Consider the following 121,111-nt stretch of genomic DNA (forward strand, 5'->3'; position numbering starts at 1 on the left):
TCATGTTGGTAGCTTCGATGACACTGTCCAACAATCTAGTCCTCTGTCGTCCCCTTCTTCTCTTGCCTTCACACTTTCCTAACATCAGGGTCTTTTCCAGGGAGTCTTCTCCTGAGACGGCCAAAGTACTGGAGCCTCAGCTTCAGGATCTGTCCTTCCAGTGAGCACTCAGGGTTGATTTCCTTCAGAATTGATAGATTTGTTCTCCTTGCAGTCCAGGGGACTGTCAAGAGCCTCCTCCAGCACCATAATTCAAAGGCATCAATTCTTTGGTGGTCAGCTTTCTTTATGGTCCAGCTCTCACTTCCATACATCACTACAGGAAAAACCATAGCTTTGACTATTCGGACTTTTGTTGGCAAGGTGATGCCTCTGCTTTTTAAGATGCTGTCTAGGTTTGTCATCACTTTCCTCCCAAGAAGCAGGCATCTTTTAATTTCGTGGCTGCTGTCACCATCTGCAGTGATCATGGGCCATGAGCCTTGGGTACCCACAAGCCTTATGCCAGTTCACTGGTTGTCCTTGCTTGTACCCTTGTGGTAGATACTAACCACTACATACCGGGAACACCACACAAAACTTGCCGTTTTGCAGATGCTCTGATCCAGTCATCCAGCTGTCACTATATGACTCTTGTCAGAGTTACTAAGATCTTTTCGCTTACGCTTCCAATACATGACATTCATGAAGTGACAGTTCACCTGCACCCTAATGTGTCCCACCCCTTGATAGGTGCCATAGATATAATCAATGCTATTCACATCACCTGTCAGTGGTTTTAATATTGTGGATGATGATGTCAAGTCAGAAGTTTGCCTTTAGGGAACTATGCCAGTAATTACTAAAATCATAGAGGTATGCATCTGCAGACTATTCTAGGGATTTGGAAGGGGGCCTATGAAGTCATCTTTGCCAAACCAGCAGCACTGATCCTTGCATAAATGAAGCAATTTGTTTTGTGCAGGACTCCTATCAAATGCCAATCCTTTTTCTCCTTATAAAACCATCTTAGACTACCCTACTGGCTTTGTAATATTTATTTAATTGCAGTGGTGGTGCTGACAAACATTGTGGCAGAAACACTGTTGTGGCATTGACCAAATTTATTTACTGTACACATTATCGTGCAGAAGAGAGACATATGCATGAATCTCAAATTAAATTACGTCCCTCAGTGAAATATATGAAGGCCTCAGAAAACAGGCTGGAATGCAATGGATTTCTGGCAGTTTCACCTTGGTCTTTAGGAGAACTGGTGAAAAAGGAAGCATAATAAAAATGGGATTAAACTTCAGAACACACCTCAGCTCTTTGATGTGAAAAGGAATATTAAAAAGTCACAGAGGGCGTCTTATTTTTCAGTCTTTCAGATTTTCAAGCTCAAGGCAGCTTGAGATAATGGAAAAAACAAAGAGGAAGAAGAATTGCAGTTTTTCAAAGCCATTTCTAGAAAAGTATGATTAAAACATCTGCAGAAAAAGCACCATGGAGGTTTTCATTTGGTACCACTGTGGGTCCCTGGGAAATTAGCAACCAAAGTGGTACTTATGAATATTTATTTCATAAACTGTACTTAATCCCTGCACCTTTTCTTCAAAATTGTGTTTCTCCCGGTTTCTCTGCTCTTTGAATAGGGGAGGGGATATAAAAGTCAAGGTTGCGTTAGGCAATTTTTATTTTATTTAAAGGATTTTTTTTTTTTAAAAAAAAAAGCTTCCACAAGAACACAACTAGTAAGACATGCTGGTGGGTTGAGCACGAAAGGGGAGGAAATGGAACCATTAGAAGTTGGATTAACTTCAATGACACTGTCCATCCATCTCGTCCTCTGTCGTCCCCTTCTCTTGCCTTCACACTTTCCCTCCCTCACATCTGAGGGGGAGAAAAAGGAACCAGAAGAAAAACAGCAAAGATTCTTGTGGCACCTTGAAGACATACTTAGCAAAGCTTTGTTGTTTTTACTGCAACAGACGGGCTGCCCCTCTGTCTCGGAAGAGCACCAAAGGAAGTTTCCGTCCTAAATGAAGTTCCTGTTGGGAGGGGACAACGGCACAGGCGACAATGGTGACGATGACAAGTGGGAAAAAGGCGGGATAAGGTGGCCCAGCAATTAACTTTCTTTATACCGTGGTATAAGTTTTCGTTCACAAGCATGCCTCACTCGGCAACGTCAGTTGCATTTAACTGTGGTTGGCTTTTTACCCCCAAATACTGTAGTGATATACATTTTTAAAGCACCAGGAGGTGAACCTTTCTGCCTTGCTGCTTTTAGACATTAAAACGTAATATGGCAGTAGCCCCCTAATAACGCCCTGAGCATTATAAAACGGGATGCAACCTCGGACCCGTCACGATCCGTCGGCAAAAAACCGACGCATGCCCTCGCACAACACCTTCGTCGCCCAATCCCCGCCCCACGTGGACCTGCTCCTCCTCCTCCTCCTCCTCCTCCTCTTCCCAGAGGAGTCGCCTGTAGTTGCCGGGTGAAGGGAAAGAGAGACGCCAGGCGGGGGAGGGCGACAGTCGCAGCAGCTGCAGCCGCAGTCCACGTGCGAGGAAGGCGCTGGCTCCGGCCGAGCCGGACAACTGGTTTCGGAGACCCCTCCCTCCGCTTGGCCTTGTGTTCCCTGGCCTGTAGCCCCGCCCCGCCCGGGCATTCGTTCCGCTCAGCCCTTCTTTTTTCTTTTCCCTCACGGCTCCGTCTGCTTGACAGGCCGCCTTCGCTCTCCCTTTAAAAAAACCCTCATTTAGCCCCGCCCCGCCTCGCCTCGCCCCGCCCCTTTCCATTCCCCTCCTCCTCCTCCTCGCCAGGCCCGGCGCGTGAGGCCAGGTCGCGGGCGGAGCGATCTCCGGGCGGCTGTTGCTTCAGGAGAGCCGCCGCGGCAGGAGGGAAAAGCAAGCGGGCGGTCGAGGGGGAAAAGGGAAGAAGGCGCGAGCCGAAGGCGGGGTGGTGGTCTCGCGCTCGGCTTCCTCGCGAGGTGCCGCTGCGGACGCGGGACGCTCGCCTCGACTTGTGGCTGTCGGTGTCGGTTGAGGTGGCGGTGTTATTTTTTCCCCCTCTTCCTCTTTATCTGCCGCGGCCGCGAATGTGGCATCGGCCAAGGCCTGCGAGGCGAGGAGACGGCTCCCTTTCGCTTCCCTTCCCTTCCCCCCGCCGTTCCCAGCGCCAGGCGGCCAAGGGCACGCGGGCATCGCAGCGGCAGCGGCAGCGGCAGCTCAGCCTCACGGTGTGCCTTTGGGAGTGATCCGTCCGCCCTCCTCCCTCACGGGAAACAGCCGGCTCCTGTTTGCTGGGTGAGTGAGTCAGCCGGCCGGCGGGCCGGTGAAGGTGGGCTTGGGAGGAGGAGGAGGAGGAGGAGAAGGAGGAGGAGGAGGGCGAGTAGAGGGGTGGTGGTGGTGGTTTCGCTCGTGTGTGGTGTCGGTACAACTGGTGGTGTGTGTGTGTGGGCGCATAGAGGCGCGTCCTCCCTACCACACCCACCCCATCCACCACCTTTTGCCTCTTTGTTAGCCCCGCGTGTCCCTCTTTCGTTGGCGGCGGCCGGGAGTGGGGGGGGGGGGGAGAGGAAGAGTCTGCCGGAGTTGGTGGCCTCTTCCCTTTTCCAGGTAGGGGCACCTGCTCTTCGGGGCCCCAAGAGTCTCTCTCTCTCTCGAGGCGCAAGCCGACTTGGGAGGATAAAAGGGTGGCGGCTTTGACAGGCCTGGGTTTTGAAAGGGCTGAAAGAGGCTCGAGGCTCCGGTGACACGGCCTCTTTGCCGACGCTGTATCTCTCACTGGATGGAAACTGACAGCAGTTCCCTTCCTCTCCTCCCCTTCTTTTTTCCTGAGGGGATTAAAGTCCCAAAGGCGGGGGAAGAGGGCCGTCGTTGGCTTGGGAAAGTTGAAAACTTGTCGGGGCAAATCTCCTCTTAGATAGAGGGAGGTCAGGCAGAGCTCGAACACTTCCTGGAGGACGGGCTAGAACAGAGAGGATTTTTTCAGCGACACCAGTGTGGCTGCTGAATCCTCAAGAGAAACCCAAAGGTTGGGGATTTCACGGAACACGTGTTGTCTTTGCACCCTGTGAACCTCCCTCCCCTCTGGATGCGGAGTAGGTGGTGGGAGTGAGTTCGTTAGACTGTGGGAACCTGCTGTTTCTTTGTGTCTCAGTCTGTAGTTTTGATGACGTTTTCGGTATGCTGGATTTCCTGAGGAAAGCTGAAGCTGTAATCAGCTCCCTCAGTCTTCACAGACTGAAAAATACTGCTGGAAATCCTGTGTGTTTTTTTTTTCAAAGAGAGTCATATTCTTTACCAAATTGCTTACCAAAACGACATCACCTGGTTTTTCAAAAATGGAATACAGTACAGTACGTACTTGGGTTATTATATGTCTTTGAGATACTGTACCTTGGTTCTATATGCTTGTCTCAGTTTTAAAGTAAGTGGCACAGGTTTGTAAACAAAGGGAAAGAGGATGTGGCTAGGAAAAATAGAAGGTCATTGCCAGATTAAGAAGGGGGATACATCACTTTCCTGGTAATAGCCTCCTCTTCTGAGAAACTTTTATGTAAGAAACACTAATCTTGTATATCCTGGCTGGTGTGTTGATCCTGTTTGATCCTAATGTCATCCTAGTAGCAGCCAGACTATAATCAATTTAGGCAGCAATCCTGCTTAGATTTACCTGGAAGCAAGTCTCATTGTGACTAGTGTGATTTCCTTCTTAGTAAATATGTATAGAGTTGTCTATGTTAATTTCTAAACTTAATGTCCAAATGTCAAAGAAGTCTGATCTTCTCTGTTAGTTTGATGTTTCCTGTGAAATATTTTTGGAAGATAAATATATATTATTTGTTGAAAATGCTTACATCATTTGAATCCTCTCTAGTATCCAATTGTAAGTTGGTACAGTTCTGTTCCTTAAAAACTGGAAGATAGTCTTCTGGTATTGTCTTGATTATTGGTAATTTGGTGCTGGATCTGCTTACAGCTCTGGCCTAATGTCTCAGAAATAGTGGATTCATTTGCCTGTGGTTTTATATATAAAGGGGTAACATTTGCAATGATTCCCACTTTCTTGAATTGTTGCTGTATGCTGACAGTTTGTGTTTTTTTCACTTTTATGGTTATGTGTATGAGTCCATGTTTTTCTAACTTCCCAGCATGATTGCATTGTTTCAAAAAATTCTGGTACCCTTCAAATAAACAATACAGTTAGTTTATTGTTCTAGTAGTTCATGTTTTGTTTATTAAATAAAATCCCAATGTGGTATTGATACACCTTGAAAGCTTTTTTCCTTAATGTATTCTCGAAGGCTTTCATGACCGGGATCTGATGTTTGTTGTGGGTTTTTCGGGCTCTTTGGCTGTGTTCTGAAGGTTGTTCTTCCTGACATTTTGCCAGTCTCTGTGGCCACCATCTTCAGAGGACTGGACTAGGAACTCAGTCCATGCTGTGTTGCTGTTTGTTGGATAAAGGTAAAGGTTCCCCTTGACATGTTGGATAGTTGAGTATTTATAGCTGTGGGAACATCTTTTGTCCTTTTCAGGAGATAGGGGGATGGTGTTTTTGTTGTGGATATATTGTTGTGATAAGAGGGAGAGATTATCTGTCACTGTGACTGATGGGTGTCTTTAGCTAGTCTTTTTTGTGTAATGATCCCTGGTCCTTGTGGCCGGGTAGAGTTCGTTGACCTGTGTTTTCCAATGCTGAGAGCCAGGCCTTATTAAGTTTTAGACTTTCCTCTTTTTTGTTGAAATTCTGCTGATGTTTATGGATTTCAATGGCTTCCCTGTGCAGTCTAACATAATGCTTGCTGGTGTTGTCCAGTACTTCAGTATTTTGAAATAGAATTTCATGTCCAGCTTGTTTTAGGGCATGTTCAGCTACTGCTGATTTTTCCGGTTGTTTTAGTCTGCAGTGTCTCTCATGTTCTTTTATTCTGGTGCGAATGCTACGTTTTGTGGTTGCAATATATATCTGTCCACAACTTCAAGGTATCCAGTATACATCTGCAGTGGTGAGGGGGTCCCTTTTGTCCTTTGCTGACCATAACATTTGCTGCATTTTTGTGGTGGGTCTAAATACTGTTTGTAGGTTGTGTTTTTTCAAAAGTTTCCCCATGCGGTCCGTGATCCCTTTGAGCAATATTGTTTTCATGTGTATAACTAGAGAGGCCTATAAGCGAGACTGCCAGTAGGTTCTCACCTTAATTACAGATAATTTCCCTCCAATATGGTTGTCTTGTCTAATAGAAGGAAATGGAGTACAACTGGCTCTGGTAATAGCTCACAGGTAGGGGTCCACAAACTTGGTTGTGCTTCCTAACTGAAAAGTATCTGTGACTTCCAGGACTTTCCTTGCTGTTAATAATCCCCTATTCCCATCCGCAGATTGAAATTTAGAGCCAGAAAAGGAATCTCTCTGCAGATCATACATTGGTATGTATGTTCTGCAGAATTGCTTGTTTGGTGAAGTTCACTGACTTGCTTGTTTGGTGAAGTTCACTGAATTATTTTATCTTTGACTTGTAACTCTACATATTGCCTTTAACTGAGAGGAAGCAGGGATGTGGAAATACCTTGATGATACTTTAGGTTCTTTGCAGTTCAGCGCTGCTGCCAGTTCACTTCCCTGTTTGTGTTCCTGTAAGTCTTGTTATGAAACAAGGCTTCACTTAGCAGCATTCTTTCCATTATTGCAGTTGTCAAGATTTTTTTAAAGAGTAAGTTTGTATAGAACAACTTTTATGTTGAAGAATAATGAATAGTTCAGATCTTAACTAAAATTTTATGAGTAGAAAATCTCTTTCCAGTGCTGAAGGGTGCTCCATGAAAGAGGCCAGGATCCCTTCCCTTCTCCATGGTCCACTGCCATTCTCCATACTGCTTCAGAGGGTCTCCTGTATAATACACTGCACAGAATAGGGGAATTGATGGTAATTGCACCTCTCTTCATCTAAAAGCCAAAGCCAAACATGTTTTTAGCATAAAAGAACTGTAGTCTTGTAATGAGAAAAGAGTAAACATGAAGAGAGATGCTTTTTTTACTGGGATTGAAAACCTAATAGCAGATATAACATATACTACTGTATATGCATCAGTGTCAGTGTTAGCCAGCTGACCAGTATTTTTTGTGACTTTCTTGTTCCATTCCTGTCATGTTCATGCAGGGTCTGTCTTGTTAAAAATTGCACAAGATTTTGACTTCAAAGCAGTGTCCACTAAACTGAAAATAATTTGGAACATTTGTATTTTTCTTCTTTTGCTCCTATTACCTGTTCTCCATTCTTTAAGTAAAGGTGATAATACACCTAAATATGGGACACCAATCCCAAAAATAAAGAGTAAGGTGTGTACAAAACCAACCAGGGCTCATGTGCTTAAGGGGATTCAAAGTCAAGATAATTAAATACCTATTGTGCATGTAAGAGTAGTCTTCTAATTTTCTGGCAGTTTTAGGGTTGTGGTAAACTAGATTAGATAACTTGGACAGGCCTTTTTTGTTATGCTTTTGGTGGCAGTCATCTCAGTTATACTAAATATTACATGTATTCTAGTAGTGTAGTGATATCAGAACATTCATGAACGTAAATATTCTGTTTTGTTTCTTTATTTCTAGGGCACTGGAAAAATCCCAAGCATCTGACATTTAAATACTAATATTGTTTTCTATTTCACTTTTCTCTGTATTAGAGCAGTTACTGTTGCTACACTGTGAGTACAGAGGCTGTGGGAAGTACAGGCCTTATAAAACTGAATGCTTTTTCTGTATATTGAGTTGAGGACTGACTTTTGCTACAGTTGGTTTAGTGTTGAACATTAATTGCTATTAATCAAAATGAAATTCATTTCGTTGGAAAAAAGTTTTTTAAAAATGAGTTGAACTTGGAGCTGGTCAGTTGGCAATGGTGATTAAAATTTTCCTCTCTCATTAAGATGCTTTCTTCAGACAAAAGAAAGATGCTAGCCTTTTGAAGTCAAACTTCCAATGTAAGTCAGAAATGACTTGACAGCACATAACAAATTGCTAGAAGGGAGGGTATGTGGCAGAGAGGAGTTTTATTTTCCTTGTTTGTAATTACTGAGGTCACCATATTGTCAAGATGTGAAATTTTGTGTATATAGAGTATTAAAATAATTGTGTGGAAAACATAGCCCTAATAATGAAACTACTTTTAAAAATAAAGCTTGAAAAACAGTTTGCAGAAGTCAATGCAAAACAATTGGCCAGTTTTCCAGCTATCTCACAATGATAACTTTGCCTTGTAAAATAATTTTCTTTCCATGACTGTATTTATATTGTCATATATACTAGTATTACTAGAGGCTGCATTTGCAGGTCCTACAATTTGCACTCTCTATAACTACAATACCTTGGTGTAAATGTATCTTGATGTGGCAGAGGTTTTCTTTCTAACTGTTAGAGCAGTACGGCAATGGAACTAATTACCCTGGGAGAGGTGGTGAGTGTTCGACACTGGAGGCATTCAAGAGATACTTAGACAACCAGAAAAGATAGCCAGTGCAAGGAGCAAAGGATGTCAAGAGAGCACTGCTAGAAGGAAGAAAACTCTGCTGGGGGGGGGTGTAGGTTGTAAGATTTTTTATTATATGCTGATGTAATGTTATAATTGCTTATGCTCTAGTCTTATATCACCATAGGCATCCTTCAGTCTCGAGAGACTATGGTAACATGCTCTGAATCGAGGAGTGTCCTCTCCAGAGCATGAAGCCCGGGTAAGGTAATATGGAGGATAGGCTGTTACCCAAGCAGCAGATCCCCCCTCTCCACATTGCTGAAATGGTCCAATGGAAAGGCAAGAGCCAATACAACTGGTTCCAGCAATGTCGCAGGAGTTGGCAGAACGACACATGCTGCCTTCAGGACTCCAGCTCCGGATTTTGCCTCGAGGTTAACTCCTGAAGCCTTTTCCATGAGTGGATATAGCCACAAGGCAGTGGAGGTTTGAAATTGGAGTTTTCCTTCTCCTAGATGGACTGCCTTCCATGGCTGACGAGCCCCACCTACCCGGCCTGCTCTTTAATAATGCAAAAGTATGAGCTGATCCTTAAAACTTTCCTGGCTACCCGGCTTATGCAAATCTCATTGGCTTTCCTATATAGTCTGTTAAGATACATCAGTCTGACTAAATAGAGAGTTAACCTTTGTAATTTAGATAATGTGTCTTTGTTATAAACTTCTCTCTTCAGTAGTGCTGGGGTTAGGGGTGCTGGACTCCTTGCAGTTCACTATTGATGTATAACTCTTATGACCCCCAAAACATATCTACAGAACATGCACAGTTGAATCTCACACATGCACACACATACAGAACAATTCTCTATTAATTTTTAGTAGAGCATTTTAAAGTTTTCCTAGAGTTGTTATATGTGATCAAATTGCCTCCAACTCATGGCAACCCTATGAATGAGCATTCCCCAAAATTTCCCATCCTTAGCTGCCCTTTTAGGGAGTCAGTCCATCTCATATTTAGATTTCCTCTTTTCCTGCAGCCTCCTACCTTTCCCAGCATTAGTGTCTTTTCCTGAGGATCCTGTCTTCTCATATGGTGTCCAAAGTAGGACGGCCTCAGTTTCAACGTTTTTGCCTCTAGAGATATTTCAGGTTTATAGTAGTTACTTAGGGTTATATTCCTAAAACGTTGTGTTGAGTTTTTATCATTGAGGTTTTTTTTGGATATTCAATAGATAAAACCAATATAATATATTTATATTTGCTTTCTTGTTCCTGTTCAGTACAGGAAGAAAAGTAGATATTTTCTTGGACTTTAATTTGTTTATCTTGCATAGGGCAAAGAAGTTAAAGGATATTCAGAAGGAGGTTGTACTGGATATAACCCGTTTTGGGATAAATGGCAGTTGTGATGAACACAGGCTTCTGATTTTCCCAAGCACCTCTGTAAAGTTTTGTAGGACTCTTAGGGAAAGGTTCAGGTGTTGAATTCCCTGGCCTGACAAAGTCAGTTCATGTGCTACAAATGAAGAACTGGAAACTAGTGATAGCCCTGATTAATGGTAGAATACCAATAGCATTGTGGAATTCAAAGCTCCATTTATTAAAGGGGAGAATGGGAGTATACAAGAGGTACAGAATGGTGATGATTTTAATGCCCCATCAGTTTCTCCAGCATTGTGTGCAGGTACTCTAAAATGCCATCAGGACCCACAGTTGACATTATTTCAATTAAAAGCTTTCTGGAACAGGAAGGTTTTGACCTGGCGCCAAAATGTCATCAGCGTCAGCACCAGATGAATCTCAGTTGGGAGGGCATTCCATAGTCTGGCGGCAGCTGCAGAGAAGGCCCTTTGTCTACAAGCCATCCCTTTTACCTCCTTGAGGGAAGGCTGTTTCAAAAGTGCCCCCTGGCTAGATCTTAACTGCCGGGTAGGCTCATATGGAAGGAGGCGGTCCTTCAGGTATCCAGAGCCCAAGCCGTTTTTTAATTTTATGGAAAAAAAGAGTAAAAAACTCTTAAAAATAAATTAGGATAAATGCCAAGAACACTTCCCAAGACCAGCATTAAAATAGAGACAGTAAATGAGGCACAGGGATCTTATGGCTCACCAGTTTCTTATCTAGGGCCTTCCCTGCCTCTCAGTAGGGAAAAGCTCTTGTCTCCATTTGGCCATATATCTTTTCACTGGCAGCAATAGTGGTGTAGTCCAAGAAGGAGATTACTTATTCAGTCCTGCTTACTTGTAAGATTTGTCCTGAAAAGACTTGCCCCATTTCCTGCAAAAGCTATTACAGTGGTGCCTCGCTTAACGAGCGCCCGTTTAACGACAAAACCGCTTAGTGATGAAGATTTTGCGATCGAAAAAGCGATCGCATTGCGACGTTTTAAATAGGAAAAAATCGCTTTGCGATGATCGGTAAGCTGTTTCGCTTACCTATTATCGCATAGCGATCTTTTTCCTACAGCTGATTGGCGGTTCCAAAATGGCCACCGGGTAAAAAATATGGCCGCCTGCTGTGTTTAGGGATGGATTCCTCGCATACTGGGCAGCGAAAATGGCTGCCGTATGGAGGAATTTCGCTTAAAGGTAAGTTTTAAGCCCATAAGAACGCATTGAAGGGGTTTCAATGCATTCCTTTGGGCTTTTTAAAATCGTTTAACGATGTTTTCGGTTAGCAGCAATTTTTGCTGCACCTATTAGCATCGCTAAGCGAGGCACCACTGTATTTCAAATATTGTCTGAAAGAATTGCTCAGAAATTCATCAGTACTTGTGAGCAGACATTCAGAGGCTTGCACTACTTAAAATCAATAAGAATCACATCTGATTCCACCAACTAATATCCACTGTCCCCAATACCTTCTACAAGTTGGAATCCAACACTGAAATGAAGAAACATCCTTACCTACCACAGATGGATAATCTTCTGTATTAGTACAATCATCTGATACTAATATGTTGCATTAACACAACAAACTGGCAGTGTGGGCCAGATTTGGACCATGAGAAGGATTTCTCATTAAGTCATAACTGCTTTTGAGAAATATCTAGTGAAACTAAATGGTCCAGCACTGGTCATTTCTACCACCATCACAAACCTGCCAGCTTATTTTTGTTGATGTTTCAATACCAATGTACGTTTATATATCAGAGAAAGTAGGCACATCCATTTGCAAGCTGTGGAGAAATGAACTGGCCTCTTACTTTCTCTTTTACATTATCCAATAGTACTAAGCATTGTTTTGACATATGCCAGGTGCTTTTTGAAAAAGTCGTGTCTAACTAATTTCCTTAAAAAAAGAATTTTCAATTTAATAAACTGTTAGATGCATATCACAAGAAAGACTGAAGAATAGAGAAGACCACATATATCACCATATCTTCTTCTTGAATGAGCAGTTAGTAGTAGATCCCAACTACTGGGGTTTTTTTTGCCACAATTATATTAAACTAGAATCTGTAATGTTCTCCAGGAAACTGCCAAACTCATTCTTCTGTATTTCTGTGCAGGAATAAGTATTTTTTGACATATACTGGGAGTCTCTCTCCCTTTGTTCCTTTTTAGCAATTTGTGTCCTTCGCTGTATTCTGATCATGGGGGTCATCCCACCTATTTTCAGTTATCCCTATGAAGTTGCATTTACCCTCCTGAACTAAGATTTTCAGTCCTTTATTTGTTCGTGGTACTCCTCCCATTTGTATTTAGACACCAACGATTGTGTGGTTTGTGGCCTGCTGTCCTTTGTACATTTTCATGAAGATTGTTATTGGGCCTACTCAGTCTGTTGCATAAGCCTTCATCTATCTTCACCTCTCAGCTTGCATCTCTGTCCCCCTTCTAGTTCAGTTTAAAGCCATGCAAGTGGCTGCTTGCTGAAGATCTGTGCAGATTATTACAAAGTAAAAGACAGTCTGGATGTAGAACTGTTTAAGTTCTGATACCTCTTGCATGCTGCAGCATGTAACTGTGAAGAATGTGTGTAGGGCAATAGAACAAAACAGAGGTAATGTCTTCCTCTCTCCTTGGCGACAAGGAGGGATGATGTGAATGTTCAGATCTTAATCTTTGTACTCTTCAGCAGCTTAATTCTTCTGCTGTGTTCAACATAGGGGAGACTCAGCAGAATAGGTTTTAAAGTTCCTGCTGTGATTAAATGACATAAATCAGTGAGGAAGGAGAGGTATGCAGGTAAAGTGTGTAATGAGGAAAATATTAATTACTGCAGTTTGGCTTCAGATTAGTCTCTGAGGCGGGAAGGAATGGGCTAATCATGCAGATTCATGTAACAGCTCTGAAGTTGAAGAACAAGAAGGGAACTTGCAGCAGAAATAAAAGGAAGGGGGTACTTATGTCTTCTATCAAGGTATTCTTTCTCTGCTTCAGATATATGAAACCCCGAGCAGTTTCTTTTCTGTAGGCAGTTCCAGATGTGAGCTTTTTTTCTTTTTTTCTTTTTTAGGAGTTTTGCTTCTAGGATTAAAGGAAGGCAAGTGTGAACAAATAGGGAAGATGCTGAAAGGAAGTTTAGAAGGTCCTTCTAGCTGCTGTTGCTAGTTTGTGTAGCTGCTTCAGGAGTGACAAATTTATATTTTATGTATTTTTTTCCTGGCAGGTACATTGGCACATGTGTGTCTATAATATTAGTTATACTGTATTTATATTTCACCTTTCCTGCACTTAGATCAAGATGGTAGATGTGGTTCTCTGTCTCCTTCTACTTTGTCCTCACAAGAATCCTGTGAGGTAGTTTGCCTGAAAAAGAGATTGATACAGAGTGATACAATTAGTTTTACGATTCACTAGGGATTAAAGTCCAACTCCCAGAATAACAAGTTTAAAAAAAGCAAAACCAAAGCGTGCTGCTTATATACTGCCCCATAGCGCTTCAAGCACTCTCTGGGCGGTTTACAAGTTAATTAAACAGGCTACACATTGCCCCCCAGCAAGCTGGGTACTCATTTTACTGACCTCAGAAGGATAGAAAGCTGAGTCAACCTTGAGCCGGCTACCTGGGATTTGAACCCCAGGTCGTGAGCACAGTTTTGGCTGCAGTACTGAAGTTTAACCACTGCGCCACAAGGTTCTTGCTATTAAGTGCTATTGTGTGGATTTTGAGTGCCTTTTGTCTCCCCCATAATAAATAGGCGAAACTCTTTTCAAGTATTTGTACTAGGGAACCTGAGCTAGTAGTGATTGGTATGTGGAGAAGGATGAGTTTGGAGGGTTTTTTCCCACATAGGGAACACTGCACATAATACCAGGACACAGGTGGGTACCACTTTTCTTATAAACTTTGAAGCAAAAGCGATCACTTTACAATGGTTTCAATGGGGGAATTTCGCTTTGCGATGATCGGTTCCCTGCTTTGGGAACCGATTCTGGCAAAATGATGATTTTCGGCCAGCTGATCAGCGGTTTCAAAATGGCCACTGGGTAAAAAAAAAAAAGGCTCCCCGCTATTTTCTGGGATGGGTTCCTTGCTGCACGGGCAGCGAAAATGGCCGTGCTATGGAGGATCTTTGCTGGACGGTGAGTTTCAAGCCCATAGGAACGCATTAATCTGGTTTTAATGCATTTCTATGGGCTTTTTATTTCGCATTACGACGTTTTCGTTTTACAGCGCTTTTGCTGGAATGAATTAACATCTTAATGCGAGGCACCACTGTACTTGGTAAAGCTTTTTTAAAATGTGTGAGAATTTTGTCTTGTTTCAAGCTACTTCTGTATACTAGAACCGTTTTCTATGTACATCCTTCCCTAGTGTGGCACTCTCGAGATCTTTTCACCTATAATTCCCCTCACTCTAATCTGTGTTCATTAGGGATGATAGGGAGTTTTTGATTCAATCATGAATACAGGTTGAGACTGCCAGCAAGAAATGAGAAGACTGAGACTTAGAATGGCAGCAGTGAAGGAACTAGAAAAGCTCTATAGTATGAAGATATGTCCCTGAAGATAAGGACGTGAAAGCTGTACAATGGCAAAGCTGAAAGGAAAAATCAGTTCATTTGAAATGTGAAGTTGGAGCAAAACGTTATGGATACTATGGACCAATAGAAAGACAAACAGGTCATGTTAAGTCAAATCAAGCCAGAAGCACAAATAACACAACTGAGGCTGTCATGTTTGGACAATATAAGAAGACAAGACTCACTGGAAAAAAAAATGCTTGGAAACATAGATTGAGTTGAATCCTAAATGAATTGGATTGATTGAGTAAAGGGAACCTTGGCTTTTTGCTAGAATTGAGCTGGACTGTTACTGGCTTAATCTTTTGAAGGTCATTAATTCATAAGATCACTATTAATTGGAACTTGATGGTATGTGAACAGAGATTGGGAAAGACTGGGCTTAATGGCTTCATAAAAATACAAGACTAAAATACATAGAATAAAATTAAAACCAAAGGCTGTTAGCACTGTTAAGATCTAATTTTTTATTTCTAGATATCTAGTTCCCTAGATATTTATTTTCCCTTCCAGACATTCACCAAACAAACACCAAGGACCAAATGGTTTTGGAGGATGGCGCTTTTTGGCGTGGAAGAATTGCAGGGGGAAGGTGAGAGGAAGAGAAGTATTTAACACCTTTAGCTGTTAGCTGTTTTCCTCCCCCCCCTTTTTTTTCATTTTCTCTGTTCAGCATATATATCACACACAACCTCAGGAGCAGTAAATACATGGGGGATGGGAAATGTGCATTTGAGAATTTATTAGAGACCAGTGTGATTAGACATCCTTCAGTGTCAAGAGACTGTGGTAACGTGTTCTGGATAGAGGACTTGGAACAGCGTCTAGTGTGGCTGAAAAGGCTAATTCGAGAGTGACAATCCCTGCCACACTGAAGACAAATACAATCTGTCCCTTGTCCAGCTCCCTGATTGTGGGGCTCCCCTTCCCAAGGTTTGGGGAGTTTGCTAAGCTGTTGTCTGTTCTTCAGTGTAGAGTACACACTCCTGGATATAATGCATGCTGCTTCTGAGAGGAGCTGCTACCCATTCTTCCTCTTTCTCATAGAGAGATAACTTCAAAGGCTCTTTTAAGCATATCCTAATTGATATTATGTAGCCAGTACCCTATCTGAATTCTGTAAACTATCTGTATACTATCAACAATCTGTAAAGTTTATAAAAGGGAGTCCTCCTGGGGGCATTGTCCAGAGTGGTGTATGGAGTTGATATATGGAGTGGTGTGTGTGGAGGACTCTGCTGGCAGACGTCTCTCTGTGTGACTGACTTTAACTTCTATCTCCAAGACTATTTGCTTTCTTAATTATCTGGTGATCACCTAAACTATCAGCCTTCCCATTTCGTAACCATTACACTGATTTTGCTAGTTTCAGGACTGCCTCTTTGCCTCGGCCTGCTGGACAAGTGTCTCTTCAAAATGGGAGAAGCAATGATGCACCGCCTGCCTCCAGGCTGAACGCTGAGATTTAAAAGTTTCCCATCTGTTGAGGCCTATTCCTAAGACTTTCATATCCCACTTGAGATATCTTTGTATCACAGCTATGGTCCCATTCTGGGGTGCTTTCCCTGGCCTAATTCCCCATACAGGAGATCTTTTGGAATCTGACCTTCAGCCGTTCTCGTAACATGCCCCAGCCAACGTAGGCGTCATTGTTTCAGTAATGTATACATGCTAAAAATTCCACCACATTCTAGGACTACTCTATTAGGAACTTTGTCCTGCCAGGTGATACCAAAAAATGTGTCGGAGACAACGCATATGCAGTGTGTTCAGCTTCCTCTCCTGCCATGCACAAAGGGTCCAGGATTCACTGTATTACAGGAGTGTACTCAGGACACAGGCTCTATAGACCTGGATCTTGGTATATGCCGTCGGCATCTTACTAAGCCATACTCTCTTTATGAGTCTAGAGAACATGTTAGCTGCTTTACCAATGCGTTTATCCAGCTCCATATCTAGGGAGAGAGTGTCAGAGATTGTTGAGCCAAGGTACACAAAGTAATGAACAACATCCAATTATTGTGTGGAGATGGTAATAGAGGGAGATGAGTCCACACCCTGGCCCATGACTTGTGTTTTTTTCAGTGTGAAGTGGTTGTTCAATTTACATATGTAGTCTTCATGTCCTTAAACATGTTAAGAGATTCTGTAGGAATTCCTGTCCACTGCAGACTTGTGAACAGATGAGTAAACATGGTTTTTGTGGGGGCATTTTGCAGGAGATGCTAAGGAGGAGGCCAGGAGTGCTATGTCACCATGTACATAGGTTGGGGAAACATACATGGGGAGGACGCTTTTGCAGTGACTTCACTATCTGTGCCATGTTTTGTTTTCCTGCCTGACGATGGTTGTCCTGTTGGAAGGAAGGAAAGGAGGCCTGTCTATCAAAATGCTGGCTTATTAAGAGCAATGAGTCATTTTTGGATATGACTCTAAACGAAGCTGTTCTGGAAGAGCAAAGAAGGAAGAGATTCCTCTGTAGAGGAGGAACATACCAAATGCAGAAGGAAAGCATTTGAACTTACAGAAGCAGAACTGTCAGGAGGTATGCTGCGTCTTTAGAGGTACTTAGTCTGTTCCAGGCCATGTCCATTGAAAGTGATTTTGAACCACTGAAATATGGACAGCAGTCAAAAGCTTCAGAGAGCACAGAGGGAGCAAGGATACTTCTGATGATATAATCCCTATTCTCTAGAAGGGGACAGGTTGAGTTGTAGTGTTAGGTGACTTCCCTGCTGAGAGACACACACACAGTGTGTACACCTGAGAGGATGTCTTGGAAGGTATGTTGTCTCCCTTGTGTGAAGTTCTGGGATGTGACACAGATGTTGCCAGGGCTCATCAAGCCCTCTGATAAGTATCTTTTCCTTTGATCCATGTGAGAAGAAATGATACTGTTAGACAGTTTTCAGTACACTGTAAATGACTGTGATAGGAAGGCGAAGTATCTTCGGGTGCAGATGTGTGTGCAGTTGGTATTGTTGGGGAAGATTTGTGCTTTTTTACACCTCAGACTGCACTTCCATGAAGAAAGACTTCTAGAAGGTGATGCATTACAGATCACAAATTTTGGGAGTAGTGTGTTTGCCATGAGTCCTGTAAACATACATCAGGAAGACTTTGAATTATGTGGGAGAGAAGCTGATAGGATTTGTGGCAGGACTTGAATGTCAACTAAAATTACATTTTTTAATTTATTACATTTAAACCCTGTCTATCCACTAAAAGATAGAGCTCAAAGTGACATACAACTTTAAAAAAACTTTTTTAAAAACTAGGGATAGGGTAAGGTAAGGGCACTGGACAAAAAAGGGGGGAGAAGGAGAACATAAAATATACTGTCATCAAATCCTGTCCACTTTTCACCTTTCTATACTTTGATTGCTCTTCCAGATTTCTATTTGCAGTTACGTCTTAGATCAATTCTATATTTATCACCTTGTCTACTGACTCAAGCCATTTATATAATAAATCCCATCATTTCATTGCCTTTTGTATTGGACAGTTACTTTCACCACTTCCAATAGTATATCCATCTTTGCCACTTTCTAAATCTTCTCCAAGAGCTCCTCTTGCTTCTGTATCTCTGATTTCTTCCAATTCTTAGCATAAAGAATTCTGGCTGCTATAACTATATGTATAACTAGATAACTCTTTGTCTTACTTATATTATCCAGTATACTATCCAATAAAAACAATAGTGGGTTTAGTGGAATATTAGAGAGCAATATTTTTTGTAACGAATTATGTATGGCTATCCAGTACTGCTTCACTTCTCTGCAAGTCCACCACATATAATAAAAGCTTCCCTCTTGTGCTTTACACTTCCAACACACGTTTGACACCTCTGTATACATTTTTTGACAGTTTTTGGAGTCCTATACCACCTATAAAACATATATGTTCTCCTTAAAATGTATCAATTTTGTGAGCTTTATATTATTTCTCCATATTTGCAACCAATGATCAATATCAATATTATGTTGTATATTTTGTTCCCACCTAATTATACATTCTTTTACAATCTCATCTTGCATTTTAGTTTTGAGCAGATAATCATACATTTGCTTTCTCATTTGAACCCAACAAAAGTTTATCAAATACTGTTGGTTCTGTGTAGAAGCCCTCTATTTTGTCTTTTGTGTATCTAGATTCCCTTTGTACTCCAGAGCAGTGGTCCCCAACCTTGGGCCTCCAGATTTTATTGAACTACAACTCCCAGAAGCCTTCACCATCACTTGTGCTGGCCAAGATTTCTGGGAGCTGAAGTCCAAGGATATCTGGAGGCCCAAGGTTGGGGACCACTGCTCTAGAGCACCAGTCTAGATATATATTTTGTACTTCTAACTCTTCTTTGGACCTTAAATCACAATCCTTTTTAAATTCTTGATATCTTAAGAATTTCACTTCTGTCATAAGGTTAGGTTTTGTAGGCGATACCCAGCTTGGTATTTTTGATATGTTTGCTGTGTGATCTTTTTCCAAGTTCCTAATAAGGCTCATCTTATCATTTGTGTATTCAAATTTTTCTGCTCTTTATCTTTTTTTGTACCATAAAAAAGGATTCCAACCTAACTGTATATCATGTCCTTCCAACTTGAGTAGTCTATCATTATCTAAGGTTATCCATTCCTTTATCCAGACTACACAGGCTCTATAATACAGTGCCCAATCTGGGACACCAAAACCTGCCTTTTGTTTCGTATCTTGCATTGCTTTGATTTTAATTCTTGTTTTTTTTACCTGGCCAAACAAATCTCATAATTATCATCTTGTTATTTAGTCGTTTAGTCGTGTCCAACCCTTCGTGACCCCATGGGCCAGAGCACGCCAGGCCCTCCTGTCTTCCACTGCCTCCCAGAGTTGGGTCAGATTCATGTTGGTAGCTTCAGTGAAACTGTCCAACCATCTCATCCTCTGTCGTCCCCTTCTCCTCTTGCCTTCACACTTTCCTAACATCAGGGTCTTCTCCAGGGAGTCTTCTCTCCTTATGAGATGGCCAAAATATGGAGCCTCAGCTTCAGCATCTGTCCTTCCAGTGAGCACTCAGGGTTGATTTCCTTTAGAATGGATAGGTTTGTTCTCCTTGCAGTCCAGGGGACTCTCAAGAGCCTCCTCCAGCACCACAATTCGAAAGCATCAATTCTTCGGCGGTCAGCTTTCTTTGTGGTCCAACTCTCACTTCCATACATCACTACAGGAAAACCTTAGCTTTGACTATGTGGACTTTTGTTGACAAGGTGATGTCTCTGCTTTTTAAGATGCTGTCAAGATTTGTCATCGCTTTCCTCCCAAGAAGCAGGAGTCTTTTAATTTTGTGGCTGCTGTCACCATCTGCAGTGATCATGGAGCCCAAGAAAGTAAAATCTGTCACGGCCTCCATATCTTCCCCTTCTATTTGCCAGGAGGTGATGGGACCAGTGGCCATGATCTTAGGTTTTTTTGATGTTGAGCTTCAGACCATTTTTTGCACTCTCCTCTTTCACCCTCATTAAGAGGTTCTTTAAATCCTCCTCAATTTCTACCATCAGAGTGGTATCATCTGCACATTGGAAGTAGTGATATTTCTTTCAGCAGTCTTAATTCTGGCTTGCGATTCCTCCCGTCCGACCTTTCGCATGATGTATTCTGTATATAAGTTAAATAAGCCGGGGGACAATATACAGCCTTGTCGTACTCCTTTTCCAATTTTGAAGCAATCAGTTGTTCCATATTCAGTTCTAACTGTTGCTTCCTGTCCCATGCATAGGTTTCTCAGGAAATAGATGAGGTGGTCGTGCACTTCCACTTCTTTAAGGACCTGCCATAGTTTGCTATGGTACACACAGTCAAAGGCTTTTGCGTAGTCAATGAAGTAGATATTTTTCTGGAATTCTCTGGCTTTCTCTATAATCCAGCACATGTTAGCAATTTGGTCCCTAGTTTCTCTGCGCCTTCGAAATCCAGCTTGTACTTCTGGGAGTTCTCGGCCCACATGCTGCTGAAGCCTACCTTGTAGGATTTTGAGCATAACCTTACTGGCGTGTGAAATGAGTGCAATTGTACGGTAGTTGGAGCATTCTTTGGCACTGCTCTTCTTTGGGATTGGGATGTAGACTGATCTTTTCCAGTCCTCTGGCTACTGTTGAGTTTTCCAAACTTGCTGGCATGTTGAATGTAGCACCTTAACAGTGTCATCTTTTAAGATTTTAAATAGTTCAACTGGAATGCCATCACCTCCACTGGCCTTGTTGGTGTTATCCATGATTTCTATGGCCCACTTGACTTCACTCTCCAGGATGTCTGGCTCAAGGTCAGCAACTACATTGTCTGGGTTGTCCAGGATATTTAAATCTTCCTGTTTTATATTTCCTCTGTGTATTCTTGCCACCTCTTCTTGATGTCTTCTGCTTCTGTTAGGTCCCTCCCATTTTTGTCCTTTATCATGTCCATCTTTGCGTGAAATGTTCCTCTAATATCTCCAATTTTCCTGAACAGATCTCTGGTTTTTCCTTTTCTGTTATTTTCCTCTATTTCTTTGCATTGTTCATTTAAGAGGGCCCTCTTGTCTCTCCTTGCTATTCTTTGGAAGTCTGCATTCAGTTTTCTGTAACTTTCCTTATCTCCCTTGCATTTTGCTTCCTTTCTCTTCTCTGCTATTTGTAAGGCCTTATTGGACAGCCACTTTGCTTTCTTGCATTTCCTTTTCTTTGGGATGGTTTTTGTTGCTGCCTCCTGTACAATGTTATGAGCCTCTATCCAAAGTTCCTTAGGCACTCTGTTCACCAAATCGAGTTCCTTAAATTTGTTCTTCACTTCCACTGTGGGAAGTGAAGGGATTTAAATGACGGTTTTAATCTCACAGGAATTGTCTGAAATAAAAATAAATTTCGGGGTAAAATATTCATTTTGATGGTTACTATTATTCCCATAAACGACAGCTGTAATTTATCCCATCTCTCCAAGCTATTCTGTATCTCTTTAATCAATTTCATATTATTGTCTTTGAATACTGTACAGTGGTGCCCCGCATAGCGACGTTAATCCGTTCCAGGATTAACGTCGCTATCTGGATTCTTCGCTATGCGGGAGGGGAAAACCCATAGGAACGCATTAAACTCTGTTTAATGCGTTCCTATTGGGGGAAAACTCACCGCTAAGCGAAGAATCCCGATCCGGCCGCCATTTCACTGCCTCGGTAAGCGAGGCGTGAAAACGCTGCGGGCGGCCATTTCCCCCCAGCCGGGCAGCGCTTACTTCGGCTGTGGATGCCTCCCCGCAGGTTGCGCCGCCCAGCTGGGGGGAGAAGGTTCAGAGCCCCCGTGGCGGACGCTTCCCCGGAGGTTGCTCTGAAGCCAGGCTTCAGAGCAACCTCCGGCGAAGCGTCCACCGTGGGCGCCCTGAACCTTCGCCGCCTTCTCCCCCCAGCTGGGCAGGGCTTGCCTCTGAGCACCGGCGGTGGACGCTTTCCCGGAGGTTGCTCTGAAGGCTGCGCCTCCCAGCTGGGTGTCGCTGCCTTCAGAGCAACCTCAGCTTCCACCCCGGGGATCGGAGGCAAGCACTACCGAGCACCGGCGGTGGACGCTTTCCCTGGAGGTTGCTCTGAAGGCTGCGCCTCCCAGCTGGGCGGCGCTGCCTTCAGAGCAACCTCAGCTTCCACCCCGGGGCTCGGAGGCAAGCCCTACCGAGCGCCGGCGGTGGACACTTCCCTAGAGGTTGATCTGAAGGCAGCACCGCCCAGATGGGCGGCACTGCCTTCAGAGCAACCTCCAGGGAAGCGTTCACCGCTGGCGCTCGGAGGCAAGCACCGCCCACCTGGGGGGAAATGGTGCCTATGGGGAAAAATCGCAAAGCGATTTTTCCCCGTAGGGGCCATCGGTATGCGATCGCTTTTGCGATTGCAAAATCCGCATCGGTATGCGGATTCGTCGTTAAACGGTGCACTCGTTATACGAGGCACCACTGTACTTGTTTTCTTTGTGATTTGGATTTCTAAGTATCTGACATTCTTCTCTTTTTGAAAGTTAGTCCTTCCTATTATTTTCTGTTGTTCTTGATCGCTCATATTTTTAACAAACATTTTTGTTTTCTTTTGATTTATTTTCGTTCCTACCATGTCACCAGAATTTGTCAGCATCTCCATCAGATCTTCAATTGAGTCCATTAGGTCCTCCAATATAATAACTATGTCATCTGCAAAAGCTTAAAGCTTGTAGACATTCCCTCTTACTTTTAATCCTTTGATTTCCTTTTTGTCTCTGATTTGCTCGGTTAATATTTCTGGAGTAAGAATTAATAATAGTAGAGAGTGGGCACCCTTGTCTTGTACTTTTTTGCATTTGCATTTCATCAGCTCTCCATTAATCCTAATTTTGCCTCTCCATTAATCCTAATTTTGCCTTGTGCTAGGTATAAATTGCTTTAATTAATTTCAAAAATCTTTCTTCCGCTTGTAGCACCTCCACTTGCTGGAGCATAAAATTCCAGTTCAGATTATCAAAAGCTTTCTCTGCATCTAAGAATATGATGGCCATTTGCTTTTCTGGGTGAGCTTCATAATATTGCAAAGTATTTAAGATTATCCTTACGTTATTTTTCATCTGCCTCTTTGGGAAGAAGCCCAATCGGTCTTGGTGTATTATCTGCATTAAGCTTCTTTTCCAATCTCATTCATTCATTCATTCATTCATTCATTCATTCATTCATTCATTCATTCATTCATTCATTCATGTATGTATGTATGTATGTATGTATGTATGTATGTATGTATGTATCTATCTATCTATCTATCTATCTATCTATCTATCTATCTATCTATCTATCTATCTATCTTTATTTATTTATTTATTTATTTATTTATTTATTTATTTATTTATTTATTTATTTATTTATTTATTTATTTATTTACTTGTATGCCACCCACACTACCCGAAGGTCTCTGGGAGGCTTACAACATTTAAAATACAATAAAAAGGCAAAATAATTAAAATGCAATTAAAATATATACTCTAAAAATTGCCATCAGACCCACAGCTGATACTGTTTCAATTAAGAGCCTTCAAAGAACAGCGTTGGTGCCAGACAAATCTCAGTCGGGAGGTCATTCCATAGCCTGGAGGCAGCTGCTGAAAAGGCCCTTTCTCTACAAGCCTTTCCTGTTACCTCCTTGAGGGGCAGCTCTTTCAAAAGGGCCCCCTGGTTAGATCTTAACTGCCGGGTAGGCTCATATGGAAGGAGGCGGTCCTTCAGGTATCCAGGGCCCAAGCCGTTTAGGGCTTTATATGTCAAAGCAAGCACTTTGAATTGGGCCCGGGTAGCAACTGGTAGCCAATGTAACTTAAACAGAATCGTATTGATATGTTCCCTAGCGGCCCCATCACTTACCAGCTGCGCAGCTCAATTCTGGACCAGCTGCAGTCGCCGGACCGTCTTCAAAGGCAGCTCCAAGTAGAGCGCATTTCAGTAATCTATGCGAGATGTTACCAGTGCACGTGTAACTGTCATGAGACTCCAAAATGACTGCATATATTTTATAATCTATGTTTAGTAATGAAATCAGTCTGTATTTTTAATTTCTTTACCATCCATGTTTTCCTTATTTATGAGAGAGATTGTTGTTTCCGACCACATGGTTGATAATTCTCCCTTTTCTTCAATAAATTCCAGGAGCTTCTTATATGATTTAAGTAATACATCTTCCAATTCTTTGTAATATTCAGCTGGAAGTCTATTTGGACTTGGCGATTTCCCTTTTTTGTCTATGCTTTTTCAGGGCTTCTACAATTTCTATAAATGTTAAAGGGTAGTTTAAAGGTTGCATTTGATCAGACTTCCGGCTTGACGCCGTGATGAGACAGCAGCAGGAGGACAGAGCTCTGTCCCCTGGGCTGAATTCTGACCTGTTTGGGACACCCCCAGGGTGTTGAAACCACCCCGAAGAGGTGGTGAACTGGGGGGAAAGCCTGTTGATCACGGGGGGGGGGGGAGGCAACCATCCCCGTTTGATCCAGGAAACTCCCTAATCAGCCAATGGGCAGAAACAAGCAGCTTGGAAGCTCGCTTGCAAGTCATTGGCAGCAGGCTAAGAGAAGCAAGAATCAGCTATCTGGCATCAGTGTTACTATCGGGTGAGATATATTTTACAACTAATTGTTTATGATTACCCCTGGAGAAGACAATTCCTATAGACAGAAAAAAGAACCTGCTATCAATATCAGCAATCATAAAGTGGCAGAAAATCTGGAGAGAGGGATAGCTGATGCAAAGAAAATAATGTAAAGATTAATGGACATTAACTACTCATTCAAATACATTTAAAAATATACTTCAAGAATATTGTAATTTGGCGTTATAAATCTTAAGAAATTTTCTCATAGGTTATACTTGATAAGTCTGGACTTTGTCTACCTGAAGTCTTTTGGCATAAAGCCCAGGATAGTGACCTTGAGTATTCTACTGCTGCTTAAAGCTTGGAAACCTGTTTATTTCTTTTTGATTTTTTTTATGCCTGGCTGGATAAATTAACCCTAAAGTGGACTTTTAAAAAACGGTGCCTTGGGAATTAGTAAACCTGTGGGAATTAGGCCATCAGGCTGCGGATACAACCATTGCATTCTACCCTGGTACTTTGGGGGTTTAAATTTGGTTCAGGCCTATTTAGCCAAAGTGGACTTTTTGAAATGACTCTGGAAACTTGGAATATCTGTTTAGCTGGCATCAATTTGCCAGGGATCAATTAGGACACAGATACAATCATCGATCTGGACTGTGAGACTTGGGGACTTCGAATCTTGGCTTAAGCGCTTGGGTAGCTGGAACAGAATGGCACAACAAGGACAATTTTGGGATAAAATAAAATCTACCCTTCAAGCAATACTAGAAATAGTGAGATCCCATTACCAAGAGGCAAAATTATTCAATCAACATCTGCAGAATTATAGTCAACAAGGGACAGGGAACAACGAAGAAAGAAATGAGAGTGTGCCGGATGATGTATGCCAATCAAAAGAGGAGCTGGAGGAAATTAATGGGGAAAACCTAAGAGAAACAATCTTGGATCCGAAGAGGATCCAAGGGAAGACAAGGGGAGAAAATCAGCAAAATTAACAACAACAACAACAAAAAAGCCTGGAAGATCTATTGAAGATAGACCAAGTGCATAAAGAGCTAGTGGACATAAATCAGATGCACAAAATGGTTTCAGAGGGCATGAAAGATGGCAAAATGCTTAGAGACACAAAAGCACAAAGTGAAAAAAGAGAAATGAGAGAGGGAATTACTTAGAAAGATGAAAAAGGGGAAAGCAAGAAAGGGCCCTTTAATGTTGAAAAACATGTGTACTGTATATTTAACATTGGGAATTGTAAAGGGGTATATCCTTTATATTAAAAAGGAGAATTAAATTGAAATAAGGGAGCCCTAATCAGGGTAAAGATGTAATATGGTGGCTTTTCATTTTAGGTAAACTAAACTAGATATAAAGCTGGGGCATGGATCTGGAACCACTTTCAATAAGAATGTTATTAGAAGACCTTGAGAATACTGTACACTATGAGAGTAATATTATGATAGTAGTCATATTATATACTAAAATATGTACATGAATGGTTTGAATGTCTGAAAGATGTCTGGAATTTGGGGGGACAACCGAGAAGACACTGAGATGTAAAAAACAAATAATTGTAAGCAAAGCATGTAACACAATGTTTGACAAGCACAAACCAATGTAGATAGATTGAAAAACTAATAACATGTTTTAAAAAAAGGTTGCATTTGATCTTTGGTCAGTTTTATTTTATTATATTTCAGTAAATACACTTTCTGAGATTCCTTATCTACTTCCTTTTTACTATATAAATTTCAATAGCAGTCCTCTACGATCTTCTTTATTCCTTCTTTCTCAGTCCCTGCTCCGTCTTTCAGTGTTTGTATTGTTGTTATCAATATTCTATAAAAAAAATCTCATATTTCAATTTTGCTATACAGAGCTTGGAAAACTTACTTTTTTGGACTACAAGTCCCAGGTCAGCAAGTGACTGTAAGGTGTGTGTGCTACAGCAGTGGTTCTTAACCTTGGGTTACTCAGGTGTTTTTGAACTGCAGCTCCCAGAAACCCCAGCCAGCACAGCTGGTGCTGAAGACTTCTGGGAGTTGCTGTCCAAAAACACGTGAGTAACCCAAGGTTAAGAACCACTGTGCTACAGAAGTATTATCCACCATATCTAGCGCTTCAGTATCTGCAACTAGTACATTATGTAGTTAACCTATAGGTAGAATGCCCCTGGAAAAGATCCTGATGTTGGGAAAGTGTGAAAACAAGAGGAGAAGGGAACGACAGAAGATGAGATGTGTCATGGAAGCTACTAACATGAATTTGACCCAACTCCGGGAGACAGTGGAAGGCAGAAGGGACTGGCGTGCTCTGGTCCATGGAGTCATGAAGATTCGGACACGACTGAATGACTAAACAACAAAGAATGCCCCACTATGCTATGGCATGTCTTTAGACAGTTCTATTAAAGCCCAGCTTTAATAGAAATCTGTCAGTTTTGCAGAATATAGAAATGCATTTTAGATTAATGAAGGATGCTCATATTTTCTGGTACTGTATTTAAATGTGACATAGCAGAAACTTGAGACTGCAGTGATCTTACATACTTAAGAGCTTCTTTAACAAGCAGTAATGTTTATGACAAGATTCCCTTTTCTCCCTTCCCTTCCTTCTGAAAGTGGAAAATGTAAATGCCTTTGCATAGAAGGCATGAACAATACTGATTTGCCTTCTTCAAAATCCAGCTCAAGTAACAAAACTGTCCTCCTACTACTATATTATAAATAGGTTGTTAATTAAGTATTAGTGGTTGGCCTTCTTAAGAGTACAAGCATTTTTTTTCTGGGGAATCCCCAGATTTTATGCACTATTCTTTTAAATGTGTATGTTGGACATATGCGCTGTAAGGAATGAATACACATTTTGTCTTCCTGTATATTGTGTCAGTAGCATTGTGAAGGTCCATAGAGAGTTGTTTGTCTAGGGTTTGCAACATTACTCCATTGCTTTCTGGAGGTGATTATGGTATATTCAAAATGTCAATGCTCTTTTGATGACATTATTGTCTTGCATCGTTAACCCCATTGTTTCTTGAATGTAGAATTCAAGATGTTACAGTAGATAAATATGGAATGGATGGTACTGCTATAGACTGTCTGTTTCTAGTTGTACCTGAATATTTTTGGATAGGGCAGGGGAGTGGTGATACACCTTAAATTATATCAGTATAGACTTGGATAGATAAAACTAAAAATTAAAAAAAAATGAATTTAAATCATAATTTAAATGTTTTAAAAATGATTTTTTTTAAATTAATTGGTTAAAAATCTGGATTTTTTATTTAAATCAATTTGATTTGAATTGTATCTACCCTCATGCAGATACAAATGTGTTAGACTATTGCAGAGTGTTCTTATTTTAGATATGATTGTTCAGTGTCCTTAGTTTTGTATTTGATGCGAACAAGTATAAATAGACATTGAACATAAGGTTACCAGGCACCTGAATGGTTGATATGTTTGTGACAATCCCAAAGGATCAGAGTTTGATATTTTAGTTGTGCATATTAGGACTGGATAGAATTTGGTTTTGCAGAATCTATTTTGTTTTGTCTAGATTCCTGAGAACTGCGAACCAGAGCCAGATATGAAGCAGTAGTTCAGACATGTAGATAAATTCTTCAGAGTATGCAGTTGAGTATATTCTTTGCTCAGAAATATTTGATCAATCCCAGAACTGAGCTCACTAATTCTTTGACACAAAAATCATTTCTGGTTTATCCTCCAGCATTCTTTTTTAGCAGTCTAATTGGGAGAGGGCCATAGGGTGGGTTTTGTTGTTCTTGCTAGATAATTGGGAGTCAGAAACTCTTACCTACTGTAGATCACTAGCCACCATTCCCTTGGCCAGATTTGGACATTGTGTGGCATCAGGTGAAGGGATTTCTCTGGTATGTGGATTAGAGCAGATCAGGTTTGGCCCAAGGTTGAAGATTACCCATCTCTCTTTTAGAACAATTGCTTTTAGACTTTTACAGCTTTGTTATTCTTCTGAACAACATGGGGTTATTCAGAAGAATAACATGTGTCTCCATTACTTTTTGCATTCCTCCAAACACCTTGCATGCTTTCACTTTGGATACTTATCCTGCCAGTATCCAGCCATACTTTCCTTTTAGCTGATGTTAATTATTACTTAGGCTGCTTTTATTGACCATTTCTCTGGTTCTAAAATGGCTGTTGGTCTTTTAAAAAGGGAGAGAAACCACTAGATGATGACTTCTGAAAAGGTTGGATATCTACGAATACAGTGGTGCCTCGTATAACGAGTGCCCCGTTTAACGACAAATCCGCATACCGATGCGGATTTTGCGATCGGAAAAGCGATCGCATACCGATGTTGCCTATGGGGAAAAATCGCTTTGCAATGTTTTCCCCATAGGCACTATTTTCCCCCAGCTGAGCGGCGGGAGCCTCCCAAGGAGCGCTCCCGCCACTCAGCTGGGGGAAAATGCCTGCAGTGGCCTCGGAAGGACCCTTCTGAAGGGTCCTTCAGAGGCCACCGCCGGGATTCCCCTTCCCCGCGGTTGGCTTCCCCGGCCATGGTCGGACTGTCAGGAGTCCGACCATGCCTGGGGTAGTCGGCCGCGGGTGGGATCCAAGCCGCGGGTGTGTGTGTGTGGAAGGCATGGCCGGGCTCTTCGGCAACTGCCGAGGCTCGGATCCAAGCCTCGGCGGCTGCCGAAGAACCATCCATGCCTCCGATCCTCCCCCCTCGGCTTGGATCCCAGCCATGGGAGGAGGGTTGGAAGCATAGCCGGACTTCAGCCGGCTAAGAGGCCAGCGATCGGGCAGGAGGAGGTGGGAAGTTTCCCCCAATCCCTCCCGAGCGAACGCCGGGTTTTCAGCCGGCTAAGAGGCCGGCGATCGGGCAGGAGGTGGTGGGGGAATCTTCCCACCTCCTCCTGCCTGATCGCCGGCCTCTTAGCCGGCTGAAGTCCAGCTATGCCTCCGATCCTCTCCCCACAGCTTGGATCCAAGCCGCGGGGGTGGTGGTGGAAGGCATGGCCGGGCTCTTCGGCAACTGCCGAGGCTCGGATCCAAGCCTCGGCGGCTGCTGAAGAACCCATCCATGCCTCCGATCCTCCCCCCACGGCTTAAATCCTCCCCGCTCCGCCTACCCCGGCCGTTCTTGGACACCTGGAAGTCCGAGAACGGCTGGGGAAAGCAGCGCGGGGAGGCTTCAAGCATCGGGGACAGGGTGGGGGGAATGAGGAACGCTTGAAGCCTACCCGCGCCGCTTACCCAGGCCGTTCTCGGACTTCCAGAAGTCCGAAAACAGCCTGGGTAAGCGGCGTGGGTAGGCTTCAAGCCTTCCCGATCGCCCCCACCCTGTCCCCGATGCCGGTAGCCTCCCCGCGCCGCCTACCCCAGCCGTTCTCGGACACCTGGAAGTCTGAGAACGGCTGGGGAAAGCGACACGGGGAGGCATCAAGCGGCAGCTGCAGGGTGGGGGGGGTGTCCGCACCCAGCCTCCCCTCACGGCTTGGATCCAAGCCATGGGGGGAGGCTGGGAAGGTGGTGGGATTGGGATGCCTTTCAGGTATCCCGGGCTTGGATCCCACCCGCCGCCGGTTACCCTTGGGTAACCGGTGGCGGGTGGGATCCAAGCCCGGGATGCCTGAAAGGCATTCCAGTCCCACCACCCTCCCCCCGCGGCTTGGATCCGAGCCACGGCGGCTACCCCAGCCATGGCCGGACTCTAGGGAGCCGCCGTGGGTCGGATCCAAGCCGTGGGGGGAGGGAGAAAATCGGATAATCCATTCCTATCGGAACGGATTAACCGGTTTCCAGTGCATTCCTATGGGAAATGGTGCTTCACATAACGATGTTTTCACATAACAATTTTTTTTTTGGAACCAATTAACATCGTTATGTGAGGCACCACTGTATATGCACAGTGACGAGTTAGCATAGAGTGCCATATATTTTTAGTGCTCTTTCATGATAACATATAACAGCTGGGTAGGTGGGGCTTGTTGGCCTTGGAAGGCAGCCCATCTAGGAGAAGGAAAACTCTGATTTCAAACGTCCAGTGCCTTGTGGTTATATCCACTGATGGAAAAGGCTTCAGGAGTAAAACTCGAGGCAAAATCTGGAGTCCCGGAGGCAGTTTGTGTCGTTCTGGCAACTCCTGCGATGTAGCTAGAACCAGTTGTATTGGCTCTTGCCTTTCCATTGGACTATTTCAGCAACATGAAGAGGGGGGATTTGCTGCTTGGGTAACAGCCTATCCTCCATATTGTTTTACCCAGGCTTCATGCTCTGGACAGGACACTCCAGCTTTGCATACAGCATTGAAACAACATGGGAAGTAGCAGTTTCTGGTTATAAGTCTTTGCTTGATTGGCATAGAGCATGATGCTAGGAGCTACTTTCGACGATGGGAGAGATCATTGCACCTCACTAGGTAGCTACTGTCCGCCTTAAGCTGGGCAATCCCCAGCTAGTAAGGTGCTACCTTGCCACAGTCTGTTAACCTCACGGGGTGTATAGGGTTTAGGGTAAAAGCTGACAAGCAGATCGATAACCCTGCACCATGTAACAATCATACGAAAACTTCTGCCCTAAAGTTGGACACCTGGAATGTTTGGACAATGACTCCTGGCTTTTCTGACAACCTGCAGGAAATAGACGTGTGCAAGACAGCTGTCATCGACATGGAACTGAGTAGATTGCAGATGGACATTGTTGCCCTACAAGAGATGAGATTGGCAGACATAGGATCTGTCAAAGAAAAAAAATTCTTCTGGCAGGGAAAACCATTGAATGAGACCAGGGAACATGGTGTTGGCTTTGTGGTCAGAAATACTCTGCTGAGATCCATTATTCCACCTACTGTGGGGAGTGAAAGAATCCTGTTTCTGCAGCTTCACTCATCAGCGGGACAGGTCACCCTCATTAGTGCATATGCACCAACGCTGTTGTCCACAACAGAAGTCAGATACACATTTTACGACAATCTGGCAGCTACAATTAAAAAAAATCCCCGAGAGAGAACCACTGTTCATTCTCAGAGACGAGTTGGTGCTGATCACAATTCTTGGCCCACTTGTCTAGGCCGTTTGGCATTGGGAAGATGAACGAAAGTGGCGATCGCTTGCTGTAGTTTTGCTGTTATTATGGTCTTTGTGTCAGCAATATGTTCTTTAATACGAAGCTTCAACACAGTTTCCTGGAGACATCCAAGACTGAAGCATTGGCATCAGCTCAATTTGATACTCACTGGATGTTCTAGCCTTTCTAGTATTATGATCACACACAGTTACCAGAGTGCTGATTGTGATACTGATCACTCCTTAGTGTGTAGTAGAGTAAAACTGTGAGCAAAGAGATTGTGTCGCACGAAAAAGGAAGGAAGACCACATATTGACATCAGCAAGACTCACGAAAAATGGAGGAATTTGTCCAAGCGCTTGAGGAAACCCCTCCAGGCCCAGCTGATGCAAATGCACCTGAAGAATGGGAATATTCAGGAAAGTTGTTTATAACACCGCCTTGTCCACATTTGGCAAGAAGACCAAAAAAAGGCAGACTGGTTCAAAGACCATTCGGAGGAGTTGATGCCAGCCATCGAAGATAAGAGGAGAGCTTTAGCAGCATACAAAGCCTAGTAAGTACAACTTGCAAGCTCTTTGAGCTGCTCGTAGCCAAGTCCAACAGGCTGCCAGGAGATGTTCCAATGATTATTGGCTTCAGCTCTGCTCTCAGATACAGACAGCAGCGGACACAGGTAACATCAAAGGAATGTATGACAGTATCAAGCAGGCTTTAGGTCCAATACAGAAGAAATCTGCCCCCTTGAAGTCTGCTACAGGCGTGATCATCCAGGACTGAGCACAGCAGATGGAACACTGGGTGCAGCACTATTCTGAGCTATATTCCAGAGAGAATGTAGTAACCAAAGAGGCAGTAAATAACATCGAGTGCCTGCTTGTCTTGGAAGAGTTGGACAGCAAACCAACTTAGCAGAAATAAAAGCGGCCTTGGATTCTCGCGCCTATGGCAAGGCACCTGGGAAGGATAACATCCCTGCTGAAGTTCTGTAAAGAGATCATCATCACCAAACTGTATGAAATCTTTTGTCTTTGCTGGAGGGAAGGTGGAGTACCACAGGACATGAAGGATACTAACATTGTCACATTGTATAAGAACAAAGGAAACAGGGGCGACTGCAATAACTACGTGGCATCTCTCTTCTCAGTGTTGTAGAGAAGCTGCTTGCCCGTGTTGTGCTGAAGAGACTCCAAGTGCTTGCAGACAGAGTCTATCCAGAACCACAGTGTGGATTCCGAGCTAATAGATCCACAGGATATTTTCCCTCAGAAAGTTGCAGGAGAAATGTAGGGAACAACAACAGCCACTCTTTGTGGCCTACATAGAACGTACAAAGGCCTTTGATTTGGTTAGCAAGGGCAGCCTTTTTAAAATATTTCCAAAGATTGGATATCCACCTCAACTCCTTAATATCATCAGGTCCTCATGAGGAAATGAAGGGCACTGTAGTTTTTGATGGCTCAACATCAGATCCCTTTGACATTCAAAAAGGAGTGAAACAGCGCTGTGTCCTCGCACCAACCCTGTTTGGGATCTTTTTTGCTGTCATACTGAAGCACACCTTTGGAACTGCAACAGAAGGTGTCTATCTCTGGACTAGATCAGATGGAAAGCTCTTTAATTTCTCTAGATTGAGAGCGAGGACCAAAGTCCAGCTGAAATGCATGAGGGACTTCCTCTTCGCTGATGATGCAGCCGTTGTTGCCCACTCTGCTGAAGACCAAAAACTCATGAATCGCTTTAGCAAGGCCTGTGAAGACTTTAGATTAACAATCAGCCTGAAGTAAACACATGTCATGGGCCAGGAACTGGACTCACCTCCCTCTATTGCCATCTCCACACAAGAATTATTCATGACTTTGTGTACCTTGGCTCATTGATCTCTGACACCTTTCCCTAGATGTCGAACTGGATAAACGCATTGACAAAGCAATTACCACGTTCTCTTGACTCACAAAGAGAGTATGGCTTAAAAAGAAGCTGACAGCATATACCAAGATCCAGGTCTATAGAGCCTGTGTCCTGAGGACACTTCTGTACTGCAGTAAGTCCAGACCCTTTGTGCACGGCAGGAGAGAAAGCTGAACACGTTGCATATACGTTGTCTCTGACAGATTTTTGGTATCACCTGGCAGGACAAAGTTCCAAATAGATTAGTCCTAGAACATCTACATTGGCTCGGGCATGTCATGAGAATAGTTGATGGTCAGATTCCAAAAGATCTCCTGTATGGAGAATTAGTGCAGGGAAAGCACCCCAGAGGGAGATCACAGCTGCGATACAAGGATATCTGCAAGCAGGATCTGAAGGCCTTAGGAATGGACGTCAACAGATGAGAAACCTTGAAATCTGAGCACTCAGCCTGGAGGCAGGCGGTGCATCACGACCTCTCCCAATTTGAAGAGACCTTGTCCAACAGGCCGAGGCAAGGAGGCAGTCCCGAAACCAGCAAAATCAGGGAGCTGGACAGGGAACCGATTGGATTTGTCTTAGGTGGAAGGAATTGTCACTCTCGAATTGGCCTTCTCAACCACACTAGATGCTGTTCCAAGTCTTCCATACAGAACACGTTACCATAGTCTCTCGAGACTGAAGGATTCCTAATCTAATCACAGTACTTAATCAATGGCCTAGTGAAATGCCCTCTTGGGTAAGCCTTCTGAAAGAACGGAATTCCTGTTCTGTGTGGAGGATGTTTGTGATGTAAAACTAAAAATAGGTTTCAGAATGCAATAAGAACTTCCTTACTTTGAGATCTCTATTTAACAAATGCATCCAGCTGAAGTTAGCTATATTTGAGAAATTCATCAAGATAACTCCCTATAGAAGTCTCTGTGGCTTTTTTGATGGAGTGTGAACTGCACACCAAAACCATGTGCATACTTCAAAATGGCCCGTTCATATTTTGTACAGATTTGCATTGCGTACAGTTTGCTTCATTTGCATTGTCAGCTTCTTCCTGTACAGCTATTTATAGTGTTCTCTTGTTTTGCTATGTCTGTGCAGGTAAAGTTATGCTCTTTGAATTGTGTTGCCCAACAGGATGCAATGGTAGTTTCAGTTTCCATTTTAGATGACTATTTTTTTTTAAAAAAAAATCATATAATAGTTGTGTAGTTACTGGACCAAAGCAGCCTTGCAATAAACAAAGATTAGGTTGTTCCAAACCAAGTGGACAATAGGCTTGTTTTATTTATTTGGTTTTTTGGTCACATGAAGGTACAGGAATAGGATAGTGCAAGCACAGGTTTGATTAAATAAGCTGAAGTGTAACAAATGCATTTACTGTGTGATGTGGCGCTGTGGGCTAAACCACAGAAGCCTCTGTGCTGCAGGGTCAGAAGACCCAGCAGTCATAAGATTGAATCCACGCGATGGAGTGAGCTCCCGTCGCTTGTCCCAGCTCCCGCCAACCTAGAAGTTCGAAAGCATGCAAATGCAAGTACACTGGTGCCTCGTTTAGCGAGTGCACCGTATAGCGATGTTTCCGTATAGCGATCCCTTTTTCGGGATCGCTATACGGAAACATACCCGATCTTCGCAATGGGGAAAACCCGCATTGCGGAGATCGGGTATTGCGGCGGCCATTTTGGAGCCGCCGAACAGCTGATCGGCGGTTCCAAAATGGCCGCCGGAAGCCCGGAAATGGCTGCCGGCAGCCGTTTTCGCGCCCTGCCCTCGCTTAGCGAAGGCGCGAAAATGGCTCCCGGCACCTGGAATCCTCGCTGAACGGGTAAGTAACGAAGGTATTGGAACGCATTAAACAAAGTTTAATGCGTTCCAATACCTTTCCCCTACCCGTTTAGCGATGATTCCGTATAGCGAGGGTTAATCTGGAACGGATTAACCTCGCTATACGGGGCACCACTGTAGATCAATAAGGACCGAGTCTAAGCCGCACTGGCCATGTGACCATAAAAGATTGTCTTCGGACAAAAGTAATCTCAATTATAACTTATGTATGTATGTATGTATGTATGTATGTATGTATGTATGTATGTATGTATGTATGTATTTATTTATTTATTTATTTATTTATTTATTTATTTATTTATTTATTTATTTATTTATTTATTTATTTATTTATTTATTTATTTATTTGATTTTTGCCCCGCCCCTCTAGACCATGTCTACTCGGGGCGGCTTACAAAATAAAACAAAACAGTATAAAAATATATAAAATCATAAAATTACAAATTTCAATTTAAAACAATTAATTTAAAGAGAGGATTACCAAGATGGAATAGCAAAGAAAAAAAAAAGGAGAGAGAAACTTAGGCTCTACAGAGTCCCATCTATATCGTCTATAGATGCCACGTGTACAACACATTAATCTGTTTTTGATTCTAAACTGTAGCAGACCAAAGTAGGGTCTCACATTTGACACTTAAGCAGTAGTAACTATTTCTCTGTGGCACACAATATTTTTCAATTCTGTCATGACTTTCCTTTCAAAGAATCAGGACATAATGTATGCAGTAATTATCTTTCTGTTCATGCCAACTTTGAGGTAGGTTGGTGTGACATTCACCCTCGTGCCCCTTGCTTGACCGTCAAACCCCAGAGCACACAAAGGCAAACAATCCCCTCTTTCACTGCTGCCACCAGGTGATCACTAAATTGCCATTACCTCAGAAAGATTCAGGTCCACACTTCAAGGTCGTTTAAATAAAACTTTTATTTATTACAGAGATTGATTCATGAATGTCTTCAGTAGCTAATCACACAGAATTCCCCAAACTCCACACTCTCTTACTTTCTCTGACTCTTACTGACTCTGTTGCTCTTACTTACTCTTACTGACTGACTCTGACTCCACCTCTTATAGCATCTCTGTCGGCTCATCCTCTCAGCAACATGAATATGCATGAACCATTACATTACATAACAAACATGAACCATTACATAAAACATGAACCATAGACCTAATAATTGGGGGACGCTACAGTTGGGTTTGATATGACTTGCCTGGAATTACCCAAAATTTTATGGCTGAAAATAATTTTGAGCACTGATCTGTCCTGTTCAAATGCAGGATGTTCTCTGCTAATGTCTTTCTGGCTCTGACTGCGAAATTTCTAATGGGTCTTCTTATTTGTTATTGCTTCCTGTACAGTTGAAAAATAATGAATTACTATGCATCTGTGTGGGAAGTGCTGTGTTTACAACTATTTTGTTTTGAATTGTTTGTTGTCTTAAGATCTGAAAGTATTCTTACTTCCACACAATTGACAGGAACATCTTTCTTATGTGAAAGAAATACTCTTCTCTTGTAGGAAGGGGACTGTCAGTAGATTGCAAAGGTGTATACTGGGAGAGAATACACAACCAGAATTGTGTAGAAAATTTAGTGGCTATTGTATAATCCAATTACAAAATGTGCATGAGGAAGAAGTGTTGGATACATTTCACCTGGTAGTGATATAGTGGTTATCTAGAAAGTGCAGTTGGGAACTGTGGTGTGGAGGATAGAAAAACAGAGCTTGAAGAAAACAAACGTGATGATATATATTGTCATGGCAGTGGAGAGTTTCTTAAAATTGTAACAGGAAGTTATCGAAATGTTCACTTCTTCCTGTTTTCTTTCTTCTGCCACTTAAGTTTTTAAAAATCCAAAGTTCATGTACCTATTTTAGATACTACAATTTCTGTCATAGAAAGGCAAAAGGTACTGCATGGGCCCATGCAGTCATTACTGCTTCTGTGTGCAGGTGGCAAGAGAGGATAGAATATTTGAATAGTTCATTCAAGCAGGGAGAGAGGTTCACTTTGTGCATTTTTAATGCAGAATGTCCATTCAGTTCTGCTTGAGGGTTTAAAAGAAACTGATATGTCCATGGAGAAAAGGCCAATCACAACTGCACCAGAAGAGTGAAAGAAGAAAACTACCAAAAGGAAACATAGGAAGAATCCTTGGCACTGCTTGCTGATTAAACACAGTGCCTGCCTACAATTCAGCAACAGTTTCAGAATCTGGTTATGAAGTGTAACAGTGGTTGATGTCCTGTGCTTTTTGTGTTGTCATAGCTGCAGTGTGATGTGGTTTATAGCTTGCCATTGAAGCTGATTTGAACTTCCACTAACCTATAATGCTGTTAAAGCCCTAACTGGCTTGGGACCAGAGTGCTTGGAAGACAGTTCTCACATACGCATGTATTTGAACCTTAAGATCTCTATCAGAGTGCCAGCCTTGAGTGCCTCTGCCAAAGTCAGGTGGTCACTAGGAAAGATACATCCCTATTACAGACCAGACTTCCTAGGGAATTAACAAGTAGGTATCCTTCAGTCTCAAGAGACTATGATAACATGCTCTGAATAGAGGTCTTGCAACAGCGTCTAGTGTGGTTGAGAAGGCCAGTTCAAGAGTGACAATCCCTTCCACACTGAAGACAAATACAATCTGTCCCCTGTCCAGCTCCCTGATTTTGCTGGTCTTGAGACTGCCTCTTTGCCTCAGCCTGCTGAACAAGTGTCTCTTCAAATTGGGAGAGACCATGATGCACCGCCTGCCTCCAGACTGAGTGCTCAGATTTCAAGGTTTCTCATCTGTTGACATCCATTCCTAAGGCCTTCAGAACCCGCTTGCAGATATCCTTGTATCGCAGCTGTGATCTCCCTCTGGGGCGATTTCCCTGCACTAATTCTCCGTACAGGAGATCTTTTGGAATTTGGAAGCCATTCTCACGACATGCCTGAGCCAATGCAGACATCACTGTTTCATTAATGTATACATGCTAAAAATTCCAGCACGTTCTAGGACTACTCTATTTGGAACTTTGTCCTGCCAGGTGATACCAAAAATACCATGGCATTTTGGGAGGCCAGACAGGCTTTTCTCCTCACTCATCCCTTTTAACTAGTTCAGACTTCGGATATTAAAGTCTGAGGTGTTCCAGGATTGCTTGCAGTTGTTTTTGCCTGTTGTCTTTCTAATGTTTTTGTTTGTTGTACAGTGGTGCCTCGCATTACGACGTTAATTCGTTCCAGCGAAATCGCTGTAGAACGAAAACATCATAATGCAAAGTTAAAAAGCCCATAGAAATGCATTAATGCGTTCCTAGGGGCTTGAAACTCACCGTCCAGCAAAGATCTTCCATAGCACAGCCATTTTCGCTGCCTGTGCAGCAAGGAATCCATCCCAGAAAAGAGCGGGGAGCCATGTTTTTTATCCAGCGGCCATTTTGAAACCGCCAATCAGCTGGCTGAAAATCATCGTTTTGCAAGAATTGGTTCCTGAAGCATGGAACCGATCATCACAAAGTGAAATTCCCCCATTGAAACCATTGTAAAGCAGTCGCTTTTGCAATCGCAAAAAGTTCATTGTAATGCAATTTTGTCGTTAAACGGGGCGCTTTTCTTGCGAGGCACCACTGTACATTTAATTTGAATTTTAATTTTTTTGTGCTTATTTATTTTATTATTTATTTATTGCATTTATATCCCCCTATCTAGTCAACAACCGTTCTAGGTGGCTCATGCTGTTGTAGCACCAAGAGAATATTGTTATGGAGCATCTAATAATGGTACTAGTAATAATTACATGCCATCAGAATGGTTCTGAATTATGATTACCATATTTTTCTATGTATAAGACACCCCCCTCCAGTTTTGACCATTTTCTGCCCGAGTGCCCAGATCAGTGGGCACCCTCCAGGCCAGTGCATCCTCCAGAGGACAGCCAGGGGACGCCTCCCCCTCAAATATAAGCAGGGCCTTTGTTCGTTCTTCCTGCTCTGTGCTGCCCTCTGGCTTTCTCACTCTCCTGCAGCATCGGAGTCATAGTCGATGGGCAGCAGCGATTTCACACTGAGGGGTGACCGGGTGCAGCTCCTCCATCACCACCGCCTCCTCTTCCTCCTCCTGTCACTGCCTGATCACCTCAGTGCCACTTGCAGGCTCCCTTTGGGTGGGGGACAAGGTGGCGGCAAGAGCTTGAGCTGAGCCCTGGCAGTGAGCGGCATTGCACCCTGAATTGGGCTGGCATGGGCAGCAGCATGGCTTGCTTGCCCATAGAGAGGGCTCTGTTTGCCAGTAGATTGACTTACTTTCGTGTATAAGGCAACCCTCAATTTTTACTCTATTTTAGCAAAAAGTAGCAACTTATACACAGAAAAATATGGTACTCTTTTCAGGTTTTTCTAGGTATAGAGTGGTCGCAATGACCAGATAGGTGGGGTACAAATAAAATAAATAAATAAATAAATAAATAAATAAATAAATAAAATAAATAGAGCAGCGGTCCCAAACCTTTTTGGGACCGTGGACGGGATGGGGGGAGCGAGCTCCATGCTTGGGGGGCATGCCCCCTACAAGCATGACATGCCCCCTACAAGCACGACATGCCCCCTGTGCGTCGAACACACCCACTGCAGGTGTGATGTGGCCCCCACACGAGTGTGACACTCCCACTATGCAAGTGGGGGGGGGGCGGAGATCCGTATCCACGGCCCAGTTCTGGGAAGCCCACGGACCGGCACCGGGCCGCGGACCAGGGGTTGACGATCCCTGGTATAGAGTAGTCAGAAGTGGTGTACCATTCTCTTCTTCTGAGGACACCCTGAGACTGTGCATCTTGCCCAAGGCTGCACAGGCTCGCTTTCTTCCTGGAATACATTGTGGGGAATAAAATGCCCTTGCTCTTTTATCAGATAACTGACTCACTGAAGTATCCAGCCAGTTGAAGCAGCTAGTACTAACCATTAATTAAAAAATTTAAAACTATCTCATATTCATTTATTGTCACATTTAGGGTTTCATATTTTATTTATGTCAAAATAATTGAAATCTATAAAGGGAGAATGGAGGGAGGGAGAATTGGTAGAACAGTGCTGCCATGTAGCATAAAATTGGGATAGAATCTAGCTTTAATTGGTTAAACTTAAATAGCATTGATTTCAGCAGGAATGCAAATTTAGGTAAATGTGCCTGAATGTAACAGACTGGAAAAATAGCAAAAAAAAAAAAAAAAAAAAAAAAAAAAAAAAAAGGAAATTCTAACTTTTAAAAACGGAGACATGTTTATGGTAACTTGCATTAGAAAAAACTGTTTTCTAAGCAAGTTACATTTTAAGAACACATCCAGCTAAAATAATAATGATAATAGTGCTGATTAATAGTATGAATTTTAAGGGTGATCCTGAGTTCTAAATGTCGATATGAAACATTGACCAAAATTCTGTTAGTGCAACAGCAATTCTGTTGCTTAAATTGTGTTAAGAGTAGCCCACAGAATCAAGAGGAATTTGGTGAGCAGCTCTTCTATAAATTCTGCTGAGTCAAATGAGCTTAGCATAGTAAGTTGTGGTTAGACTAGGTTCATTTGAACCTATGGAACTTATGGAATTAATGGAATCTTCACTGATTTAGTGGGCGTACTCCAGTGTGTTTTACTGTGCTAAGCAACAGGATTTGGGCCATTGTAAAACTTGTTTCAGGTCACTCGAACATGGCTGAGCTCTTTCCTGAGTTCTGAATTTTTATAAGAACCAGTCTGGTGTGAAATTAAAAAAAATAATTTTGTGTATCTTGAGTCATTTCTACAGCTTGTTCTGAATAGCTGTATGACATCTGTTGTGCTAATGGTACAGTTGATTGATTTTCTGTGTAGCAGTACTGAATGGCTCACTACATGTTTTAGAAAAGGCCGTGTCGGAGAGTAGAAACAAATGAATCAAGATCAAATTTATGTGCCCTTTGTATAATTTAAGGGCCTCAAAGGAATGGCAGTAATGAACTACAAAATGATTGCCCCCCAGTAAAGTCAGCGCAACGTATTAAGAGCTTGTAAAGAGGCCAAGCACATTTGCCACCATGACAGTAAAGCTCACAAATTCCTACTGTAATGGCAAAATGGGGAAGAGACTGAGGAGTCACATTTGCTCTGGCTCTTGAGAAGAATTATATTTCACGCACAAAGCTATGACTTTTGGGGAGGTCTGTTCATTCCTTAGAAAGACCTGTTTTGAGCACTGGGACTTTCATTTTCTCCCTCCTTCCTGTGAACTGTCTGACAGATCTTAGAAAAACTACCATAACTCTTTTTGGACTATGTTATGTGCTGTCAAGTCAGTACCAACTTACAGTGACCCTAACAAAGCTTTCAAAGTAAGTTAAATATTTACTTTGTCACTCTACCCAGTATACCCCCTGGAAATCCTATTGAAAATCTTGAGAAAAGTAACTTTTTTTACTGTATCTCCCAGTATGTTATACGTTTACTGTATGTTTCTGAGAATTCTAGCTCCCAGAAAGACGTTTCCATGCACTCTTATCCAGTACTCCTGTCACTTGACAGTTGCAACTGTGTCTTAGTTTCACCAAGTGGGAAAATATTTTGGATCTTGTACTCTCAATTTGGATAATACTTCTGAATTATTCTAATGACTAGTGAAACAGTTTGCAGGTGTAAAGTTACTGGCTTCTTGGGTAGATCTGCGCAGTCAGTCCCATGCTTTTTTTGACAAAAATGGAACTAACAGGATGAAGTCTGTCAGCTTATAAAACAAATAATTTTGCAATAGGAATTTTGGACAGTGTTGTTAATCTTTCAGTAGATCAGTTGCCTTTTTCCAGACACCATTACATCATGTGAAAGGAGTGGGTAGAGAAAGGAACTGAAACTTTCTTTTCAGTTCCTGAAGAAATGATGGGGTTATGTTTGCTCTAAACATAAATTAAGCCAATCCTGTGTTGTATCTGATACAGGCCATATGGTATTTCTAGTGAAACCAGCAGATGTTTCTCTTGCTCTGTGTCCCTTTCTGTTGCTGTCTGATCGTCTTTTGTTTCCATGTGTCCTGTCTGCAGAGGGCTGGGAGCAGTAACGTAGGCAGCAATTGTTGCTGTGCGTCCAGTTATTGGTGTGGGTTTTATAATAACAAAAAAATCATGAACAAAGGAAGTCCTCACAGTATAACCATGAAGCCTTTCTTTTCAAAGAGGTTAGTAACTGGATCCTGGCTTTGTGGTTTTCACTCTTAACTGATTATTCTATTCTTTGCTTGTTGCCTGCTGCTGTTTAGAGTCAACTATATTTTTAATACAAAACTGAATTGCTGTTTTCATTTGTGGTGAGTGAACCTATCTTCTCTACATCTGTGTTCCTTTGGGTGGGGGAAGGGGAGGGAGGATGAGCCTATAGGAATCAATTGTGTGGGTGCACCTACTGGAAGATCTTAATGCAGAATAGTCTTATTTTAGAGAGGCATTTACCATGTATGCAGTGCAACATTTTCTATACATCTTACATAGAGGAAATAAATAATAAAGGCTAAGGGAAACAATTGTTCTCTGGAATAACTTTTTTTTTGCATTGCTGTTATGTTTTCAAGCTCCTGTGTGAAGTGATAGCCATGCAATATTTAAAGTACTGCGAGCAAAAGGAACTCTAGACATCTGTAGTTGCCTATACATCTAATTGCACGTGTGTGTTGTATTTGGGCAAGTCCAAATATGAGATGAATTGACTCAGTAAAGAAGGCCACTATCTTTAGTATGCAAGAGCTGAGCAGGGTTGTTAATAAAAGATCATTTTGGAGGTCACTCATTCATAGCATCACCACAAACATCTTCCAAGTTGCTGATGTCTGACCCTGTATGTTACTCCAGAGGAAGATTCTCATATTTAGTGAATTAACTTTGGAATTTCCTTTAGCAGTGATGAATTTGCAGATTCTTGGTAGTACATCTGCAGAGGAGTAAAATAGTAATGTTCTGAACCCCAAAGGTTGAAATGATGCTGAAAAATATTTTGAAACTTCAGCAACTGTGATTATTTTGTATCCTTGCCCGAGGTTCTAATATTGCCTTGTACTTGGATGGCTACTCCTTGAAAATAAATATAAACAGAACGTCCATTACAGTGTGATTTAAGTGAATGGAAATGTTAGACTCTCATGTGTTGAAGTCAGCTGTACCAAATTGATAGTGCTTTAAGTCCTAAACACAAAGGTGCTTCACAAATGAGAAAATGGTTATTTTAAAAAACAAAAAAGAATGTTAGTCATTTTAGCTCCAGAAACAAAATTGAGGGGGGGAGCCCTATGTGGGGCAACACCTTTATTATATCAGTCAAGAAGTCATTAAATAGTGTGTAAGATTTTGAGTCCTTAAATTCCAGATGAAAAGTTCTGAAGGACTCAAAAAGTCTATACAGTGTTTTGAGATGCTTGGGTTTGGAAATAAATATTCAAATGTTGCCTTTTACCTGCAGTTGCACTTTTTTAAAAAAGCACAGCTAGAATAAACCTCCTTTCCCCCAGGTAGAATACACAAAGTGGGAGATACCAGTAATGTGTACTGAACTAAACTGAGTACCATGATGAAATGCATTTCTTTATTTCAAAGCCTGTGCTGTCAATTTGAGTCAAAGGCATGCAGATTCAAAGTCAAGACATAAGCTTCTGCACAATCCAGGTGATAAAAATAATTTCCAAAGACGCTTTCATTTTAATGATGGCTTTGCTGCTTCAGCAGGAGGTTGGACCTATTGACACTTGGAGTCCCTTCAAATGCCACAGTTTTGTGACTGTATGGTTCTAGATGAAATGTTATGCACAGGAGTGAAAGGCAGGGATGGAGAACCCTCCAGGGTAATTTAATCAGTATTTATAATTATCTGCAGCTGTATGTAAAAGAATAACATCTTAGATTATCACTTTATGTTTTACTGAATCGGAATACATTGGGATTGGTAAAGCTGCTTATACTCCATGTGCAACTCCCTATTAGAACACATGCTATTGAGAAACCCCTTGAGCTGCTCTTTATTGGGTGAGTGAATTTTGGGGACTTCTCAGTCGCTTTCCTCATGGCACTGTTGAGTTGTAATAATTTCTTGTAGCTTCTAAACCTATGGAACTTCCTTTATCTAGAAAAGCTCTATGGCCTTGTTTGAGCCTTACATGGAACACAGAGCTAATTCTCAGCAGTTACTGATGATATGACCATAATTTTTGATTCTCAGTAATTGCTGATTATTTGACTATAATTTGATTCCGCCTCTCATTTTAAAAGCTCCAGCTTTTAAAAAATGCTTTTGAAAGATTGAAGTAAATTTTGGAAACTGAAATCTTAGAAGGTTTGAGCCTGTTGTATCCCCCTGTACAGTACATAATTATTCTTGTAAATGCTGCTTTAAAATCCTCTGCTGTGCGCAGTTCTGCTTCCATGAAAGACCTCAATATCAGTTTTGTAATATGATTAATAGGACAGATGTTTGAAGTGTAGACAGCCTGGAGACCTTGAAGATGAGTACATTTTGAATAGTGGTGGTGGTGGGAAACCAAAAGCAGATGAACAGCTTGTATGTATTCATGAAGGCTTTCACAGCCGGGATTTAATGGTTGTTGTGGGTTTTTTGGGCTCTTTGGCCGTGTTCTGAAGGTTGTTCTTCCTGACGTTTCACAAGTCTCTGTGGCCGGCATCTTCAGAGGACAGCATTCTGTGCTCTGGTGTCGTTTGCTTGGGAGTGGAGTATTTATGGCTGTGAGATAGGCTTTTGTCCTATTCAGCAGATGGCTGATTAGTGTGTTTTGTTGTCATTGTATTGTTGTAATAAGGGGGAGAGATTATCTGTCACTGTCATTGATGGGTGTCATTAGCTGATCTTTTGTGTGTAGTGATCAATATGTTCAATATGATGTATACTGTTCAATTCTCTTTCCTAACCCCTCTAATCTATTCCTAAACCCTAACTCTCTCTCAATAACTTCTTGTCCCTACTTCTCTGTAACCCTGTCTTATTCCAACTCCTTAACTGTCTCTTCCAGCTGTCTAACTCTCTAACTGTCATTCTGATTCCGCCCCTCCTACTCTGTCTTCTGATTGACATGCAGGAATGACATCATCTTTTGGAATCCGCTACAGCCCTCTATTTCTTTTTCCATGGTGAATTGTATATTTGGGTGGATGCTGTTGAGTTGGTTCAGAAATTCTTCCAATTTTTCTTCAGTGTGGCTCCAGAGTGTGCAACTACTCTGACAAATGCTTCAAGGGTAAAACAGTTGCTCAGGAAGTAAAACAGTTCAAAGTTTGTTTTTAATTTTTTTTACTGATCATATGACACAAAGGTGAGTGGGAATCAGCCAGGCCGTTTTGCCTCCTATTCAGAGTTTTCTTGTCTGCTGCTGGGGGCTTCTGCTTTCTTCAAGTTGGAATGATTCGAATGGTATTTTCCCCATGTTATCATTTTTTTCAGTCTACAAAAGGATGGGAAGGTGGGAGTGTGTCTCTGGATGGTGTTCTGGTGACATTTATTTATTATGTATTTATATGTCGCCTTTCTCCCCATATGGGAACAAAGGTGGCTCACAAAAGATAAAACAACAGATTTAAAAACACTATAAAATTTCGCATTTAAATACAGTTAAACATATATTAAGATTAAACATAATAAACCGAGTGCGATGTTTTGGGACAGTAGGAACATCCATCTTAGTGATACATCTCTTTTCCCAGGGGAAAAAATTATTTAATAAATGATTAGGTCTGGCACTGAATGATTGCAATGATACATTAGTTTAGCGCTAGATGTTAGGAAAGTGTGAAGGCAGAAGGAGAAGGGGACAGCAGAGGATGAGATGGTTGGACAGTGTCATTGAAGCGACCAACATGAATCTGACCCAACTCTGGGAGGCAGTGGAAGACAGGAGGGCCTGGCGTGCTCTGGTCCATGGGGTCACGAAGAGTCGGACACGACTAAACAACAACAACAAAGATCACCTGTGCATAGAAAGAAAGAGGGAAAGAAAGAAGGAAGGAAAGAAGGAAAGCCAGGAATTGGCTGGTGACTGATATCAAAGGGAGAGGACCTGTGGGCTGTGAGTGCGTCAGATTGAGGGACCAGTGTAGACAGTAGCACCAAAATGATCTGGGGTCTCCATGTGATCATATAAATTAAATACAAGCATAAAAGACCACAAATCAAACTGCAGGATAGTGTAGTCATAGCATTAGTTTGCTGTTTTAAATCTAATATACTTCCTAGATGTGTCATCCCTTAAATTTTTCCCCTACCTCCTTGTGATTAGGACTAGAATCCAGACTAAATAAATCATGCTTCATTATAGTTGGTTCATTGAGACTTAAGGATGTAGTGATCAAATCCCATTCATGTTATTGAAACTGATTACATCTAATTCATGATATGCCCACTCTCATTATCCATTTTTCTTCTTCTTAAATTTGGGAGTACAGTAATACAATCTTTCCACCAGAGCTGAACCCCAGTGACAGATTGAGCAGCAGTAAGGCATGATGGGAATGACAGTTCATCAGAGATTAGAGATCTGAAAATTCCTTTACTGTGGTTTAAGATTTTTCTGGTATATCACAGCAGGAGTAAAACCAGTCCAGCTTTCGGCTTTCCACCATGGTCAAGGTGATGCGTGTAGAAACTCAACAACAGATCATACCGACAGTATTGATATTATGTGTGTACTGTATTCAGTTCTTATTGAGCCTTACCTTTGCCATTTGTTTGGTGCTCAAGATTACTTTGTCTTGTATAAATATGAGCAAGGAGATGTTTGCTTGTAAGACATCTGGACCTAGAAACATAGCTACTGAATGTATTTGCAGCTTAAGTCCAGCCATTTAGCTAATTATGGTATTAGGTTGGCACACGGTTATGTCTAACACAATGTAGCATACATTAAATTGCAGGCATGTAGGGAAATCTTTTGTTGCTAAGGAGGAGGGGATAAGTCTGACAGACCTGAGCAATACTCAGCTTGCATATGAGTCTGAAATATTCTGGAATCTTATTTTGAAATCTGTTGTGATATTTGGCAGAAGCTGAGCTTTTTACCTTTTGTTACCAAAGTTGCAGGCATGAAGGAAATGTTATTAAAAAGTATCTTTAGAAAGTATTAATTTAAAAAAATCTATTGTATTGCTCATTTTGTTAGTTAACCTTTTTCATCCAGTTAAATGCAACATGAAATGCTAATGAATCCTCTGAGAAAATGTGAAGCATATCACTTAATTAAATTCACACTTATTATTGTAGAACCATATAAGATGGTTGAGGTTTCAGATTTTGATATTGATCTGCAGGTTCAGATAATCAGCTCTCCCTGCCAAGAATACAGTCAGCAACAGGCACAGAAAATGGAGTTGTTTGTTAGTACAAAATCAATAAATCCTCAACAAAGGGGAAGGGTTGTGTACCTTCTCAAGAGTCAATGTATTTTTAAAAGGGGAATGAGGCTCCAGAAAAGGGGAAAATTAGAAAATCTCTATTGGTCCCAGTGTGGGGGAACACACTGAGTGTACATATGTGGTTTCTTTTGTTTTGTTTGTAAAAAAATTTAAGGGTTTGTTTAGATTAGAATGTTTAATTATCTAGTTTTTTTCAGACAGTGTTTGTCTACAGCTGTAGTTGATAATCAGTTGTATAATTTTGATTTCTGACCTCACTTTACATACTATATGAATGTCAATCAGTTTTCCTAGGATAGTTTATAACTAAAATCAAAGTATAATGTGATAGATACCCATATCTGAAACAAAACTTCTCTGTTAAGTTTTCTCTCATGTATAGAAAGCTTTGAGGAGTTGGGGGAAGGATCTTATCTCTGAATTTGCCCTGAGATTTGGAAGTGCTTAACTATTCCCAGTTTTAATTCTCACAGTAATGCTTAATGCTATAAAATTTAAATTATACTGTAGTACGTTTCTCCTCTTCCCCATAAGGATGTATCAGCATTAGTTTCACACTCTTGTCACTTGGGCCAACAAGGAACTTTTTCCCTGGAGTAAGTGGAAAAGGAAATAATCTCTAGTGCAAGCTGGGTACTCATTTTACCTACCTCGTAAGGATAGAAGGCTGAGTCAAGCTTGAACCGGCTACCTGGGATTGAACCCCTGGTTGTGAGCATAGTTTTGGCTGCAGTACAGCAGTTTAACCACTGCGCCACAAAGCTAAATGGTTATGAAAGGTACAACTTTCATAACCAAATTGCTGTAAATTAAGAAATCTCCATAGATGTTATCTGTTGCACACTAAGCCTGCTCAGCATGCTAAATATGTTTGTGGAGATTTCTTAATTTATGGCAATTTAATTCAGCACAACAAGATTTCAGCCAGTACCCCTCTCTCTTTCACACTTTCACTGTGCCTGTGTGTATGTAACTGGATGGATTTGATTATAATCATATTTTTGTTTCAATAGACATAAGGCTAATGATTGTTCTTAATTGGTTGTTCTCAAAGTTCCAGTTTGGTTCTGAGATTCTGAACTCATCTTTCAGATATTCATCTTAAATACTCTCTAAAACTAGGTATCTGATCCTTGTAGCACCAGCAGATTTTAAAATTCAGTGATATATCAAACAGAATGAAACAGTCCTCTTGTATCTAGTGTACAAAATTATCGTCTATATCAAAGCAAAGGAAAGTGTGCTGCTTAGAGAATGATTCATAGTGTTTAAAGCTCTCTCAGGGCAGTTTTACAATTTAATTATGCAGGCTACACATTGCCCTTGTAATGAACTGGGTTCTCAATTTAGCAACAGTGGAAGATTGAGTCAACCTTGAGCCAGCTACCTGAGCCCAGAATTGAATGCAGATCATGAGCAGAGTCTTTACTGCAGTTTAACCACTGCACAATGAAGCTCTTCTGTTTTCCCAAGAGCAAGTTGTATGGCAGCATCATTTGCCCTGAATTGCTGCCAGACTCAGTGCTTCCAACTGTTCGTGAACTATTCCCCCAACCTGCCTCGCCAGACATTTTCAGCTATGGTACATGTAATCACCACCCTGTGTAACATTTGACTCCTTCCATCTATTGAAACAACATGCAGAAGGGTCTGCACATACTAGCCTGTCTCGTTACCAAAGCTGTGTGCTATCTCTTCCCTGACCAACATCAGATTTAAGAAACTTAGTTACTTGGGATAAGCTCCTGTCTGTATTCGTCATTGTCGTTTAGTCGTGTCCGACTCTTCGTGACCCCATGGACCAGAGCACGCTAGGCCCTCCTATCTTCCACTGCCTTCTACAGTTGTGTCAAATTCATGTTGGTTGCTTCAATGACACTTATAAGCAATCCCCCATCTCCAAGGAGATTAAGGGGAAGCCGGAGAAGGAGAGATTCCAGAAAATTAGTCAGTCCTTATGAGCTAAGACGAGCCCTAGATCTCAGCCAGGCCCTGCACTAATTTTCCTTCCACAAGTCCATCCCCTTTGTTAAGTAAAATCAAGAAACACAGACAATCCATGAGTTTACACTCAGGCAAATCTGGGCTCTATATGGTAGCAAATATACATGGCCAATTAGATAGGTTAGTCTGTTCAAGAAACCAATGCATGCAATTCCAAAACATTACTGCTTTATTAAGACATATGGTTCAGAAAAGAATTCAGATTATATTAAAGCATTTCAGTTAGAAACATTTTCATATCAAGGCTGACAGATCACCCCCACTACTCCAGCTATAAAAATAAAACAAGAAATGCATTCTAAACTAGGATAATGCATAAGCGTAGTCATTCTTACGTATCCTGAGACTTCACAGTCCATAGTCCAACAGGTAAGGTAAAATCCAGTTGTAATCCATTAGTCCATGTTGGCAAAAAGGCTCCATTCAAAAGTTATAATCCATTTTGGGAAAAAGCACATGTCTGTCCTTTCTCAGTCAAACTCCATCTTTTTCCAACTTCTCACCACTTCCTTCTTTTTCCCAGGATGCCTCATAAGGAACACCCCCTCCTGGGTCTTGTTGTCCCACCTAACTTTCTCATGGGAGCTGGAGTTGTTATCATGTTTTGTGGCAGAATTATTATGACTACCAGGAATGTAACTCTCTGGCTCTCCTCAGCAACTAGATAACCAGAGAATGAAGCTTCTCTGAAACAGCATGTAAAACTTTCCTACCACAGACACAGACATTAAATCAAGATGGATGCTATTGGGACAATCTTATGGGACTACATATCCCATTCTCGTAACACATAAAAACACAAATCATCACAACAGTGTCCAACCATCTCATCCTCTGTCGTGCCCTTCTCGTCTTGCCTTCACACTTTCCTAACATCAAGGTCTTTTCCTGTCTATATTACCAAGTTGTAACTCTATTAATGTGTTCTCGAAGGCTTTCACAGCCGGAATCCGATGGTTGTTGTGGTTTTTTTGCATTGTTTGTCCAGAACATGGCCAAACAAACCCCACAACAACCATGTAACTACTGTATATTACTTTATGACTGTAACTTAACAAGGGAAAATGTCACATCTACTGTTGTATAACTTACAGATACTTTTTCTAGTTACAAGTCATGGCCTTACTAACTGACAGAAGAGGAATATCACATGATTCAAGTGTTGGTTCATGTGTCTTGTGATGATGATTTGCGCTTTGTTGTGTTGAGGCAATGACAAGTGTCTTGAAGGAAAAGTGTTTTGTAATACAGGCACTGGCTGATAACAAATAACTACAGTGGTGCCTCGCACAACGATGTTAATTGGTTCCAAAAAATTAATCGCTGTGTGAAACCATTGTTCTGCGAAGCACCATTTCCCATAGGAATACATTGAAAACCGGTTAATCTGTTCCAATTGGAACGGATTGCCGTCCTTAAGCGAAAATCGCCATAGGAAACATCGTTGAGTGAAACCCGATTCCCCAATTGAAATGCATTGAAGCCGACTCAGTGCATTTCAGTGGCTTTGCGAAGTCCTTTTTCGCTCCTGTAAAAGTGTCTTACAATGTTTGGAACCTGTTTTAAATGCTTGCAATCATTAGCCCACCTCCTGAACCCTATGCAAACTTAATTTGGTGTTGCTCTGAGTCGTCGTTAATTTTTGGTGAATTTTTTGTTTTTTCTCTCATTGAACTCTATTGAACTGTCCGTCCAATGCATTTCAATGAGAGAAAAAACAAAACATCACCAAAAATTAACGACGACTCAGAACAACACCAAATTAAGTTTGCATAGAGTTCAGGAGGTGGGCTAACGATTGCAAGCATTTAAAACAGGTTCCAAACAGTTTAAGACACTTTTACAGGAGCGAAAAAGGGACATCGTTAAGTGAAATTCCCCCATAGAGAACATCATTAAACGATGGGGGAAATTCCTCAAAGAAACCCATCGCTGTGTGAATTTGTCGTTGTATGAAGCAATCGTTGTGCGAGGCACCACTGTATTTTAGTATTGAGAAATGGGAAAGAAACAATTAGTTTTGAGTTAGTTTTTTTAAAAAACAGTAGCTGCAATGATAACTAACTGCTTGGAATCACTGACCATGCTGGCTGAAAGATTCTGGGGAATGGGTGAAAGCAGTAGCAGTCCCTGCTCCCCAAGAACATTCAGTAGTATTCTCCCTCTCTACTGATCTGCAAATGGCCCATGTTTTGTGTGAAGTAATTGCAAAGCAGTGGGCATTCTGTGCTTATGATGCTTGCTGACAGAAAAAGACAGTATGTTTGAATCCAAGCTAAATGTGAACACGATAGAAATTTGAAGACAGCTGTTCAAAACATAGTTTTGTCTTTTTTTTTTTTTTTTTTTGCAAAATGCCATGAAATCCCTAATGTATCTGCCTGCCTGTTTTTAAAGAGCCAAAAACCACATGATGTACTAGATAAAACAAGAATGTTTGGGTTGACCCTGTCTTTCTGCATTGTTTAGAGAGCATCTGAAAGCTGTGTGGTGTTGGCATAAATTTTGCATGCTTTTGCTTGATTTTCTCATTCCAAAGATATTTCAGTTTGAGGGCACTTGCCTATTAATGCTGGAAAATGTTGATATTTTAGAAGAAATGTTTAAAGTAAATTTAATTAAATGCAACTTGACAAAAAAACCATTTGTGTTCTATCATGAGGTTAGAATTAATCCTTGAAGAAAAAGTGATCACACACCAGAAAGCATATGAATGGGTAAATGTACTTATGATATTCTCTGTATAATGGTATATAAATAGTGTAAGCTAGTTCTATCCAGAGGTGTGGGAAACTGGCCATGCTCATTTGGGATGATGGAGGCTGTACTCTCAGCATGTCTGGACAGTACTAAGATGGAAAGGCTGGGATACAGCATGTGCTTAATTCTTCTAGTGACATGTTGGAACATCAAGTGCATGCTTTTGGTCTCTTCAACAGAGGTAACTGTTACATGAAAAACTGGCAGTGGCAATTGCAAGAAGTTGGGTTTTCTATTAACACTAAATAAATGACTGCAAATATGGGACATAAAAACTCTGGTTATCAGTTCCTCCAGAACGGTGAAATACATATTTTATTTTCATTGAAACTCAACATGTTTAAAAATAACACGATTTTTTCTAGTTTGCAAAATGGCTGGGTCAGTTAGTTCCATTCATCCTGTAAGTTGGTGGCAATTTGTTCTTTAAAAAATAAAGTTCAAAATCACTGAGTGGACAATCTCTTTCTTAGGGACCTTCTGAGATCTCTAAAAGTCTTTATTGGGCTAGATGGTTAAAAAGGAGGGTAGCAGGGAAACACATGAGAGCTGTGAATTTTTTGTTTTGTTTTATTTCTGTTAAGCAACATAGTCTGCTTCTTCACTGGAATATTTGTAGAAGATTACTAGCCACCAAACCTGGATTTACTGGTTTGCAAAGCTTCATGCAGGAATGCTTGTGTTACTTATTCTAGACAGTCATGGTGTAAAATACTTTAAAATCTACTCACATTACATTTTTGGTGGGTGAGGGAGTGGCTATCTTTATGTTTTGTACAAATTTCAAGAGAAGTGGTGTTGGAATGTTGCAACAAAAACAACAGAATGTTATGTTCCATTGTTGCTTCTGACCTATGGTGACCCGATGAATGAGTGATATCCAAAATCTCTTGTCCTCAACAGCCCTGCTCAGTTCTTGTAAACCTCATATCTATGGCTTCCTTTAGCAAGTCAGTCTATATCATATTTGATCTGTCTCTTTTCCTGCTGCCTTCAACCTTTCTCAGCATTATCATCTTTTCCTGAGAATTTTATCTTTTGATGATGTGCCCAAAGTATGACAGCTTCAGTTTAGTCATTTTTTGTCTCCAGAGATAGTTTGGGCTTGATTAGCTCTAGGACCAACTTTCTGGCAATCCAGGGTATCTGCAAAGCTTTTCTCCAGAACTGCATTTCAAATGAAGTTGTTTTTTTTTCTTGCCAGCTTCATTTACTGCCCAGCTTTCACATCCATAGATAGTGACTGGGAATACAAGAATGAGGGTGATCTTGCTGTCAGGTGACACACCCTTACAATTGATTATCTATTCCAATTCCTTCATCACTGCTCTTCTGACTTTTGGTCTTCTGATTTCTTGTGTGCAGTCTCCATTTGGATTGATGGTTGAACCAACTCTGCTAGTAAGATTGTGTCACTTGCATATCTTAGATTGTTGATTTTCCCCCCACCAATTTTCACTCATCTTCATCTAAATCTTCTGCAGCTTTCTGTACATATATGTTCTGTGTACAGATTGAATAGGTAAGGGGATGAAACGTGCCCTTGTCTGACACCTTTGCCTGTAAGAAACCATTCTGTAGCACCGTAGAAACTAACACACTTTAAGTAATATGAGCTTTCACAGACCCTGGCCCACAGTATCATGGTGGCAGTGCTTGAAAATAAGGCACCAGTATAGCAAGGTACTTCGTGCACAAGGTACTTTACTGCTATTTTCCTCAACATTCATTATTGTTCATCCAGTTTTCTTCCAGCAGTAAAACTCAGTTCTGCTTCATGCTTATTTGCTGTTGTGGTTATAAGTATTCCTGCGTTCATATGAAAATCTCACCCCTACTGGCAAGGCAATTACATTTCATACAGAACACTGCATGCAGGGATTTTCCTTTACAAAATCTGCATAATATGATCCCTTTAAGCAAGGGAGGGATGAGAAACCTGGCATGAAATCTGAGTGCTCCATTCAAATGCAGATGTGAGGCCTTGTTAAAGAGGGGATTTTACCTTTTGAACTTGGTCCCCTGCTGCTCTACTCTTCCTTTCCCTTTATGGCAGCTGCCCCTTATTGCTTACATTTAATGAAAAAAGAAAGAAACTCTTGATGCTGACATGTTTGGCCAAAGCATCATGCGTAGTGAAACTAATTTAAAACTTTAGTAAAGAAGAATGCACTCTGGTAGGTAGTTAGATTTTGTTCCTCTTGTTGTGTTTTTCTCCCAGTCCCCTTAATAATCTTTTATACACATAGAAAATTTTGTTATCCAGTTCTTAAGGCATTCAGCAGGAGAATTAGTGCAAATGAAATCTGTGTAGGACTGAGTGAAGCATAATTACTTCAGGCCTTTTAAAGACCTTTGGTTGAGGAATTAAAAAGGGAGAAAACAGACATGTCAGACGTGTAGGTCTAAGGGCATTAAATAAAGCCTGTCTTATGACTTAAGATCAAAAGATGGGGTTTCACCTGTGTCTTTGAAGTCAGCTCAGGTAGAATGTGCTTTCAAGTTACTTCTGAGTTTTTAGTCAGTTGGTTGCTTACTGTTTGACACTTGAGATTACTGTACTATGCAGGTATTTCAAACCTAGACTCACTTGGACTCCATTAATAGGTTGTTTACCCCCTGCAGGTAAGAAACCTGTGGGCTCTTTTAACTGGAAACTCCTTTCTTCTTTTCCCTTTCCTTCTAAATATGACCTTGACAAATATTACCGAACAAGAGCAAAATGCACACAGTGCTTCAGTAACCATTTTGATTTTGCATTTTTACAGTGATCGTGCATCAACTAGGGTTATCTGTTGCCAAGAAACTGAAGTACATTGTTGAGTTACAGGAGGACCTTTTAGTAGTAATAGTGGATCAACCAGGTATAGACTTACAGTGGGGTCTTGACTTAAGAATGGCTTGAGTTAAGAACATTTTGACTTAAGAACCACTCTCATAGGAAAATACTGACTTGACTTACATACTTAGATTTGAGTTAAGAACTGAAAAAAACCACGTGGGAGGCAGGGAAAGTGCAAAATTTGAACTTTCAGTTAACTGTTGGCCAGTGAAAAGGGTGCCTGTCTGCTTCCTCACTCCTCCCAGCATTTAGAGAGTGGATTGGGAGACAGTCTTCAGACTGCCTGGTACTGTACTGCCTGGACTGTATTTTCCCTGCCTTCCCTGAACCTTTCTTGACCTAAGAAATAAAGAAACAAAATATCCCCCTCTAGTGGTTGAAGGCAGAATAGCAGCTTCCCATTAGTTTCTATGGACGGAAAAGAGCAGATACGGATCAAATGGTTTTCAATGCATTCCTGTGGGAAATGCAGATTTGACCTGAGAACTTTTTGAGTTGAGAACCGCCTTCCAATACGGATTAAGTTCTCAAGTCAACACCCCACTGTAATTGCATTTGAAAGTCAAAAGCAGTGATCTTCAAATGGAAAGGAAGGTATTGAAATGCAGTAATGGAATAATTGAAGCAATCTGTGGACTAACTCAAATATTTGGGTTCTGTAAGAGGATTGAGCAGTCTTCAAACAGTGCAAGTATGTGGTACAGCAAGATTAAAAAAATGAGATAAAAAAGGTTCTCCTTCATGTCCTCTGTGAATACACACTAATGGGTTAATCTGCGCCTGAGCAGAGCAGTCTTCAAAACTTCCACAGCTTTAAGCACTTAGTGCTGGGACCTCCCCTACACCTGGCTATATAACTCCGCCCCCTTGTTTTTTTTGACTGCCACTGTGGCAGCAGCTTCGTTTGGAACTTCAGAAGTAGAAACAAATCTTTCTTTTCCGGCAGCACAATGTTCGCAGCTTCGACCGAACCGGCTGTTAACCCATTCGGCCTTCTCCGTTCTACAACTGTTGAGCCTGTGCATAGTCAGGCTCATGCTAGGACAGTCTTCTCCCCTGTGCGTCAGGAGGGCTTCCTTATTCAGGATTGGGACTCACATGAGTCACAGGGAGGTGGAAGATTTTCCAACCAATCTTCCTACACCCCTCTCGGTTGTCAGAGATGGTCACACTCCTTTACTGTTAACAGATGAGGAGTTCTTGGTTGGTGTTGTTATTTGTTTTTGGCTGCCATGTAGCCATTTACTCCTCTGCCATGGGGGCTTATCATCACCACTTACGGAGTTTGGTGCTGCCCACCCTGCAGGTAGCTCCTGTGCGCCCTTACAGTTCAGTCCTCCCACATCACTAGGAGGCACTGTTGCAGGTGCATCACGAGCGCACTGCTGCTCGATACGCCTTAAAACCAGCATCTAAGCAAGTGACGGGTTAGAACCTGCCATTTGTTGGTGTACAGCTATTTAGTCAGAAAACGGTTGTTATTCTTGATAACCTGCTCAGGCTGTAAAAGGCGACACAGTTATTTGTGCCATAACTGCAAGAGCCTGAAGATGTTCCCATCAGCCTATGGCATCCTGGAAACATTAAAGGTCTCAACCCCAAAGTTACCAGCCGCCGCCCCTAGACATGTGGGCAAGCATGGCCCTGACTGGCAGAACTGCAAGTAGGATGGCAAAACTGAGCAGTCTCTTTACTTCTCTGTTGTTGACCAGTCAGTCTGTTTGACTCCTTGGTACTTTCTATCGTAGCTACCAGCTTTCCCACTATCTTCGATATACCCCCTGTCACAGGCTGCGTTATGGCCACCTCCACCCCAACCCCCACCCAAAAAAAAAAGTAGAGAGAGAAGGATGGAAGCCTCTGGCCCATCCTTGATTTTGGAGGCCTGAATTCTTTATTACTCTACGCAGTTTCTGTACGGCTTCCTTGGATCTGTTATTCACTAGTTACGTCCAGGGGGTTGGTTTATTGTAAGATGCTCATTTTCATGTGGGCATCTTGTTGGACCATGACTGCTTTCTTAGGATTTCAGTTGGAGAAATCACTGTTTACCCATGATTGGTTCATTGGCTCCTGGTCGCGGAGTCCAAACCACAGGCTGGTGAGTGCACATCTTTGGCACTGTCCCTTTTGTCATCGTGAGGACTATAGGTCAACGTAGTGAAGCTGATTTTGCACCTTACACACTGTAAATTGTATTTATGTGCCTTTGGATGCTTTCTTGTAGCAGGATTTTTTCCTGACAACAAGTTTGTGGCAATGTTTGACTGGTTATGCTCCTTTTTTCTTCGGGCGCTTGGTTCTTCATTGTGGTCTTCTGTGAATGCACATATATGGGTTTAGTCTGCACCTGCGCTGACGTTCTCGGAGTATTCTAGAGCTAAAAGTAACAATTTTATGGGACGATCCCCCAAGAGGCACATGCTCCTCCCACCCTCAGTTCCTTTTTCCGCCGTGCTGTAAAGTTCTACAGAGAAATCAGAGCTATTTCCACAGCATTTTTGCCTTAGCTTATTCATCATTTCCCTTTTAATTGGATACTTCCCTTCTCAATTTTTTATCTACGATCCCCCCGTGAGTTGGTTTTGTTTTTATTCAGCCATTTTATTTCTTTTGAGTTTCGCCGCCTTTTCTGGCCTCCTCAGCCTTTTGATTCTCTGGCACTTTTATATTTTTTTCTGCCTGGGTAAACCACGTTTTACCCAGATAGATGCAGCCGCGCGGACTCGCTTTTACGAGTTTGCTTTCTATACCGCATTTCGACTACTTCTCTGAGTCCCTGCTTCGGAGTCAGGTGGTCCAGGTTGCATCAGACTATACCGCTGCAGTTTCTTATTTGGACATGCAGGGCAGCAGTCACTAGTTATGCCTTCTTCGGAATGGTGTTATGCTCGCCACATTTATCCAGTGGCTGTACATTAAGTAGGCAGTCCATCTCAGCAGAATATAGGGTCCGTCCAGTGGCTTTCAATGGAGAATAAAAAATTCACCAAAAATTAACAAAGACTCAGAACAACACCAAATTAAGTTTGCATAGGTTTCAGGAGGTGGGCTAACGATTGCAAGCATTTAAAACAGGTTTCAAACAGTTGAAGACACTTTTACAGGAGCGAAAAGGGACTTCGCAAACCTATTCAAATGCATTGAGTCGGCTTCAATGCATTTCAATTGGGGAACCACGTTTCCCTCAACGATGTTTCCTATGCCGATTTTCACTTAAGGGCGGCAATCCGTTCCAATTGGAACGGATTAACCGGTTTTCAGCGCTTTCCTATGGGAAATGGTGTTTCACAGAACAATGTTTTCACAGAACGGGTTTTTTTTTTTTTGAACCAATTAACATCGTTATGCGAGGCACCACTGTATATTTTAGTAAATGACTCAGTACAGGGGACCAGCATAGTCACGTGTTATGGTTTCTAGAGCGTGATTGCTTGACCATTTGTATTGATGCAGATCTTGCACATTCCCATTACTATATATTCTGATGTTTAGTAACAGGTGATGGTGAAATTATTCAGTGATAAATTATTCATGCTTTCATCATCTTTTTTATCATCTTCATAGCCATCTGTTTTAATTTATCCTATTAGTTATTGTATCTGTTGAATGTTTGTATTATCTTAATTTTATCGTGTTTTGATAATGTGTTGTTTGTCTTGTTATTAGCCGTTCATAGTGGCCTGGTTGCCAGATGGTGTGGGGTATAAATTCAATAAATAAATAAATAAGGGCTCACCATATTTTCCAGGGGCTTTATGGTAATTTCTATTACCATAATGTATTACTGGTATATTGTGCAAAGAAGAGCTATACAGCTTTTATCAACAGAAGTGTTTCTCTTCGCTGCTGTTCTTTCACGGGTTTCAGGTCATGCTTAGATCTGAATTCCAAATGTTGCTTATGCATTTTGAAAGAAAACAGGTTACCTGTGCATTTTTGTAAACAAACAATGAGACCACATTGCTGCAGTATCTGAAGGAATGAAGGGTAAACACAGTTTCTTCACTCCATAGCAATGGAAGTCATCAGTATCTAGGAGTGGAATAATGGCAACACGAGAGAGTTCAAAATTGACCTGGTTGATAGTATTGTATTATATATTCACTAAGTGTTTTGCAAGAACAGTTGCATTAGTGTAATTTTATCTTAATTATACAAGGCTATAATTGCTTTTGATCTAGACTTGTGTCAATAGGTAATAATATTATTGTTGGAGATTTTTCATTTTAAACAGCAACAACAAATGATACACTCTGTTGTCATTTTACACTGATTCATAGACAGTACTGCTACTTCAGTAAAGTAGTTCCACATAATAACATCTTTTTCCTGTTTGTGATTTCCATTTAGATGAATACTTCAAACCTTTTAAACTGTTGCCTGTAAACGCTTCTCTCTATTTAATGTGAATGGTTTTAAGTCTCATTCCAAGTACTGTAGCCGAAATTTGAAAGTCTTTGAATGAATTAGGGACAGAGTTATTGTATGAGATTAACAGCTCTGGACTGCACATATGACTACAATTAATGCATTTTTGGCTTGGAGAAGCTCTTTATCCCAGGTCTAGGCATTTGGCTTGGTTTTTGAATACAGATGGTGACATATACCCATTGGCTTGAATCTAACAGTCTGCAGGTAGAAACAAGTGATGTCATTTCCCTGAATTTAAATAGCCACACACTTGTAATCCAGAGTTGTGATGTCTAGTCACTGCAACTTGATTTTCTGCCTTGTTTCTTCTCATACAGCAGTTCATTTTAGGTAGGGTATATCTCTATAGACTCGACAGTCTCTCTCTCTCCAGGTGACCTTGTGGGACTTCTATCTGTTTTGGTTGTTTGATCTAGTCTAACTGCCACTTGTTTCTTAAAATTAAAAAAAGTGCATCTCTCTAGAAAAACTGATTTACCTGTAGTCTTGTGAGTAAAATTTCCAACATGGCAGTCTACCAGGTCATTTGTCTCTTTACCATCCCCACAATTTTAACTATGTTTTACTTTTGTGTACTTTTTGTATAAATAGTAGTTAATTCAGTCCAGATAGCTCTCCTAGTTTTTGTGGATAGCTGTTGCTTTTGGAGTTCTTTAAAATTTTCAAAAATTCTCATACATTGTTAGATCTCTCTATTCCTTTCCACTCAGCTTATGCCAAGGGTGTGAGATTTCCACATATTTTGACTGCCCTGACCTCCACTTCAGAAGCTTATCTAACCTTTATCCCCCCCCCCCCACTTTATTATAGGTAGAGCTATTCTCAGCCAGCAAACCATTGGGACGTTGGAAGAGGAAAAATATTTAAAAATTTTGGTGTCTAAAAGATGTGCCATGGAATGGTAGCAAAAACGAGCACCACAACATCACTACTTGCCTTGATAAGTCATGGGATATTTTTTCCATTGTTCATCTTCAGTACACGCATGGTGGAAGGACTGGAGTCATGTAAGTAAAACTCTTCTTGTCTACGTTTTAAACCATCTCTTTAGTGGCTTAGAGCAAATAATAATTCAATTAAAAGATGGCCTCCTACTTTTAAAATACCCATAAACTGAGTGGTACCTAAAAATAAGACATATTGCTTTTTCAAGAACCTTGGTGTATTCATGGATATGGTGGAAGGCTTCCACTCTTTCACTGTTTTCTTCTGAGTGAAGTATTTTATTTATTTGTCTCGTGTATAGGTTGCCTTTCTCCTGATAGATTGTTTAAACCTCTCCCAGTGATGCATGGAACTGGGAGGTAGTTACTTATTGCTTCATATAGTTAATACAGGTGGAAAGGTGTGGCATCAGTTGTATAGGGTTAAAAACAAACACTTCCGCATGGTGTCACTTAAATGGCAGCTTGTTCTAAATACCAAGAAATCAATTCTTGACTCTCTTGAACTTTCTAGCATGACTCAGCCATAGGATCCAGAGCAGCACTAAACAGATAAGTGCACTCATCTTGATTACAGAAAGACAAAACCATATCCCTGACTCACATCAGAAGCTGGAGTTAGTAGGGACAAGGGGGAGACTTCTTCTCCTTCCCTTATGACGCTCCTTTATTTTTACCCTTGTTAATTATTTTAATTTACTCTTGGGAAGTGAAAAAAGGAAATAATTATTTTAGGTCAGACTAGTCTGTTCCTAACCTTGACTTGACATCCCTTTATCTTGGAGTTCCAGTGAGAGGAACTAGTGCCAGGGCATGACTTTTCTGCAACATGGAAACTTTTTTGTTAGGACACGCTTATCAATGGGATCAGTATCTACTGATTCACTTATCCATGGTATGAAAATATTAAAAGTATTAAAAGAAAAAAATCCTGAAAAAAACTATTTTCACATGTATTATCAGAATTGACCACTAGAGGGAGATGGAGACTGTACTACAAATGAAGAATGCATAACATGGTCTCCGGTGCTCTCTAGTGGCCAGTTTTGGTAATACATATGAAAATAGATTTTTCTAGATTTTTTCCTTTTACAGTGGGGTCTTGACTTGAGAACTTAATTCGTATTGGAAGGCAGTTCTCAAGTCAAAAAGTTCTCAGGTCAAATCTGCATTTCCCATAGGAATGCATTGAAAACCATTTGATCCGTATCGGCTCTTTTCCGTCCATAGAAACTAATGGAAAGCTGCTATTCCGCCTTCAACCACTAGAGGGGGATATTTTGTTTCTTTTTTTCTTAGGTCAAGAAAGGTTCAGGGAAGGCAGGGAAAATACAGTACAGGCAGTACAGGACCAGGCAGTCCGAAGACTGTCTCCCAATCCACTCTCTAAACGCTGGGAGGAGTGAAGAAGCAGACAGGCACCCTTTTCACTGGCCAACAGTTAACTGAAAGTTCACATTTTGCACTTTCCCTGCCTCCCACGTGGTTTTTTTTCAGTTCTTAACTCAAATCTAAGTACTTAAGTCAAGACTATATTTTCCTATGAGAGCGGTTCTTAAGTCAAAATGTTCTTAACTCGAGCCATTCTTAAGTCAAGACCCCACTGTATCATACAATAGATAGATAGATTAGATAGATTGATCACTATTATCCATGGTTTTCAGTATCCACAATGGGCTTAGAACCAAGTCCCAGCAGATATGAGGGTCCTACAAACTAGTGCAAAAGCCAAGGTCATGTGCTGCTCTCAGAGATCATACCTGTAACCTTTGCTCAGTGCTCAAGCCTTCCAGTTTTGTGCAACAATCTGACCACTCAGCTGTTTAACAAGAAGAGAGTGGAGTTGTGATGGAGAGGAAGCAAACCGTTTTTCTTTTCCTGTTTTAACTTTAGCAGTCTTTCAACTATGTGACATTAACAAAAGGTGAATTCAAGAATTCTTATTGCTTATACTCCTGGCTGTGTTGAAAGGGAGCCGTGGATACAAAGTAGAAAGGAATATCCTTGGTGATTTTAATACAGATGTAGAATGCATGCGACTTTACCTTGTGTCCACCATATCCCCATAGTGATGGTCAGGTAAATGATGTCTGATAAGTCTAGCCAACAAAAAGATCCCTTTTTGCTTCTGCTGCTATGTGCTGTCAAGTTGCTTCTGATTTATGGTGGCCCTATGAATGAGCAATGTCCTAAATGTCCTGTACTCAACTCTTGTAGACTCAAGCCTATCACTTCCTTAAGAGAGTCATTCCATCTCATACAGTGGTGCCTCGCATTGTGACGTTAATTCGTTCCAGTGAAATTGCTGCTAAACGAAAATGTCGCAATGTGAAAATAAAAGGCCCATAGAAACGCATTAAAACACGATTAATGCGTTCCTATGGGCTTATAACTCACCGTTGAGTGAAGATCCTCCATAGTGCTGCCATTTCTGGTGCCTCTTAAGCAAGGAATCCATCCCAGAAAACAGCGGGCAGTCATTTAGAAACCGCCAATCAGCTGTTAAAAAAGCATTGCTTTGTGATGATCGATTCCCCAAGCAGGTAACTGATCATGGCAAAGCAAAATTCCACCGCCAGCTAGCTAGCCAGCCAGCCAGCCAGCCCTGGACGACAGCCTTGGCGCGGCTGTCCCGGTGCGCAGATGTGCAGGCCGGAGGGGCGGCGCGTGTCCGGGCCACCGCATGGGCAGCCGCGGGGCAAACACCCATGGCCCGGGCATGACGAGGAGGAGAAGTAACCCCCCCCCCACACTTTCTTTCTAGCCACCCCTCTGGCCGGGGGGGGGGAGAAACCAATTCTTCCAGTGGGGAGTCACACCCGGCAGCTCCCCAACGTGCAGCAGCACCCACTGCAGGAAAAGGCGGCAGCGGCAGGGGAACACCTGAACTGGGCCAGGGGTGGGTGGGAAGAAAGCCCTGGCTTCTCACTCTCGTCAGGGCCTCCGAGTGGAGGCGCGGCTCTGGCGGGATGTTTCGGCGGCTTTTGGGCTCACAAGCACATGGAGGGCGGGAGGGTCTCCCACTGGGCTCTGGTGCCCTGCCGGCCAGACGCTCCAGCCTTCGCCGCCCCCCGCCCCCCCACAGCGCCTCCAATGTGTCCAAAGACCGCGCCTCCCGGGGCACCCCCGCCACCCCTCACCCCCCCATCGCAACCCAAGCCAGGCTTCCTTTCCTCCTCCCGAGGTGCCAATCTGGAGTGCCCCTGCTCCCCCCTCCCGCCATCCCCTATTTATGCACGAGCTATGCAGCACCCAGGACTGCGCACGGCGGGGGGGGGTAGTGTGCGGCACCGATCAGCTGTTAAAAAGCATTGCTTTGCGGTGATCGGTTCCCCAAGCAGGGAACCGATCATCGCAAAGCGAAATTCCCCCATAGGGGACATCGCAAAGCGATCGCAAAATCTTCATTGCAAAGCGATTTCATCACTATGCGAAGCGATCGCTATGCGAGGCACCACTGTATTTGGCTTTCCTATTTTCCTGCTGCTTTCCACCTTTCTAAGCATTATTGTATTTTCCAGAGAATCCTGCCTTCTCATGACATATCCAAAGTAGAACAGCTGCAGTTTTAATCCTTTTGCTAGAGAATGAAAAAGTTTTTTCCTTAAATTTCCTTTGTTTTAGCACAGATTCTTTGTCTTTAGACTTTTGGGTATTTCGTGAAAAAAGTCACTTGTCTCAGTTTCTCAATTAGTCACTGAAATATCTGCAGTCAGGGCTGCTCATTTTTAGTAGTAATTACAGACACCCAGTCTGAGTGAGTATAGAGCAGCAATGGCAAACCTATGGCATGTGTGCCAAAGCTGGCACACAGAGCCCTTTCTGCTGGCATGCGAGCCATAGGTTGCCAGATCGCTACTCCCCCCCCCCTGCGGAGCCAAACCTGAGAAGGTGTATGTATGGGGGGGGAGTAAGGAGACCCTGCCTTCTCGTGAATCCTGCGAGCACGAGCACCGGTGGATGGAAACAAAGGAACGCGAGAAAATAACTTGCCTTCCGCCTCCCTCTAATGACGTAGGACATCCCCTCCCTCCTTTAGAGGGACAAAGTCCCAGGTGGGACTGGAGAGGAAAAGGGGGCGGTGCTGGAGGTAGGCAGGAGGTGGAGGTGAACAACACCCCTGCAAGGGCATCATCGAGTGCATGTGTACAAGCCCCTGGTGCTGGCAGTGGATCCAGAGTAGGGTCTTGAGGCACCTCCGTGCCAGGATTTCCCCTTCCGCCACCACTTCCAGGTCTGCCGCCGCCACTTCCAGGCGGCACACTGCCAGCTGTTTTGCCCCCCCCCCCCCCCCCAGTTTGGGCACGTGAGCCCAAACAGGTTTGCCACCACTGGTATAGAGCATATATCTAAGAGCTCTTCAGTCTATTTTTTTTCTTGTATGTCACATATAATATCTCTAGTTTGCCTTGGTAAGAAGCTTTTGCCGTGTTTGTAAAGAAGGAGTCCTTGCATTATTCATGCCTTTTTTTCCAGAAATGGGTCAAACTGTTCTTTCAGATGGTTACTGGATAGTTCAGTGAATTGGGCACCTGTCTAAAAAGCCACAGATTTGGAGCTTTGTTCCCCGCTGTGCCTTTTGAGAGACAAAGCCAGCCTGGGTAGCCTTGGGTTAACTGCACATTCTCAAGATGCTTCCAGAAGAAGGGAATGGTAAACCCCTTTTGAATACTGTAACCTAAAAAGTACCGGAAAGGGTTCCTATAAGTCAGGATTGAGTTGACAGTACATAGTTACTGTTGTTATCATTTCAGTTAGGTTGTGATAAACAGATGACTGACTTTGTACACAGAACAGTGTATTCAGAATGCTGACCTGCTTTTATGAAAGCAGGCATTGCCACATTCCAGTGTCTCTTGTGGGATTAATTCTGGTTTATGCAGAGTGGAAACTGCAGGGGATAGCTTTGAAAAGAACTGTACCTGACTTCCACAGTTTCCTGTTAGAGGCATTTTCCTTGCTCTCTGCCCACTTTCTTTCCCCTTGCCTTAGATGAGACTTGTGTTGCTCAGTGCCATTTTTCAGGATGCACTTTTGAGCTTCATTGCTTTTTTTCTAAGGGTTATTTGTGTAATTATGCTGCAGTGCATACTATCCAGTAGTTCAAAAGCACAGACTAAATTGCTTCTTCTTTTTAATTGCTCGGGCTGCAAGCCTACAAGTATACTGCTGTTTCTTTATAAAAGCTGATTCATATTGCCCTGTAGCATAGGTAGATCTCAAACCTGATGAAGTGGGCTGCAATCCATGAAAACCTGTGCCAAATAAAACTTGTTATTGTTACAGCTGCCATAACACTCTGTTGTTTTTGCTGCAGTTGGTAATACAGTTACCTATCTATCCCACCTCAGGCTGTAAGAGAGGAAAAAAATATATGGGTTGAATAATTCTGTTTGTGGAAAGCAAATCTCTAATAGAAGGGGAAGAGATTTGTCTGATTCTCTTGGTTATGGGAACTGAGTGCTACGGAAGATTGGGAGATCAGTATGGGAGGTAGCACTGGGAGTTGCAGGGAAAGGCAAGAGAAATGTAGAGGAAAACAAACATAAGCAACAATTAATTTTCTTCTTTTTCCCTTAATGGGAATTTTCACCAGAACTTGCTCTATTCTCCATCTCCATTCTGAATCCTTCAGTATTTCAAACACAGCAAAAATTTTAAGCTTTGTGGGTCTTGTCATTTAAATCAATGTTCCTCCACCAGCTGCCTTCCAGGGGTATTAAGCTGCAGCTTCCACCAGCATGGCATGTTGGCTGAGGAAAATGGGAGCTGTAATTCGACATACAGTACTGGGAGGTGTGAGGCCCCCGTACAGGAGGCCTATGTAGGAGTGCCGTTGCTCCTGTCGCAGACCCAAATTACCCAGACCTCACCCCCTCCTTCTCCACCCCGTCGCGAGGATAAGCAGGTTGATACTGAGGGATTAGGAGTAATACCTGAAGAACTGGGGACCCAAGAGATTGGGGTAGATACCCGAGACTTGACCCAGGTGTTGAAAGAGTTAACCCTGACACCAAAGGGGGAGAAGGTTTCGGTGGGAAAAGGGAGGAGATAGAGGCAGCCGCCGGGGATATAAGGGAAAAGCGGGAAGAGATCCTAGGTGGCTGGGAATGGATCTGGGTGGAAGATCCGTGGACTGGGCAGGTGGGAGCAGGTGAGGGTGCCTCATGAGGAGGTGGAGAGAAGAAGGAGACAAGGCCTGAAACCCCGACCCTCTTATTGGGGGGAAACGGAGGCTAAAGATTGGAGGCGTAAGTTGAGAGAGGAGAGAGAGGCTGTGTTGAGGGAGATAGAAAAGAAAAAGGCATGGCATATGGAGGAATTGTGGAAGATGGGGGTTTACCCGGACCCTGGTTGGAAGGCCCTGGAGAAGATTCGTCACTATGGGGCTGGAGCGGCGATGAAGAAACCCTTCCCTTGATCCTACCGGGTGACGGTATCCCCGAAACCGGAGGGCCAGTGAAGGATGTAACTGGTCCTTGGACTGTGGAAGAGACTAACCCCTTTTGGGGAAGTTTGTGGACACCCTTGCACCCTAGACCCGAGGCTCAAGAGAAGTTAAATGAAGTTAAGCAAACTGTTCCTGTTAGTGTTAATGTTCCAATAAATACAGAACCTGTTGGATTGTTTAACCCGTCTCAGCCTTTATTGAGTGTGACTGACCCCACAGCAAATGAACCCTCACAGGAGGGAATTGGCTTACCAAAGACTAGCTTAAATGGTACTTGGTATCTTACCCTTACTACATTTTATAAATATGGACTTTCATTTTCTATACTGTGTGTTGATTTATCCAGTGACTGCTGCTTTTCTTTGGGATTGTAACAAGATTGAATAGTCTATTTCCAGAATCCACCACACACACACCCCACGCGCACAGATGAAGAGGAAAATGTTTTAGCGATCCTTATAAAAGAGAGAATGTGATCTGGAAATACATTTTATTTTGAGCAAGTGGGTTTGCATTAGTGCTTTCTCAAGTTCATTTCTTTTATGGATTCACTCTTGCATAGGAATAGTCATTAGAGAAGTCTTTTCAGAGAGAGAGAGAGAATATACCAGATGGCATACCTACATATATACTATTGAAACACCTTGGAGATCTGTAATTTGATTGGTATAGATAGTCCCTCCCTCAATATATATGTAGCACAACTATTTCATACCATTGCCTTCACACTTGTTGTGGTTAGTTCATTCTGGAATGACCTTCTGGTGATGAGACTCTAGTTAGCTAGGCTACTCCTCAGATGATAAACACATACTTGCTTGGTAGAACCTGCCAGAACTGGTGCTCTGTTGACATAATTTTTGAGAGCTCAAGGTTACTTCCACACCACAGTAAGGTAGCAGAGTAGGACTACATGGATGATTAAGAGAGAAAGTGAGTGCTTATGATACATCTTCTTCCACCTTGAGGTGATGGAATGGTTTGGTAGTATGTCGTGTAGAAGTATCTACAGAGAACATGAGCTATAAAGTGGCCTCATAGCAACTCTGTTTTGTTTTGGACTGTTTGTCTTTGTGAATCTGGGCTTTCAGAATTAAAAAATGAACTAACTCTTTAGCAAACTTAGTTTCAGAGGTCAAGCATTTGCCTGGTCAAATATCTGCCAGCTGCTGGAGGACATCTCTTAATATGTATAAAGAGAAAACAATCTCAAATCCTGGAAACCCATAATATTTTGAACTGTTTTCTTTTTGACCTCCATCTCAAAACCACAGTTGTTAAAATACACAAGTAAACGCAGATGCTGTTGACTTGGTGACGATTGTGACATGTGTGTGCACTTTTACAAATCTTTATTTGTTTAAAATATGTTTATCCCACCTTTTCCTTAAAAGTAGTTAGCTTGTATCATTAAAAGACAGTATCTAAAAGCTAAAAACAATAGGTATACAGTATAAATATTAAAAATCATCAGCGAATACCACACTAAAATGGGAAACAGAATCAACACCAAAAACAAATTCAAAGCTGAAAGCCACAACACTCCATTTCAAAATCCCTCCTGGAAAGCCATTTACTAGAGGAGTTTGACATGCTGGGAATAGCCAATGTGAGAATGTATTGTGGGGCCTCTCAGACATGTGACGTGATCTGATAGGAGGTTTTATTTTTTTGGGGGGGGGAGCCTAGCAACACAGTAGCACAAGTTTCAGTGCAAGAGATTGCTAGATCTTTGTGGGTTCCAGGAATCAGCAGCATGGAGAAGTCCTCCTACAATGCTGAGAATTGTAGGCTAGTAGGGGTTTGAACTTCAGATTATTGCATCCAGACTCACAACACTGCAGCTAGTACAGTGTGTGTTGGCTTGTCTGTGCTTCAAGTGGAAAATTAAACTGCCCATTGTTTGCAGTCAACATTTCAGGAGTAAACTAATTCCAGAAAATACTTTGAGCACACCACAGTGTTTACACATTCATATTTTCTTTTTCAAATACTCTTTTCACCAGATGTACAGCAAACAAACGTGTTGCCATATAAACTGTGAATTAACCCATCCTACTACACATGTATGAGACCAAAGTTCTAAATGTGCTACAGAAAAAAGGCAATAGGTTGATTTTTAAAAATATTTAAATTTCAAAAACAGAGCATTCTCTATAGACACTTATCACTTAAAAGCCTGCCTGAAAATGAAGGTCTTTGGCCCTCTCCCTCTTATCCTTCTGTCATCAGGCAGTCTGGCTTCTTGGGGAGTGTATTCCAAACCCTGGGAGCAGCCACTGAGAATGCCCTCCCCTTGTCCTCACCAAATGATCTTGGGAAGGTGGTGGGTATTGAGAGAATCGCTTCCCCAGAAGATCTTAAAAGCCTAATGGGTATACATGGGGTGATACAATCCTTCAAGTAGTCTGGAATCAAGCTGTATAGGGCTTTATAGGTAATAACCAGCACTTTGAAACAGACCCAGAAACAGGATGGCAGCCAGTGAAGCTGTTGTAATAAGAGAGATACATGTTCCCTATAACCAGAACCTGTCTGCAGTCTGGCTGCAGCATTATGAACCAGTTGAAGTCTCCAAACTATTATTGAAGGCAGCCCCATGTAGAGTGTGTTTCAGAATCCATTCAAGATGTAACTAAGGCATGTGTCACTGTGGCCAGATCAGCTGCCTCTAGGAACAGATGCAGTTGGCACACCAGCTTTAACTGTGAAAATGCATTCTTGGTCACCCTTGAGACTTTGCATCCAAACGTAGGGTTGAGTCCAGGAGTTCACCCAAGCTGCCGACTTGACGTTTTAGCAGATCATGACCTCATCCAGTACAGGCTGAATCTCTGTCCCCTGATTTGCCTTGAGACTGACAAGGAGCACCTCTGTTTTTGTCTGGGTTGAGTTTGAGTTTATTCCCCCTCATCCAGCCCAATACTGACAACAGGCGTTGGTCTAGGCACAGAGCAGCTTCCTTGGAATTAGATGGAAAGGAGAGAAAGAGTTGGGTGTAATCAGTATGCTGTTGACAATGAACCCCAACAGCTGTCAAGAAACTATTTGGATCTATCAGTTGCCTTGGGTGCACTATTTTATTTGGCTCCCTACCTCTGCAGAGGCTCAGAGTTCCAATACTCCTAAACTCTACCTAGTTATGTCCATGATAATTGAACTACTGAGAGTTCCTCCACACCTAGATCATCACCATCCTGCCCATTACAGAAAACCAGGTCAAGAGTGTGCCCTGTTTAATGAATAGGGCAAGATGCCACTTGGGACAGCTCATGGTAGACATAAACTCCTGGGCTGCTCCTGGTCTCCGCATGGATATTGGTTCCCCAGCACAACATGCCAAGACAAATGCAGCACCACACCTGAGATCAGATTGTCCAACTCAGACAGGGAGACTGTTGTGCAGTGGAGTGGACAGTACACCAACAAAATCCCTGTTCTGTCCCGGGCACCCATTCTCAGGTACATGCACTCAAACCTAGCAGTCTGCGGGACAGGGCACCTGGTAAGAGTGATTGAGTCTTGGCAGCAACTCCATCTCTTCCCTCACCCCAAGTCTGGCATACTGCTGCTCAGAGAACCCAGGTGGACAAATCTGAGAAGAACTAACTCCCCCAGCTTCATCCAATCAGGTCTCTGTAAAGCGAGCCAGGTCAGCATGTTCATCCAGGATCAAATCATCTTTGAAACACGAGAATATTCATTCACTGAGTTCATAGCATGATCAGCAATGTATTCTGCCAGCTAATGTGTTTTTTCACCTGTTTAAATGTTAAACAGTTTCTACTTGACTGAAGGTTCAGTTTGAGGCTCTTTGTGTGGTCTTTGTGAAGATTTCTTGAAATCTCTATAAACTGAAGATAGTTTTTTTTGTTTTGTTTTAGAAAACAATAAGATTGAACCAGTGTTACAGAGCTAAATTCAGAGGGTGTGGCAGGTGCTTCCTGACTGTTCTGTGTGGTATCAGAGATCAGGCTGCAACTTGAAGCATATTTTGAAAATATTTGTAACATTGTGCTTGTGAACATTAACCTTTTCTTATTATTTTGTTCCCCTCTTATGAATGAGGTGACACCTTCATGCAATGGCATACTCAAGTGTTGTTGTTTTTTTTTGAGATGATAGTTTTCAGTAGTTTATTCTAGTTTAGTTTCATAAGTGTTCTGAAGCATTTTCCAGTTTAGAGGCTGAAGTACAAACTAAGTTCCTATTTCTGATGTTCATGTACTGTTAATAAATATTCTTTGGAAACACATAAGGACTGTGTAGGGTGAAGCTGGATGCTACCACCATACTGTAGACGGTTAGCACAAGTATATTCTCCATCTGAAAAGACCCTGTTTGCTATTCCCCCTTACTTTTTACTGATCTTGACTTGTTTGGACCACAGCTGCAGAGCCTGTCAGATATAGCTCAGAGGGGATACAGTTGGGGGTGGAAGTATAGAAGGCTTACAAAAGGCTCTGATTAGACCATCTGTATAAGGGCACAGTCAGAACTTCTGTCACCCAGGCTCTGCCACTTGTCTTCTGGTGCTATGCTTGTAATGACATTAGCATCACAAAAAGGGAATTACCATAGCTCCAGGTTTTAAGAGGTAGATGGATTTGCTTCTTAATTGAAAGGCAGTTTTGTGGCTTATCAACATGCATAGCAGATTTAAAAGTGAAGGTTACAGATGTGTTTCAGTGGTTTATTTTCTTGTATTTGAGTTACAACAGATGTACCATTTGAGACCATTAACTGGATGTATCTATGTTAAGTTTAGAATGCATACGGAGTTTTGCAGTAGTTCATATAATTGCTAAAATGATCTGCTTCAGATGACTGTGAGAGAGGTTGAAAGAATTAGCTGAAATAACATGTTTGATTAACATACTGTAGAAGTATTGTTTTTCTTTGGGTTTACTTTACATTAAACTTACCAAGCTACTGAAATACCAACTGCCTTTTTGCAGTGTAGCCTTTTCCTTTTGTTGCAGTACAGTGGACCCTTGACTTACAGACGGCTTGACTTACAGACTTTTTGAGTTACAGACTTCTCTGGCCGCAAAATTTAGATTTGACTTGCAGACTGAGATTTGACTTACAGACCAGAAAAAAACCAAAATGGAACAAAAATGGCCTGTTACGGGATTAATCGGTTTTCAATGCACTGTAGCTCAATGGAGACTTGACCTACAGACTTTTTGACCTGCAGCCACCGTTCCAATACGGATTAATTCTGTAAGTCAAGGATCCACTGTAGTTAGTACTGACAGGTATACTGTTAAACAGGAAAGGGCTTTTCCTAGGAAGTAGTAGGTAGAAGTGGGGGATCCTGCTGCATAATTATTCTGTTTTACCTTTGCTTAGTTACATACTTTTTTATTTAACAAAGGACAGCTTTTCTGATCCAGCTGGAATTTCTCTTGCATCATAAAAGAGTATAGATATTAAAATTTATTAACAAACATGCCATGTTATGCAAAGATTTGTACAGGTGGTTAGCCTTTCAATTTATGATATGTCATATAGCCAGTAAATTCAATAATAAAGCCACACAGGTCATAAACTTACAGAGTAAGCCAAAGGTTGTAAGGTGAAGCAACATTAATTCTGTATAACCTCAGCTCCAACACTTTAAGGGCTGGAGGGCAAGAGACAGCTTCTGAGAAGGATGTAATTTGTATGACTGTTGCTAAATGTGCATGCTGTAGACTTGGGCATATGTGAACCAGGGAGCATGTCTGGAACTAATTTATTTCAAAAAAGCAATTTTTCAGATGAATACATTTCTTCTTTGTCTGATATTCTATAATTCCCCTGGGTGTGCAAGTATGAGTCAAAATCAGAACTGTGTTTTACGAAACTAAGAGATTTAAACACAAATGTAATCTGAAAGGACTTGTATTTAATAATTATTTCTAGAAATGTTTATGGATAATGAGAAGAAATTGGAATTGTTCTCAAATGATCTTTTTAACCAAATTTCAATGTGAGAGTGTTACAAGGTGGGGGGAATGCTAATACTGTATTGGAAGTCCTTGTTCTCGTTTGGAACGGAATATGATACTCTCTGGAATTCAGATTTGTAGTACAGCAAGGTGAGTTGTGAATTATATTAGTATTCACTAATGGGGCAATGAAAGAAAGAAAGAAAGAAAGAAAGAAAGAAAGAAAGAAAGAAAGAATTCCCCATGTGCCTCTTTGAGGGGGGCTGGACTTGATATCTAGGGTCCCTTCCAGCTCTGCAGTTCATAGGTTATTGTTGTTGTTGTTAAAGAAAGAAAATTTGCATAGTTAGAACACTCAATATTTCTAGTCAATGTTATTGAGACAGAGGATTTTCTTTGGGACATGTACTGTGGGAATATCCATTTCTTTTGTGGTGACAGTCTCCATCAACCATTACTATATTAACATGATGTCAAAAGGTTTATGTGGCGTTATGAGAATCTGGGATTTCTTTTAATCAGAGAATCATCTTATCTAGCTGCAAAGAACAGCAGGAAATTGTATATGATTGTGTTGTATATTGTAGTGGAAATCATTTAAACAATGATGTTCTGAGATGTCCAGCAGTTAGGAAGAGTATGATTTCATGCAAAAGATCTAAGAGTAAATCAATGCACTGCATTGTAAAGAGCCATTTCAGAATTCTGTCATGACTTCAGCTGTTCCAGGGTGTGACAGTTAAGCACTCTACTACTGTAAATGTCAGCTGCATAGACTTCATATAAATCTTTCCATTGCTGCACTGTGTAGAAGTTGATCTTATTTCTTTATTAAAGTTGTTTCTCGTATTATCTTGGAAAGTGAAATGTAGAGTCTCTTTGGGCGGAAGCATCGTTCTGGAGTCTTCCGTTAGAGGGGAAAATTTTTAGAGTAAAGCATTCTGATTTTTAAACTGTCTATATTGGAAGTGACTTTAAAATTATGTGAGATGAGAAGGTACCCTATTCTTCATACTATTGGATGTACCTGTACTAACTGTGGAGCATTCTGAAAAATTATAAGCATCAGAAGCACTGTACCCATCCTCCTTCTACTTCGTCATGTGCAATCGGCTTGGCACTAATGGGGTAAAACGTACAGCCAGCTCCATCTGGCTCACTTTATTTGAATGAAAGCAAGCAACAGTAGGAAGGATCTTCTCTTTGTCTGAGAGATCTCTGAGAGTTTCCCCGAGAGCTTCCGTCTTTTCTTACTTCCTCTGCTTTGGTGGATAAAACATTTCTAAACAGGTGTGGTAACTATGGCAGCAAACTCATAGTATTTGTCTAATTCGATGAAGTAAATATTATTGTTGAGACCTGCAAATGCTCATTGAGGTTTAGAAAGTTAGAAAATGTGGAGTGCAGCAGCTCCTATTTATTATGTGCAGATGTGCTTCAAAAAGTTATTGCTGTGATCTCTCAGGTCTCTCCATCAGAGGCTTGGGTGTGACCTCTGAGTCATCACTTCAGCCTGCTTTTCCTGCTGTTTTCATGGAGAAGTTTCTGTTTCCCAAATTGAGGGTGGGGTGGGAGGGGAGGAGGGAAAATGCTCCCTGGGGTGTTTGAGGACATTGCAGGAAAAGTGTACGGAAATGGAGTAAAAAATATGGAGGAATGTGAAGATATTCCAAGGAGACAGAAGAAACAATGTGGAGAGAGGTGAAGATTAGTAGCAGTGGTATCTCTCGCCACCTGCTGCTCTCATACCCATAAAGGCACTACCTGCTGATCACTGTCACTACATACAATTTTAGAAAACAGCTGGCTTTGCCATAAAAAAGCAGAGGAGGAAGTGTGTGGCTTTCTCTGTCAGAGAATTGTGCATGTGTGTGAGAAATCAGCACATGGCCAGGGACACCACCTGCTGTTGCCTTCTGCCCATCAATGCCACTTTCCTTCACCATCCAGCACTGTCATTAGCTCTATTCCTTTCCTCACTGAAATTTTCAGTATTTAAATATTTCAAACCTGAATCATCAGTTTAGTTCAGACAGTTGTAATGGCCATGCCAGTATGCAAAGAATAACTGTTAAAGTAACACAAATAGTTGTTAAAATTAAAGTAACAGAAACATAAGTAAGACCAGGTTTGCTCTGCAGTTAATAATCTGGCTTGAGCACTGTGTTAAACTATAGTATATATATGAATTTTGGACTTCTGCATTCCCTTTTTCCATCACACTACAGAAGTGCAAGGAAGTTCATAGAATCATCAGCAACCAGGGTCAACCAACTGGTAGTTAATTTTAATTGTGATTCCTCTGAACTAGTCAATTTCAGACTGTGCTTAACAAAACTGCACTGTTCAGAACTAAAGTTATTTCTCAGCTGGAATTTATTTGCTTTATGTTCCTTGTAAAATTACTTGAATTAGGAGAATGTTCATAACAATCGCTCAGTTGTCTGCTTGTAATCTGTAGGAGTTGACTGAGGCTACAGGGGAAAAATAGCATATTAGGGTAGAGGCAGAATAACCTCTTCCTTCTAAAATGACTGAAACAAACTTAGTCCTAGATATTATTCTTGGGAGGAGGGGGACTTCAGCACTGTCTTTATTATGTATCTTTTTCTAGAGATACACTCAGTTTGTTTTAAGGACATGCTTCATTCTGTATTATTTGACTTGCTTCCTCTACTAGCAGTAGAAATTTCAGGGATGACACATGATCTTCATTGTTCTCTCAACTTGTTATGATTATACCAATGATAGCATGCTCAGCTTTACTTAATTTTATATAAAATTCATCAGTGATTTAGAGGTGGAAGACGAATGTTTTCATCGTCACCATCATCCTAGAACTGCAAAGCTAGAAGGAACCCTATGGATCATTGAGTCCAGCCCATCAAGAAAGCACAGTGGGAATCAGACTCCCAACCTCTGGCTCCACAGGCCACTGAGCTATCCAGCAATCCCCTTATACAAATGCCCATACAGTGGGGTCTTGACTTAAGAATGGGTCGAGTTAAGAACATTTTGACTTAAGAACCGCTCTCATAGGAAAATATTGACTTGACTTAAGTACTTAGATTTGAGTTACAAACTGAAAAAAAAACCACGTGGGAGGCAGGGAAAGTGCAAAATGTGAACTTTCAGTTAACTGTTGGCCAGTGAAAAGGGTGCCTGTCTGCTTCCTCACTCCTCCCAGCGTTTAGAGAGTGGATTGGGAGACAGTCTTCAGACTGCCTGGTACTGTACTGCCTGGACTGTATTTTCCCAGCCTTCCCTGAACCTTTCTTGACCTAAGAAAAAAAGAAACAAAATATCCCCCTCTAGTGGTCGAAGGCGGAATAGCAGCTTCCCATTAGTTTCTATGGACGGAAAAGAGCAGATACGGATCAAATGGTTTTCAATGCATTCCTATGGGAAATGCAGATTTGACCTGAGAACTTTTTGACTTGAGAACCGCCTTCCAATACGGATTAAGTTCTCAAGTCAAGACCCCACTGTAGTAATATAAGACTATCTAGAGATGTTTGCTGCAATTAAGGAAAAAGAATTGACTTTACATTGTGCCTAGTAATGCAACCAGGATCTTGTTCCGTTTAGTCGTTTAGTCATGTCCGACTCTTCGTGACCCCATGGACCAGAGCACGCCAGGCCCTCCTGTCTTCCACTGCCTCCTGGAGTTGTGTCAAATTCATGTTGGTTGCTTCGCAGACACTGTCCAGCCATCTCATCCTCGGTCGTCCCCTTCTCCTCTTGCCATCACACTTTCCTAACATCAAGGTTTTTTCCACGGAGTCTTTTCTTCTCATGAGATGGCCAAAGTACTGGAGCCTCAGCTTCAGGATCTGTCCTTCCAGTGAGGGTTGATTTCCTTTAGAATTGATAGGTTTGTTCTCCTTGCAGTCCAGGGGACTCTCAAGAGCCTCCTCCAGCATCACAATTCAAAGGCATCAGTTCTTCGGCGGTCTGCTTTCTTTATGGTCCAGCTCTCACTTCCATACATCACAACAGGAAAAACCATAGCTTTGACTATTCGGACTTTTGTTGGCAAGGTGATGTCTCTGCTTTTTAAAATGCTGTCAAGATTTGTCATCACTTTCCTCCCAGGAAGCAGGCGTCTTTTAATTTCGTGGGTGCTGCCTCCATCTGCAGTGATCATGGAGAATAAAATCTGTCACTGCCTCCATGTCTTCCCCTTCTATTTCCCAGGAGGTGATGGGACTAGTGGCCATGATCTTAGTTTTTTTGATGTTGAGTTTCAGACTCTTTTTTGCACTCTCCTCTTTCACCCTCATTACAAGGTTCTTTAATTCCTCCTCACTTTCTGCCATCAGAGTGGTATCATCTGCATATTGGAGGTTGTTGATATTTCTTCCGGCAATCTTAATTACGGCTTGGTATTCCTACAGTCCAGCCTTCCGCATGATGTATTCTGCATATAAGTTAAATAAGCTGGGGGACAATATACAGCCTTGTCGTACTCCTTTCCCAATTTTGAACCAATCAGTTGTTCCATATCCAGTTCTAACCGTTGCTTCCTGTCCCACATATAGGTTTCTCAGGAGATAGATAAGGTGATCAGGCACTCCCATTTCTTTAAGGACTTGCCATAGTTTGTCGTGGTCCACACAGTCAAAGGCTTTTGCATAGTCAATGAAGCAGAAGTAGATATTTTTCTGGAACTCTCTTGCTTTCTCCATAATCCAGCGCAAGTTAGCGATTTGGTCTCTAGTTCCTCTGCCTCTTCGGAATCCAGCTTGTCCTTCTGGGAGTTCTCGGTCCACATACTGCTGAAGCCTACCTTGAGGATTTTGAGCATAACCTTGCTAGCGTGTGAAATGAGTGCAATTGTACGGTAGTTGGAGCATTCTTTGGCACTGCCTTTCTTTGGGATTGGGATGTAGACTGATCTTTTCCAGTCCTCTGGCCACTGTTGAGTTTTCCAAACTTGCTGGCATATTGAATGTAGCACCTTAACAGCGTCATCTTTCAAGATTTTAAATAGTTCAACTGGAATGCCATCACCCCCACTGGCCTTGTTGTTCTCCATGATTTCTATGGCCCACTTGACTTCACTCTCCAGGATGTCTGGCTCAAGGTCAGCAACTCCATTGTCTGGGTTGTACGGGATATCCAAGTCTTTCTGATATAATTCCTCTGTGTATTCTTGCCACCTCTTCATGATGTCTTCTGCTTGTGTGAGGTCCCTCCCATTTTGTCCTTTATCATGTCTATCTTTGCGCAAAATGTTCCTCTAATATCTCCAATTTTCCTGAACAGATCTCTGGTTTTTCCTTTTCTGTTATTTTCCTCTATTTCTTTGCATTGTTCATTTAAGAAGCCTCTCTTGTCACTCCTTGCTATTCTTTGGAAGTCTGCATTCAATTTTCTGTAACTTTCCCTATCTCCCTTGCATTTTGCTTCCCTTCTCCTCTCTGCTTTTTCTAAGGCCTCATTGGACAGCCACTTTGCTTTCTTGCATTTCCTTTTCTTTGGGACGGTTTTTGTTGCTGCCTCCTGGACAATGTTACGAGCCTCTATCCAGAGTTCTTCAGGCACTCTGTCCACCAAATCTAGTTCCTTAAATCTGTTCTTTACTTCCACTGTGTATTCATAAGGGATTTGGTTTAGATTATACCTGAGTAGCCCAGTGGCTTTTCCTACTCTCTTCAGCCTAAGCTTGAATTTTGCTATGAGAAGCTGATGATCAGAGCCACAGTCAGCTCCAGGTCTTGTTTTTGCTGACTGTATAGAGCTTCTCCATCTTTGGCTGCAGAGAATATAATCAATCTGATTTCGATATTGCCCATCTGGTGATGTCCATGTGTAGAGTCGCCTCTTGTGTTGTTGGAAAAGAGTGTTTGTGATGACCAGCTTATTCTCTTGACAAAACTCTATTAGCCTTTCTCCTGCTTCGTTCTGAACTCCAGGGCCAAACTTCCCTGTTGTTCCTTTTATCTCTTGGCTCCCTACTTTAGCATTCCAGTACCCTAGAATGAGAAGAACATCTTTCTTTGGTGTCAGTTCTAGAAGGTGTTGTAGATCTTCATAAAATTGTTCAATTTCAGTCTCCTCAGCACTGATGGTTGGTTCATAAACTTGGATTATTGTGATGTTGAAAGGTTTGCCTTGGATTCGTATTGACATCATTCTATCATTTTTGAGAATGTATCCTATTACAGCTTTTCCCACTCTTTTGTTGACTATGAAGGCTACTCCATTCCTTCTACGGGATTCTTGTCCACAATAGTAGATATGATAATCATCTGAGCTGAATTCGCCCATTCCTGTCCATTTTAGTTCACTGATGCCCAGGATGTCGATGTTTATTCTTGCCATCTCCTGTTTGACCACCTCCAGCTTCCCAAGGTTCATAGATCTTACATTCCAGGTTCCTATGCAGTATTTTTCTTTGCAGCTTTGGACTTTCCTTTCACTTCCAGGCACGTCCACAGCTGAGCGTCCTTTCGGCTTTGCCACAACCACTTCATTAGCTCTGGAGCTACTTGTACTTGTCTTCCTCTCTTCCTCAGTAGCATGTTGGATGCCTTCCAACCTGAGGGTCCCATCTTCCAGCGTCATATCTTCTAGCCTTTTGTTTCTGATCATGGGGCATTCTTGGCAAAGATACTGGAGTGGCATTGCCAGTTCCTGCTCGAGGTGGATTGCGTTTAGTCAGAACTCTCCACTATGACCTGTCCGTCTTGGGTGTCCCTGCATGGCATAGCCCATAGCTTCTCTGAGTTATTCAAGCCCCTTCGCCACGACAAGGCAGCAATCCATGAAGGGGAGGATCTTGTTAATTAGCAGCAATTTGTCACTTCAGCTTCTGCCATTCACTTAAGCAAGTATAAATTGGCAACTGCATTCTTTCCATTTTAAATTGCTCTTCAGTCATGCATATTCATTTATTCAAAGCCTTGGTTAATTTTCTATTGTAATATGTTTTGTTTCTTCCTCTGCCTGAGGAAGTGGACTTATTCATGAAAGTGCACATCAGAATATAGCAGTTGATCTTTAAGGTGCCATAACATTTTTGTCTGCTTTATTTTCTATTTTTCTTTTGTTTTTGCCTGACATGCTAGCAAGACTGACACAGCTATATCTTCTACAATTATAGCCATAATGAGTTCATTAAATAGTTATAAATACTGTTATGCTATTTTCTGTACACCAACTTTATGTCAAGGCAATATTCAGCCGTTATGTCAAGACAATATTATGCTAACCAGAATTAATTCTGATTGAAGTTAGATTAGGTTTTTTTTAAGCATGATGAGGGATATGTGCGAAATATAGCATGTTCTATCATGCAAACATTACTGAGGAGACAGTCATCCACCACTTGCTACATTTGGCGTGTGATGTTCATCTTCTGTTGCCATTGCTTTCTTTGCACAGTAGATGCTCTTTCCTTTTCTTCAGCCATCAGGGCTACTGGCACTTGGGTAGCATGAGTGTTTTCTGAATCACTATTCCAGTCTAGTAAAGGGAGTGGGTCTGGAGGCAGAGGCAAGGGTGGCTGACGGAAGTGTCATATTTCAGAGAGTGCTGACAATGAATTTCTACTTCACTAGAGATATTTGAGACAATATGGGCTGTATAGAAACCCATGTGCATAATGCTTGCTACTGTATGATCAGCATCATTAGCTTCATTTCTACATGTGTCACCTCTTTGGGAGAGATTAGGGCCTTAATCTAGCCTCTCTCTTCTTCTGCAACAAAAGTAGGAAGGGTAAGAAAAGAAGAGGTATAATTATTATTTTTAAAGTAACCCATATGGGATTTTGTGGATTAAAGGTTTGTATAAGGCAGTGGCAGCTGCAGGAGATGATTTAGTTAAAGATTTATTTATTTATTTAACTTACATGCCACCCACTCTACCCAAAGGCCTCTGGGCGGCTTACAACAATTAAAATACAATTAAAAAGATAAAACGATTAAAATACAATTAAAACATATACTCTAAAAATTGCCGTCAGGACCCACAGGTGATATTATTTCAATTAAAAGTCTTCTGGAACAGGAAGGTTTTGACCTGGTGCTGAAATGTCATCAACGTTGGCGCCAGACGAATCTCGGGATGACGTTCCATAGTATGGGGGTAGCTGCCGAAAAGGCCCTTTGTCTACAAGCCATCCCTCTTACTTCTTTGAGGGACGGCTCTTTCAAAAGGGCCCCCTGGCTAGATCTTAACTGCCGGGTAGGTTCATATGGAAGGAGGCGGTCCTTCAGGTATCTCGGGCCCAAACCATTTAGGGCTTTGTATGTCAAAACAAGCAGTTTGAATTGGGCCCGGGCAGCAACTGGTAGCCAATGTAATTTAAACAGAATCGGCTTGATATGTCCCCTAGCGGTCCCACCACTCACCAGCCATGCAGCTTGATTCTGGACCAGTTGCAATCACCTGACCGTCTTCAAAGGCAGCCCCACATAGAGCGCATTGCAGTAATCTATGAGATCATGCCAGCGAGCGTGTAACTGTCATGAGATTCCGCTTGTCCAGGTAGGGCCATAGCTGATATAATTTCTGCAGCTGAAGGAGTCCACCTGGGCTTCCAGAGTTAGACTGGGGTTCAGGAACACCCCCAGGCTGCAGACCCTGTCCCTTAGGGGGAGTGTAACCCCATTCAGGACAGGGAAATGGCCCTCCAGCCTGTCCGATGAAGCACCCACTAACAGCACTTCCATCTTGTCTGGATTGAGTTTCAATTTATTAACCCTCATCCAGTCCATTATTAGGTCCAGACACGAGTTCAGCACAGAAACCGCGTCACCTGGATTGGTGGAAAACGAGAGATAGAGCTGAGTATCGTCAGCATATTGCTGACTCCTCAGCCCAAACCTCCTGATAACCTCTCCCAGTGGTTCCATGCAGATGTTAAACAGCATGGTGGACAGTATCCAGCCCTGAGGAACTCCATGAAGTAGAGATATTCTGTTGAAAACAACGTTTTTATAAAAGCAATATTTTGCTCTGCATATGAAATTGTCTTTTATAGAGCCAAACAATTTGTTTAGTTAGCCCTGCATTTTCTCCTCCAGGGAGACTTCGGTCCTGCAGGATCTACCATTGTTATTTTTGTTGTTTGTTAGAGCAACTAGGTACAGACGGGGAAAAAATGGTGGCTTAGAAATCAGATAAACTCTTACGATTAAGGAATTAGGAAATCTCTGAGTACATATATAGGCAAATAATGTGTTTTCAGTACCAGAACTTAACTTCCAAGACTTTTCATCCACTAACAGATTCCTAGTTTCTTCTCAGGTATTTTTCATTTCAGCAGCCTAATTTGAGTAGGAACTTTGTCTGTTCAGTACTTTGTGGAGTCTGAAATGTCTACTGGTTCAGTACAAATCGCTCAAAGATCTGCTAGATCTTGATCTAGTCTGCCCACCATCTGTCCACTTGGATTAACAACAGTTCTGTTTGGTTGTAGTTTCTCAGCCTTGGAAGTGGCTACTTCGTAATATGTTACTGTGATATACAGTAGAACCCCATATCCACTGGAGATTGGCTCCATGGGCCCCTGTGGATACTGAAAACCATGAGTAATGGCAAACACTATATAGATGAGAAAAGGGAGAAAAAAGAAAAAAATCACATGCATTACCAGAACTGGCCACTATAGGGTGCCAGTGATCATGCTATGTATTCTTCACTAATAAGTATTCATAGCACGATATATGGCTCCATCAGGTGGCCAGTTATGGTAATGCACATGATAGTAGTTTTTTTCTAGATATTTTTCTTTTGGTATTTTAATATTTTCAGACCGTGGATAACTGAAACTATGGATGCTGATCCTGTGGATATGGGGATCCTACTGTATCAATATGTAAATAAAATATTCAGAAGGCCCACAGATCATAGTGTTGATGGCTAGTTGATCAATAGCAGACTACAAATACGTTGAATTTTTTTGTTTTCATTTGAAAGGATGAATGGGATGCAGCTTTTTCCGTAATCATGGGCATATGTGAAGCAATCAAAATTTGAAGGGAATTGATGTAACATTCTTTAGCTTGTTGACAAATAAGTTTTGTTTCTCATAAAGCTATTGAAGGACTGGTTTGATCAGCAATTAGAACGTGTTACAAAACAATATTTTTAACAGAAAATTTTTGAATGTTGCTAATCTTGGTGGTACTGGCATTCTTCCTCCGTAACTTGTTAATCATGGCAGAGGCTTAATAACCATGTGATATTTCTAGTGTTGATGCATGTTAATTAAGATAATTCACATTTGTGTTTTTTATGACTCACCAGCTGGCGACTGTGTTAGTGGAAGCCTGTAATTAGTCTTTATTCCCCTTTTTGGTTTCTTTTATTTAAAAAGCTTTCAGGAAATCTGAAATGACTGGGCATACTTTACACTGTAAGTGCTTACATCTAATTACATAAATGTAGAACTATGATTATACAGACAAATCCCCTTCTTGACTATGATCCTTTCTAGTTTATCAAAAGTAGAGCCCTCTTCAAAATGCATCCTTGACAGAGAAACAGTAATTTACCAATAATGACTTCATAATATATTTAAAAAGCCAGAAAGGAACAAAAAAGCTGCTTGTTTCTTTACTATGAATTCATTAACATTCAGAATTAAGTGAATTCTTTTAAGTGAAACATTCCTTTAAATGTGCAACAGAGACTAAAACTTATGCTGCTTTTCTCCTGAATGTGCGTTTGTGTGTGTGTATAAAAGTAAATAGCTAGATGAATCTGTGGATTACAAATATAAGTCTTTGAAATTTGATAGATGAATCTGAGGTTGATAGATGAATCTCTATGTTGTATGAGCTTTCACAACTTCAATATTACGATACGTCTGCACAGATGCTTTCTGGAAATTGACCTTCTGGGATGTAGTAATCCATTTGCTAGCATGCTTAGGGGTACTTGATCTTCAACACAGGATGCTGATGAAAGCATCTACTATTTGAGGTTGGCGTGAGGGGACAATAAGGCCACATATTGTTCAGGGTAGGAATTCTCTATTATATAATGTTTTATTTTTTTATTTTTTCTTAAACTACAACATAAACATTAACATAAAATACAGGGTAGGAATTCTCAAACTTGCATTCCTTCAGCTAAAATTCAACATATTGTGGAAAATGAAATGAGGACTTACAAATTTATAACGAAAACAGAAAAAATCTTGTATCAGTATAAACTTTAACAAAGCTACTATGTCCTTTAATGTTATGTCATTTCATTTCATTTATATACCGCCTTTCCCCCGAATTGGGACCCAGTGTGGCTTACAGAACAATTTTGTTTCCTTGCCTGAGCAGCAGGTTAGGACAAACTGCTAGAAGTAGCTGGGTTTATGAACTGCTGCTGTTCTTGCTCCTGTCTTTGTATCAATGGAACTTATTTTGGCTTGAAAGGAAAATGTTCAGCTGTGGCATACTTTGGGCTATTCACAAAATAAGTTGGTCAAGCCATTTGTATATATGGCTCTCTGAGGGGCAGAGTACAAATTGCATATGAATCCATGCAGCAAAGCCTTTGTGTGTATTTCTAAAAGTGGAAATTATCACAGAAGTGAGCTTAACACTTACATTGTCAGCTGTACTTTGCCCTCAAAAAGGCTTATAAACATGTTCTTTATTTGTTCTTTGCACTTTGTGGAGTTCAAGATACGTGTGCATACTCAGCTATGGCAGAGCAGCAGCAAATTCAGATTTCTGCTGAGCCTGGAAACACGTTGGTCGGGCATGACACTTCACGGAATAGTTTTGAGACTGACATTCCTTGAATGAAGGCCTGAATACATGTGACAAATGCCAATCAATATCTAGTAGATCTTAGTTCATAAACAGAACATTTTGAATTGTTGTAGTAAAAATATGAGGCCATGCATTGATGAATTACCTGCCATTGAAATTAGTGCTTCCTTCACTGAATAGCTATCTGGTGACTTAAGGGACTTGTGGTTTGAATGGTACTTCATACATATGTCCAGCAATAAAATCTGTGAGTGAAGGAATAAATGAGTGGTAAAACCACAACTTTACCACATACCATACTTGTCAGTTACCATCAATTTCTCTTGTACCCTGCCTTTTCACTCCTTTGAAAGGGGGAATGTTGTCATACCTGGGGAGCTATAATCACAATTAAATGAAAATGAGTTAAGATTCTGATCACACACAGATTATCTCAAATATTGGCTGCAGACTAGGAGTTAGCAACTGGAGGACCTGAAGGGGTGCTGCCTGACTGCTCAGTTGTGAATTTAGCAGGGGGCAAGGAGAAAATGGTGCCCATGGAAGCAGAATGTAGTAGCAGGGTATTTTAAGGATGGGAATTGGTGCCCATCTCCCCAGCCATGATTTTCTAGCTCAGTGCCAGCTCTGTTATATCAGTTTTGAAAGTAATAAATATAAATATTAAAAAGTATTAAAAAGTTTAATGTCACTTCTAAGTTTAAGATATTTAATATATTTAGTCCACGCTTTCAAGGATTACTACTCATGAAACCTTATGCTAGAAACTGTTAGTGTTAAAGGTGACATATCCTCTTTGTTGTACTGTTTTGTTACATGTCTCAGGAGCACTCATATCTTACCGTAGCAGACAGCACCTGATTTATTTCCTATTTGCTCTCAAAGCATTGCCATCCTCTTTCTTCTTTTGCAGTGTTTGTATTATAGAGTCTGTTATTTCTTTCAGTCTGTCCACAGCCACCTGAGCCAGAAAATGGAGGGTACAGATGCCATCCAGCTCCATGTAAAGACCCACTGACATCTGACAGCGTCATAGAATATTTATGTGCAGAAGGCTACCTGCTCAAGGGTGACTACAAATATTTGACCTGCAAGAATGGAAAATGGAACCCAGACATGGAGGTTACCTGTAGGCTCAGCCAAGGTCAGTTGTGCCTCAGCATGAATATGCTCACTGTTTTTACCCCATCCAGAAGTCCTGCCAACTGCTCTTCAATACTAGGATATAAACTATTACGTAGTTAGATTTCAGCAAATACATTGGGTTAATCTTCTCCAAGGGCATACCTTTTCAGTGTAAACTTTTGTTATATTAAGTCTTAACCTATGGAACCCAGGAAAATGCTGCTTGAGATCTCATGTTTGCATGCATACCTCCACAACAGTTTTCACAGTTACTTCCAAAGAATAAATATTATTTCCACCAATTTAATATTGTAAAAGGGTATTACAGGATACTTCTGCATGATCTTTTTTTATTGACCAAGTTCATGTCTCCTACCTCTGATCTATATAGTTATATGTTACGGTTCTCTAGACATTGCAAAATATCCAGTTGTAAAATATCCAGACAATAAGATACGTGAATTTTAAAGTCTAGGGAAGTTTTAAGACTCTGTAGCAAGGAGTGTGTTCTGCCTTTCTTGAAAAGAACATTTTCAAAAGCTGCTCAGCATTTGTGTCTTGCAAAGCTTTCCACCAGTTGCTTAAGAATTCCTTTCCTATGATAGAAGGCCAAAAACGTCTGCAGGAAATTGTTTGTCATGTAGCTTTAATTGATCATGATGTATTGGAGCATGGAGAGAAAGTATGTGTACTTGAACATAAATCTGTGTGAAGAAAAACAAAACCACCTGAAAGCTGGAAGGAATGGTATATTTAATGTGTGTAGTTTAAGAACATTCAAGGGAAGGAAGGTATGTTTGTTTCGTCCTGAAAGAAGAGTGCATTAATGGTATAGGGAATGCTGGAGTTTCCCTACTTTTCAAGTTCTGGCTTGATACTTGGTGTCTACTCTTAAGAGTTCCAAAACATTTTGCCAATATGTTGCGTGAGATGGTGACTCATTCATACAAACATAGACAAAATGAAAACTCTGCTCCTTGTTTCCCTGGGATAAAATGAACTTCGAAGCTGTTTCTTTGTAATTTTGGCTTGGATTCAACAGACTGAATTGGCTCAACACAGAAAAAGACCAAGGTTGTCTGGGAATTGTGTTGGAGTCAGTGCAGTTGACTGCCAGATGCAGTCTGTCATGTGTATATGAATGCATTGGAGCAGCCATCACCCGGGAAAATTCCACATAGTGCTGACTGGAACAAAGTTGGCCAGGTGAAGTCAGTAGTTCTGTTTGCCTCTGCAACCCAGTTTATTAAGGAGCCTGATTTAATCAGGGAAAGCTGCTTCCTTAGCAAAAACAATTTTAAATATATCTTCTTGCTTTGGCTTTACAGATAAAGATTCTCCTCCAAGTGTGGGCGTGCCCACCTTATCAATAGTAGCTTCCACAGCAAGTTCAGTAGCTCTTGTCCTTCTGCTAGTTGTACTGTTCGTTTTGCTGCAGCCAAAGCTGAAGTCCTTTCATCACAGCAGGTGAGTTCATAGGCGGTTTGAGGATCAACTAGAGGACAGATGTTTTTGCACATAAATATTTATGAGAAGCCTGACATGTCCTCCTTTTATTCCTTTTTACTCTTTGTTCATCTCTCGGACTGTTTTTCCTCCATTCCTGTGGAACTCATCTTTGTTCTGTTAAGCAAATAATCAGTTTTTGTTACTTGGAAAAAGGATGTTGAAATAGGTCTGCACCACTGTGAATAATTATGAAGCCTAGACAGCTTAACTATTCTGTGGTATGGCCTGTTTTCATTGCCTTTGAGGAGCTGGAAAAACAGCGGTGTCAAGATTGCATTAGGGTTTCATGTATTTCAGATGGCAAAAGCCTCTCCCAAGTGTGGGCAAGATTCTTTTGAGAGAGAAGGGAATACTTTCTTGTTCTTCTATTAGTCTACATATTTGAATAGCAGAGATCTCAAATACTAAAAATAGGTATGACTTACCCCTTGCAACCCACTGCTAAACTTATATCTGAAGCATGAGAGGGCTTACATGTATGTATGTATGTATGTATGTATGTATGTATGTATGTATGTATGTATGTATGTATGTATGTATGTATGTATGTATGCATGCATGCATGCATGCATGCATGCATGCATGCATGCATGCATGTTGGTAGTGAGGGCCCATATTAACAAGGCATTGCTTTGTTTCTTCATTCATAATCTGTGTAGCAGTCCTGACTAGAGATGGGGGTATTTGTATATGAATATCCACGCACAGGTGGAAATAATGCTGCCGGCTCTGTGGAGGCTTCCTGTCGCGATGTTCCCCACAATGGATTAGCCACTCTCCGACCTAGCAGAGAGACTTGTCATCCTGTCTCCTGCCAGGACTGGGTAATTGATTGCAGACAATGGCGCAATGGGAAGTGTCCGATGGGACCGGACCCTCGTTATTTCCACCTGTGCGGGGGTATACAAATACGAATACCCCATCTCTAGTCCTGACCCATCTACTGTTCTAACTTTTACACACACCAGTTTTTCATGTAAACAGAAACCATTTCTAATGGTGGTTGTGGGTTTTTCGGGCTCTTTGGCCGTGTTCTGAAGGTTGTTCTTCCTAACGTTTCGCCAGTCTCTGTGGCCGGCATCTTCAGAGGACAGCACTCTGTGCTGTGGTGAAACCATTTCTCTTTCTTTTTTAATAGTGAACCAGAAAAGAAAAAAAGGAAGAGAAAGAAATGAATGGGCATGTGTGCCTTTCTCAGCTTTTCTCTAATTATACTGACATTGTTGTCTCAAACTGTGAATTCAGTATTGTAAAAGCTTATATCCCTGCTTCAGCCTGGCATTTAAAAATCATTCTCATGTCTTGCTTCTGTTGTTAATTTTTAAAATGTGAATGTGGTAGGAGTAGGATGAAACAAGTGTCTGGGTAGGCTGAGAACTCTTCATTGTCTACTGCTGTCTGCCAGTAACTGTGGGCTGTGCTGAGTCATTATGTTCCTACTCAGTTCACATGAAAAGGGGGAGAAGTTCCTGAATTGGACAATAGTTTCCAGACCTGCTAGCCATGCTGGCTAGGATACTTTCTGACTTGTAAACCCAGAAAAGTAAATTTGCCTATCCTGTCCAATAATTGGTCAAAGGTACAGAATCTTTGGTTCGCCAGATATTCTGGTCATCAACTTCCAGAACCTTACCCTGTATGGACAAGGCTTCTAGGAGATTCCTCAGTGCTCTTTGAGAAAGGTAGCCTTGCTACCAGTATACCCTCTGAACTTCCAGCTCTGCTGGGCAGGGCTCCACCTCTCACACATGCAACTTTTCTCCTGCATATTCGTGACTCCACCCCCCGCACATGTAGAGTTTGATTGCGACTGGAACCTAATGCAATCACTGCGCAGAAGAGGAAGGCAGCTGCACAGAGGGAAGCAGAGGTGCACGTGCCTAGCTTAGAGAGAACATTGCTCTGTAGGAGAAGTAGACAATGGTGATAGGAGGACATCTCTTTTGCCTTCTGGTTTCTCCTGTCTCAGAAGTGTGCCTAGGGGAATTCTAGGTGACTTCTGGGACTGGAGGTCCTAGAATTCCAAAAGTCCCATCCCTAGTAGTATGCATCAGCATATGATGTAATGGGGTAGACATGCATGAGGGTTTCTCTCTAGCTGATATGAAGCAGAGCACACAGAGATTTACCAGTGAATCCTCTTGATTTACCTTAGTGCTGCTAAAAGACAACTGAAGTCACATTGCTAAATAGCAGTACAGTATGTTGTCAATATAACCATAATAGTGTGGTTACTAGTGACTGAGATAAGGATACACCTGATGTAGTGCATCTTAACAAGGCTGTAGGGAAGATTGAATGAGTATCTGAAGGTGCATTGGATCTAAGACCTCTGCTAGTGCCATGCTGTGTAAAATGCTTTTGTGTACCTCATTATGTGGTGTTATTTTTTTCCCCTTTTAAAATCCAAACACAGGCGTGATCAAGGTGTTTCTGGGGATCAGGTTTCCATCATGGTTGATGGCGTTCAGGTTGCTTTGCCATCTTACGAAGAAGCTGTCTACGGCAGTGCTGGGAACTGCATACCTCCCTCGGATTCACGGGTACAGATTGTCCTTTCAGAAGGAGCGGAGCAGAGCGCAGCAGGGGAGGTGCAACAGCCACCGTCAGACCACATGGGGCACCATAACTGCTTCGCTGGGGAGGATGAAGTCCCTGGACACTCTGGACTGTGTGAAGCCGGCAGCTCTTACCACTCTGAGGCTATTTTAGTGCATCAGGCCACCACATCCTCCTGGGTGGCTGGAAGGTCAAGTAGTCAGCCCAGACACAAAGAGGCTCCAGACTCCGAGAGCAGTGATGTGCAAAGCCTTCTGTCACTAGCTTCCTCAGAGGAGTACACTGATGGTATGCAAAATAATTATCACCTATAACCTCCTGCAAATTACAATGAAAGTATCAATAAATCTGAATTTCCATGTGCTCTTCCGATAAAATACCTGTAAGGGTCAACAGAAGATACAGGATAAAAGTATTCTAACATTCTTCTGTCCCTTCTTTCTACAGCATAGTTAGGACAATGTTCTAAACAATGGGAAATGGATAGCTCAGTCTTCACCAATCCAGTGCTCTCTATGTGTGTTGGACTACAACTCTCAGAGCAATTCTGAGTGTGATAGGCCAAAATCTTTTTATGTAGTTATGATGGCATAATGTTAGCAACATGACATTTGAAAGCAAATTGCCTGAAGTTAAGAAATCACCATAGATGTTATTTCATGTAGTTAGCAACTCATGTCTGTGGTGACTTTTTCTCTTGAGGCAATTTGCTTCCTAAAGTTACACTTTTAGCACTGTTCTGGCATAACCATATGCTATTTAACATATACATGAAACCATTGAGGGGGGTCTGGAGCTTTGGGGTTTGGTATCACCAGTATGCAGATGATACCTAGCTCTATCTCGCCTTGCCATCTAAATGCAAGGAAGCTATTTTGGCTCTAGATCAGCGTCAGGTGTCAGAAATGGACTGGATGAGGATAAGTAAACTCAAACTCAGTCCAGACAAGACAGGTGTTCTTGGTCAGCCAAAGGCAGAGTAAGGAATAAGAATGCAGCCTATGCTGGATGGGGTTACACTCTCTCTCTGAAAACACAGGTGTGCAGTTTGGGAGTTGTTCCTGGATTCATCTGTGATGCCCTCGTTTCAGCAGTGACCGAAAGTACCTTTGTACAATTAAAACTAATGCAAGAAGACACATGGCTTAGTTACATCCCAGCTGGATTACTGTAATGCACTCTACGCAGATCTGACTTTGGATAGTTTTCAGAAACTTCAGGGGGTCCAACATTCTACAACCAGAATGCTGACTAGGATTGGTTACAGGGATCGCATAATGCCCCTGTTCCAGCAGCTCTGGTGGTTGTCAATACAAAGTGCTGGTTTTAATATATAAAGCCTTAAACAGCTTGTGTCCAAGCTATCTGAAGGACCATATCTCCCTTTTTGAGCCTGGCCAGGTGTTAAGATAATCAGGGCAGGCCTTTCTCTCAGTCCCACCACCTTGACAAGTGTGTTTGGTGGGGATATAGGAGAGGGCCTTCTCTGTGGCTGCTCCCAGACTTTGGAACTCCCTCCCACAGGAGGCCAAACTGGCCCCATCTTTGCAGTCCTTCTGAAAGGAGGCAGAGACCTTTCTCTTTAGACAGGCTTTTCCTCAGTGGCTGACTATCTAGGATGGTTTTTTAATGAGATGGTTTGTATTTTGATTTTTCTAAATATGCTTTAGTCATTCTTTTACCTAATATTTTAACATATTATTAATTATTTTTAATATCTGAATCATTTACTGTTTTTAGCTTTTAATATTGTTTATTTAATGACGTATGGACCCCTTGAGTCCTTTCTTAGGAGAAAGGCAGGGCAAAAATATTTTAAATAAATAAAATAAAACAAATAACCACACAAGAGGATATTGATCATAGGTGGATGCTGCCGGAGAGCAGTTCTGGGCATTAGAATACAATGCATTTCTGCTTTGAGGCCTCTGACAAAAAAATTGTCATACAAACAAGATCCCCACCCCTTTTTTTTTATGTACTAAGAAACTCCATCAAGTTAGTAAAATACATGAAAGCTTTAGAATTTGTTTTACTTGTGGAACTTGCATTATATTTTGATGTAAATGGTAAGTTCAGAAATTTTTATGGGTCAGGAAGAATATTGATCATTTCTTGTATGAACACTGCATTCTGGAGCCCCTTCTCCCCCCCCCCCCGCTTCAAAAAGCAGCTTAATACAAAAAAAGGTAAAATACAAAAAGCTAAAAACTGAAAGTCTTAGAGGGATGGATAAGCTTTGGTATCTTCTTCTCAATACAAGAAAGTCCTCAACAGACATGTGGTATTTCCTTAGGAAAAAGGTAGGAAAATCATCACTAATTCAGGCTTTCAAGAATATCCACATTTTGTGGGAAATTGATCTGGTTTAATTAAAAAAAACTGAGGCGTGACAAAAAGCTTTCAACACAAGAAAGGTAAACATGAATGTTTAAACAATCCTTTTCTGTTCCCTCTCTCTCAACCCAGATATCCCACTGCTGAAAGAAGCATGAGGCTCAAAGCTTTGGTCTGGCTTCTCTCCATGTTCTTCTTGGGATGATAAGCACTCTGTGCAGGCTTCTCCCCAGCTCCCGCGCACTGTGCCCAGAGTACCTCCAAGCAAACACACCCTGTAGCTGAAGATCCAAAGGATTCTGCCAGGATGCCTCCTTGATGGAGTGTACAGGGTGCCAGACCCCCCTCCCAATTCTTTCTGCATATATGGGCGGCATCAACGATGTTAGTGGACTTGAGTTCCTTCTTCACCCTCCTCCTCCCCCAGCCGGATGTTTGAGTGTGGTCTCTGGAGAGCTGCTCTTTACTTGTGCCTTGCTCCTCTTCACACTGGCTTGTTGCAGCTTCTCATGGGCCTTACTAGCTTCTGGACCTCTGCTCAGAAAGCAGGGAAAAACAGCTTGCTTTTGTTAAGTGCAGATAGTTTACTTCCATTTATTCACCATGTTACGAAGGCAAGACAGACTTCCTGTGGATGGTGAACTTGGGGAGTCCATTGAGAGTTGCACACACATACTGCAGCCCTCATGGGTTTTGAAACTGTATACTACATAATGTAGCTGCACATGAGCACATTAGGCAACACTGGCTGTGTTTCAGGCAATTGCATCTGGCTGACTTAAAAGCAAGCCTTAAATGGCAATCTTAGGCTGCTATTCGCTTTTGTGTCCCAAAGAAGGGGTGAAGGGGAAGTACCTCTGTTGGGATGAAGTGTCTGTACCTCAGTAAGCTTCCACTTAAAAAAAAAAACCTGTCCTCTCTATTTTGTTCATCAAGGACATTCTTTTCTGAACATGATGTGGGATAAATCTAGGGCTGTCTTGAAGCTTTGAGGAATTTGGTCAGGTTTTAAGATTACCTGCATGGGCAAGCCCATGTGGAGAAAGAGTGTCCTTCCTCCTAGAGGAGCTACTCTGTTAGCAATACTATGGCTGTGCCATAGTTGATCCAAAGCCTTCCATCTTCCAGTCTGAGTTCTTTGGCTTTGGAAAGGCTTTACAGTGTGTAGAGATCATCACACATAATTGCGCCTTTGCTCTAACCTACCATAACAAAAAAAGTAATTTTGGAATTTCTGCTTCATTTTGTGGCTTCCGTTAGTTCCCATCCTTGTACAGGCAGTGCCAGGGCATTTAGTAACTAGTGGGTGTTTCTTATGTCTTCCTTGTTTTCTTAGAATACTAGTCATTAAAAAATTGATCACTATTAGTAAGTATCTAGCTTTTTATAAGTGGCATGCCCAATTTGCCTTGAATGAAATGTGGTGATAGCCTGCCTTAAATTTTTTGAATGGAAAGAGCCATGCTGCTGATTTGCTCTGACAGAAGATTTCCCCAGCCTCTATTTTTATTTATATATACATATATATATATTTTGCTTTGCTTCCACTTGAAAATGTCTTACTATGCAGGGAACACATTTGCTTACCTCCATCTTTGCTCACATGTATACTTTTGCTTTTGTTTATCTGGCCCTCTAAGAACAAAGCATATAATTTCTTGATAGCATCCTGGAACTATAGATTCATAGAGTTTTTTCCCTAGTGAGCATCCCAGTGTGAGTCCCCTTCCCTCGCAACAATTTCTACAAGAATAACAAGGCAAATCAGTTGCCACCTCTTATCAGTCCTTAAGATAGTCAAATGAAGGAGAAATTTAGGAGTGCCTCCATGCTGAATCATATATATAGCTGCAGTGCGGGAAGCCACTATTCCTAAATGGTGGTACTGCTGTTGCTGCTTCATGTAGGGTCTTCCATTCTTTGTCTTTTGTTCAACTTGCATACTACCGTGTTTCCCCAAAAATAAGACAGGGTCTTATATTAACTTTTGCTCTAAAAATGCATTAGGGCTTATTTTCAGGGGATGTTTTATTTTTTTAATGTACAACAATATACATTTATTCAAATACAGTCATGTCATCTTCTTCTGGTTGCTGCACAGTGGTGGAGGGCGGGGTTTCACTTAACTGAGGCTTACTTTTAGGGTAGGGCTTATATTACGAGCATCCTGAAAAATCATACTAGGGCTTATTTTCAGTTTAGGTCTTATTTTTGAGGAAACTTAGGGTACCAAAATCTAATCAGGGAACAGCATATGTCCCCTTGCTTTGGATGGGCATTGAATTCTACACAAGTTCATGCACGGTGCATGCAGGTAGTAGGCACACACACACACACACACACACACACCAAAAAACCCCACAGCTTGTATTTTAAAAGAATAGAGTCAAGGTATTTGTGTAGCTTCTTTGTGAAGATAGCCTACAGGCCTTCCAAATGTGTGGGATGTGCATCTTGTAAGACCTTGGAAACCAAAAGGCTCATAGTAAAATATTTGGGGCAGGAATTCAGCACTCTCCAAAGCTCATTACATTTGTGATTAGCAGAAGCAAAATAAATTATTCTGAGTAAGCCAGTAGATGCCAAAATGCATGCTTTTACTAGCATGACTTGGGCACAAAAATTGACTTGCTTTGGTGCCTTGTATCAATAACTCTTCTTACAGAATATTCACATGGCCCTGACTTTTTAGGAAACCTTGTTCACACTTAAACAGTCCTAGTTATTGAGCAGCTACATACCTAGTTCAGCATATAATGTGAGGTAATATTGTGCAAAACTTCTCACTGTGGTATTACAAGTAAACAAACACATACAAGCACACATCAAAGCCATGTATGTTTGGGGAAATACACACCAAGAATTACACACCAGCACTTGGGGAGCACAATTCATGAAGAACAATGTAACTGGGGCAGTATCTGTCCCCCTTGGGACACAGTGAACGTTGCAGTGCTGAAGACCTTGGACAGATTGGAAATGAGTCAGGTGTCCGTTTCTTTTTATTGGATGGACCAAGGGATCACTATTAATTCCTGTTCCTCATTCCTGTGCAGTATTGTTGCATCCCATGAAGCAGAAGATAGATCTGGCTGTTAAGTATGCAGTGAACAAGCATTTTCCCCCCTGGGAACATTAGCATTGAGCAGATATTTTAAAAATCATTTTGCCTTATTTCATTCTGGAACTTATATTTCATTTGAATAGTTCAAGTAAGGGATGCTGTAGAACTCGATTGCTATAATCTTGCCCATTTGGGGTTTATTGGCAGTTTTTCTTTTCAGTAAAACTGGGTATTTGAGGGAAAAACACAGAATGTTATCCCCTCCTTCCACGCTTAGAATGTAGGCTTCTTTCCCTTTCACAATTGCATATCCTCAGGTTTTTAATCTCAAGCAAATTTGTAGAAGGCAAGGGCTGTGAGGTATAATGCTCAAAGCAAGTGTTCTTAATATAAAAGATAGAAAAGGTAGGACAGTCAACTAGGTATATCTTTTAAAAAGGCAGTCTGAATTGGAAGTTCAGCTGGCCCAACAGTGACAGTTAGGTGCCTGATACTATAGTTGACTGCTCCAACCTCTGGGAGCCAAGTACTCCATCGCCAAACTTCATGTCTGGCAAAAGTAAAATTCTCTAAATTGTGTTTGATGGAGGAAACAGCAGCTTTCTTCAGGCTGACCTGGCCCTTTAACTACAAATATATAACACTTATGATTGACTACTTCCCATTCTCACATTTTATTCAGAATATTGGTTGATCAGACAAACATGTGAAGCTAACTGAATATAAGAGTTAGCTGGACCATTAGCATAGTGATACTTGCCCAAACTGACAGAGGCTTTTCCCAGCTCTGATGTTTGTGTGTGGATGTTTGCACAGATGTGTGGATGCATGAAAATGAGACTAGGCACTGAACGTGAACCTCAGTGCATACACAATGTGCTGTATCATTGAGAAGAATCCCTTTTCTTGTTCTTTTGCACTTCATGATAAATGCAAGGTAGCTTCTGGTTTAACAGAAACACAATGTATGCCCACCCCACCCCTGTGGCTTTATACAGATGGCTGCTTGCCAGGTAGTGAGGTGCACACTCTTGGTGAGTTCTCACTTAATAGAGAGTGATTCATGTTCCATATTCTCTTTTCTCTATGATCATTTTTAAATTATTGGCCAAAATTCTGTTGGGGTAAACTGTGCGGCTAAGGGTGCTTGTCCCCTTTTGGCTGCTGTCTGTCATGTGATTGGGCACATGAGCCATTTGCTCAATCAGGATGACTGCACACATGATGGACAGCCTGACAAGTAGAATTTCTTGTGCAGTCAATTGTTCTTATGTGATTATATAAGACAATGGTTCTGAACCTTGGGGTAACCCAAGTGTTCTCTGGCTGCAACTCTCAGCAACCCTGGCCATCACAGCTAGCAGTGAAGGCTTCTGGGGACTGCAGCCCTGGGAATTATAATACGTGGGTTACCTAAGGTTGGGAACTAATGACACAAGGCAGCAGGCTTACACCCTGTGTGACTTAACATGGCTGCTGCCACAACTATCATCAGAGACATTGGATAACTGCTGGAGAAGACAAGATAGAATCTGAGATATTTTTCATGAAATGAATGCAATAGGCTTTAGACATCTTTAAAGATTGGAAAAACGATACAAAATAGTGGACAGAATGGAAACTGACCAGTACTGGATGCTCAGGTACAAGCTGTGCATGTTCTGCTTTGTTCTGTGTTCATTTTACCCAGCTCATTTCTCATACTGAATTTTTTATGCTCTCTGGACCCAGCTCTTCTTTGCTCTTTATAAGTAAATAGTCTACCTTAATCCCTCCACACTCCTCTAAATTATTTGGAGGCCCAGCCCCATAGAGTATAAGGGCTGCCAAGTCTAGAAGTTGAAAAAACTTACTGTACACTCCATGATTATTCTTTACCATTTTCTAGGCAAAAGATTTGTTTTTGTTTCAGATACCAGGCATCAGTATAGTGACACAAGTGACTATTTTTTAATCTGTTGTCACTGTTGGTGTGTACTCATTTCAAGGGTACAAACACATGACTAAATACCACAATACTTATTAAAGTAATTTAAAACTACTCTTGTGTTCTCCAGAACCAAAGATGTTAATTGTGCTAGAGTAGTAGCACATATACAAGTTGGTAAATGTTATTCATTCTTGCATGGAAATACTTCAATAACAAAGACATTAGTTTTAATCTTACTACTGTACGGTCAAGTAGAATTCACACTTCTCTCTGCTGGATGCACTCCATTATAACTCTGCCATAAGTTCAAATATGTCTACAGTATTCATAAAGCACTTTTGTATTGTTCAGAAGTGCAGGGCACTAGCTGGGAGTCAAGGATAGTGTACTCCTTATGTGGGAGGCTTTGAGGTGATCACTGGATAGTGCTCCTGTAAGCACATTGACATATATCAGGGACCCATGATAAGCAGCAAGGTCTAGAACTTGTGTACTACATGCCCCCCTAAGTAGAGAGACATGCAGTTCCTTCATGCTTTATAGTGTTTACTGCATCTGTAGTATGCCTTGATTTATACACAGAAGCAATGACTTCTGCATGAAAGTGTGATTCTCCCCTTTGTTTTCTTTATTACTGCTTTTATAATGGCATCACTCACACGTACACATACACAAACAATATACTGTACTTTTTTGGTAGGAATCTTTCACTGGCTTGATTTGTATTGTGTGGTATTACAGATCTCTTGATTTTAAATGCCTCAGTCCTTTAGGTCTGATTTGTTCCTGAGATACTTCTTTAATTCTTTTGAACTTAAACATCTCTGTCACTTATTTTAAGATTCCAGTGCGATGTTTGATGAATGATTAGACATTTGTATTTTAATGGATATACAAACTTCAACTTCTTTTCGGTTGGTGAGTGAGTGAGGATGGCTGCCCATTTCTTCTAGAAGTGTACTGCTAAGATTTGCTTTTCATGGAATTTTATGAAATTCAGAACAGATGTCCTTTCAAAATACAGAGACAACACAGAGGCACACCCTCTGTTACCCAGTGGGCGGGCTGCAAGTAGCTAGAGATGCAAACACATGGGGAGAACCTGGTTGCCTTCAAGTGCTTTTTATCTGTTTGTAATCTGAGTTGCACCACTATGGAATTTAATTGCAGAATGGTACTCTTATATATGTGGGATTTTAAGATACCATAATTAATGCTGTCCAGGAAATCAATCAGTTTTATTTTGCATTATTTTATTTTGCATATACAGTATATATTTTTTCTGGTATCCTGTACACTGCAGTGGGTGTGAAGATAGTATTTTAATATTTGTACAAAGTTTAATTTAATTTCAATTGTTCTATGTATATAACTGCATTTCTAAATTAAAAAAAATCTTTTGAAGTGAATTGATTTGAGTATTTTGTTGTTGGAGTGCGAAAATGCATTTTGACAATCACATAAGGTTTCTTCCTGAATAATGACCATTTTATTGCATTTCTAAACTAGAAGACCTATTATTCCATTTTACAAAAAAACCCACTTGTTTCTACCGAGATCTAGAAGGCCAAGGAAGCCGATAACAACACCCCCAGTAATCCTTTGAGCCTGCCTTTAATAATCAGGTATCAGTGTGTCATTGTTGTTCATCTTCATTGTAATTTAGAGCACGGTCAAATGATGGACTTCTGTTGGTTGAACAGGGGAATCCAATGGAACTTAGCATTCGTCTTTCCTCTTGATCATGGTATAAAACCAGAAGGCTAAGAACAGAACTATTTCAGAATGTCAACAAGAAACTTTGATGATCAGATTAGGCATCCACTTTACTTAAGTGGTAAGAAGAAAGGAGATGATATCTTTGTAGGACTCTAGGGAAGGGGAACAACTAAATGGATATACATATATACATATTACTCAGGCTGAGATTTCCGGTAAACATACAGTGGGGTCTTGACTTGAGAACTTAATCCGTATTGGAAGGCGGTTCTCAAGTCAAAAAGTCTGTAAGTCAAGTCTCCATTGACCTACAGTGCATTGAAAACCGATTAATCCCGTAACAGGCCATTTTTGTTCCATTTTGGTTTTTCTCTGGTCTGTAAGTCAAATCTCAGTCTGCAAGTCAAACCTAAATTTTGCGGCCAGAGAAGTCTGTAACTCAAAAAGTCTTTTAAGTCAAGCCGTCTGTAAGTCAAGGGTCCACTGTATATATTTATGCCTGACTAGTAAGTCCATATATTTGGTTTTAGGGAATGACTATATTGGCAAATAATATAGGAATTGCTCAGGGGCTGGGACAGTAAGATTTATATTATTTCCTGTTGACTGCACAATGTACAAATCAAAGCTAATCAGGCTAGAGTTCTTTTCCCCAGTCCATTTTTTCCTCTCTGCCACTGGAGCTTTTACTCTATTTTTTGCATTCAGGTAGTATGACTGCTTGTGCTGATTATTATGTTTTGGATCCTTCTCTGGAGGGGTTTATAGCCATTCTATTTCAAGCCATTTCCCTTCCTTCCTCAGCTACAACAACAGTGAGACAGGGCAGCAGGCCCAATGAGATGGGAAACAGGCTACCTTTTTTATCTTCTCCCCAAAACCAGGTGCCTGGGATTGCTTGTTTTCCTCTTTATTTAATATTTATTTTTTTAAAGAATGCTTGGTGCTATTGAACTAGGACACCTAGGAGACTAAAGGGAAGAAATGTGAATCAGCAGAAAGCAAGGACGAAATTGCTAATCAGTACTGCTTTACAGCTTGTTAAAGTAGATCTGCTGTAGACATGCCACCTGCAAATCTGCACAGAGACAGGAAAGCTGCCTTAACAAGCTACAAACAAGCCTGACTGCCAATTTTCTTCCTCCCCATCCACCCCACCACTGACTCCTGTGTGCCCAGCAAATGGGAATTCACCCAGGGAAACCTGACTTTCCACATGCAAATTCACAGTGTATCCTTTTGCATTTTTCCTGCTGCGTAGCAACACTCTTAGAAAGCTGTAATACTTATTGGAATTCTGAAGGCTGGAGAGACATTTCTGGGTTTGGCTTCTGGTTTCACAGTTCAATTTCAATTTATTGTCATTGAACATACATACACCGTATACACATTCAACGAAATTCACGAACAATTCCTAAGTCCCAAAACCCCACCCAAGAGCTCATAGTTTCCACACAACATACAACACAACAGATACAGTCCAACAACTCACAGCTGATGATTCTTAAGTTCCTTGTTAATTGCAATTATAGCTCTAGGATAAAAACTGTTCAAAAAGCATGTTGTCCAAATTTGAATTGCTCTGTTTCTTCTGCTGGAAGGCAACAGTTCAAAGAAGTTATAAGCAGGGTGGGAAGAGTCTCAGAATATTAACTGACTTCCTCAAGCAGTGAGATGCAAAGATGTTGTTCAAGGTTGGAAGCTGAAGTCCAACAATATTTTGGGCAATTTTAATAATTCTCTGTAAAACTTTTTGCCCATTTCAGAGCAACTCCCATACCATGAGAGGATGCCATATGTTAGGACACTCTCTATGGTACTACAATAGTAGGACAGAAGTAAATGCTGAGATAGATTTATCTTCATGAGCACTCTCAGGAAGTATGTATGTATGTATGTATGTATGTATGTATGTATGTATGTATTTATTTATTTATTTATTTATTTATTTATTTATTTATTTATTTATTTATTTATTTTATTTCTATCCTGCCTATCTGATCATATTAGACCACTCTAGGCGGCTTACAGTAAAAACAACAATGTAATTTTAAGACTTTACAGCAGAAACGTAAATTTAAAAAAAAAATAAAGAACAGAATAAGAAAAAAGATCGTCAAGGGTTTTCTGTTGGGAAGGCCCGCCTATACATCAATGTTTTTAGTTGTTTCTTAAAAATGCCCAGCGAGGGAGCCGCGCGAATCTCAGGGGGCAAGTTGTTCCAAAGGCGAGGAGCCACCGCCGAGAAGGCCCGGTTTCTGGTCTTTTCCTTTCGGGCCTCCCTCGGCGTTAGGCTCCTCAGCCTTATCTCCTGGCTCGCGCGAGTGACACGGGTAGATCTAGGTGGGAGAAGGCGTTCCGCCAAGTATCGAGGTCCTAAACCGTTTAGGGCTTTGTAAGTAAGCGTTAACACTTTGAAATCAATGCGGAATCGGATGGGCAGCCAATGCAATGCGGCCAGAGTGGGGCAGATATGTTGGTATCTTCTCAGCCCACTGAGTAGTCTGGCCGCCGCATTCTGCACCACCTGTAGTTTCCGCAGCAATCTCAAAGGTAGCCCCACGTAGAGCGCATTACAGTGGTCTAATCTCGAGACTACAAGCGCATGCACCAGAGTGGTGAGAGACCCCACATCAAGGTAGGGCCGCAGCTGGGCTATCCGCCTGAGATGGAAAAAAGCGGAACGGACCACGGACGCCACCTGGGTCTCCATGGTGAGCGCCGGGTCAAGATGGACACCCAAGCTACGGACCCCATCCCTGGCGGGCAGGGTCACCCCCCCAAAAATGAGGGAGTTTCCCATGTCCCCAGGTGTGGGGGCGCCCACCCTCAGTACCTCCGTCTTGTCCGGGTTCAGCCTCAGCCCGTTCTCCTGCATCCATTCCTGTACAGCCTCCAGGCAACGCCGAAGGGACAGAACGGCATCTCCTGCAGTTGGAAAAAAGGAGATGTAGAGCTGTGTGTCATCCGCATATTGATGGCACTGCGCTCCACACCTCCTGATGACCCCTCCCAGCGGCCTCATGTAGATATTAAACAGCATTGGGGAGATGATCGACCCCTGTGGGACCCCACAATTAAGGCACCACGGGGCCGAAACATTCTCCCCAAGCTGTACTCTCTGTGGATGGTTCTCCAAGAAGGAACGGAGCCAAGCAAAGGCCCGGCCACCTATCCCCAACTCGGCGAGCCTCCCCAGGAGGATACCATGGTCAATGGTATCAAAGGCCGCTGAGATATCGAGGAGGACCAACAGAGACACTTTGCCCCTGTCGTACAGCCTCTTCTGTGCCTTCTTCACCAGCATATTAGCATTTATAGACCATGAGAGGTCCTGTGAAATGTGGAAATCCTCAAATTTAAAACTACTAACCCTCTCCACCTCTTCACCATTTATGTACAGTGGTAAATAAACATCTCTCCTCCTAAAGTCAATTATAAGTTCTTTAGAGGGTTTTTTGGTGTTAAGTATAAGATTGTTTTCTTTACACCATAGTGTCAGCCCTTGTACTTCTTTACTATAAGCAGACTAATTGTTCTTATTTATAAGCCCACCACTGTCGTATCATCCGCAAATTTAATAATTGCGTTGGTGTTATACAATGGGGCAGTCATGTGTACAGAGAATAGAGAAAGGGGCTTAGCACACAACCCTGGGGAGCTCCTATATTTAATATCAAGGTAGAAGAATGATAATATCCCATCCTTACTGACTGTGGCCTGCCTATCAGAAAGGCCTTTACCCACAGACAGATCTTCTGATGTATTCACAAATTAAACATTTTAATAAACAACCTACTAGGTAAAGTGGTATTAAAAGCGGAACTATAATCCATGAATAACAGCCTTACATATGTATCCTGTTTCTCCAAATGACTCAATACAGTGTGAATGGCAATGGACACAGCATCATCAGTTGATTTGTTGCTCTGGTATGCAAATAGTCACGGATCCAAAGTAGGTGGGAGGCTAGCCTTAATATAATTGAACACCAATCTCTCAAAACATTTCATAATAACAGATGCTAAGGCTATTGGTCTGTAGTCATTTAGAGATACCACTGCTGTCTGCTTAGGGACAGGTACAATGATGGATGTCTTCAGACAAGTAGGGACAGAGCACTGCAACAAGGACAGATTGAAAATATCTGTAAATACTCCAGCTAATTCTGTAGCGCAGTCCTTAAGAACTCATCCCGTAATTCCATCTGATCCAGCTGCTTTCCAGATATTGATATTCTGGAAAGCATATCTTACATCAGATGTCTACAGTAGAAATGGTTGTTCATCGATAGTAGATTCTGGTGGTGTGCTATCAATGGTACAAGTTGGAATGGTATATGTTCCTGTTTCCACCTCAAAATGACTGAAAAATACCACCAGACACACTGTTCTTATTACTCTGCCCTGTAATTTGTCACAGACCTTGCCATACCCGCCTGGGGTCAGTTAAGATGGTGACAGGTGTGCTAATACACCAAAAAGCATTAATACACTAACAATATGTCTTTTTGTTTTAGGAGCCTCGTGGCGCAATGGTTAAATTGCTGTACTGCAGCTAAAACTGTGCTCACGACCTGGGGTTCAAATCCCAGGTAGCCGGCTCAAGGTTGACTCAGCCTTCTATCCTTCCGAGGTCGGTAAAATGAGTACCCAGCTTGCTGGGGGGCAATGTGTAGCCTGCATAATTAAATTGTAAACCACCCAGAGAGTGCTTGAAGCGCTATGGGGTGGTATATAAGCAGCAAGCAGCAGCAATACCATGATTTGTTGAAGTTGGGCAGGGGGCAAGGCACTGAAAATCTAACCCAGTAGGCATTAGAGAAGGAAAGGCATGAAAAACAAGGAATAACAACATGAAACTGGAACAGAAAGTCCAGTGTCTCTGTTCTTTTCACCCACCCCCATGCATAAACATATCCATGTCCTTATCACTGTAAGCTTCTTAAGCTCACAGAAGAAAAAGCAAGAGTGCAAATATAATAAATAAATAAGAAAGCATTTGAAAAGGCTGGACAAAAATAGCAAAAAAATCTCCTAGTCCTAAACAAACAACATAGATGTAAAGCAAGTTCCTTGGAGGGAATGTTCCAGAGGAGAGAGGTCCACATCAAGAAGGCCTTCACATGGTAGCCACCCCACCCTAATCTCAGAAGGCAATTTTGTGGTCAAAGAAACAAACCAGTGAAAATATGAAAATGACTTCAGGGCCTGTAGCACAACCTGTAAAGAATGTAACCTTAGAGGTGGCTACCTTCCTTTTTCCACTTTACTCCCAATGCCGTCTTAACATTCTGTAACTTGTCTTTCAATTAAGTTTGAAAGGCCAGGCCAAACCACACCAGAGGCTTTAAGATCCTTTTTCCTGATTAGGCTGCTTTCATGGAAGGTGTGTGGCTGTGATAGCAGCTTCAGGGAAATGGCTTTCTTTTATTGCCTTTTGTTTCGTCCAAGCTCAGGCTTTCCTGCCTCACTGGGAACTGGAACCATATTTTTCTCAAGCATTTTATCTGCCAAATAATGTTGTGGAAATAATTTGTCACTTTGGTTTAATGCCTCTAACGGAGGTGAAGCACAACACAAAGGAGTTGTGGAAGGATCTGAGTCTCGGTTGTAACAAGAATCAAAAATTTGCTGGTAAGTTATTAAAGAATCAAATGCTTCTGCCTACTAAGGTTCCAATATAAAAATGTTTTATTTAAAAGTGAATAAACCAGTTTTGTAAATTAAACAGCACATGGAAAAATATAGTTTTGGCTGCCCACTAGACATTCAGGAAAAGATTAAACCATGCTGGCCCCTTTTGGGTGAAAATACTGCTTACACCTGAGGTACCACTACAGAGAAAACTCTGTTTCCTATATCCCCCAACCTAGCCTTTTGGGGGATTGGAAATGCAGCAAGTTCTCTGTTGAAGATTTCCCATTCAGTGGCTCTTAGGCCAGGAGATGTTTTCCAGATATCGTGGTTGTAAGCAGATACAGGGACATTCATCATGGCAATTGGGAAGAAAGGAAAAAAAGAACCAGAGAAATAGGACTGTTTTGTCTCTGTTCTTCACACTCACCCAGAGGGAAGAAGGCAAAGAAAAAGACAAGTCCTTCTTTCCATCACCTGACACTTTGTCAAGCAGGCAGCCGCTGTTACTGTAGCAGTTGATTCCAAGCCCTTGAAGCAGGCTGAGCTTTGCATTAATGATCCAGTCAGTGCTCATTATCAGCATCCTTAGCTGCTGTAAACAACCTCTAATGATGATGTGTGGTGCCTTTGCTTCACTCTTGCGCTCTCCTGTTTTGCCTGCCTCCCTTAAAAACTTTGTGTTATGCAATTTCCCCCCCCCAAAAAAAAAATCTCATAAGATTTAGGCTATTTCATGATTGTGCTGATCAAAGGGCAAAAATACAGATTGTTAGACCACCTGCATCTAGGCACTGGAAACTAAGAACAGAATTTTTTTAACTGCGTAACAAAATCAAAAGTTGGGATATAACAAGGAGAAATGAACATGGAAAAGAAAGGTCTCTCTGACCTTGTTCTTTACATACACTGCAACTGGGTAAGTTGACTTCCTTATAAAGTTGTTTCAGGTTGGCAGTTTCTTGTTACATGTTTGATTTCATTTTACATTTTAGTATTATAATCTGTCCATCTTTTTTTTTTAAATCATTTTTATAACCTTCCTTGAATCCTTGCATTGGGAGTAGGTAGGGAATAAATGAATAATAAACAAATAATATTCCCACAGTCCTTCACATGCACTGGGGCTGTAGTGGATTTGATAGAGTTGGTGTTGATATTATTTCAAAGTCTAAAATAATATCAAAATGGCTTAAAGCAGGAGAGGGCAAAGTGCGGGCTTCTAGATGCAACTCCAACCAGCCCTAGCTGACAAAGTCAATAGTGAGAAATTCTGGGGGTTGCAGTCAGTAACATCTGGAGGGCCACACTTTGCTCCCCCTGGCTTAAAGAAAACATACAAGGATCTCTTGGAGATCAACTTGAGTGGGATGGAAGAGAGTGCTCCAAACAACCTTCTTATTCTCATATGCAGCTTGTTGATCTCTATTGCTGGTCAATGTGGAGAGCTTGGGAAAGGCACTCTCTTGGACTGCAACTCCCAGAAGACCTCAGCCAACATGACCCCAACCAAAGTGGCAGGGAATTATGGGAGTTGTAGTCCAAAAGGATACATGTCACAAGCTCTGCCAGTGTGTCTTGTGGTGGGTCTGTTTGCTGTTCTTTTATCTCCTTGATACTTCACTCTGCTGCTACTCTCCGATGCTATGCCACATTTGATGGTGACACATACATGTCCTAGAGAGAAAATGGGGCTGGATCTGCAAGATCACTCCTGACACACAAGAAGTCTGCACACAAGAAGGGCTGCCTTGGGGTCAAATAACCAGTAGCTATATCACAGAGGAGAGCAGACATGACCTCACCGCGACCTCATGCAAGTATGAAAATGACTGTGTTGTTTCTGTGCCACTGTGTGCTGTAACAAAACAAGGCATTTTGTGATTCATGAAGGAGCCATATTCTGCCCAAACAAAGGAAGATGATGTATTGCTGAAGAGCATAAATAATGCATTCAGTTATTGCAGGGGTTGGGCAGAATATAGACCTCTTGATGACTTGCAAGGATTTCTAACTCCCAGTGATTCAACAGTAGCAGCAACAAAATAGTTCCTCTGTCCTTCACACTCCATTATATTGCTTAAATAAAGCAAGGTTCAGGGAGCTATGAGTTAATTTTTGTTTGAAAGGACTCTGAGCTCTGTTCAGTTCTGGCCCACAGAATAAAACCCCAGGCCCACAATTATTTACTTCTAAGTAATAAAGTAAGCCTTATAAAATAAAAGGGACGTGGTGGCACTGCGGGTTAAACAACAGAAGCCTCTATGCAGCAAGCTCGGAAGACCAGCAGACATAATATCAAATCCACATGACGGAGTGAACTCCCATCACTTGTCCCAGCTCCTGCCAAACTAGCAGTTTGAAAGCATGTAAAAATGCGAGTAGATAAATAGGTACCACCTCGGTGGGAAGGTAACAGTGTTCTGTGTCTATTTGTGCTGGCCACGTGACCACGGAAACTGTTTACGGACAAACGCTGGCTCTATGGCTTGGAAACAGGGATGAGTCGGACACAACTGGACTAAATGTCAAGAGGAAACTTTACCTTTACCTAATATGGTAAGCAGTAAATCAATTAAACATGTTACATATTAAAATAATAACTTTAGCTTGTCAGAATGATATCCTTCTTATAGGGTGACCCTCCTAGCGTTCTCTACATACAAAGCAATCAGAATGGTTTGCCTGTTCCTCCTTCTGGTGGTCCTTTAAGGTCATGCAGCCTCCCCAGGGCTCCATATATGCCATGACAAGTAATACTATCAGCCATTACATATTCTGGCTGATCTCCACCGGCCCTTCTCCTGAGAATTATGCTGCGGATATTTGTTCCCTGCCATCTTTGTGGTCTTAAGGCCAGCTGGTTGGTCCAACATCACACAATAAGAAGGACTTATTTTTACATGCTTTCACTTCTGAGTACTTTATATTTAGAAAACCCTGAGAGGATAGTCCGAAGCCCATTCCACAAACTACATTGGACACCGGCCACTGTTGCTTTAACTACAATGATTGAAGATCAGATGCCACTGAGACCAAAGGCTAAGGTATTTTAAGATCTTTGCTTTGTGTGGGATTGAAGCAATTATACTCACCCATTGTTTTCATACAACCTGTTGTGTGTCTTAATGTCAATAATATGATTCCTTCTCCAAATTAGAATAAATACTTGTAAATCATCAAGCGGTTTCCTCAGTTGCAAGGAAATTCATGTTAAGATTCCACGTGACACTGAGGGTATCCAAAAACAATACACTTTCAGCAACAACTGGATAAGGACTGTGAAACACAGGGGCTACTGTGATTGTACAAATTGCTATCATGGCCAAATGAAGTGGAAGTACAATTCAGTTTGTGAAGGGCAGTTTTGAGCAGTGAAATACGAATTCATCAAGTGTCTGAAATTGTAGGAGGAGGAGTTAGCCAGCCTAAAGAGGCTGGGATTTTCCCTCAAATATGCCATCTGAATGTTGCAAGATCTAGACTGCGAACTTAGCTTAACATGCTTAGATCCTCTTTGTTAAAATGACATTCAGATAGGCTTTTATAAATGTAATTAACGAACCATAGGATTCAACAGTAATATATATTTAAAGTAAAGGATCACTGAGAACAGCCATATTCATTTTTCATTTTATTTATTTATTTATTTATCTATCTATCTATCTATCTATCTATCTATTTATTTATTTATTTATTTATTTATTTATTTATTTATTTATTTATTTATTTATTTATTATTGCACAATGTTTTGGAATATAAAATATTTTGAAATACAACAATGTTCAAAAAAGTTTAGAACACCACGTGGCAAAAACAGTTTCACACAAATCCAATAAACTCTTGTTTAGCAAAACTGTAACACCGGGGTCTTGTGAAGCATCTGTGAGATGACACGTTTTGTCTTTGGATATTTATATATATTTTTTGCCAGCACAAAAATTTACCCTTTGAGCAGCTTACCATTTTATGACCTTAATTAGGTCACAGTCACCTAAAATTATTGATTTGTGCATATGACTTATCAAATACAGTGCCTGGTTGATGCAACAAGTATTCCTGGTCAGTTCAAAGGCAGAATGGAGGCCACCTGTTGCAAGGCTGTCCCTTGGATGACATCCAGTATGTAAGGTTAATGTGCGTTGTGTAGAAACTTCCCTATCTTGTGTCAATGGTTTCCCAGAAGATCATTCTTTCTTAAACCTTGTTCCATCTTGGTATCAAATATAAGTCTTTGCTTTAGACTCCTTGAGCACACAGTCCAGTTCGAGCTGGCTGTTCAACACAGAAAATTCTGATTCAGCATTTACACGTACTCCAATAAATGAATAATTTACACTATCTCTTTAACAAAAGTTTGATTTTTTGTTTGCAAATTACTAGCTATGCTCAGTTTACTTTTCTTTCAAACGAGTTCTATTGTTCCACTTTGAATAATAATGTGTGCATATTGCAGATGAGTTTCTAGTCACAGATGGGAGCAGCTAGGATTGTGTGTGAGAATATTTCCCATCGTGTACTCCAAGGAGCATCCTTTGGCTGACTCCTCTGTGAGCAAACACATGAGAGGGACACGTCAAGGCAATCTATGGTTAAATATCACCATCTAGTGTTGTAGATGAATATTGCCTATGGCCAGAGAAAAGAAAATTAAACACCACTTTGATTGGTCAGTGAGGTGATGACAAGCAGTACAGCTTCAGCAGTCCAGGAAATTGTTTAGTTGAAATTCATCAAGGTAAAGTGGCTGAACAAACTGACAAAAAACAGTGCAAGATGAGAGAATAGGAGACTAGGATTGTTCTGGGAATCATAATCTGAAATACAAAGCTGTGCACAAAAGTATGGATGGCATGGAGAGGTATTTCCCACCTCTTTTCATAAGGGATAACCTTGTGAAATTGTTGGATGCATCATTTTAATTAGCTCAAAGTAGAGCTAAAATATCTGACATTTGCTCAGTATTGCACGATTTTATGTTATACACCAATAACCAGGGAGTTAGTGCAACAATATTTATCAAAGCCTTTCTTCAGACATCTTGCTGGTTTCCTAATTGGATAATACACTCATACAATATCTTCCCACATTATCCATAGTAAGATCTTCAATTTTTTTTTTGCTCCTCCTTGTTGCTGTATTTACAACAAGACAAATGGGTAACACAGTGTAGTCTACTAACTGCTGTACCATAAGCTTTAAGTTATATCTGTCTATCTCTTGCTACTCACTTTTTGTACAGATAGGAAAAAGCAACTATTTCTTCCTTGATAATGGCAAGTAGCACATTTTGGCTGTAAGAAGCATTTCAACAACATGAGCTAAATTCAGTTGTTGATCCCAACTAGAACATTCCCATTGAATCTATGGGAGTTAAGTGGATATTGAGCTAAGAAATCCCATTAATTCAGTGGATCTATTGCACTTTTAATTATTAGATATAACTCCAAGAGTCCTGTAGCAGATTTACTGTAGCAAAAGTTTATTCAGTGTAGACTGCTTACTTAAGAATACTTGTACCACATGAAATTGTTGTTGTTGTTCTGTCTGTCAAGTCAGAATTAAATTATAGTGACCCAAACAAGGTAAGTGAGATATTTAAGGAGCAGTTTTATTAATTCCACTCCCCCAGTGAGTTTCTATAGATAAGCAAAGATTTTAACACAGGCCTCCTGTGTTCTAGTCCCTCACTCTGTCCACTACATCACACTGAATATGCCACATCAAATTAGTTATTCCATATTAAGGGTCTGTAGGGAAATATGGTGATCATCCTTCAAAAAGACTAAAATATTGCCCTGTTTGGACTTGTAAGAATTTTCAAGAGATGAGCAGGATGGGCACAGTTTAAAATTCCACATAATTACACCACAACATGGGTGTGTGTGTGTCCCGTTTTGCTAGGTTCAAACCAGTGTTATTAGCATACTAATAACTAATAGCCCCAAGATCTGAAGCGCACTGGGATGCAAAAATGAGTCCCATGCCAAGAAACTGCATATAGAATTGTTACCAAAGTAGAGTATTGGTTGAAATCCTGTTGCTTAGCATAGTAAGTTGATACTAGAGTATATCCATTGAATCAACTGGATAAACAAACTCCTTTAGAAGTTCCCTGGAATCAGTGGGCCTATGCTAGTTGTGACTTATTGTGAAAAGCAACAGGATTTCAGGCATTGGCTCCTACACACTTAGCTTAGCGTAAGTCCAAATGAACTGTGTGAGACTTTTGGTATAGGCTTCAACTCTGACTGGTGAACCAAATTCTCTGATGATGCTGGGTCAGCTTATTTCTTATTTTTGCCTTTCCACCTGTAGAGATCAGCACATTTTGTTTTAGTGTATGATCAGTTTTTTCCTGGGTACCTGCAGACACGTTTTTGATTTCTTCTTAATCAGCATCAACAGTTGGAGCACAGACTTGAATGATGTTTATTGTTTATAGGCTTTTTAATGTATTGACTACTATTATTCTGTCACACTTTATGGCCTGTAACTGCTTATGCTACATTGTGCCTCACTTTTACAGCCCGACTGTTTCTTCTGAGTTTAATGTTTTCAGAGTAAAACTCTTTTTAATCATTTTGTTCCAGATGCCTTCAGTTGATTCACTATTACAATATTTTAACCTACCATTTCTTGTTTTATGGTTTTGAGCTAACTTTTATTAATAATTCAGTTCTTCAAAAAACCTCTGGTTTATGAATGTGGAATACTGTGCTTCTGTACCCACGATTCAAAAGCCGAGGAAATGGCCCGATATTGCTTCACAATATCGTGCCCATGTTGCTGGCAGGAAAAAGGATGTCGAGCTTTACATAGCAAAGGGCAGCCTGAATGTTGACAACACCAAAAGAAACCAAAAGATGTCTGGAAAATATATTGACATACATACTGCACCATACAATGAAATTATAATGTTGGCTGTTTTATTTTCCATCCCCCTTTTAATGATGCCTATCATGGAACTGGCCTTCTCCACTGCCGCTGCACGCTGCACTGACACTTTCATCGAACTGTCCACCAGCACACCAAGATCTCTTTCCTGATCCGTCATGGACAGCTCAGAACCCATTAGCTGATAAATAAATGGTTTAAGATTTTATCTCAGTTGAGATTTTCTACCATCTTCCCTGGAACAGACATTAGGCTAACCGGCCTGTAGTTTCCTAGGTTCCCCCTTCTTCCCTTTTTAAAGATTGGAATGACATGTGGTATCTTCCAGTCCTCTGGCACTGTGGCCGTTTTAAGGGACAAGTTGTATATTTTAGTTAAAAGACAAGCAACTTCATTCCCCAGTTCCTTAATAACCTTTGGGTTGATGCCATTTGGGCCTGGTGACTTATTGATCTTCAGTTTATCAATTAGGTCTAAAACATCCTCTCTTTTAACCTGTATCTGATTAAATTTATTAGTCAGAAGGGGCCATTTGGTCAGCGTAATCTGCTCAAGATCTTCTGTTGTGAAAACAGATGCGAAGAACTCATTGAATTTCTCTGCAATCTCCAAGTTACCCCTTTACCTTCCCTTTACCTCCCTCACCATCCAGAGGGCCAGCCACTTCTCTGGCAGGTTTCCTGCTTCTAAGGTAAAGGTAAATTGTCAAGGTTTCCCTTGACAATTTTTGTCCAGTCGTGTTTGACTCTAGGGGGCGGTGCTCATCCCCGTTTCCAAGCCATAGAGCCAGCGTTTTGTCCGAAGACAATCTTCTGTGGTCACATGGCCAGTGCGACTTAGACACAGAACGCTGTACCCTTCCCACCGAGGTGGTCCCTATTTATCTACTTGCATCTCCATGCTTTCAAACCGCTAGGTTGGCGGGAGCTGGGACAAGCGACGGGAGCTCACTTCGTCATGTGGATTCCATCTTACGACTGCTGGTCTTCTGACCCTGCAGCACAGGCTTCTGCGGTTTAGCCCACAGCGCCACCACGTTCCTGCTTCTAACGTACAGTATTTAGAAGCTTTTATTATTCCCCTTTGTAGCTGGCCATACAATCCTCAAAGTCTTTCTTTGCCTTTTGTATCATCTTCTTACATTTCTTTTGCCAGAGGTTATGCTCCTTTTTATTTTCCTCATTTGGGAAGGATTTCCATTTATGGAAGGACGCCTCCTTGTCCTTCAAAGCCTCTCTAACTCTGCTCGTTAACCATGCTGACACCCTCTTGGACTTAGCTGAACCCTTCTTTCTTTGCAGTATACACTTCCGCTGGGCCTCTAATACTGTTGTTTTAAACAGACTCCATGCACTCTGGAGAGACTGGATTCTTTTTACTTTTGCTTTTGACTTCTTTCTAACTAGCTTCCTCATCTGAGGGAAGTCTGCCCTTCAGAAATCAAAGGTTTTTGTTTCAGATTTGCTTGACATTCTTCCCCCCAACATGCATGGCGAAAGAGATTGCAGCATGGTCACTATTCCTTACATTCATGTCCCTAACCAGGTCCTGAGTCCTGCACAATATTGAATCCAGAGTCACCTGTCCTTTGGTGGGCTACATGACAAGTTGCTCCAAGGCACAGTAATTTAGCATGTCAAGAAACCTGGTCTTAATTTCTTGACCCAAGCACACATCTGAAAAGGAGAACCCATTGTGTACATGGAAGCCCTTCATGGGAGTCAGAAGAACTCTGATTCTTCTGTAGTCTGGCTCTTGTGGAGACTCCCCCCCCCCCCATAGAAACAATAGGCTCACCTCTTCGGACAAGCTGCTTTGATGTGGAAGTTTGATGGATTAAGTTATCTGTCTTCAGTATGTAAGTTCTTGAGCTACCAAGTCACTTCAAAGTCCATCAGGAATTATTGTAGAATGGAGAAATGGAAACACAATTATTGGATGACAGTGTTCCTTCTTCTATATAAGTAGATTGTAGAAGAAATTCTGTTGCACCAAAGCACTTGCCAAAGGATAAGTGAATGTGCAAAGTCACCCTTGACCTTTTAGATAAAACACTTCTCAAGAAAGTGAAAGAAAATATGTTTGTATTCTTCAAGGAATCATAAATCTGAGAACCAATAACCTCAATATGCTAACACTGATCTTTCAGGGTGATCCCAAGCTTAATGTTTACAGCTTGTACAGAGACTGCACCTTTATTTAATCAGATAATCTGAGCAAGACAGATATGCAAGCACTTTCCCTGACCTTTGTACAAGGGACCTAAAGTCAGAGTAAGGATATACAGGCAGCTCATAATGGAATCTTCATGGAAGTGCTTTATGGAAATGGCAGGAAAAATTTTATTTCATCTTCTATGACTGCTGCGCCCAAGCTACTGTTGGCATTTAACCAATGTTATATAGAAGTAAATATGAAGTGTCCACTGAAAAATAAAAACCTGTATTTCCCAAGGCATGTTCACATATGTGTAGGTTCCTTCTCAGTTTATCAGGCCCTGGACAGAGGTGGGAGGTCTCTAAACACAAGACAAATACTTCATACTCCATATAAAGTGTATGTGTGTGTGTGAATATTTGTGGGTCTCCAAAAGTTGGTTCACTATCACTACTGATGGAAGAAATAACAGCTGAAACAGAGGTGAGGAAGAGAAAAACACAAGTAGCAAGGTTAAGCTGCAAGGTTGAAGTTTATCTGGGATTTATTTATTGAGATTATGGCCCATTAGTGGTTGATTTCTGGTTGAAGTGTGCTTATTTAGGATAAATGAGAACAACAGTCCCTCTAGCACATGATATTATTAAAAAACAGTAGGTACAGTGAAAATTATAAAAACATTGACTGGTATTATATAACAGATACAAGTTTTAACCAAAAACTATCTGTTAAATATCGGCGCAGTATGTATGCTGTTACTAACATTGCCCATTTTTGTAGCTCTGATGGTGTGATTTCTGAGATCTACAAATGCTTATAGCACTGTGTGAAATTTCTTGATATTTTTCTCAAAGCCTCAATGACTACGGGGACAACTGAAGTGTGTTTCTTCCAGAGGCAAGATGTTTTAATTGCCAGGTCTCTGTACTTTGTTAGTTTTTCCAATTCTTTATTTTCAACTCGTGCATCCCCTGGAATTGCAATGTCAATGAATGATCTGGACATTTCTTCGTTCTATTACTACTATGTCTGGTGTGTTATGTTCAAGGTGTCTATCCGTTTGGATCCGGAAACCCCACAAGATCTTGACTTCCTCATTTTCTGACACCTTCTCTACCTGATGTTCCCACAGGTTTTTGGAGGCCAGCAAGTTATATTTTTTGCATAATGACCAGTGCACTAAGTTCACCACTCTATCATGTCTAACTTTTTAATCTGTGCAATCTTTGGACATTCACAGATGAGGTGTGACACAGTTTCATCTTTTTTCTTGGCAGAGTCAACATTTGCTGTTAGCACAAATTCCTAGGATCTTAGCTTTCATCACATTGGTTTGCAGTGCTTGTTCTTGTGCAGCAAAAATCAAGCCTTCGGTTTCTTTCTTAAGGGTCCCCGGTTTTAGCCATGCCCATTTTGAATTATGATCATGCCATCCATCAATATTTCTCAGGTGTTGTCCATGTAGTGGTTTATTTTTCAAGCTGTTTAATTTATTTTCAAATTGTTGTTTCTTATACTGAGCCTTTGTTTCTGTCATTTTCAAAATATTCTCAATGGTTACTGCTTTGAGTAATTTTTCTCTGCTTGTACTGATATGGGATGTGGTGACCCTGCGGGTTAAACTGCAGAAGCCTCTGTGCTGCAAGATCAGAAGATCAGCAGTCGTAAGATTGAATCCACGTGACGGAGTGAGCTCCCGTAACTTGTCCCAGCCCATACCAACCTAGAAGTTCAAAAGCATGTAAATGTGAGTAGATAAATAGGTACTGTACCACCATGGTGGGAAGATAATGGTGTTCCTTGTGTAGTCGCACTGGCCATGTGACCACAGAAACTGTCTACGGACAAACTCTAGCTCTACGGTTTGGAGACGGGGATGAGCACCACACCCTAGAGTTGGACACAATTGGACTAAAATGTCAAGGGGAACCTTTACCTTGTACTGATACAATCATCTAGGCTTCTTTTTCCCCCCTCTACTACCTACTGAATTTGCAGTAATCCACGGCCTCTGATTTTTCTTGGTAAATACAATCTGTCCACATTGCTTTTTGGATGTAGTGTGTGATGCATGTTAATTTGTTTCCATGTTTTTTGATCCAATTCTTCTAATTCATTTTTAGTCTGACCTATTACTCCAGCTGGGTATCTAATTACTGAAATGGCCCATATGTATATGGCTTTGATTGTATTTCCCCCATTTAATTTTAATTTTAAGATTTTCCACAGTCTTTTGATATATTCTCTTTCTGTCAGTTCTTAAAATTTTGTTTGCACAATGCTGTCTACTTCTAGTATTCCAAGGTATTTATAATTTTCATCACTGGATAGTGATTTTATAATATTGCCATTTTTAACTCTATTTCATCTAGTTTTTGGATCTTGCCACAGTGTGTAGACAGAGCTGAACATTTGTCAATTCCAAATTTCATTTTAATATCTTCACTAAATGGTCAGACTGTGTTTTGCAGTGATTCTATCTCCGTGGAACTTTTTGCATATAGTTTTATATCATCCATGTAACTGTTGATTGATTTTTCTTGCTTTTTCTGAAATATGGTAGCTTAATCCTGTTGCATTTGAAATTATTGACACAGGGATTAGTGAGATGTTAAATAGCAATGCTAACAAAGAATCCCTTTTAAATATTCCTCTTTAGATGCTAACTTCCCTAATTTCTTCACCATAGGCCAGTAAGACAGTTTTCCATTTTTTCAAGTTTTGAAACTTCTGAATATTCTTTACTAATCCCAAACATTTTTAGTCAGGCATTAATCCAGCTATGTGGCAATGAGTCAAATGCTTTTTATAGTCTATCCAGGCCATATTAAGTTCTGGTTTTTGTCTTTTTAGATTCTTTAGTATCATTTTATCAATAAGCAGCTGATCTTGGCTTTTTGTGCATCTTTGCTTTTTAAAGTTCCCTTTCTGTTCAGTTGGGTATAGGAAGCTTTCAGTTAAATAATTATATATTGATTTTGCAAATATCTCAGTGAGAAGCTTGAACATTGTTGGAAGGCATGTATTTGGTTGATAATTACTGGGGTCAGTGCTCTTTTGATGATCTGTTATTATCAGAAATGTGCAGCCTGTTGTCATCCAGTCTTCAGCTGTAGAGTTCTGAAGTGTGTCATTAAATTGCACTACTATATGTTGATGAAGATTTGTTAAATGTTTTAACCAAAATCCATGCAGTTCATCTGGACCAGATTCACTGAAATTTTTCATAGCCTTTACTTGCCTCTTAATCATTTCCTTGAGTTTCTTTACAAGTGTCTTTAATCTATGAGGCATTTTTGTTATGTCCAGTAGGGCTTTCCCAAATTTCTTTCCAAAATTTTAGGGCATATTTACATGGGCCTAATTTCTTTTGCTCTAGATTTTCTCCTAGCAATGGTGATCATAGGTTATTTTGAAATTGCATGTCTTCTCTATATTGTTTCAAGCATCCATCATATCTTTCAATTTTCTTTGTTTTAGCTGTTATCTGTTGTTTTAATTCTTCCATAGTTCCAACAGTTGTTTTCCTTTCTAGATCATATATCTTGCATAGTCTGGCTTTTACTTTTCCAATTTTAAGTTTTGAATCTTTCAAGTGTTTTAAGTTGCTAATGTCTGAATGTAATTTGTTTTTTTCCCCAGCTGAATTTTGGTGGACACAGTTGGTCTGGCTTCTCAGCTGAGACCTATCTGGCTTGGGAGACCTTTCAGCATAGCTCTCAACCTCACTAAAGGTCTGTGTTTATGGAGGGGATGATGATGATGATGATTCAGATACTACTATTGATGAACAGACCTTTCTATTGAAACCAGGGATAAAAGAGAGCTAAACACTGTCCTGAGTAATAGACTCAGAGGGAGACATATTTTCTAGCCTTGATAGCCTTGAACTGGATGCCTGTGAAATTAGGCATCAAAGATGTCAGCTTGGAGCTACCACCGTATCCTGTTCTGCTTCTCTCTTGAAAAGATCCATACTTCAGTTCTAGGAAACCAATCTGGATGCTCTTCTTGTGCCAGACACCAGTCACCTCTGGCTACAGCACATATGCAAGACTACAAAGACAAATGAGGAACTAGATTGTGTTAATGGATACCTAATTTCCACTTCATGGATTGCTGCCTTGTTGTGGCGAAGGGGCTTGAGTAACTCAGAGAAGCTATGGGCTATGCCGTGCAGGGATACCCAAGACGGACAGGTCATAGTGGAGAGTTTGGTCTAAACGCAATCCACCTGGACCAGGAACTGGCAAGCCACTCCAGTATCTTTGCCAAAAAAACTTCATGGACAGAAACAAAAGGCTAAAAGATATGACACTAGAAGATGAGCCCCTCAGGTCGGAAGGCGCCCAACATGCTACTGAGGAAGAGCGGAGGACAAGGACAAGTAGCTCCAGAGCTAATGAAGTGGTTGGGCCAAAGCTGCGGACGCCCCTGGAAGTGAAAGGAAAGTCCAAAGCTGCAAACAAAAATACTGCATAGGAACCTGGAATGTAAGATCTATGAACCTTGGGAAGCTGGAGGTGGTCAAACAAGAGATGGCAAGAATAAACATTGACATCCTGGGCATCAGTGAACTAAAATGGACAGGAGTGGGTGAATTTAATACAGATGATTATCATATCTACTACTGTGGGCAAGAATTCCATAGAAGAAATGGAGTTGCCCTCATACTCAACCAAAGAGTGGGAAAAGCTGTACTGGGATAAAATCGCAAAAATGATAGAATGATTTCAATATGAATCCAAGGCAGACCTTTCAACATCACAGTAATCCAAATTTATGCACCAACCACCCATGCTGAAGAGGCTGAAATTGACCAATTCTATGAAGACTTATAACACCTTCTACAACTGACACCAAAGAAAGATGTTCTTCTAATAATAGGGGATTGGAATGCTAAAGTAGGGAGTCAAGAGATAAAAGGAACAACAGGTAAGTTTGGCCTTGGAGTTCAAAATGAAGCCAAAGATGGAGAAGCTCTATACAGTCAGCAAAAACAAGACCTGGAGCTGATTGTGGCTCTGATCACCAGCTTCTTATAGCAAAACTCAAGCATAAACTGAAGAAAGAAGGAAAAACACTGGGCTAGTCAGGTAAAATCTAGACCAAATCCCTTATGAATACAAAGTGGAACTGAAGAATAGATTTAAGGAACTAGATTTGGTGGACAGAGTGCCTGAAGAACTATGGATGGAGGCTCGTAACATTGTACAGGAGGCAACAACAAAAACCATCCCAAAGAAAAGAAAATGCAAGAAAGCAAAGTGGCTGTCCAACGAGGCCTTACAAATAGCAGAGAAGAGAAATAAAATGCAAGGGAGATAGGGAAAGTTGCAGAAAACTGAATGCAGACTTCCAAAGAATAGCAAGGAGAGACAAGAGGGCCTTCTTAAATGAACAATGCAAAGAAATAGAGGAAAAGAATAGAAAGGGGAAAAACCAGAGATCTGTTCAAGAAAATTGGACATATTAAAGGAACATTTTGTGCAAAGATGGACATGATAAAGGACAAAAATAGAAGGGACCTCACAGAAGCAGAAGATATCAAGAAGAGGTGGCACGAATACACAGAGGAATTATACCAGAAAGCTCTGGATGTCCCGGACAATCCAGATAGTGTGGCTGCTGACCTTGAGCCAGACATCCTGGAGAGTGAAGTCAAGTGGGCCTTAGAAATCATGGCTAATAATGAGGCCAGTGGAGGTGATGGCATTTCAGTGGAACTATTTAAAATCTTAAAAGATGATGCTGTTAAGGTGCTATACTCAATAAGCCAGCAAGTTTGAAAAACTCAACAGTGGCCAGAGGACTGGAAAAGACCATTCTACATCCCAATCCCAAAGAAGGGCAGTGCCAAAGAATGCTCCAACTACCGTACAATTGCACTCATTTCACATGCTAGCAAGGTTATGCTCAAAATCCTACAAGGTAGGCTTCAGCAGTATGTGGACTGAGAACTCCCAGAAGTACACACTGGATTTCGAAGGGGCAGAGGAACTAGAGACCAAATTGCTAACATGTGCTGAATTATGGAGAAAGCCAGAGAGTTCCAGAAAAACATCTACTTCCATTTCATTGACTATGCAAAAGCCTTTGACTGTGTGGACCACAGCAAACTATGGCAAGTTCTTAAAGAAATGGGAGTGCCTGGCCACCTTATTTATCTCCTGAGAAATCTATACATGGGACAGGAAGCAACAGTTAGAACTGGATATGGAACAAGTGATTGGTTCAAAATTGGGAAAGGAGTAGGACAAGGCTGTATATTGTCTCCCTGCTTATTTAATTTAAATGCAGAATACATCATGCAAAAGGCAGGACTGGATGAATCCCAAGCCAGAATCAAAATTGCCAGAAGAAATATCAACAACCTCCGATATGTAGATGATACCACTCTGATGGCAGAAAGTGAGGAGGAATTAAAGAACCTCGTAATGAGAGTGAAAGAGGAGAGCACAAAAATGGTCTGAAGCTCAACATCAAAAAAACTAAGATCATGGCCACTGGTCGCATCACCTCCTGGCAAATAGAAGGGGAAGATATGGAGGTTGTGAAAGATTTTACTTTCTTGGCCTCCATGATCAATGCAGATGGTGACAGCAGCCACAAAATTAAAAGACGCCTGCTTCTCTGGAGGAAAGCAATGACAAACTTAGAAAACATCTTAAAAAGCATAGACATCACCTTGCCAACAAAGGTCCACATAGTCAAAGCTATGGTTTTTCCAGTAGCAATACCTGGAAGTGAAAGATGGACCATAAAGAAGGCTGACCACCAAAGAATTGATGCTTTTGAACTGTGGTGCTGGATGAAATCTTGAGAGTCCCCTGGACTGCAAGGAGACCAAACCTATCCATTCTGAAGGAAATCAAGCCTGAGTGCTCACTGGAAGAACAGATCCTGAAGCTGAGGCTCCAATACTTTGGCCATCTCATGAGAAGACTCCCTGGAAAAGACCCTGATGTTGGGAAAATGTGAAAGCAAGAGGAGAAGAGAATGACAGAGGACAAGATGGTTGCTACAGTACTAACATGAATTTGACCCAACTCCGGGAGGCAGTGGAAGACAGGAAGGCCTGGTGTGCTCTGGTCCATGGGGCCACGAAGAGTTGGACATGGCTAAACGACTAAACAACAATTTGCTCAGCACAACACAGTCTTGAGTCCCTGCTATGCTCTTACATATTTGGGGCAGGAGTGGGAGAAATCTCACCTCATTTCCCCTCCCTTACCTCTGCATTACTAACAGGTCAGAAGTAGCTGACATATGGTATTCTTATCATATGACAACTTATTCTATATTTTACTCCATACCTGTGAGTATTCTTCCTACAGTT

At 41.4% G+C, this 121,111-nt stretch overlaps 1 protein-coding gene across 1 annotated transcript; it reads left to right on the forward strand.

Moving 5' to 3' along the window:
* Nucleotides 1-3,152: 3,152 nt before the first annotated feature.
* SUSD6 (sushi domain containing 6) lies at nucleotides 3,153-98,771 on the forward strand. Its single transcript, XM_020788503.3, has 6 exons — nucleotides 3,153-3,294; nucleotides 60,589-60,785; nucleotides 85,785-85,982; nucleotides 87,292-87,430; nucleotides 89,889-90,319; nucleotides 92,501-98,771. The coding sequence occupies exons 2-6, from the start codon at nucleotides 60,665-60,667 to the stop codon at nucleotides 92,524-92,526; spliced, it is 915 nt and encodes a 304-aa protein (XP_020644162.1). The 5' UTR covers nucleotides 3,153-3,294; nucleotides 60,589-60,664; the 3' UTR covers nucleotides 92,527-98,771.
* The last annotated feature ends 22,340 nt before the right edge of the window (nucleotides 98,772-121,111 follow it).

The sequence above is a fragment of the Pogona vitticeps genome, chromosome 1, assembly GCF_051106095.1.
Source record: "Pogona vitticeps strain Pit_001003342236 chromosome 1, PviZW2.1, whole genome shotgun sequence".
Classification (NCBI taxonomy): domain Eukaryota; kingdom Metazoa; phylum Chordata; class Lepidosauria; order Squamata; family Agamidae; genus Pogona; species Pogona vitticeps.

Coding starts and splice junctions, on each gene's coding strand:
- SUSD6 (XM_020788503.3), top strand. CDS start 60,665: ATGTGCCATGGAATGGTAGCAAAAACGAGCACCACAACATCACTACTT. Junction 60,786..85,784: donor GGTGGAAGGACTGGAGTCAT/GTAAGTAAAACT, acceptor TATTTCTTTCAG/TCTGTCCACAGCCACCTGAG. Junction 87,431..89,888: donor AAGTCCTTTCATCACAGCAG/GTGAGTTCATAG, acceptor ATCCAAACACAG/GCGTGATCAAGGTGTTTCTG.